General features: G+C 41.8%; 4 protein-coding genes across 4 annotated transcripts; 3 read left to right on the top strand and 1 right to left on the bottom strand.

The window, feature by feature from the left end:
• Positions 1–2,478: 2,478 nt before the first annotated feature.
• On the top strand, positions 2,479–65,921 carry rad54l2 (RAD54 like 2). The gene is made up of 22 exons (XM_034166474.1): positions 2,479–2,652; positions 9,925–10,155; positions 12,910–13,192; positions 13,314–13,450; positions 18,237–18,377; positions 18,605–18,834; positions 19,338–19,520; positions 19,623–19,756; positions 19,867–20,063; positions 20,631–20,973; positions 21,090–21,267; positions 22,960–23,190; positions 31,200–31,318; positions 32,489–32,607; positions 33,776–33,875; positions 33,970–34,175; positions 40,249–40,424; positions 46,332–46,528; positions 50,128–50,306; positions 57,057–57,146; positions 57,226–57,318; positions 62,006–65,921. Exons 2-22 carry the CDS (start codon positions 9,975–9,977, stop codon positions 62,992–62,994), a joined length of 4,506 nt encoding a protein of 1,501 aa, XP_034022365.1. The 5' UTR covers positions 2,479–2,652; positions 9,925–9,974; the 3' UTR covers positions 62,995–65,921.
• Positions 65,922–68,364: 2,443 nt separating this feature from the next.
• LOC117506839 (cytochrome b561 domain-containing protein 2) lies at positions 68,365–71,870 on the bottom strand. The gene is made up of 3 exons (XM_034166473.1): positions 71,480–71,870; positions 71,331–71,368; positions 68,365–69,333 (listed from the first exon to the last, which is right to left on the bottom strand). Exons 1-3 carry the CDS (start codon positions 71,622–71,624, stop codon positions 68,830–68,832), a joined length of 687 nt encoding a protein of 228 aa, XP_034022364.1. The 5' UTR covers positions 71,625–71,870; the 3' UTR covers positions 68,365–68,829.
• Positions 71,871–72,239: 369 nt separating this feature from the next.
• Positions 72,240–89,722, top strand: rassf1 (Ras association domain family member 1). Its single transcript, XM_034166472.1, has 7 exons — positions 72,240–72,331; positions 77,061–77,521; positions 85,669–85,793; positions 88,528–88,632; positions 88,730–89,018; positions 89,100–89,215; positions 89,318–89,722. The coding sequence occupies exons 2-7, from the start codon at positions 77,230–77,232 to the stop codon at positions 89,465–89,467; spliced, it is 1,077 nt and encodes a 358-aa protein (XP_034022363.1). The 5' UTR covers positions 72,240–72,331; positions 77,061–77,229; the 3' UTR covers positions 89,468–89,722.
• Positions 89,723–91,582: 1,860 nt separating this feature from the next.
• On the top strand, positions 91,583–102,636 carry tusc2b (tumor suppressor 2, mitochondrial calcium regulator b). Its single transcript, XM_034166471.1, has 4 exons — positions 91,583–91,712; positions 95,669–95,907; positions 98,950–99,070; positions 102,181–102,636. The coding sequence occupies exons 2-4, from the start codon at positions 95,759–95,761 to the stop codon at positions 102,244–102,246; spliced, it is 336 nt and encodes a 111-aa protein (XP_034022362.1). The 5' UTR covers positions 91,583–91,712; positions 95,669–95,758; the 3' UTR covers positions 102,247–102,636.
• The last annotated feature ends 18,213 nt before the right edge of the window (positions 102,637–120,849 follow it).

Below are 120,849 nucleotides of genomic sequence, written 5' to 3'. Positions count from 1 at the left end.
ATACTTATTTCATACAATAAAGTGCAAATTAATTATTTAAAAATCATACAATGTGATTTTCAGATTTTTTTATTTTATTTTATTTTATTTTTTAGATTCTGTCTCTCACAGTTGAAGTGTACCTACGATAAAAAAAAAAAATTACAGCGCTCTCCATTCTTTGTAGGTGGGAAAACTTACAAAATCGACAGTGGATCAAATGCTTATTTTTCTCACTGTACACACACACACACACACACACACACATATATATATATATATACACAACCCCTGGCAAAAATTATGGAATCACCGGCCTCGGAGGATGTTCATTCAGTTGTTTAATTTTGTAGAAGAAAAGCAGATCACAGACATGACACAAAACTAAAGTCATTTCAAATGGCAACTTTCTGGCTTTAAGAAACACTATAAGAAATCAAGAAAAAAATATTATGACAGTCAGTAACAGTTACTTTTTTAGACCAAGCAGAGGAAAAAAATATGGAATCACTCAATTCTGAGGAAAAAATTATGGAATCACCCTGTAACACCTGCATCAAATCAGATCTGCTCGTTGACATTGACCCTATGCCATGACATTGACCCTACGTGTCTTCTTGCAAGGAATGTTTTCGCAGTTTTTGCTCTATGGCAAGATGCATTATCATCTTGAAAAATGATTTCATCATCCCCAAACATCCTTTCAATTGTCCAAAATATCAACGTAAACTTGTGCATTTATTGATGATGTAATGACAGCCATCTCCCCAGTGCCTTTACCTGACATGCAGCCCCATATCATCAATGACTGTGGAAATTTACATGTTCTCTTCAGGCAGTCATCTTTATAAATCTCATTGGAACGGCACCAAACAAAAGTTCCAGCATCATCACCTTGCCCAATGCAGATTCGAGATTCATCACTGAATATGACTTTCATCCAGTCATCCACAGTCCACGATTGCTTTTCCTTAGCCCATTATAACCTTGTTTTTTTCTGTTTAGGTGTTAATGATGGCTTTCGTTTAGCTTTTCTGTATGTAAATCCCATTTCCATTAGGTGGTTTCTTACAGTTCGGTCACAGACGTTGACTCCAGTTTCCTCCTATTCGTTCCTCATTTGTTTTGTTGTGCATTTTTTGATTTTTGAGACATATTGCTTTAAGTTTTCTGTCTTGACGCTTTGATGTCTTCCTTGGTCTACCAGTATGTTTGCCTTTAACAACCTTCTCATGTTGTTTGTATTTGGTCATGTTGTTTGTATTTGGTCCAGAGTTTCGACACAGCTGACTGTGAACATCTTTTGCAGCTTTGACAATCCTCTCCTTTGTTTCAATTGACATATCTCGTGTTGGAACCATGATTCATGTCAGTCCACTTGGTACAACAGCTCTCCAAGGTGTGATCACTCCTTTTTAGATGCAGACTAACGAGCAGATCTGATATGATGCAGGTGTTAGTTTTGGGGATGAAAATTTACAGGGTGATTCCATAATTTTTTCCTCAGAATTGAGTGATTCCATATTTTTTTTCCTCTGCTTGGTCTAAAAAAGTAACCATTACTGACTGCCACAATCTTTTTTCTTGATTTCTTAGTTTCTTAAAGCCAGAAAGTCTCCATTTGAAATGACTTTAGTTTTGTGTCATGTCTGTGATCTGCTTTTTTTTCTACAAAATTAAACAACTGAATGAACATCCTCCGAGGCCAGTGATTCCATAATTTTTGCCAGGGGTTGTATATATATATATATATATATATATATCACATTTAAACTTCAAATACTGCAAATAATACATTGCCTTAAAATGGCATCAGTAAAAGGTTTAAACATATAAATCACATTTAAAATTCAAATATCACAAATAATACTATCAGTTATAACAGTTCTAGTGGTTGATATTGAAATCAGTACAAGTATCTCACATTTATGTTAATTGCAGAACTTGGGTAAGTAAATCGTCAATTTTCCCCACTGGAACATATACTAGAAAAGAAAAATATGTTTTTTTAATCCCATACGAGAATAAATAATATTTCATATGTGTGGCCATAAAATAATGACTTTAAAACAGCAACAAAAACAAGAAAACAAAAACAAAGCAATACGTAATCATTAAAAAAAATGTTGATTATTTAGTGTGTTTTATGGGTAAATCGTCGAACTGATTTTGCCTACAGCTATTTAAACTGTAATTTATTATTATTTATTTCTGTTTGCCAAATGTTGCTTGTTGTCCTGTGTTATTTTATTCTTTATGGACCACAATAGAAATATGTTGCGTTATCCTCGGCAGTAATAATATTTATAACGTATTATAACGCTGTTGTCAGTTCAGAACTTCTCCTCACAAACTTTCATCAAACTTTCTCTTCAAAGCAACAAAATAAAACCCTAAATTGCGGTTCAAATAAAGTTTCTATTGCAAACAAACACCGTTTTGAAAAACATCTGATTTATGTATTTATTGAAAATTCCGGAACCTTTGTTGGAGTCTCCTCCGTTTTTTGTTTTTTTCTTGGGGCGGACGTTCTTTACGGTCACACTGGAAAATTGGAAATTAGCAGTGACTGTAAGATCATTTACACAATAAGCGTTTGTATTCGTTGATTATTACTATTAGGGTGCACTAACGGAGAGGTTTCTTGAAGGGAACAGTGGACGTACATAGAAGGTAAAACCCGACGACAGCTTGTTTGTGCTTTAACTGACGCGTCTTTGCTAGCCGAGCTTGTTAGCCGCGCGTGCAAGTTAGCTCGGTTAACCTGAATTAATGATGTGCATTTACACGTTATGAGTGTTTATGTGCGACAGCCGGCAGGTTGGGGTGTTCAGAAGAGAAAGAAGCTTGTCTGGCGGCGCGCGTTTAGCTCTGACACATTGTTTGGCTTCTCTGCAGGACAATGGACTTTTGTAAATGCGTTCATTGTTGTATAATTAGCTTCCCCGCCGGCCTGTTTGCTCAGCCTGAGCTACAGTGTTTATGTGGATTCAGTTTGATTTTTTGATAACAGGGCTGACGATTCGTGCACATGTTGTTAATGTTAATAAATCGATGTAGCTTGGTGCTACTTGCTTGGTCCCTCCATCATCCGCTGCTCCAAAAGCCATTTGGTGAAAGTCCCTCCCCTGGGTCACGTCACGCAAAACGTCACATCAGTATCCGGACGCATAGATTTACACAATTTCCTTTTCTCTCGTCTTTGACGTCACTGCATTACTTTGTAATTTACCCCATGCTGTAGTTTTACGTCTCTGTGTTTACTTTTATTAAAATCTGTAGTAGCCCGCCCCCCCCCACACACACACACACACACACTAGTCTTTAGTGATGCACTGCTTGATTATTTTGTGTAACGTCATTCACACTTGATATTGTAGCAAAATCTAATAAGTTAATCCCTTCGGCTGCTCCCTTGTTTTTCTTTTGGGGCTGGCACAGCAGACCCCGAGTGAATTGTTCAATTCGCAAAAAATGTTGAATTGGCACAAGTTTTACGCTGGATGCCCTTCCTGATGTGACTCATTACATGGGGAAATGTGGCAGGGGTGGGGTTTGAACCTCACTGAAACCAAGCTCACTAACCACTTGCAAAATCGAATTTGTGATGACATGCTATCAGTGTTTGTTTAAGGTTTAAAATAGTCAAAGAGTTAGTTCCAGTCCCAAACATTTGAGACTATTATTTGGCAGGAAATGTCAAAATTTGAATTATTACAGCTTCCAAAAAGTGAAACGTTGCTTCTTTTCTGATTTATTTGAAATGAACTGGTTTTGACTGGTTTCAAACAACTTTTGCACTAAAAATAAAGTTTTTTTTTGGGGTTTTTTTTTTTTTTTCAGTAACATTTAAAATGTTGAAATGTTTTGACTTCGGTTTTACACACTACACAGTCTTTGGTAATATGACTTAGACTGGATTCAATCTGGTTAAATTTTCATTTAATTCACCAATGACTAATCATCACAAAAGGCTCTGGTTACTGGGGCAGTCATTCATCACTTACTTATGAATAGGCTTCATGTCTTCTTATAATTGAGTCAATATGATTTTTAAATTCATGAATTGTTGTTGCTGATACTGATTTATTTATTGAGGATTTATTTCATTCATTTAAAAGAAAAAACAGAAAAGCAAAATTAACAAAACATTACAAACCGTTGAATGAAAAGGAGCAGTTTGGAAGAACAAGTCTCATATATTCTGCCCCTTTTTTACAATACAATCTTGCAAAGCATCATCAATCGACATCATTGCATTTCTATGACTTTGTCGCATGCCACCGACTTCTTTCCTAATTTTAACCATTATTTAAAAGACTACATCCCTAACAGATTACATTTTAAACTTCAAACATTCTAAACATTATTGACAGATTACATTTTTGGCTTTGTCACAGCCCACTGACTTAGTTCATAGTTTCATACTTACGAAATACATAAAGTTTAATACGTTTTTTAAATAATTTAAGCAACCTTGAGTCTTTGATTTTTTTGTTGAGGTTGTTCCATAATTTTACACCATTCACTGCAATACTCCGTTCCTTTATCTTGGTTCTGAATCTTCGTTTTTTAAAGACTTCTATGCCCTTCAAATTATAACTGCTTACTCTTTTTTTAAACATATTTTGAATGTTTATTGGTAAGGTATTGTTATTCGCTTGGTACATTATTTGTAGTAATTTCAAATCAACTAAATCATGAAATTTAAGTACCCTATACTTAATAAACAATGGATTACATGGATCTCTAAATCGACTGTTGCCAATCACTTTTAAAGCTCTTTTCTGCAAAATAAATAAAGGTTGTGTATAAGTCGTACATGTTGATCCCCAGATTTCTACACAATAAGTCAAATATGGAACAATCAATGAATTGTACAACGTTAATAATCCGTAACTATTTAATGAATATTTAACTTTATGCAAAACAGCAATGGCTTTTGCTATCTTTCCTTTTATGTAATTTATGTGTGACTTCCATGTAAAATCTTCTAACTCCTAAAAATTTTGTTTCTTTTACCCTTTGAATGTCCATTCCATCTATTTTTAATGACACATCATTTTTTTGCTCTGTCATTAAACAATATGAAATTTGTTTTATTAACATTAAGTGACAATCTGTTTATATCAAACCAATATTTCACCTTTTCCAACTCTGTATTTATCACTTGTGCTACTTCCTGTATATCTGATCCAGAGTAAAATAATGTTGTGTCGTCAGCAAATAAAATGCTAGCAAGTACATTAGATATATTCACAAAATCATTGATATACAAAATAAACAGTTTGGGTCCAAGTACCGACCCTTGTGGTACTCCACACATAATACCACACAATTCTGATTTAGTATTATTTATTTGAACAAACTGTTTTCTATTTTCTAAGTAGCTTTTTACCCACTGATGTGCAATCCCTTTTATTCCATATTGTTGTAACTTGTGAAGCAATCTTGAATGATCGATAACATCAAAAGCTTTTTTCAAGTCAATAAAAACACTTACCATATAATCCTTATTATCTATTGCTGTTGATATTTTCTCTGTTAATTCCATAATTGCCATAGCTGTCGAATGTTTTGTTCTGAATCCATACTGAGCATTATTTAAAATATGATGTTTCTCAATGAATTTATCCAACCTTGTCACAAAAACCTTTTCCATAATTTTAGAAAACTGCGGAAGCAATGACACTGGCCTGTAATTTGAAACGTTATGTTTGTCTCCATTTTTATATAACGGGACTACCTTGGCAATTTTCATTTCGTCTGGGAAAATTCCTGTTGACAGAGACAGATTACAAATGTAAGTGAATGGTTCAATAACAGTTTCTATTATACTTTTTACAGTCATGTCTAAATCTTCATAGTCAGTTGATCTTTTGCTTACACAGTTTTTTACAATATTCCTTATTTCATCTTTTTCCACATTGTCAAGGAAAATACTATTGACCGTATTTACAATTGTATTTAATTTATCTTCTACTATTGGTTTATTTCCCACCAGATTTGATCCCACCTTTGAGAAATAATCATTAAACTCATTTACAACTTCTTTTATATCATTTATCTCTTTATTTTCCTTGACAAGGTAATTCGGAAAAGTTGATTTCACTCCATCACTTTCCATCACACTTTTTATAATTCCCCATATTGCCCTCATATTGTCTTTACTCTTATTCAATTGTTCACTATAATAATCTTTTTTTGTTTCCTAATTATTGTCAATAGTTTATTTTTATATTTTTTGTATCTGTGTTCTGTTTCCTTTGTTTGCATTTTTAAAAAGCACTTATATAAATAGTTTTTCTTTACACAAGCGTTTTTTATTCCCTTGGTCAGCCATGGTTTATTTACTCTTTTCTTACTAGTTTTTATTAATTTACAATTTTTATTATATGATTTCATCAATATTTTAATGAATGAACTATATGCTACATTAACGTCACCGACTGATGCCTCTGGTAAACTGCTTATTTATAAACCATTTCCTAGTGTTGAGCCTTAATTGTTTATGCATTGTTTCTGAGTGTCCACCTAAGTTCCTACTACACTGCCACAGTATAAAAGATTTGTCAGTTCCATTCATTATTCAGGACACCAAGACAATGTGGTTTTAACTGTCTTCAAACAGTTCCTTCTCAATAATATATTTGTTTCAAGAGTCATGTTATGCAAAATGAGTTTTTAGCAATTGTTTTAACATTTACGTAATATGATTAGAACCTAATGTTGAATATCCTTAGTTTCACAATTCTGTCCATGTAAATCTTCCCTTGCTTCATTCTAAACAAAATCTAATGCTGAAACTGCAAATTTTAGCCTTAGATTCCAACCTGTTCCATCAGACACACCTACTGAACAGGTTGATCCAACAATCCAACACAGTTTGTGGCTGTTTTTTATTTATTTATTTATTTGAGCTAGTAAGCAAAAAAATACAGGTAATTTCTGTTCAGGTTACCATAAGATACATCAGCTTAGTGCCTATGGGGTATTTTTGGCTGCAAACTGATTTCTTTGTTTTTGAAACACCAAGGGACCTCTTTTAGCTTGAAAAAAAATATGTGCAATATAGCACTTTTAAGCTACTTTGGTTGCATGTTAGCATATACTAGCAGTTTATGATATGGTTTTAAAGATCTCTAAGCAAATTGAAACTTTTCCAAGTGTATTTAAGGTGGTTAATTGCACCCCCCACCCAACAAACCAAAAACTTGTTGACTTTTGAGTATTTGACCAAAGCCAACTGAAAATGTTCAAATTTTGAAAAGTTGTTTGGTCACGCATGTTTTGTAGTACTTTCTAAGTACATACAGACTAAATGATTAAAATTGACTGGACATATTAGGTTTTTGTTCTGTTAATTCTGTATTTGAGTGCAGTGTATTTTCCATGATTGTAATGGATGAACTCATGGAATCTAAACCTAATTTATTATTCATTAAAAATAGTGAACAGATTAATCAGAAATGAAAATAATCATTAGGTCTCTGTTCTTAAATTCAACAATTTAAAGTATGTATCATTGTAAAGAAAGTGACAAATGAGCTGACTACTCTAAATAAAGAACAAGAGCAATCAGAGATTTAGCAGGGGTGGTGGCCAAGTGGTTAATGCGCTTGGTTTCAGTTCAGAAGGTTCCGGGTTCAAATCCCACCCCTGCCACATTTCTCCATGTAATGTGGAGTTGCGTCAGGAAGGGCATCCGGCGTAAAACCTGTGCCAATTCAACATGCAGATCCACCTTGGATTTGCTGTGGCGACCCCGAGTGCAAAAACAAGGGAGCAGCCGAAGGGACTTACTTTTTTAGAAATCAGAGATTCCTGATGTCCGCCAATCTGGATCCGGATCACCTCCAAAATTTAATGGAGTCTTCCATGTTCTAATGTCTATCTGTGGTGTAAATTTGGTGAGAATCGGTGAAGTAGTTTTGAAGAAATCTTTCAAAGCCTATATAAGTGAAATCTTGATCCAGAATCTTGATCCAGATTACCTCCAGAATTTAGTGGAGTCTTTCATGCCCTAATATCTATTTGTGGTGCAAATTTGGTGAGAATCCGTGAGGTAGGCTAGTTTTGACGTAATCCTTCAAAGACTACATAAAGTGAAACTTAATCCGGAATCTGGATCCGCATCCAGATCACCTCCAAAATTTAATGGAGTCTTTCATGGCCTAATATGTATCCGTGGTGAATATGTGGTGAGAATCCGTGAAGTAGTTTTGATGTAATTCTTTAAAGTGTATATAAAGAGAAACTTGATCCAGAATCTGGATCCGGATCCCCTCCAAAATGTAATGGCGTATCTCTCGTAAAAATTTCGTCAAAATCCGTGCAGGAGTTTTCATGTAATCCTGGTAAGAGTAATCCTTCAAAGCGTATATAAAGTGAAACTTGATCCAAAATCCGGATCTGGATCTGGATCAACTCCAAAATTGAATGGATTCTTCCTTGGCCTAATATCTGTCTGTCGTGAAAATTTTGTCAAGATCCGTGCAGTAATTTTGATGTAATCCTGCTCGCAGACAGACAGTCAAATAAACGCAGCTGATTTTTTTTACGTCCTTGGCGGATGTAATTATGAAAATATTGATGTAAATAAGTACCTTTGGCTGCTCCCTTGCTTTCACTCTGGGTCACCACAGCAGATTAAAGGTGGATCTGCATGTTGATTTGGCACAAGTTTTACACCGGATCCCTTTCCTGAACTCACCCCTACATTACATGGAGAAATGTGGCAGAAGTGGGTTTTGAATCGGGAACCTTTCACATGAAAACCAAGCTCATTAACCACTTGGCAGTCATGTATTGGGTTTTATATTTGGTGCCACGTGCCCTGAGAAATTAAGTCATAAACATGGGGAATTTCACCTGATTTCACCTGCTGCTGCTAAGTGCTCAGAAACATGAAGCTGTGATGAATGTGGACTTTGATGACATCATAGGGTAACGCCTCTATTGAAATGAATGGGGAAAAAACTGAATTTTCGACAGTGTTTTTTGTGGACTTTGACAATGAATATGCCAAAATGGTTAAATGTGTGTTTCAGAAGGATGTAGTCACGTGACGTGATGTTCATTAGGTGGACAGATTTCCAAAGATAATATTTTGAGGAGGAAAGTGGGAGGTTTTTTATTTATTTATTTGAGTGCCTCTGGGAGAGACTGCAGTAGTGAGGCACAGCACAGCGTGAGAATGGTTTTCAAAACATGGCTCTAACCACAGACTCAGTTCTTTCCATTCATGGATGCAGGTGGAGTGACTGTCAGGCATGTGATAGTTAGTCCCTGATGTTATATCATGATTATGGATCAAAATGACTGTCAGTCTGTTGTGCATTTTTCAGATGCACTCTGGCTTGTTTTACTTTTATCAGCTTCATCGGGACTCGCTCAACTTAAAACGATGGAAGAAATGATTTATAATCTGGTGTATAATTTTTTGAAACATAGTGTTGACTGGAGTGCAGTATGCCCTTTAAAAACACCAAAGCCTTGATGAACCAAAGATATTCCGCCTACTGTTTTTTCCTCATCTTTTTAAAATCTCTGTTTAAAAAAAATCACAAGTTTTTTGTGTTAAGCGATAATTGATTCATTCATCAGTCAAAGGTATATCTGATGAACTGGCACTAACTGACATCTGTGGTTGTTAGTCAGTTGTCTCTCCACACACACACACTTGAATGAACAATTGAATTGAACAATTTGACTATCAACATCAAGACCAGGGTTCCCAGTCCTCCCATCCCTGTCCTCACATTGTATACCCTCCTCTGCTTCATGCTTTTTTTTTTTTTTAGCATATTTCACTTTAAATTAAGTGATAATATTGTTATTTGCAAATGATGTCTGCTTGCTACATTTTGCTCATGTTGTTAAAGAAATGTTAACTGCTGAGGTTTACTTTTTTAAAGAGAAGTTGTGTTTTTGTTGTCATTTTAGGGCTCCTGATGAAAATGTGTAGGTAATACTGTAACTGCCCTGTAACTGCCATGTCTGAAGAGGCACTTTCAGAAAGTGACCTGGAGCCTAGCCTTAACAGTGAAGAGGAGGATTTTGAAAATGAAGAAGAAGAAGAAGAAGAAGAGGAGGAGGAGGAAGAAGACGAGGACAGTGAGGACATGGAAGAAGATGAGGATGAAAATGATGGAGACAATGAAGGTGACAGTGTTGGTGAGTGATTAAAAAATCTTTTTTTCTGAGGCCGTTAGTACTCAAACCATTCAAGTGCACTTATTAAGAATTAGTGTACTTTATTTATGTACAATGCACCTGGAAAGTATTCATAGCGCTTACACTTTTTCCACATTTTGTTATGTTACAACTTTATTCCATAGTGGAGTAGATTCATTTTTTTCCCTCAAAATTCTACTCACAACACCCCATAATGACAACATGAAAAAAGTTTTTTTATTATTATTTTTTTTTTTTTTGCAAATTTATTAAAAATAAATAAAAAAAATAACCACATATACATAAGTATTCACACTCTTTGCTCAATACTTTGTTGATGCACCTTTGACAGCCTCAAGTCTTCTTGAATATGATGTCACAAGCTTGGTGCACCTATCTTTTGGCAGTTTTGTCCATTCCTCTTTGCAGTACCTCTCAAGCTCCATCAGGTTGGATGGGGAGCGTGGTGCACAGCCATTTCCAGATCTCTCCAGAGATGTTCAGTCAGCTTCAGGTCTGTGCTCTGGCTGGGCCACTCAAGGACATTCACAGAGTTGTCCTGAAGCCACTCCTTTGATATTTTGGCTGTGTGTTTAGGGTCATTGTCTTGCTGAAAGATAAACCGTTGCCCCAGTCTGAGGTCAAGGGCACTCTGGAGCAGGTTTTCTTCCACGATGTCTCTGTACATTGCTGCATTCATCTTTCCCTCCCATCCTGACTTGTCTCCCAATTCCTGTTGCTGAAAAAACACACCCTTAGCATGATGCTGACACGACCATGCTTCAGTGTAGGGATTGTGCCTGTTTTCTGCCAAACATGACATCTGGCATTCATGCCAAAGAGTTCAATGTTTGTCTCATCAGAACAGAGAATTTTGTTTCTCATGATCTGAGAGTCCTTCAGGTTCCTTTTGGCAAACTCCTGGTGGGCTGCCATGTGCCTTTTACTAATGAGTGGCTTCCGTTTGGCCACTCTACCATACAGGCCTGATTGGTGGATTGCTGCAGAGATGGTTGTCCTTCTGGAAGGTTCTCCTCCTTCCACAGAGGAATGCTGGAGCTCTGACAGAGTGACCATCAATTTCTTGATCACCTCCCTGACTAAGGCCCTTCTCCCCGGATCACTCAATTTAGACAGGCAGCCAGCTCCGGGAAGAGTCCTGGTGGATCCGAACTTCTTCCATTTACAGATGATGGACGTCACTGTGCTCATTGGGACCTTCAAAGCAGCAGAAATGTTTCTGTACCCTTCCCCAGATTTGTGTCTCAATACAGTCCTGTCTCAGAGGTCTACAGACAATTCCTTTGACTTCATGCTTCGTTTGTGCTCTGACATGCACTGTCAGCTGTGGGATCTTATATGTAGACAGGTGTGTACCTTTACAAATCATGTCCAGTCAACTGAATTTACCCCAGGTGGGCTCAAATTAAGCTGTAGAAACATCTCAAGGAGGATCAGTGGAAGCAGGATGCATCTGAGCTCAATTTTAAGCTTCATGGCAAAAGTTGTGAATACTTATGTACGCGTGATTTCTTAGTTTTTCATATTTTCGTATTTAATACATTTGCAAAAATCTCATTAAAAACTTTTTGTCCAATTGTCATTATGGGTATTGTGTGTAGAATTTCGTGGAAAAAAATGAATTTCATCCATTTTGGAATAAGGCTGTAGCATAACAAAATGTGGAAAACGTGAAGTGCTGGGAATACTTTCTGGATGCACTGTAGCTCTAAATTGCAAAATGTCTCAGTGGACTTTACATTGTCCACAACGTACAACAAGTCAAAGTCAACATCTCTTGGGGCCTTCCAGTGGACAAGTCAACATAGAAAATGCTGAAAATGTAGTGAATAATGTTATAAATTACTCAGAGATGTAAAAGGTTTGTACTCGTATTTTGTGTGTACAGCTGAGCCCATCATGACTCTGAATAATCATTTATAGCCCCCAAGCAACTAAGCTATTTTAGCTACTAAAATGACAGAGGGGTCATTTATGACCCTGTTATATTGTTATACTTCTTAAATGACTATTTGTGTTCATCATGCCTATACTGCTTCCTTTATGTATGACAGATATTCTGAAATGTTATAATTGATTATTGGTTTTTATATGATGAAATCAAAGCCTGTACTGTTACACACACACACAAAAAATCTAATCTTTCCAGGGTCATAAATGACCCTACAAAACTTTGGACCAGTTCCTGTTAAAAAAAAAAAAAAAAAAAGAAAGAAAAAAGAGAGAAAAAAGCAGTAGGATATGTAGATTGAGAAATTCATGGTAAGACACATTTTTCTGATTTAAAAATATCTCAATTGCACATATAAATATTTGGCTGAGGTCATATAAATATTTGGCTGAGGTCATAAATGAGTAGACATGCCAGGGAATTGCAGCATGCAATGACCTTATCTTGTGTTTCCCTCATTCTGTACTTAAGTTCACAAAATGTGCAACTTAATTATGCCACAAACCAGACTTGAAGTTGCAGACATTGTCACAGAATTGATGTATTTTAAATGAAAAGTTTGTTAGAAAGGTCAAGTCTAAAAAGTGTGATTGACATCACATTGTGATGTACAGTTTTACATGTACAAAAGAGTTTCTTGAATTGCCTATAAATCCAACAAGATATTGCAGCTAGAAGGGTTGAACAGGTTAGATGTTGCAGTCAGTCGCAACATATCGTAAGTGCCAGGGGTAGTTGTACAACTTTGCACTGTTTTTTTGTTTCTTTGTTGTCTTCTTAAGAACGACCTGCGAGTGCCCAGAGCAGGACAAGCAGGACTCAGGATGGCGGAGACACCACATCAGCTACCTCATCAGAACCTGCTTCCCGCCCCTCCTCTAGACCTGCATCATGCTCTCACCCTCCAACCAGTCCGGAGAACTCCAGCAAGAGCAAGCTGCTTTCTGGCAAAACAAAGAAACACAAGGCTTCTAAAATAACAAAATCCTTCAAGTCTTCAAAGGGTTCCAAACCTATGAAGCCTTGCAAGCTACTGAAGCCTGTACACTTGAGGAAAAATATCAGGTACATTTGTGTGTTTCATACTGAGTCAAAATAATAGAGCACATTTTGTAATATTATATGTTATAGCATAGTACATAACACGTCAACATTTTTAAGTGGACCTCTCTCTTAATATGTACAGAAAGGTGCTAAACGAGGATCAGCTGGAGGCAGGGACTAAGGCTGCTCAACAAGAAGAGATGGAAAGACGGAAACGTCTGGAGCAGCAGAGGAAGGACTTCCTTACATCAGTCCCAACTGTCCCAGACTCTCATCTTGGTAATTTTTCTGTTAAGTGTCACTTCTGGTCACTGTAGCTCCCTATTATACATGGTTCTCTTTCAGCATAACCGTGTTGGTGATTCCCACACTTATACCGTATTTTCTGCACCATAAGGCGCACCGGATTATAAAGTGCGCCCTCAGTTAGCGGGTACTTAACCCTTACAAAAGGCGCACCGGATTATAAGGCGCGGCCTCAATTAGCAGGTACTTAACCCTTACAAAAGGCGCACGCTAAAACATATAGTCTACAAAAAAAAAAAAAAAGTCACGGAAGCAAAACGGTGAGTTTATTTGAACTTTTTAACAACTTTGAACTACCGGTATTTAACAATATGGTACTCACATTATTTTTTATTATGGTTCTGTCACAAATCCATCGAAGTCTTCATCTTCTTTGTCTGAATTGCACAGCTGGTCTTCTAGCTGTGGCCACCTCGCTTTATTTCTGCGGAAACTCCGTTTGGTCTTTTTAACTTGGCGCAGTTAATTTTTTTGTTTCCTCTCGCAGCTGCTCTATTCCCATGAACAACCGTGTAACTGATAGCCTGCAGTTTGAATTGTGCCTCGTAAGCATGCCTCTTCGCTGGCGCCATTTTCGGGGGTCCTTAGACAAACAAATGTTGTTTTGCAGGATACCTGTAGTATACGGTAACTACCGGAGGAGCGGCGGAGGTAAGTGTAAATACCACGGACTCACGGACTCTTCTCTGATTGGTTTATCGCTGGCAGCGTACGTATTCTACGCTACCAGCATACGTACTTTACGTATTACGTCCTTGTGTCAGCGGGAAATGGTCCAATATTCCGACAGTCTAAGACAACGTCGGTCGTTTTTACAGATTTTGGAATTCAGTGCGCACATAAGGCGCACCGGATTATAGGGCGCACAGCCGATTTTTGTGAAAATTTAAGGCTTTTAGGTGTGCCTTATGGTGCGGAAAATACGGTACTTGTGTTCCTGCAGCACCTGGATCCTTCTAAAAAAATTTTTACAAAAACAAAACACTCTCAATGGTTGGAATCACTGTCATCTTGAAAATGATTTCCAGGCAATTATTTGTACATTTTTAAGAACAGGTGGTCATCCCGTGATGTCAAATCACGTGTGGGATCAAAACCACCAGTATATGAGACAACTGAATTGTGAGAACCTGTATTGACCTAATGGGGGGGTGGGGGAACACCTTTTGTCAACTTTCCCAGATATTTTGACTTGATAGCCACCCCCTGCTGGAATGGCATGTTAGTCCAGAATGTAATTAGCAAAGCTAGCTAATATCCATAGTTTCTCCAAAAATAGTAGTCCTATCAACGTTACGTTTACGTTTAACCTTGACCCAGAATACATAAGCATACCAAACGGCAAATGTCAGCTGTTCCCAGTCACACGCAGAGCTTTTTGTTTTTTCTGCATTCTGCTGCAAGCAGGTGCTTTTAATTTTTACACACGTACAAATAGAGACGGTGGTGGAAGACATAAACAGCAAGACACTTTTCACTCATGGTAATGACAACATGACAAATAACTAAACTGACTAAACACGTGGAACTACCAAAATGCAATAAATCAATAACAAAAACAACACTGTTAAACTAACATGAACCACAATAACAACATTTAAAACCCCAAAACCTTGAACTCCCATGGTGCATTGCAACACGTCATTGTTTACTGTTGAGGTAAAATTGCTCACTTCACCAAAAATATTACTGCTATCAACTTTCCGTTTTCATACATTCATCCTTGACCCAAAGTACATAAGCATACCAAACAGAAAATGTCAGCTCTCCCCAGTTTCTGCATGATTGAAGCCATACACACGCACACACACTATTGGCTATTATAGATTGAACTGAATCAGATTGATTGCCAGAATCGATAACAGTATCCATCAGTAAAAACTCAGTAATTCCCATCCCTAGGAAGATACTAGCCCATCTACTCAGTCACCTTCGCATTCCAAAAACAAGCGTTACTTTCCCAGCTGATGAAATTATTTCTGCCTTCTTGAGTGGATGTGAATTCATGTTTCTATTGCATGGATTGTTTGGGTTTTATTTCTGTCTCAAAGTATTGGTCTCATATTATCACTCATCCTGAGCTCAAAAATGCTGAATGCAATTATCCAGATCTCCTTCAAGTTCTCTGTTGGTGTGCACGCAATATTTTCTAGACGGGTGCAGTTTGAATCCATCAAGACCATCGGCCTTCTTCAAAACTTTCTTTCTTTTGAATGCCACCTTCTACCTTTTCACTGTTACAAATAGTGCAGCGGATAAGAGAATATTTAGAGGGAATCCTGCAAATGGTGATTAAAGCATCAAATTTGGCAGAAATACTCCTTAGACAATCCTCTTTTGAAAAAACCGATTGGCCACTTGAATTTTCAATCTGTGGTCAGGTAGGGGTCAATTCAAGAATTACACAGAGGTCAAAATTAAAAGATGCTCCAATCATATTGAAAATATTCCACATTATTTGCCTGATCATAAAGATTCCAAAAAGGTATAGTTTGGACTATCTGTGACAGAATTCTATGGAGTTACGGGATAAAATCAGCAAGAATGGTGACAAAGGTCAGTTTCATTTTGTACAGGGGTCAAAAGTTAAAGTTGCTCCAATTTTGGTAAAAGGTGATGCAGTTTACTAGTTGAGTTAACACTAGGGATGGGTATTGATAAGATTTTATTGATATCGATGCCATTATTGATTCTGCTTATCGATCTGATTCCTTATCGATTCCCTTATCGACACCTCGTGAATTTTGTACTAAAAGTAGGCTTTACAGGTTTTCTGTGTATTTCATTCAGTCTTAAAGTAAATAAATATGAAATTGGTCACTGTATCCTTGATGTCTGGACATAAATAAAAATAAACAAAACGGTGTTTCACTTTGAAGTTATTAATTCAGACTGGATTCTATCATACTAACTTGACTCGTCAGAGAGCCGCACCACATTTGGAGCTGTGTGAACAGAACGGAGGACGATTCTCGTTTCTTTCTCGCAACAAGACAGGAGTCCCAGTTAGTAACATTAATCCGCACAAAAATGAATCACGATTGACATATTCAGGGATGAAAGTGGTGAAGAAAAAAAAAAAAAAAAAAAGCTGAAACCCAAAATTACCCCCCAACACCACCCGCGCGAAAATGTTTCAATTCTAGAAGCTCTGAAATGCAATCTGGGACTATTCCAGATGATAAACTGGAGTGAGTGCAGCATCCATTTAGGTGAGAAAAAACCCAACTTTCCTTATTCAGATTCATTCCAGTAGTATTCTGCTCTTACTAGGATGCAGCAGTTTTCTAGCTTGGCAGATAGTTCTGGAGGAAATCACTGAAGAAATTAACACATTGAAAATATGGTTTGACCGAAAGAAACTGTCATTAAAGTTAAATAAAACAGGGATGAAATGGAGGTGTAAGAGACACTAGGTGTTCACAGGAAACACTTATTTATTTATGTGTGTATTTATTTATTTATATGTATGTTCATTGTTAGTTGCTTTTATATTTTCTGTTGTGTTTCTATTCAGGTTCTTTTTGTCTCTTTCTCTAAAACTGTATATAATAATCATTAGATTATTAATATATAAACAAAATAAATTTAAGAAATATTACAATATGAAAACAAATGCACCCAAACGTGATGACAGCTGCAACTGCTTAATGTTAACTTTTAACAGTGAAAATGCCATAGACATGCTAATGCGTTAGCATCGCTCCCGTTTTTAAGTTATAAAATACATCTATCAACTGTTTCAGAAGACCATAACAGGTCGGTTTAACATATAAAAGGTAAATAATACTCACAGACGTATGCTCTTTAGGGTTTTAGCGGGGGAAAATTAAGCGAAAGAAAGAATAAACGAAGCAATAGATTGAAGCATTGCTTCATTCTGCGAACCACTGCTTCGATTGGTTCAAGGTTCAAGGAGCAAACCCGCGCTGCAGAAAAGTTGATTACGGACCCACTGCAGGGTCTGTACTCAATGTAGAGAAATTATCATTTTCCTGACAAACACCCCCCCAAAACAACGGCCACTCTGAAGGACCGATAACAGAATCGTTAAGCACAAAGCTTATTGATGTCGGTGGATCGAATCATTTCTTAACGATACCCGAAAGGAACCGGTTCTCAATACCCATCCCTAGTTAACACAGTTTTAAAAAGGAATAGTTTGGACCATGTATGATCCTTACTTATCACGTTACGGGGTAACATATGTCACATGTCATAGAATCCAATAGACGTAGACCTTGTTTGACCTTTACTTTGGAGATCAAGCATTCAGCACTGTCAACACTATTCCATTTATTAATCCTATTAGCTCAGCCAATAATTTGCATCACTTTTTACCAAAATTGGAGCAACTCTAACTTTTGACCCCTGTACAAAATGACACTGGCCTTTATCACCATTCTTGCTGTTTTTATCCCGTAACTCCATAGAATTCAGTCACAGATAGTCCAAACTATACCTTTTTGGAATCTTTATGATCAGGCAAATAATGTGGAATATTTTTCAATATGATTGGAGCATCTTTTAATTTTGACTTCTGTGTAATTCTTCAATTGACCCCTACCTGACCACCGATTGAAAAGTCAAGTGGCCAATCGTTTTTTTTTTTCAAAAGAGGAGTGTCTAAGGAGTATTTCTGCTGAATTTGATGCTTTTATCACCATTTGCATGATTGTTTCACTTATCTGCTACACTAAAAGGAGCATCATCTGCTAATGTCCTCCCCTATACTTGTCCTTTCCAATGTTTCTCACAGTGGATCCAGCATCAATTTTCGGAGAGGTGTCTCACTTGGTACCCACTCTCCTGGGCAAGCAGGATGTCATCTGTCTGGACAGCAGTGGCGAGGAAGAAGAAAAGGAAGAACCCAAGCTTCCTCCACTACCTATTAGAGATGGTAAGATAGCTGGTAGTACTATCAAAAGCCATTAAATACATAGATAGACCCTATAGGGTCATTGTAATGCACAGGTACAGTACACTGAAACTGTTAAAGATGATTATAAAGATGTACATGACAAAACATTAAACTGTCAGCAGCTTGAAGTCATATCATTTTTAATAGATTGAAGGCAGTGCTTTGAGGAAGCTCTGATGGTGTTTATTTCCCTCATGATGCCATAGATGTAATTGAGCTCAGCTCTGGGGACGAGGATGCCCTGCAGCTAAGCAGCGAGTCAGCTGATGAGGTTGATGCTCCCGCTGGCACAGAGGAGAGCAGTGGGGCACACATCAACGATGCTCTGAACCAGCCTGATGCCCAGGGAAGGGTGCTGGTTAATATCAATCACCCTGCGGAGGAGAAAGACATTTTCCTCGCACCACAGCTGGCCACGGCTGTTAAACCTCACCAGGTGTGCTTTACCTTGAGACCAGTTCTCACTCACATTTAAATACGTGACCAGCAGCAGCAGCAACACAGGCTAATGAAATATTTATTCACAATTTATTGTTTTTTTTTTAAGTTGTGTTGTTATTAAACCAGGCATTGATTTATTTGTGATTATGCATCATTCTACTTGGAATTTGATGTCAAACTCAGTGACCTCCTGGAGTCGGCCATTAGATGTGTATCTGTATGCTGTGAACGTGTTGAACTTGGGGATCTTCATGTCTCTGGGTCCTCAACCTTTGAAATCAAGAGATGCCTGGGAAGAGCTAGGGGAAAACTCAAGTATAGTAACTGGAAATAGTATGAACTTGACAAGTCGTAGCATATATTGAGTTTAAACATATTGCCTGTTTATGTTTGACATGCAATTGGACATGTTTCAGACTTGTTGGAAAAATACTTCAGAATTGACCCCAGGCAGTGTAATCATCTTATTTTCTCTCACACTTTCATCTCTTCTCAAAGGTTGGGGGAATCCGGTTTCTTTATGATAACCTTATTGAGTCTCTGGAGCGGTATAACACCAGCAGTGGCTTTGGTTGCATCCTTGCTCACAGTATGGGGTTGGGAAAGACTCTGCAAGTCATTTCCTTCATTGACATCCTTTTGAAGAATACTGCAGCCCACACGGTGCTCGCCATTGTCCCTGTGAGTAATCCAAGTATAAGCTGTCATATGCAAAGTACTGAATGTATTCACTGGAGCCTATATGTCCATATTTGAACTCCGTGTTTCATTCTTACATGGCAGGTGAATACACTCCAGAACTGGCTTACAGAGTTTAACTTCTGGCTCCCACCCCAAGACCTCCTTCCCCCTGATGCTAACCCTGAAGTCATCACAGGGCGCGCATTCAAAGTTTACATTCTCAACGATGAGCACAAGTACGCATGCACACCTACTGCTAAAGATGACTTACACCTAAAGATGACAGCAGTAGGTCATCTTTAATAAACGTTAGTGGTGTTACTCATACTGAGTGTGTGTTCTGTAGAACAACAGTGGCCAGGGCCAAAGTTGTGGAAGAATGGTCCAGAGATGGAGGTGTGTTGCTCATGGGTTACGAGATGTACCGCCTGCTGTCCTTAAAGAAGACCTTTGTTATGGGCAAGAAGAGGAAGACAAAGAAGCCTGCGGCACCAGTCATCATTGACCTGGATGAGGAAGATAGACAACAGGAACTAATGCAAGGTCAGTAAAAGTCACTAGTGGAGGGAAAGCTCAAGCCTAAGTAACCGTGTATATTTGTACTGTTAAACTTAGCTTCACTTTATTTATACAGCACCAAATCACAGCATATAAGTCACCCCAAGGTGCAACACATCATTAAGGTCTAGCCTTATCTACTGTTGCCAAGCACATTAGCAACAGTGGAAACGAAAATGTCCCTCGGGTGTTTTTTGATTATAGGCAGAAACCTCAAGCAGACCAGACTCAGTAGGTTGACCATCTGCTTTGTATTGGCCATACAAACAAAATAAAAGCACAACATAGAGGCATAAATGTTGTAGCTAAGAAACCATGTGATATAAAGTCGAGTGATCACAATGACGGGTGGCTTAAAAGCCAACCAAAATGTGAAGAGCAGAGTCCCAGTAAAATGGAGTACGAGTCCATGTGTTTGTACTGATGCCAGATTAGTTATTAAAGAGGGCATTCCTCAGTTTTTGTTCACATGGTAGTCCCCTAATCCATAGTCATGCTCTTGATCTCAGCAGCGTTCATTTCATTCATTCTTTTTTTTCCCCCTCTGTGCAGGCATTGAAAAAGCAATTATGCGACCTGGCCCGGATGTGGTTATCTGTGATGAGGGCCATCGGATTAAAAACTACCATGCCAGCACGTCACAGGCCCTAAAGAACATCCGCTCACGTCGCAGAGTGGTTCTGACAGGTTACCCATTGCAGAATAACCTTATTGAGTACTGGTGCATGGTGGACTTTGTTAGACCCGACTTTTTAGGCACACGTCAAGAGTTCAGCAACATGTTTGAGCGACCCATTCTGAATGGACAGTGTGTGGACAGCACACCTCAAGATGTTCGCCTCATGCGGTATCGCAGCCATGTGCTGCACAGTCTGCTTGAGGGTTTTGTCCAGAGGTGAGTACAGTGTGAACGGCCAGATTTAGAATTTCTCCACTGTGACAACAAAACCATATTAGCCACTTTGTGGTTTATTCTTTCTTGTGTATGATTGGTGCTTTTCTGAGTTGTAGGCGGGGTCACGATGTGCTGCGAGACCACCTTCCCTCCAAGGAGGAGCATGTGATCTTAGTGCGGCTCTCTCCCATCCAGAGAGCACTGTATACAGAGTTCATGAAACGGTTCAGAGAAGCAGGGAACAGTGGGTGGCTTGGTCTAAACCCCCTCAGGGCCTTCTGTGTATGCTGCAAGGTGAGGCTGTTTTCTTTGGTGTTCTGATACAGGGTCCAGACACTCAGACTGGCTAACCCAGTCCATTTACCGTGTTTTCTGGAGTATAAATATGTTGCACCAAAATATAAGTCGCATCTGTCAGAATAACGCCTCATGAAGAGGAAAAAACATATGTATGTAAGTCTACATCATTTGGTCTGTAACTAGCAGACTGCTTCATATAACAAGAAGCAAAAAAGATTTTAAGTGGTTCATTATTTATTTGTAATGTTAGTGAGCAAAAGCTAACGGGCTAATTAATGTCATTATAGGAGATGCAGATAATCCAAGCTTAAACTTTTTGTTACCACTAAACAGATTAAAAACTTAAAGAAAGTGCTAAACATGGACATGAATGTAAATATTATTTGTACTTGATTATACATTTTTTAAACATAGTTAGCCTGACCTTAGCATAGCCATCCTCCTCATTGTCTTTCAAACTGTCCCACAAAGTGCAAAAAAGTTGAGCATTGTGGTACTATGAAAGTGTTTACCTCTCTTTCTTCAAGAGCATGGTCTTTCAGTTTGACACGGCTGGTATGATTTAAATCAGCTGATCATTAAAAAAAAATAAAATAAAATTTAGCAATCAGTACTTAAAAGATGACCAAAATATGAAATCAGTACCATTAACTAATGGTTCTTGTACGTTATATGTGCACCTTTATGTTTTAACATGTCAATAGGGCAACGTAGTCTCGTTTGAACCCTGCGTAATATCGCGGGATTTGACCACTTATGAGGACAGCCACTCCCGTTGCGCAATATATACACAACATAACTTCACATGGAAAAATGGTGTACTGTTTTGTTTTCGGCTGCAAACACTGAAGCGGTCGCGAAAGTGGAGTTTTTTCAGTTCACCGTGGAGAAGAGAAGACGAGGCAAATGGGAGACGTCGTGTCGGTAAGTGTTAGCCTACACAGCTAACCAGAGTAGCTGTGTTCTCTCACATGTACAACTACCTCGACACATTTGAGCTCCAGGTCCTAAACAAACTACAACACATGTCCACTTTCCACTGCCTCATCACCTTTTCTTTGCATTTTCACTTTGCGTGGAATTTGCCCAAAAACTCAGAAAGTGCCGTGTTTCTGTCTCTGGCAGTAGAGAATTTACATCATATGCATATTTTAACCCCTTTAGCGCCCGCCCTCATACAAGATTGCGCTGCCCAATACAAATTACAACTAATATCATTTGTATAGTATCATTTAGAAGAGTGAAATAGAGAAAATTTAAAGGGTTCATTTAAATCGATACGTCGATTTAAATCGAAATAATAAAAACTCGTGACTTTTTTGGAAAATATGCTTTTTTTTTTTACCAGCCCTAAAACCTATTATGAGCTCCTCATTCGTGTCGTCTTCTTATTTTGTAACTTGGCTTCGGACTGTGGCTCAGCCCTCATTCAGAACAGTATACAAGAGCAGCTTGTCACCTGTGTTAATGGTGTCATCTTGTGGCCATAGATGACAATGCTATATTACTTGACATACAAGTCGCTTTGAAATATAAGTCACAGGACCAGCCAAACAAGTAAAAAATGTGCAACTTATAGTCCAGCAAAACCTTGTATCTTTTCAGCATAGTCCTTATTGAAAAATTGGATGATATTTTGCTTATTCAGCATCTGCCTATGTAACCGCTGTTTTGTGATACTTCCAGATCTGGAATCATCCAGACGTCCTTTATGAAGCTCTGCAGAAGGAGAATCAGGCCAATGAACAGGACCTGGATCTTGATGATATTACTTCAGCGCCTAATAGCCGCTGCCCTGCACCGGGTGCTGGCCTCAAAGCCAAAGCAGCTGACTCAGGCAACAGCAAAGTCAACAACAACTTGCCGCCTCTCAATCACTCTCAGGATAGAACCAACCAAGTCATCACATACGAATGGGTAGGTCATGGCAATTTAAACATCATCCTATACATGCAGTACATCCTCATAATTAGGGTTGCGTATCGAGAACCGGTTCTTTTTGGGTATCGTTAAGAATTGATTCGATCCACCGACATCAAAAGCCCTTTTGCTTAACGATTCCCTTATCGGTCCTTCAGAGCAGCCATTGTTTTTGAGGGTGTTTGTCGGGAAAATGATCATTTCTCTACATTGATTGCAGACCCTGCAGCAGCTCTGTAATCAACCGCTTTTGCAGCGTGACTCCACTTTGAAACATGAACCAGTGAAGCAGTGCTTCGATCTGCTGGCTCATTGGTTCTTTGATTCGCTGTTCTTCAGAAGCGACAAGTCCGCTTCTTAATCCCTCTCAAAGCCATTAAAATATGTCAATCATGAGTCACTTTTGTGTGGATTAAAGTCACTAACTGGGATTCTTGTCTTGTTGCAGTCAAGAAACGAGAATCGTCCTCCATTCCGTTGGCACAGCTCCAAACGCTGTGCAGCTCTCTGCCGAGACAGAGTCCGGTCGGAATTAATAACTTCCAAATGAATTGCTGCTTTAAATAAAATGACACCTCTTTCCAAACATTGTAATACAGACTGTAGTGGACCAAACATGAACATGGACAACAAGGGTGTAAAAAAGTTTCCAATTTTAATAAAGCCAACAAAAGTTAACAAACCATTGTAAAAATCAAAATAACCAAGATTTGGGCCCAACTGAACAATACAGAAACTCAAGAAAAACTGCCCTCATGATAATTAACAGAAGCTGCTTAAAAAGGGGTGGAGTAACCAAACCTTAACTCAAGAGGGGAGATCTCAAACAAAAAGAAACAAAACTACCAATTTAACAACAAAGGTAAAAACCCCAAATAAAGCAAAAATAACTTTAACTTAACACCAACTCAAAAGTGATTACAAAAGTGAGGTAAAGCAAATTAAATATCTAAATTAACCAGAATTAAACTGAAGTTCCCCCTCAGTCCATTTCGACTTGGTAGGCCTCCAAAGTTATAAACTGGCTGCCAACCCCGTCAGCCATCCTTTTCCCCAAGCAGCTCCTCAAACAGAGAAAACAAGTGTAAGTACAATTCAGACAAATATTAACTAAAGTGTGCACCCAATAGAAAATATGTGTCCAAAATATATATGTTATGTAATAATGAAATTAATTTAAAAAAAGGACTAACACTGTATGGTGGTGGCAGGGGGGTCCACCACACAGACAATAAACTACAATTGACTAAAACGTTTTTTTACTCCCAAAATGAGACACCCTGCATTCTTTATGAATTACATCCTGACGTGCAGCACAGCCGGCTTCAAGAGCTCAGCTCAGATGTATGGAAAGACATTCATGCCAATAATATCTGAAAGGAAATGCTTTTGACAAAACTACAGATTGTTTATTTCTATTTATGTCCAGAGATCAAGGATCCACCATGTAGAGTTTATTATGTCCAGAGTTTAAGGATCCAGTGACCAATTTCATATTTATTTACTTTAAGACTTAATAAAATGTTGTTGACATGGAAAACCTGTAAAGCCTATTTTTAGTACACAGAAAATTCACAAGAGGTATCGATAAGGGAATCGATAAGGAATCGGATCGATAAGAGGAATCGATAGATTAAAATCTTATCAATACCCATCCCTACTCATAATGTAAAACACATTCTTACATGTGTTTTTTTTTGTAGTGCTGTGCCTATTTGTATCATTGTTCGATTTTTTTTTTTTTTTTTTTTAAGAACTATTTTAGTTCTGACAGTGTATTCCACAGGTACCTACTTGAGAGAACTCAGCTGATGAGGGGCATATATGAAACTAAACATTGTGTATTACATAGTATGGTCAATATTGGTAAAAGTGTTTCTCATTTCCAGATTCCATATCTTATTGTTACATAATAAATACACCCAAGAGTATCTATTACTTTTAATGTTTTATTTTATATCTCAAAATCTAAATAGATAAATATTCACATACTGTATGTGACATTGTCAGCCCTGTGACATTCTGGCTACCTGTCCAGGGTGTACCCCACCTCTTGCCCAGTGTCTGCTGGGATAGGATCCAGCACCCCTGTGGCCCTTACCTTGAACAAACAGATTCAGAAAATTATTAAATTAATGTATCATCACTTTCTCTGCAACCCAGTCCCGGAAAAGCAGTTGAAGAGTGAATGAGTGTATCACCACTTTCATTTCGGGGTGTGACGATACGGTGCCTCCAAAAAGTATTCACAGCGTTTCACTTTTTCCACATTTTATGTTACAGCCTTATTCCAAAATGGATGAAATTCATTTTTTACCCCATAATGTCTGTTTCTCCTTTGCACACATTTTTTATTGCACACTTTATTTACACATTTTGTATTGTGAATTATTTAGTGTTTAGTTTATATTTATACATGCTTGTACAGAGAGAGTACAGTTCATACTAGAGTCAAATTCCTTGTCTTCTTTGAACGTACTTGGTGAATAGAAAAGGCTATTCTGATTCTTCTAATGCCAATGTCAAAGATTTTTACATTTTTGCAAATTTATTAAAAACAAAAAACTGAAAAGACCAGAGAGTGTGTGCCAACTACAGCGGCATCACACTACTCAGCCTCCCTGGTAAAGTCTACTTCAGGGTGCTGGAAAGGAGGGTTCGGCCGATAGTCGAGCCTCTGATTGAAGAGGAACAATGTGGGTTCCGTCCTGGACGTGGAACAACCGACCAGCTCTTTACTCTCACAAGAATCCTTGGGCGTGTGGGGCTGGGAGTATGCCCATCCAGTCTACATGTGTTTTGTGGACTTGGAGAAGGTGTATTATCGTGTACCCCAGGAGATACTGTGGGAGGTGCTGCAGGAGAATGGAGTGAGGGGGTCCCTTCTCAGGACCATCCAATCTCTGTACTCACAAAGTGAGAGCTGTGTTCGGGTGCTTGGCAGTAAGTCGGACTTGTTTCGGGTGGGGGTTGGCCTCTGCCAGGGCTGCGCCTTGTCACCAATCCTGTTTGTGATGTTCATAGACAGGATATCGAGGCATAGTCGGGGGGAGGAGGGTTTCCAATTTGGTGGGCTCAGGGTCTCATCACTGCTTTTTGCAGATGATGTGGTTCTGTTGGCTTCATCGGCATTGTGACCTCCAACACTTACTGGATCGGTTCACAGCAGAGTGTGAAGCGGCTGGGATGAGGATCAGCACCTCTAAATCTGAGGCCATGGTTCTCAGCAGGAAACCAGTGGATTGCCTACGCCGGGTAGGGAATACAGTCTTGCCCCAAGTGAAGGAGTTCAAGTACCTCGGGGTCTTGTTCACGAGTGAGGGAACAATGGAGCGTGAGATTGGCCAGAGAATCGGCGCAGTAGGGGCAGTATTGCATTTGCTCTACCGTACTATTGTGACGAAAAGGGAGCTGAGCCAAAAAGCTCTTGATCTACTGGTCAGTCTTTGTTCCTATGTAGGAACGAAGACTTGGAGCTGAAGGGACCTCACTGCTGAAATATATAATCACCTTCTAACTCTGTAGGGGATATGACATGGAACTGTTGTGCCAGGCCGTTACAGCATTAATAAACATGAATCTCACCTCCAATAACGGCCCAGGAGTGTTTCACAGCGCAGTGTGGACGTGGAGCCGGATCGCATCCTGTGGTTAAAATCCTCTCACCCAGCTGCTGTGTGCTGGAATGAACCACGCAAAAATAAATCCCATGTGATAATCCAACCATCACGGTGTCCAAAGTCATGTTGTGCTCCTGAAGTGAGCAAAAAAGAAAAAAGCGGCCTGTTGTGGGGGTGGGGCACGGGTGTTGGCACTGGGGGGTTGGCGACTGCTGGGGGGATGGGGGCCGTGGTCTCCGCGGGATGGGCCCCGCTCTCACTCGGGCGGTCTCCTGGTCATGGGCTTTGGTGCTTGGGGTGGGATCTGGGGTGGGGGGGGTTTGGGGGGCCCTGCTAGCTGCGCTGGGGGGCTTGGCTGTCGGGGGGGCCTTGTGCTCGTATGGCTCGGTGGTCCCTACCCTGTGCTTTGGATTCGGTTGCGGTGGCTCCTTTGCCCCCCGTCCTTGCCGCCACTCGCTCCCGCCCTCGGGGGCTGTGGCCCTGGTGGTGTGGTTCTGGGGCTCCCCCTATTGGTGGGCCTATGCCAGCGCCCTGTTCGCTTCCCTTGGGTATGGGGCTGCTCCCTATGCCTCCGTGGGGAGGGGTGGTGTCGGGTGCGTTTTGGCGCCATCGGGCTGCTCCCCTGTTGGTTTGCTGTGCTGCCTGGTGGCTCTGGGGGCTGCCTTTCCTGCCTCCTGTGCCCTTCCGCTGCCCCTTTTCTCCTGGTTCCCCCGGGGCACTGTGTCCTGGACCCACGTCCGTCGGTGCTCGCGGCCGTGGCTTCTGACGTGCCGGAGTGGTCCATGTCATATGGTAAGGTTCTGTACTCTTGTCTTTGCCCAACACACCAGCCACAGTAGTGAACAGATATTTAGCTGTGATCTGGGTCTCTGTGTGTGGATGGTTGCATGTTTGTGGCCGTCACCACAATTTGGTGTTTGGGTGCTCTTAAGGGGATTAACACTACGGTGATCTAGATTAGGGTATGGATGCTCACTAATTAGACAGCAGACTGTTGCTGTTACTGTTTGTTCATGTGTGGTTGTTTGTCCTGGTATGTTGTATGGTTGGGGCCCCGTCTCCTCAGTGTCTCACGTCACAGTTATTGTCTTCACCACTTGTCTCTCGTTCTTGTCTGTCTTTGTGTTGTTTTGGTGGTTGGCCCTTCCTGATAGAAGTTGTCGGTTGGCTTTGAGTAGGATGTTGTAGGCTGATCGGGAAGGGAGGATGGGGGTCACACACACCACATTCACTCACGCACTACATACCTTCTGTCTTGCAAGAATAAATTGCATATATGGGTATTAATGTATATAAATGGTTCTGCCAGTGTGGCATTTACCATTACGATATATGCACATAGGGAAAAGAAAAAAGAAATTTAAGTTCGCTGGAAAGGCGCTGTGTCTGACGCAGGGGACAGCATGGCACACTGCCAGCAAACTTTCAGCAAAGCTGTCCAGTAGCACACACGCTTAGTGGCTCATGCAGCGTTATGCATATAGACACACAGACACATGGCTGAGTGATCATTTCAACCCCATGTGTGGCACACTTGGACACTGCGCGCGCGTGAGCAACATAGCGCTCCCTCCCACTCCGTCCCGTGTTTGCCATCCAGACGTTTGGACATTGGGCAGTCTTCAGCACCTTTTATGGCCATCTGACAGCAGTCTGTGTCATCTACCTGTTGTCTATATGCGCTTTCAGTGCCATCATGCAGGTGTGGACGAGGTCATCTGGATGTGTTCTGACACTACTGACCACGCCTCTTTTCCTCCTGACTGCGTCAGATTATGGCAGTATTTGTCATGTCATGCTGGTTCCTGCACATTCTTGCTATGTGACAGGAGCTTAAGATCGACGGTGAAAAGTTCGGTCATCTGTGGGGAGCTCGGAGTAGATCTGCTGCTCCTTTGTGTTGAAAGGAGCCACTTGAGGTGGTTCGGCATCTGGTAAGGATGCCCCCTGGGCACCTCCCTAGAGAGGTGTTGCAGGCACGTCCATCTGGGAGGGGACCCCGAGGAAGACCCAGGACTGGAGAGCTTATATCTCCACACCGGTCTGGGAACGCCTCGGGATTCCCCAGTCAGAGGTGGTCAATGTGGCCCGGGAAAGGGAAGTTTGGGGTCCCCTGCTGGAGCTTTTGCCCACGTGACCCAATCCCAGATAAGCGGGTGAAGATGAGTGAATGAGTGACAAAAAACTAAGAAATCATATGTACGCAAGTATTCAAAGCCTTTGCCATGAAGCTCAAAATTAAGCTCAGGTGCGTCATGTTTTCACTGATCATCCTTGAGATGTGTCCACAGCTTAATTACAGTCCACTTGGGGTAAATTCAGTTGATTGGACACAAATTGGAAAGGTACGCATCCGTCTTCAAACTGTGCAATCAAAGTATTCACAGTGCTTCTTTTTCCACATTTTTTAGTTTACAGCCTTATTCCAAAATGGATCAAATAAATTTTTTCCCCTCAAAATTCCATTCACAACACCCCAAAATGACAACATGAAAATAGTTGTTTTTGTTTGTTCGTTTGTTTGTTTGTTTGTTTTTTTTGCAAATTTGTTAAAAATAAAAACTCAGAAACGCGTACTAAGTATTCACACCCTTTGTGCAATACTTTGTTGATGCACTGTTTTTTTTTTTTTTTGCAAATTTGTTAAAAATAAAAACTCAGAAACGCGTACTAAGTATTCACACCCTTTGTGCAATACTTTGTTGATGCACCTTTGGCAGTAATTATAGCCTCAAGTCTTCTTGAATATATCACAAGCTTGGTGCACCTATCTTTTGGCAGTTTTGTTCATTCCTCTTTGCAGGACCTCTCAAGCTCCATCAGGTTGGATGGGGAACGTCGGTGCACAGCCATTTTCAGATCTCTCCAGAAATGTTCAGTCAGATTCAGGTCTGGGCTCTGGCTGGGCCACTCAAGGACATTCACAGAGTTGCCCTCAAGCCACTCCTTTGATATCTTGGCTGTGTGCTTAGGGTCTTTGTCCTGCTGAAAGATGAACTGTTGCCCCAGTCTGTCAAGAGCACTCCGGAGCAGGTTTTCATCCAGGATGTCTCTGTACATTGCTGCATTCATCTTTCTCTCAATCCTGAGTAGTCTTACAGTCCCTGCTGTTGAAAAACATCCCCACAGCATGATGCTGCCACCACCATGCTTCACTGTAGGGATGGTGCCTGGTTTCCTCCAAACATGATGCCTGGCTTTCACGCCAGGTCTTATCAGACCAGAGAATTTTGTTTGTCATGATCTGAGAGTCCTTCAGGTGAGTTTTGGCAAACTCCAGGTGGGCGTCCATGCCCCTTTTACTAAGGAGTGGCTTCTATCTGGCCATTCTACCATACAGGCCTGATTGGTGAATTGCTGCAGAGGTGGTTGTGCTTTTGGAAGGTTATCCTCTCTCCACAGACGAATGCCGGAGCTCTGACAGAGTGACCATCGGGTTCTTTGTTACCTCCCTGACACATGCCCTTCTCTCCCGATTGCTCAGTTTAGATGGGTGGCCAACTCTAGGAAGAGTCCTGGTGGATCTGCTTCCATTTGTGGATGATGGAGGCCACTGTGCTCATTGGAACCTTTACAGCAGGAGAAATGTTTCTGTACCCTTCCCCAGATTTGTGCCTCGAGACAGTCCTGTCTCAGAGGTCTACAGACAATTCCTTTGACTTCACGTTTGGTTTGTGTTCTGACATACACTGTCAACTGTGGGACCTTATACAGTGAATGCTTTCTGGATGCACTGTAACTGACTATTGTTATAATTATCAACCACATAAACACAAAATAATTACGTTTTTCACTTTGGTGTCTCTTATTTTAACGCGCAACATGTGCGCTCAGCACCGCGCACAAACTAATCACAATCTATTCTGATTAATAAAATCGTGCAAATGTATCTTGCATGCACAAAGTAAGTGTTTTGGAGTGCTGAACTGTCTCTACAAAATGTTTTTGTTTTGGGTTTTTTTGCCTCATTCTGGACATCTACGTGGAGCAAAGACGGACTCAACATGCACAATTCTCCTCTGTGTTTGGAGAGGAGGAAGGCACAGGGAAAGGAATCATAAGCGAATCACTCTGATTCATTTATGATGCAGCGTTGTCATTGTGTCATGTCGTCGTGTGTGTGTTATGGTCAGCTTTTTTTGCCCCTGTGCTGAGAACTCTGCCGTCTACCTCTGGTCCTGCTTGAGCTACTCAGTGCTCACATGCAGCACATATGAAAATACAGTGTAGAGAGAATTTTCATCATGTTTTAATATTGTGACATGTCCTGGCACAGGATCTCATCACACCTTCCTTTCAGTTGATCTTCAGAGTTAAGTGTCTTTGAGTTGTTGCCTTGTAATTCAACTGCTTTTTTTTTTTTTTTATTCCATTTATTTCTTTCAGGCAAAGGACATAATGTTAAATTACCCTACCGGGGTTCTTGACAACTCTGCCAAGATGGTTCTGCTCTTTTATTTGATTGATGAGAGCGTGAAGAAAGGAGATAAGATTTTGGTCTTTAGGTAAGGCTTTTATAGTAATATTTCCCATGAAACAAAAATAAAACATTAACCACTTTAAGTTGTATATAATCAAAGCCTTGTTGAATGGAACATTCCATCTTTCACCGCATGAAATATTCATTCGATGGAATGAATGAAAAAAATTCATTCTTTGTTTTATATAACGGCAAAAACAGATCCTTGTTTGATATTTTGTTAATTGATAAACAACAGAAAAGGGACTTACATTTTGGTGTTCGTCACTGGTGCTTTGATGTCAACAGTCCAACATGAACTTTAAATAGGACTCTAAAATTGTTCCCATTCAGATGCTTCAAAATTCTGACGATGTAGTCTGTGACTACATCATGTACATCCTGGCTTTGTGTACAGACTGCCGTCTGTTTTCCTCACTCCAGTGAAAAATTGCATCAGAAATTTGCCCAAGTTTTCATCCGAACCTCTTCATCCTAGCAGCTCTTCATGCCTCTAGATGGCTTAAGGCATTGTGGATTTGTTTTTTTTTTGTGTGTTAGAAGAATTAGCACTGTCAATTAGCTCGTTCAAATTGTCTTCCGTCAGCAGTACAAACGGTGACATGTTTAGCGAAATGCCATCCCCATGAGTGTGTGCGTGTGCTGTGGTCACAGTGTGCAATGGTACAAAATGGATTGAACCAATTTTGCACAGTAAATGGAAGCAGATTTGCACGGTAAATGCAACACAACACAAATGGGATGAATAATCCATGTCAAAAATGAGTTTGAGTCCACTGAAATAGTGCCCAGCAGGATGTGGGGGGGGGGACTACATGTTTGGACCCTATCTGTGAATCAGACTGAACATTTTTGTTTGGGCCACGTTTCTCGTACTGTACAACCTCCACAAATTGGTGGGTCACATACACTGAAAAAAAGATAATAGTTGAACCAACTTACAGAGCATTACAGTTGTCAAAACCTGAATTAATTTAGTTGTTTGAACTTAAGTTTTAAGTTAGATTTGATCTAACTTGCTAACTTAAGTTCAAACAATGTAATTCATTCCAGTTTTACCAATTGTAAAGCTTTTTAAGTTGGTTCTGTGTTGAGTGTACCAAACTGGTCTACTGATACTGAAATTTGACTCCCCATCATAGACAATACAGGTCACTAATGCTTCCTGCTCTACCTGTATTGTTTGCACCTGCAGCCAAAGCTTGTCTACCCTGACAGTCATTGAGGACTTCTTATCAAAGAAACCCATGCCAGTGACTCTTGCCTCCTCTGACGCACAGAGCCAAAGCTGGGTTCGCAACCTCAACTACTACAGTGAGTCAACCAATCTACAAACTGAAACTCAAATGTTTGAAGTTTTGATGAATCATTTCTAGTCTCTAGCTTATTGCAAATATTGAACGAAAAATATTCCCATAATGCAATGCAGGTAGAATATTACACACTTAAATGTGTTCAGATGCTTTGTTGTTAAGGCGCACCTGGAGGTTACATTGTAGAATATGCTGCTCATGCACCAACAGGTTGTTGGAGAGATGTGCACGTGTGTGAGAGCATGAATGTGATACATTGTTGGAAAACCAATTGGAACTAGGAGCAAGCGGTACACTGGTGTCATAGTCATCACAGATGTGATGATGTGCCACAAGATGACTTGCACAAGACCGTGATAATACAGAATCCATGTTGCAGCAGTTTTTATTTACAGTTGTGTTCAAAATAATAGCAGTGTGTTTTAAAAAAAAGTGAGTTAAGCTCAAAATCCTTACAGTACCATTTATTTCCTTCCATGCAAATGCATTGAGAATACTGCATATTCTATTCCAAATCAAAACATGAAAAAAAAAATTTCGAATTTGTTTTTACGTTACAGAAAGTGAAGAAAAAGGAATGTTAGGCTGTTCAAAAAATAGCAGTGTACATTTTTCTTTCTGTGAAAAAACGGGTGTCAAACAGGTGGCCCTTATTTTAGGAGGAAGGCAGCAAATGTTGCACATGATGGTTGTAGTGTATTTTTCCCTGAAAATCTGAGTAAAATGGTTCGTTCCAGATATTTTTCAGAAGAACGGCGTACTTTGATTAAAATGTTGATTGGAGAGGGGAAAACATATAAAGAAATGCAGAAAATGATAGGCTGCTCTGCTAAAATGATCTGAAATGCTGTAACATGGCAACCAAAATCAGAAAGACCAAGGAGAAAACTGGAGACTGCCATTCAAATGGGTCAAAGAATAGTCAGAATGGCAATGACTCAGCCAATGATCAGCTCCAGGGTGAACAAAGAAGGTCTAAAATTACCTGTGAGTACTGTAACAATTAGAAGACGCCTATGTGAAGCCAAGCTTTGGGGAAGACACACCAGTAAAGTCTCATTGTTGCAATATAATATTGCCCCACCCCTTCTTTGAATGCCTTTTCAAATGGGAAGGTGCTGTACAAACGTCATCTATTCACCTTGTAAGAAATGTCCATCTCTTTTCAGGACTGGACGGTAGTACATCTGCTTCAGAAAGAGAACGACTTATCAATCAGTTTAATGACCCAGAGAACAACACTGCAATGGTTTTCCTGCTTTCTACAAGGTACATGTCTCAGCTCTCAATTCTTAAATCCCCCCACCCCCAAACACACACACAGATAACATCCTGATCATTAATTTGCTGAATCTTACTCAAGAGCGGGCTGCTTGGGAGTAAATCTGATTGGAGCCAACCGTGTCGTCGTGTTCGATGCTTCGTGGAACCCCTGTCACGACGCTCAAGCAGTGTGCAGGGTATACCGCTATGGTCAGAGAAAACCCTGCTTCATTTACCGCCTGGTCTGTGACTTCACCTTGGAGAAGAAAATATATGACAGACAAGTCTCTAAGCAGGGGATGTCTGGTAAGAGACTCGTGTGTGTGTGTGTGTGTGTGTGTGTGTGTGTGTGTGTGTGTGTGTGTGTGTGTGTGTGTGTGTGTGTGTGTGTGTGTGTGTGTGTGTGTGTGTGTGTGTGTGTGTGTGTGTGTGTGTGTGTGTGTGTGGAGAGACATAAAAAGACCAAGTAAAATCCTAACATATCTCATAGCACTGCAACTAACAGTTATTTCAAATCAAATCAATTTTATTTATATAACGCCAAATCACAACAAACAGTTGCCCCAAGGCGCTTTATATTGTAAGGCAAAGCCATACAATAATTACGGAAAAACCCCAACGGTCAAAACGACCCCCTGTGCGCAAGCACTTGGCGACAGTGGGAAGGAAAAACTAACCCTCAAAATGTTCTTCTTTTAGTTTGGTGACTTACAAGACAATTGCTTTTATTGGTTTGAGTCACTGAATGCACAAGCTGGCTTAACAGGGATGAAGTCGCTCACTCATTTACATTTGTTAAGGCCTGTTATTAGCACACAGAGTAGAATTACCACACTGTGATTTCACGCGAACACTATTAAGTCGTGGTACTAGTGTGGGGTAAATTCTGTTGAAATTAACAGTGAAACATTAACACTTTACACTGCAGTACCTTAACTGTAAGTCCCGTCGACCGCTTCCTTGTTTTGTACTCGGGGTCACCACAGCAAATCCAAGGTGAATCTGCATGTTGAATTGGCACAAATTTTACGCCGGATGCCCTTCCTGACGCAACTCCACATTACATGGAGAAATGTGGTAGGGGTGGAACCGGGAACCTTACGCACTGACACCAAGTGCATTAACCACTTGGCCACTGGAAGCTTAATGCAGAGGACTTTTCTGTGTACATTTTACATTACATTTAGGCAACAGAGAGACTCTGGAAGCTGATTTTCAACAATGTGTTGTTGATGTAGTGATCAAATCAAATCAATTTTATTTATATAGCGCCAAATCACAACAAACAGTTGCCCCAAGGCGCTTTATATTGCAAGGCAAAGCCATACAATAATTACGGAAAAACCCCAACGTTCAAAACGACCCCCTGTGAGCAAGCACTCGGCGACAGTGGGAAGGAAAAACTCCCTTTTAACAGGAAGAAACCTCCAGCAGAACCAGGCTCAGGGAGGGGCAGTCTTCTGCTGGGACTGGTTGGGGCTGAGGGAGAGAACCAGGAAAAAGACATGCTGTGGAGGGGAGCAGAGATCAATCACTAATGATTAAATGCAGAGTGGTGCATACAGAGCAAAAAGAGAAAGAAACACTCAGTGCATCATGGGAACCCCCCAGCAGTCTAAGTCTATAGCAGCATAACTAAGGGATGGTTCAGGGTCACTTGATCCAGCCCTAACTATAAGCTTTAGCAAAAAGGAAAGTTTTAAGCCTAATCTTAAAAGTAGAGAGGGTGTCTGTCTCCCTGATCCGAATTGGGAGCTGGTTCCAGAGGAGAGGAGCCTGAAAGCTGAAGGCTCTGCCTCCCATTCTACTCTTACAAACCCTAGGAACTACAAGTAAGCCTGCAGTCTGAGAGCGAAGCGCTCTATTGGGGTGATATGGTACTATGAGGTCCCTAAGATAAGATGGGACCTGATTATTCAAAACCTTATAAGTAAGAAGAAGAATTTTAAATTCTATTCTAGAATTAACAGGAAGCCAATGAAGAGAGGCCAATATGGGTGAGATATGCTCTCTCCTTCTAGTCCCTGTCAGTACTCTAGCTGCAGCATTTTGAATTAACTGAAGGCTTTTCAGGGAACTTTTAGGACAACCTAATAATAATGAATTACAGTAGTCCAGCCTAGAGGAAATAAATGCATGAATTAGTTTTTCAGCATCACTCCGAGACAAGACCTTTCTAATTTTAGAGATATTGCGCAAATGCAAAAAAGCAGTCCTACATATTTGTTTAATATGCGCATTGAATGACATATCCTGATCAAAAATGACTCCAAGATTTCTCACAGTATTACTAGAGGTCCGGGTAATGCCATCCAGAGTAAGGATCTGGTTAGACACCATGTTTCTAAGATTTGTGGGGCCAAGTACAATAACTTCAGTTTTATCTGAGTTTAATAGCAGGAAATTAGAGGTCATCCATGTCTTTATGTCTGTAAGACAATCCTGCAGTTTAGCTAATTGGTGTGTGTCCTCTGGCTTCATGGATAGATAAAGCTGGGTATCATCTGCGTAACAATGAAAATTTAAGCAATGCTGTCTAATAATACTGCCTAAGGGAAGCATGTATAAAGTGAATAAAATTGGTCCTAGCACAGAACCTTGTGGAACTCCATAATTAACCTTAGTCTGTGAAGAAGATTCCCCATTTACATGAACAAATTGTAATCTATTAGATAAATATGATTCAAACCACCGCAGCGCAGTGCTTTTAATACCTATGGCATGCTCTAATCTCTGTAATAAAATTTTATGGTCAACAGTATCAAAAGCAGCACTGAGGTCTAACAGAACAAGCACAGAGATGAGTCCACTGTCTGAGGCCATAAGAAGATCATTTGTAACCTTCACTAATGCTGTTTCTGTACTATGATGAATTCTAAACCCTGACTGAAACTCTTCAAATAGACCATTCCTCTGCAGATGATCAGTTAGCTGTTTTACAACTACCCTTTCAAGAATTTTTGAGAGAAAAGGAAGGTTGGAGATTGGCCTATAATTAGCTAAGATAGCTGGGTCAAGTGATGGCTTTTTAAGTAATGGTTTAATTACTGCCACCTTAAAAGCCTGTGGTACATAGCCAACTAATAAAGATAGATTGATCATATTTAAGATCGAAGCATTAATTAATGGTAGGGCTTCCTTGAGCAGCCTGGTAGGAATGGGGTCTAATAGACATGTTGATGGTTTGGAGGAAGTAACTAATGAAAATAACTCAGACAGAACAATCGGAGAGAAAGAGTCTAACCAAATACCGGCATCACTGAAAGCAGCCAAAGAGAACGATATGTCTTTGGGATGGTTATGAGTAATTTTTTCTCTAATAGTTAAAATTTTATTAGCAAAGAAAGTCATGAAGTCATTACTAGTTAAAGTTAAAGGAATACTCGGCTCAATAGAGCTCTGACTCTTTGTCAGCCTGGCTACAGTGCTGAAAAGAAACCTGGGGTTGTTCTTATTTTCTTCAATTAGTGATGAGTAGTGAGATGTCCTAGCTTTATGGAGGGCTTTTTTTTATAGAGCAACAGACTCTTTTTCCAGGCTAAGTTAAGATCTTCTAAATTAGTGAGACGCCATTTCCTCTCCAACTTACGGGTTATCTGCTTTAAGCTGCGAGTTTGTGAGTTATACCACGGAGTCAGACATTTCTGATTTAAGGCTCTCTTTTTCAGAGGAGCTACAGCATCCAAAGTTGTCCTCATTGAGGATCTAAAACTATTGACGAGATAATATAAGTTTAGGTAGCTACTCTGCCCTGTGTTGGTATATGGCATTGGAGAACATAAAGAAGGAATCATATCCTTAAACCTAGTTACAGCGCTTTCTGAAAGACTTCTACTGTAATGAAACGTATTCCGCACTGCTGGGTAGTCCATCAGAATAAATGTAAATGTTATTAAGAAATGATCAGACAGAAGGGGGTTTTCAGGGAATACTGTTAAATCTTCAATTTCCATACCATATGTCAGAACAAGATCTAAGGTATGATTAAAGTGGTGGGTGGAGTCATTTACATTTTGAGCAAAGCCAATCGAGTCTAATAATAGATTAAATGCAGTGTTGAGGCTGTCATTCTCAGCATCTGTGTGGATGTTAAAATCGCCCACTATAATTATCTGAGCTAAGCACTAAGTCAGACAAAAGGTCTGAAAATTCACAGAGAAACTCACAGTAACGACCAGGTGGACGATAGATAACAACAAATAAAACTGGTTTTTGGGACTTCCAATTTGGATGGACAAGACTAAGAGTCAAGCTTTCAAATGAATTAAAGCTCTGTCTGGGTTTTTGATTAATTAATAAGCTGGAGTGGAAGATTGCTGCTAATCCTCCACCTCGGCCCGTGCTACGAGCGTTCTGGCAGTTAGTGTGTTTGCTGGTTATTGGTGGTCTGGGAGCAGGCACCGTCTCTACAGGGATGGGGTAATGAGGGGATGGCAGGGGGAGAGAAGCTGCAGAGAGGTGTGTAAGACTACAACTCTGCTTCCTGGTCCCAACCCTGGATAGTCACGGTTTGGAGGATTTAAGAAAATTGGCCAGATTTCTAGAAATGAGAGCTGCTCCATCCAAAGTGGGATGGATGCCGTCTCTCCTAACAAGACCAGGTTTTCCCCAGAAGCTTTGCCAATTATCTATGAAGCCCACCTCATTTTTTGGACACCACTCAGACAGCCAGCAATTCAAGGAGAACATGTGGCTAAACATGTCACTCCCGGTCCGATTGGGGAGGGGCCCAGAGAAAACTACAGAGTCCGACATTGTTTTTGTAAAGTTACACACCGATTCAATATTAATTTTAGTGACCTCCGATTGGTGTAACCAGGTGTCATTACTGCCGACGTGAATTACAATCTTACCAAATTTACGCTTAGCCTTAGCCAGCAGTTTCAAATTTCCTTCAATGTCGCCTGCTCTGGCCCCCAGAAGACATTTGACTATGGTTGCTGGTGTCGCTAACTTCACATTTCTCAAAACAGAGTCTCCAATAACCAGAGTTTGTTCCTCGGCGGGTGTGTGGCCGAGTGGGGAAAAACAGTTAGAGATGTGAACGGGTTGGCGGTGTACACGGGGCTTCTGTTTAGAACTACGCTTCCTCCTCACAGTCACCCAGTCGGCCTGCTTTCCTGGCTGCTCGGGATCTGCTGGAGGGGAACTAACGGCGGCTAAGCTACCTTGGTCCGCACCGACTACAGGGGCCTGGCTAGCTGTAGGATTTTCCAAGGTGCGGAGCCGAGTCTCCAATTCGCCCAGCCTGGCCTCCAAAGCTACGAATAAGCTACACTTATTACAAGTACCATTACTGCTAAAGGAGGCCGAGGAATAACTAAACATTTCACACCCAGAGCAGAAAAGTGCGGGAGAGACAGGAGAAGCCGCCATGCTAAACCGGCTAAGAGCTAGTAGCTGCGCTAAGCTAGCAGATTCCTAAAAACACACAGAGTGAATAATGTGTAAATAATTTAGAGGTGATTCAGCAGAGGGAGTGCTTTAGTTAAGGCACGTGAAGATTACACTGTGAAACAAATCATTATCTAGTTAACTAGATCAATCTAACTTCGCAGATTAAACAGCTAACAGATACAGCAAAACACCGCTGTGCTCCGGAACAGGAAGTGATACAATACCGCAGTGAGAGCCAACCACCAGTTATTTTCAACTAATGTGTTGATTTTTTTTTATTAACCCATTAATTGTTTGGTGAATAAAAATGGTGAAAAATGTTGAGTGTTCTGAAAAGCCCAAGATGATGTGCTCAAATGTCTTGTTTTGTTCACAACCCCAAAGATATTTTGTTTACTGTTGGTAAGGAGTAAAGAAATCAGAAAATATTCACATTAAAGAACTGAAATCAAATTAGGATTTTGAATTTGTGCATTTAAAAAAAAAAGACAAATGATTAATCAATTACCAAAATAGTTGGTGAATAATCATCAATTAGGCATTGTAGCTCTACTTAGGGACCTTCTGTTTTGGGTGCAAGCATACTAATGGTTTGAGCCACCATGGTTTGCTATAGCTGCTGCACTGAAGATGTGCTATGGTTTAGAGAAGTGGGACAAGGGAGTTGCAAAGTGTCTGTTGGGTGGACATGCTCCAGTACTGTGCTTCCTTCTATTTTTGTGTGTATCTCATAGTAAATCATTTCAAGTATTGAAATAAAATTTGAAATTAAAACAAAGACATGCTGTGTCAGTAAGGTCTGCCTGGGTGGTGCGCAGGCAGAATCTGAGGTGGCACTTACAGGTTTTCATAGACCTGATGTGACCTGTTGTGGCAGCTAGGAAGACCCATGCACTAAAAAACACTGACACATACATCTGATGCCTGTGACTAATGTCTACATGGAAGCAGTGGTTAAGAACATTTGTTGATTTCCTTTAAGATCGTGTGGTTGATGACCTGAACCCGGTACTGAACTTCACTCGTAAAGAGGTGGAGTCACTGCTGCACTTTGTGGAGGAGGAGCTTGAGCCTGTAAGACTCTCAGCGTCAGCTCGGGAAGAATTGGAATCAGTCCTGTACGAAGCTTGTCAGCTCTACCCTCATCTCATCACCAAGGTACACAGTAACATAACTAGGGATGGGTATCGAGAACCAGTTCCTTTCGGGTATCGTTAAATGATTTGATCCACCAACATCAATAGTCTTTTTGTTTAATGATTCCCTTATCGTTCCTTCAGAGTGGCCGTTGTCTTTGGGGGTGTTTGTCAGGAAAATGATAATTTCTCTACATTGATTACAGACCCTGCAATGGGTCTGTAATCAACCGTTTCTGCAGCGTGGCTTTGCTTTGAACCTTGAACCAATCGAAGCAGTGATTCGCAGATCAAAGCAGTGCTTTGTTCTGCTACTTTGTTGATTTATTGTTTCATTTCGCATTATCTTAATTTTTCCCTGATAAAACCTTAATGCCGCGTTCACACCGGGCGCGACAAGACGTTACCATCGCCCAGTGTGTCGCTCTGCTTTCGCTGTGAAAATTCGCCCCAGTGCGTCATCAAATAGGAGGAGCTTCCATTCCACTTGCCGGCTCCGGTTGTCAGTCAGGTTAACATGACGGTGATGCAGCTCTCTGTTCCCCCAAACTCTGTCATAATTGTTTATAAACCAGTCACCATTTGTTTTATTATACATCTGTGTACTTAATAAATAAAATAATCTTCACGGACGATTCGCTCGCGCACGCACATGAAAGTAAAAACTCTGTTGCCGCTGCTGTGGCGCTGCTGCTCGCTCTTCACCCAAACTCTGTCATAATTGTGAAATAAAGGACAAAAGGGACATAAGTCCTGCTCACAGGCTGGCTACCAGAGGCAGGACATGTTCACATCCAACTAAGTCAAACTCCAGACATCTCCACGTCACTACATATCCAGTCCCTGATTGGTCATTGCGGCGTGACAAGACAAAAAGTTCCGATTTTTCAACTTGGGGAGGAGGGTGACGCGATATCGCGCCACAAACGCGCCAATCGCTCAAAATCGCTTCACTCGCGTAGCTCCATTTGCGTCCATCGCGTCGTGTTGCGTGGCTTGGCACCACAACGCCTCCTTCCATATGGATTACATGGCAACCTGTCGCTGCTGTTGCTCGCGTCGTGCCCGGTGTGAACACGGCTTTAAGAGTATATGTCTGTGAGTAATATTTACTTTTTTAATGTATTTTATAACTTAAAAATGGGACCGATGCTAACGCGTTAGCATGTCTATAGCATTTTCAGTGTTAAAGTTAGCATTAAGCTGTTCGTGTCTCAGCACAAATTGTGCATGTGTTTTCTGTATAATAATTAATGGCTCAGCGTTTGTTGTTGTAAAAGAGTCAAATTGTATTTTTTTTTATTCATATATTAATAATAATAGTAACAACAACTGTAATAGTAATATAACTCATAACTAATAATTCTACAATACAGTTTTAGAGAAAGAGACAATAAGAACCTGATGAAACAAAACACGACAGAAAAGATTAAACCAACTAACAATGAAAATTTATTTTTATTCATATATTAATAATAATAGTAACAACAACAGTAATAGTAAGTACAGCTCATACAGGGAATTAAATTCCCTGCTTATCACCCACCATCCTCAGCTGGAACCCATACCTCCTTTCGGGGGCCTATTCCAGTAGGAGACGACATGTATGGGCGGCCCCAGCAGTACCCAAAGGGTGCCACCTGGTGAGTGACGGCAACAACTCAGCTCAAGAACTAGGTACTGGGGCTCCCAGCCCTTATTCCAGATCCATGCAGACGAAGACTCAGCTGCCTCCTGGAGCTTGGTCACAGTGGCCCTCCTCAGCCTGGGGGGCAAACCAGTGTCGGTCAAAAACCTGATGGTAGAGCGCCCCACAAAGCCTCGGCACCCAAATTCTACTGGGTAGACAGAACACTTCCAACCTCGATCTTCACACTGTCCCTTAAGCTCACTGTACCTGGCCAGTTTTCTCTCATAGGCCCATTCCATGTTGGTCTCCCATGGTACTGTTAGTTCAACCAACATGACAGCCTTTGCATCATCCGACCACAGTACTATATCCGGCCACAGAGTGGTGACTGCTATGTGGTGTGGAAAGACTAAAGCCTTCCCAATGTCCGCCTGGATGCTCCACTGTCTCAGTGCGCAGTGTCCTGTTTAAGCCTTTTCCTGACCGTAGCACCAGCCTTCACAAATGGAATCTCCTGGCAGGGCTTTTGAAAGCTGGTTGCTTCACACTGTGTATTCAGGGCGTCCACAAGAACCTTGAGGACTTGATTGTGTCGCCATGTGTACATCTGTAATGATGAGCCACAACCAGCAAGGACATGTTCCAATGTACCCCTCTTTCCACATCTGACGCATGCATTGGACTCAACCAACTTCCACTTCTGCAGGTTGACAGGGGTTGGCAGAAGGTCGTACACTGAGCGCAGCAGAAAGCTGATGCGGAGTAGCTCCATGGACCACAGGTTGGACCAACTGATTCTATGGTCCGAAGCATCCTCCCATGTGGTCCAGGACCCCTGCCGCGCCTGGCCAACTGCCCTCACCGCCCGACTCTCCTCCTCCATCCTCCTTATCTCTTCTATCACCATGCCTCTTCTATCCCTCCCATTCTGCTTTGACCACCAGTTGTCCTCTCTCCAACAAATACCCACCTTGTCCCTTTGTACAGCACCAACAATCTCCTTCAGTCTGAGGTTATTCTCTGCCTGGTCCACTGTCTCTGCCACAGCCCATTTCCTACCACACTCCATGTCTGGTTGAGCATCCCTGATGAAGGGATCCTTGGAGTCCCTCAGCATGAGGTACACCCGGGCCTTTGCTGTCTTAAATTCTTCAACCAGAGAGGTTGTGGGTAGCTGGAGATTTGCTGATGAGCTTATACAAAGCCACATTGGTCAATGATCTTGGTGCTCCAAGCCACCTCTTGATGTGGCTACTCACTGATCTCTCCATAGCTTCCACCTTGGTCATTGTGACAGCATACATCTGGAGCGGCCAGAGAATCCTTGGCAGCAAGCCAAACTGGAAGCTCTTCTCCTGCCTTGCACGCTGGATAATATTCCAGATCATGTAAGCATGTTCCAGGCAGCCTGGAGATCCTGGCACACCAGCCTTCTGCACTGATGTATTGATGTAACCATTCTCCACTGCAAACTTCCTCATCCTTCTGGTCAGAGCACTGAACAAAATCTTCCCTTCCACATTTAGGAGTGAAATGGGGCAGAACTGTGACAGACCCATTGACGCAGCCTCTTTTGGAATATAAATTCCATCTGCTAGGCACCAATCAATGTGGACTGCCTGCCGGTCCCACATCAGCCGTAATAGCTTACACAGGAACTTCAGTACTTTAGGGCACTTCTTGTACAATCTGTATGAGAGTCCATTCACCCCTGGAGCACTCTTTGCTCTTGCTCTTCTCACACTCTCCTGCACCTCAGACCATCTCAAGCCTTCCATGTCAAAAGCTACCCCTGGTTCTGTTGGTCTGGGTAGCCCATCCATGTCCAGCAATGGCGCATCCCTGTTGGGGTCTGAGTAAATTAAGTTATTGAGTTAATAAACCGCTCCCTCTTTCTCCTCTTCTCCTTTCTCTTCTTTATTGCATACTCAGCCCTACTAATAGCCTGAAACGCTTCCTGATATCTTCCATGAGTACCAGGAAGCCTTCCTTCTAATGCTGAGCAGCATCCTTCTACTGCCTCTTCAGGGCTCTCAACTGAATTCTGAGGTGCCCTTTCTCAACTTGTCTGTGATTGGCTTGTTTAGGTCTATTCTCCTTTTTCTTCTCTTCTTCACCAAACCTGTCATAACAAAAGTTGTAAACAATTGACTGGAATGCAACCAACTTCCTTTCAACAGTTCCTCTCAGACTACACTCAAGAACTGTTGTCAGCTCATCATCAAGATCCTTCCAGCAGGAACTATCACTCATTTTTGGCCAATTGATCCGCTCCTTGGATTCAACCTCGCCGGGTGTTGACTGCCGCTGAGCTGGGGGTACTTGGGCACTGTGGTGTTGCTCCTGGCCCATGCTCCCCTCAAACGCCTTACAATTATTCTGACTAGACAATCTGCGCTGCTGTGCTGCTTTCAGACACCCCATCTTAGTCCGATGGATCTTCATCCCTTTTATTGTCTTGAACTCTCTTCCACAACAGCAAGCTGTTGGCCGTGGGCTAAATCCAGTTTTGTCAACGGTATCATCCTTGGGCTCCTCATTCTCCCCCCCTCTCGGGTCGCCCTGGGGGTATTCTCCAGTAGTATTACTCATAGCTTAGCAAGGTGTGATTGTACTACCCGAGCACTCTCACGTGCCAGTGAGAGTGCTCGGGTAGTAATAATAACTCATAACTAATAGTTCTACAATACAATTTTAGAGAAAGAGACAAAAAGAACCTGATGAAACAAAACACGACAGAAAAGATTAAACCAACTAACAGTGAAAATAAATAAATACATATAGAAATAAATAACTGTTTCCTGTGAACACCTAATGACTCTTACACCTCCACTTCATCCCTGTTTTATTTGCGTTTAAAGACCATTTGTTTCGGTCAAACCGTAGTTTCAATTTGTTAATTTCTTGAGACGTAACAGTGTGATTTCCTCCAGAACTATCTGCCAAGCTAGAAAACTGCTGCATCCTCGTAAGGGCAAAATACTATTGGAATGAATTTGAATAAGGAAAGTTGTGTTTTTCTCACCAAAATGGATGCTGCACTCACTGCAGTTTATTGTCTGGAATAGTCCCAGATTGCATTTCAGAGCTTCTAGAATTCAAAAATGTTCGTGCGGGTGGTGTTGGGGTAATTTTGGGTTTCAGCATTTTTTTTTTTTCCCACCACTTTCATCCCTGAACATGTCAATCGTGAGTCACTTTTGTGCAGATTAAAGTCACTAACTTGGACTCCTGTCTTGTTGCGAGAAAGAAGTTCTGTTCTCAGAGCTCCAAACGCTGCGGGGCTCTCTGCCAAGTCAAGTTAGAATGATAAGAGTCCAGTTGGAATTAATAAATTCAAAGCGAAACGCCATTTAAATCAAGTGACGCCTCTTTCCAAACATTGTAATACAAACAAAGACAAAGAGACAAAGGAACACCTCCGTTTCGGAGTGCCAGGGGACAAGTTGGGACATGCCCAGCTCTCCACAATTTCTCTTATACTCACTGGGCTGGTAAGCATTGAAAGCCGAGATAGGCATGTCCCAACTTGTCCCCTGGCACTCCGAAACGGAGGTGTTCCTTTGTCTCGCTCGATCAGCGAATCGGTCCTGACGCGCGAAGCCTCCGTGCGGCTTTCCATGACAGAATCTCTTGTTAAAAGTGAAATCTGCCGGAAAATGGCTGATGTCCAGCTCTTGTGATAACCAGAGAAATTGCTCACGATGGTCCCAGCTCCACACAGCCATCCGTTTAGAAATGATGTGGTGTTTTCTGCCTCTCGATGGCGGCTCAGAGTGCGGCGCGCCGTGTGCCATTGTGGGCCGTCCTTAAAGCTGTAGTAACACTCCTTATTCTCTGTGAAGCCCGTAAAATTTTCACCGAAAGCCAGATAAATTTTTCGAATGGTTTCCAGCTGCTTGTCTCTAACAGTTTCTGAAAAAATTCTGATGGAAAAAAAGCCCAAATCATTCTGCCATTTCCTCGCAATGAAACAATGACGAGAGGGGTGGACCAGTGCTCACTCAAAGCCTGCCCACAGGCGAATGACGCAACCGACAGGCGTGGAAAAACTCACGCATGCGCACGAAGGTTCAAGCTTGGCTGACGTAAAAACATATGAATCAAATCCATATAGTTTTTGAAAAAAATAAAAAGGTATGATACTTTTCTCACAGACCTCGTGTGTGTATATATATATATATATATATATATATATATATATATATATATATAATATATATATATAATATATATACACACACACACACAATATGATGTTATATATTTTATATTTCCCCTCTCCCTTGGTGTCAATAGCAACCTTTCCATCATGAGTCTCTGCTGGTGGACCGGAAGGAGTCAAAACTGACCAAAGCAGAGAAGAGAGCTGCAAAGAAGAGCTACGAGGATGAAAAACGAGCCTCTGTGCCATACGCTCGGCCATCGTATGCTCACTATTACCCGACCAGCGATCAGATATTCACAAACATACCAGCATTTAGCCAGCGAAGCTGGTGAGTATCATAATTAGGGCTGTCTCCTATTGCGAATTTTCTGTCCTGATTTCCATCCCAATTTCAAACGTGAGGAAATTGGCCTTTTTTTTTTTTTTTTTTTTATCATAGCCAAAATTCATATTCTCCACTTCTCCACTAAGATTCTCCACTTTCACCTACTTTTACAAAAGATTACCCCAGTTAAATTGGATTATTCACTTTTTTTGTATCACAGTTCATCCCGATGTCACAATTTCTTTTAAACGTTTAATACTTTCCCGATTGCCTACACTGTTTTACAACACTATATTTCAATCAATCAATCAAACTTTATTTGTAGAGCACTTTTCATACAATTAAATGCAACACAGAGTGCTTCACAAAGTAAAAACAGTACCGTTGAACTATCGACCCATGTAAAAACATCAACCCACAAAAATCCACGTCGTACACACCACCGCTCACCACACACACATGCACATTAAAAGAATAAGAGAATAAAAGGCAATAACAATTTAAACAAGTTAATAAAAATAAACATTAAATTAAAAGCTAAACTAAAAAGATAAGACTTGAGCCTATTTTTAAAAACCTGAACATTCTCTGCAGCCCTGAGCCCCTCCAGCAGACTATTCCAAAGACGAGGGCCGTAAAACTGAAAAGACGCCTCGCCATGAGTGTGTGTTCTAACTTTGGGAATGACTAACAGTCTGCTGCCAGAGGAGCACAGAGAGCGTGAGGGTTCATATGGTAAAAGCAATTCTGAAAGATAAGAAGGGCCAAGACCATTAAGACATTTAAAAACCATTAAAAGAACCTTAAAATCAATCCTAAAAGACACGGGGAGCCAATGCAGCGATTTTAAAACCGGTGTAATATGCTCCCGCTTTGTAGTCCTTGTCAGAACACGAGCTGCAGAATTTTGCAAGACTTGGAGGCCAGATATATTCTTCTTAGGAATCCCAGAAAGCAGGGCATTACAATAGTCAGTACGACTAGTGACAAAAGCATGCATCAGCGTCTTCGTGTTGGCTCGAGAGAGAATGGGGCAGACTCTGGCAATGTTCTTAAGATGGTAAAAACCTATTTTAGTAATATGTTTAATGTGTGGAATAAAAGTCAGCTCAGAGTCTAAAATTACACCCAAGTTTCTCACTTGTGGAGATGAATTAAAAGAAACTGACTGAAGTTTTGGTAAAAGTTTCATTCTCAGGGCCTCGGGACCAATAACTAAAACTTCGGTTTTGTCCTGGTTGAGATAGAGAAAGTTTTCTGCCATCCAGGATTCGATATCTAAGATAAAGTTAAAAAGTGTGTCCACTGGTCTTGTGTCATGAGGAGACACAGAGACATACAGCTGTGTATCATCTGCGTAGCTATGAAAGCTAACTCCATATCTCCTGATGACACCACCAAGCGGGAGCATATACAGGTTAAAAAGGACTGGTCCCAAAATCGAACCCTGGTGCACACCACATGTGACTTCATGAACATGAGAAGAGCAGGTATCGAGACTTACCATAAAAGTCCTGTCTGTAAGATACAAAGTAAACCATTTGTGCACAGTACCAGAGAGGCCAATGTTCTTCAAACGAGCTAAAAGGACAGTGTGGTCCACTGTATCAAAAGCTGCGCTCAGATCCAGTAGAACCAACACTGTCAACTTCTTAGAATCAAAATTTAATCTAAAATCATTTAATACCTTTAAAAGGGCTGTCTCAGTGCTGTGGTTCACCCTAAATCCTGACTGAAATTGCTCTAGGACATTGTGGGAATTAATAAAATCACTAAGCTGAATAAAGACTAGTTTTTCTAAAATTTTACTTAAAAATGGTAAATTGGACACCGGTCTAAAAAATGGTTAAAATCACCGGAGTCTAAATTGCTCTTCTTCAGCAGGGGCCTCACCATCGCTCCTTTAAATGCAGCAGGAAAGACCCCCGTTTGAAGAGAGCATTTCATGAGGCTTAAAAGCTCATCTCTAATAGGTCCATAAAATAATTTAAAAAAACTTTGTCGGGATCGGATCTAAATCACATGTGGTGGGCTTCACTGAGGAGAAAACCTTATCAAGCGTCTCACCATCGACCAGGACAAAACTGTCCAGGCTTTCCTCAGGTGAAGGCAGACACTCAGATGCATTTAAAACCATATTACTCTGTGAGGACAGGATGTTACATCTGATAGTGTCCACCTTCTTCCTGAAGTGGTCTGCAAAGTTCTCACACATGGAGTCTGTGACATTAGAAAAGGACTTGTTAAAATTCGGATTAAGAAGAGTTTCAATAGTTGAAAATAAAATCTGAGGATTATTTTTATGACTGTTAATTAAGCTTGAAAAGTATTGGTTGCGTGATTTCCTAACTTCAGTGTTATAAATTTTTAGTTGTTCTGCACATATTTGATAGTTTATTTTAATTTTGTTTTTTCTCCATCTCCTTTCCGCCACCCTGCAATTTACCACTGATTACACCTGATTTCAGGTGTGATTGGGTATCCTATCCACCACCACCCCCGACTAGCTCAGCTCCTCAGTTAAAAGATGCTAACAAATAGTCACATGTCAGACAGCTGTCACAGTTCAGAAACCCACACAAATCTGTTCAAAAGATCCTGTAACAATATACAAATATGCAGTTCAACAGACCTAGAGATAATCAGACAGTGTACACATTAGGCTAGGGAAGGAAGCAGTAACAAACTCCAACAAAGCTTGTTTATCAAGTTCGGTGTGAACATTTGGAACAGACATAAAACAGCGTAAAGGGTGTAATGATGAGTCAAAGCTGTGATAAACCACAGAGCGCTGTGTTACACAGTGTCCACTCAGTGCAAATGTTGCACAGATGCATCCGTACATAGCAGAATGCCATAATCAAGAAGCTGGAGGAACATTACCTTCAACAGTTTTTTCAAGAATCGTAGTTAAAACAAGACCTTTTTGTAAAATAAAAACCCAGCTTAAGTCTCAGCTTCTTTATAAGGTTTTCAATATGAGAAGTAAAAGCGTTCCTCAGTAAAAAAAAAAAAAAAGCCCAAATACTTATATTGTAACAGTTTCAACCTGAGTGCTTTGCAGAGTTTGGATGAGAGGGAGCTTGTGTTTTCTGTACATTGTTGTAAATGAGAACCGAACACATGGTTGCAGTCACCACTGGAAAAAAAGAAGCCGTATCCAGCATCTTTTTTCAGAGGGAACCTCTTTTTGTTTGTGTGTCAGCTCTGAATGTTTTAAGTTGAAAATCTGTCACTTTGTCAGAGAGGCGCTGTGACATCACTGCAACGCAGTGGTGCAGTTTTTCAGATAAACGGGAGGAGAGGATTATTTTTGCTGGTTTTTTGCTCAAAAGCTAGTCCTTGTTGGCTCTTTTTTGGTGTCACAGAAACAAGTCAAAAGGAGCCCCCCTCTGCTCCAACTGAAAACTCTGAAACCGCTATTAAGAAAGCATTTGTGCGCGTTCACTCAGCACTTTTCCACCAGAAAAAAAAATGAAAAAGAGTATACGGACACAGGACCTAATGCAATAATTACCGTGGTCTTCTCATGTTTAAGCCATGCAGGTTAAGTGGACGTGTTAGATCATTGTCATTCAGTCTTCTAATTCACTCATTTCCAGGCGTCCCATGGTACGACTAGATGACAAGCCTGTGGCAAGTGTCAGGCCCATCCAGTCAACTCCAATTCCCATGATGCCTCGCCAGGTTGGGATAGGCATGCCTGGCGCTCCCGGTAGCATCCCTGTCAACTTCCTGCAGAAGGCTGGAGTTTATGTGCAGAGAATTGTGACGACAACAGGTAATCATCAGGGTCAACCTGTTACCTGTCAGGGGTGGGCATGAAGGTCCATGATGGTACAGGTTTTCTTTGCTCCCAGTCACATCAGCAGCTGATTTCCCAGAGGATCAGGGCCAGGATCAAGATAAGGACTTTAAGTTGAGGAGAGGCGCTCAATGTCTTGAACATCCCATTTTCCTCAGGCTTTCAAAGAGAAAAGCATGTTCAACAGGTGCTGGCTTCATCCTTAAATAGGGGACACCTGATTCACACCTGTTTGTTCCACAAAATTGACGAACTCCCTGACTGAATGCCACACTACTATTATTGTGAACACCCCCTTTTATACTTTTTTTTTTTTTTTTTACTAATAGCCCAATTTCATAGCCTTAAAAGTGTGCATATCGTGAATGCTTGGTCTTGTTGGATTTGTGAGAATCTACTGAATCTACTGGTACCTTGTTTCCCATGTAACAATAAGAAATATACTCAAAACCTGGATTAATCTTTTTAGTCACATAGCACTATTATTATTCTGAACACTACTGTAAAAACCCACCTGCTGAGGTGATTTGCCGCAGTGAAAACCTGCACCTTCTTGGCCCTTCCTGGCACACTTACCCACCTCTGTGTTGCATGGACAGTCTTAACATGAAATACATTTAAATCAGGACTGGGAGGGGTTTCCGGTCCCGCCTCCAGGAAGATGACAGCTTAATTCACAAGCTCCCTGATGGAGTTGTAAAAATAACCCCATAAACTTTGGGTCATCTTAAAATACATAATTTTTTTTAAAAAACAATGGAGAAAGGGGTTACTACTCGAAGTAGGGGGACCACAGCTGTGATGGAAGACTACCCTGAATTGAACCGAAGTAGCCGAGCAGGATCACCGAGCCTCCCCGCACATGGTGAGGATACTCCAGAAGCTAGTTTAAAAAGTATCCTCCATGAGCTTCGAGAGTTCAGAAACGATAGCAGGGAGCAACTCTCGGATATAAAACACGAGCTTAGGAGGGCTAATGATGGACTGGACGAGGCGGAGGAGAGAATTAATGAAACTGAGAACGTGCTTCAAGTAACGTCGATGTAATTAAGAAGCGAATGCAGCGCCAAGCTAATCTCAAGGAAAAACTGATTGACCAGGATGGGAGAGCGAGGAGAGCCAACATGAGGATCTACGGCATACCTGAAGGAAAAGAGGGGACTGATATGGTTGGTTTGCTAGACAGTCTTTTGAGAAACACACTCAATTTTGCCCAAGAGAAAGATCTCGGGATCGAACGGGCTCACCAAGCCCTGGCACCGAAGCCGAAGGACCCGAATACCAAACCTCGATCCATCGCGCTCCAGTTCGGAAGTTACCGGACCAAGGAAGAGGTCCTCCAGTGCATATGGCAGAAAAAAGAAGTGCTTTGTGATAGTGTTCACTTTTATGTGGACCATAACTTCCCTCCTGAGGTGCTGAAGAAGCGCAGTGAATACGCTGAAGCCAAGACAGTTCTGAAAGCAAATAAAATAAAGTTCCAGACTCCTTATCCTGTGTGGATGCAAATTTTTTTTATGAAGACGGCACCCGGATGTTTCAAAATGCTTCAGAAGCGACGAGCGGCACGATCTCATGAGGGTTTGCAGTTAATTTGGTGAAGTCCGCCGCTGACCCGGTTCGGGAGGAAATCCAGCAGCTGTCCGCCTGGCAGACTGCGGGGCGACAGCCTGACCGGAGTGATGAAGCGGAGCTCGGGGAAGCGGCTGATGTCACTCGCAAAAAAGGCCACCACCGCTCTCAATACAAGGAGAAACTCCAAACTTTCAGAAGGCGCTCTCCTACGGCAGACAGTTAGCTTCATCATTTTATTAAAATAAAGATGATCACGGATATGTAAGTGTTAAAATATTCTGATCCTCACCCTGATAGACAGTTAAGAGATTGTTTTTCCACCAGTATGTGTGAGTTCTACAGTGTGTTACTTTATTTAAATATGTCGGGACTCGCGAATTGACAAGTTACCTTCAGTTCGTATTACATATTTTTTATTGAGACTGACTAAAATGTGGCCGCTCTATAGGGCCCCACCACTGATGCAGCAGGGGACATACCCTAATGGGGGCTATGGCTTCACAAGGCTCCATTTAAACGAGCCTCTCCTTCGGAAACCGCAAGTTTTTTTAAGTTTTGTTCAAAATTGTTCTTTGTGTGCTACTGTTCTTTTTTTATTTTTTGTTGGGAGAGATAATTGTGTATGTATAATTTTACTTTCAGAGATAAATAGAGAGAGATCTAACACATGCCAAATATAATATAGATAAACATGAATAAGGGAGAAGTTAAAGTTATTTCTTTTAATGTGAAAGGGATTCTAAACCCAACTAAAATAAGTCAGATATTGTCCAAAAAGAAAAAGGAAAATGGGCAGGTGGTACTCTTACAGGAGACACATCTCAGCCCAATGGAACATGAAAAACTAAAAAGAATGGGTTTTTCAAGAGTATATTATTCATCTTATAAGAATGGGCGTAGGAGAGGGGTAGCAATATTAATATCACAAAAAATACCTTTTTAATTAGTTTCGAAAGTAACAGACAAAGAGGGAAGATTTATAATGGTAACAGGCAAAGTCAACGGTATATTAATAACTATATGCAAAATATTCAACAGAATAATATCAAATCTTTATTTATCAGCCTAGATGCCGAGAAAACTTTTGACTTGGTGAGCTGGCCTTTCCTATGTAATGTATTAAAAAGATTTGGCATGCATGAAAAATTTGTTAAAATAATTAATACAATTTATAGTAAACCCTCAGCCCATATTAAAATAAATGGTTATCTCACGGATCCTATAACTTTAGAGCGCGGAACGCGACAAGGGTGCCCTTTGTCACCGCTGCTCTTCACCCTTTATATAGAACCTCTTGCACAACAAATAAGACATCCAGGGAATTTGTATAAATGAAGACGTCCACAAGGTGGCACTATATGCTGATGATGTTTTGGTCTATTTAAGACAGCCCTCTTGCTCACTTATCGAATTAATCCTCTGGGGTCCGAGGGCATTTTTTGGACAGTTCACTCGCCTGGCATAAATGTATTATTATTGCTGTTAGCTCTCCCTGCATCCCACAATCAAGTTTTATGTCTCTTTTTTTTTCAGGACAACCTGTGCTTTCAGAATATACACTCAACAAAAATATAAACGCAACACTTTTGGTTTTGCTCCCATTTTGTATGAGATGAACTCAAAGATCTAAAACTTTTTCCACATACACAATATCACCATTTCCCTCAAATATTGTTCACAAACCAGTCTAAATCTGTGATAGTGAGCACTTCTCCTTTGCTGAGATAATCCATCGCACCTCACAGGTGTGCCATATCAAGATGCTGATCAGACACCATGATTAGTGCACAGGTGTGCCTTAGAATTAATTTGGTAAAAATTAATGTTCTGCCTTGATTTCTCTTTTTATTTCAGGCCCTTCCAATATAAATCCCCCAGAAACTTTTCTCTGATTTAAATAAAATAATATCTCGATTTATCTGGCAGGGGAGAAAGCCCAGGGTCAAATGTCAAACCTTACAACTCCAAAAGGAAGAAGGTGGGATGGCCCTTCCACATTTCAAAAACTATTTCTATGCAACCCAGATTAAACCTTTGATAAATATTTGTACCCCATCATATAAAACTAGGTGGAAAGATATTGAACTCTCTCTCCCATATGAAACACCCCCCAGTACATGTACTGATAGCTCAAAAAAATCTTGGAGGACTTCTAGTTACTGTGAAAAATCCTTTAATAGAAGCTCAATTTAAAATCTGGAAGATAATAAAAGACAAATATAAGATGGATGATAAAATACAAATAATTCAATGGTGTGCCTTTGACCCTGGTTTTAAACCTAACAAGCTGGATCATAGATTCAAATCATGGATCACAAAAGGAATAACAGCTTTCTTTTCCTTAACAAAAAAAGGCCAATTTAAAGACTTTGAATATTTGAAAAGAAAATATGGTCTTGAGAAGATTTTTTTTTTTTTTATATATATATATATAGATATCTTCAGATTTGTAACTATTTTGATCGTAATATAAGAAACAATACAAATCTAGAGGATCCAATACTGAGATTATTTACAGATGCTTATCAAAACACTTCAAACACGGGAGTTATTTCCAAAATCTATAAAGGTCTTATGACTAAGAAACAACATACAACAGAGTACATTAAAGTGAAATGGGAGAAAGAGGGAAATCTCTCACTATCAAATGAAGAATGGTCAGGTTTGTGGAATTTTGTATGGAGATGTACAAACTCCCAATTGTAGAGGGAATTTGGTTGGAAGTGTTGTGTTCGTTTTTTTATCACACCTAGGCAGAAAGCACACTTTGCATGAGGGGATAGTGAATGTTGGAGACAGTGTGGGTGTCAGGAGGCAGACCACTGGCATATTTTCCGGGAGTGCCCAGTAATAAAACCATTTTGGATGGAGATCTATAAAACACTAAAAAAACATTCTGAACATTGACTTGCCTCTACTTTTTACTACACTATTTCTGGGAATTTTTGTTTTTCTGTCAAGAAGTGATAAATATATGTTCGGCATACTGATCTCAGCCTGTAAAAAAACTCTCACTAGAAAGTGGCTGCTTCCTGAACCCCCCACTATACAAGAGTGGATTGATATTGTGAATGATCTTTGTTGTGGAAAGGATGACTTTTTGTTTACGTTTACAGAAGGATGCTTTTATTGAACACTGGAGAAAGTGGGTTAAATATGTGAAACTTCTACTAGCGGACTTGGTTGAGGTGACAATCCAAGAACCGTATGATGCCGTCTTGTCTTAGTGTTTTTTTAACTCAAGTTATTTCTTTATTTGCTTTAAATTTCTGTATCTCTCTCTTCACATCTCTTTGATAGGCCGGTAGGCACTTTTTTCGTTGTTTTACAATCCCTATCTCTCCCATGTTGTATTTTATGTTTACCATTTAAAATTGAGGACTAGAGAGGAAACTGAACAGATTTGTATCTAAAAAGCAATGTAAATATTCTCTGTCTAAAAACCAAAATAATCTCAAAAAAAAAAAAAAAAAACACACCAGGACTGGGAAATTTAACGTTCATGTTTGTCTGTCTTTCTTGATTCAGTAGTAAGATAAATTAAGTAAGATTATAGAAGTAGTTCTACCAATATATAAGTCAGGGTTCAATTCCAAGTGTGAGCTTTAGGTTACCTGTTTGTGTCCACGGAGAAGACACTTTGCATTGACCCAGTCCAACCAGCTGTTGAAGGGTACCAGCCTTAATTATGGAAGTAACCTGTGGTGGACTGGCATCCCATCCAAGGAGAGCCGTGTGCTCCAGCATGGGCGCAATTTGGTGGGGGATAGGGGGGACATGTCCTCCTTCACCTTTTCAACCAGGGGGAACAGAATATGGTATGCCCCCCCCCACCTTCTGACATATATGTGTGTACTTGAAACATGCTATACCAGTCTTATGTGCAAATCATGTCAGTCTTATGTGCAAAACCATGTCAGAATAGTATCTTTGTTTCTGCAAGTTTGTATTTTTAGCAGCATTGACTTGTTTACAACACCTGTTTCTTGTTTGTCACATTCTGAATTTTCTGGGACTGCATTTGCCCAGATTTGAAACCAAAAATAGTTGCCTCTAGGGACTATTGTCTACACATAAGTATCAATGGACCATATGCTAATTTACTAAATTCTGAAAGTTAGAAAAGGAAATCAGAAAAGCTATCTGGGACCTCAGAAAGCCCATCTGCAATTATTGTTTGATCTCCAAAATCAGTCTCTGCAAGCGAAATTATGTTCCATATGAGTGTTGTCATTAGCGCCACTTTGAAAATTAAATTCATAAGTAATTTATCCTAAACTTATGATCTGTTGTTTTTTCAAACTTATGCAAAAACAAATCTTGAGAAAAGAAAAATACAGTATGTGATAGTTAATAATTATTAAGAGCCTGTTCTTTCATATTTAAATAAATAAATCTTATACAGTTCCCGACCAGAGCATTTACCTTGTTGGTTTGAGGTGCTGTCATACTCGCACATGACATGATTTAATCCCCCAAGTCCATATTGTTTTTACTCTGTGGGGAGGTCTCGTAAATGCAGGTTCACCATTTACAACACAGAATCAGCGTGTGCCATAGAGATGGTTGTGCTTTTTGTACATAAACAGAAGATTTACTCATTCAAGATGTAGAGGTAAATTATTCATCTTGTTCTCTCTCCCTCCTTCTCTCTGTCCTTCTTGCTACATTCATGGTACTATCTAAAATTAACAATGTTTGATTTATTATTCCCCTTGCATCTAACACAGATCTGATGTCCTCTTTTACACATTAAATCATGTTCATGTGTATTATTTTTATAGTGTACAGTGACAATTGTCACTGTACACTATAAATTGCAGATTATAATTTTGTAACTTAAACTAAAATATTTAAACTACTTTTCTCTGTACAAATATTGTCTGTACAAATATTTCAAAATACAAAGGTTAAACAACAGTTTTAAGTGCATTTAATCATTAACAGTGAAGTCTATGCAATAGATTTTTCATGAACAGTGTTACTTTTAATGTGTAGCATATGTAAATCAAATATTCCACAGTATCAATATTTAAAATCATTTAACCTTCCAAAAAATATTAAAATATGTCTTGTAAAACAGAATAGGCACCAGGATAAATTGGTTATTTGATGCATTAATATCAGCTGTTTTTCTGTTCTTTCCTACAGATATTGTAATCCCAGGAGCCAATAGTTCATCAGATGTTCAAACCCGAATTACTGCAGGAGAGAGTATCCATCTTATCAGAGGATCAAAAGGCAATTAACAGCAAAATAACAGTGCATACAGAGCATTTCAGCAAATTGCTTCCTTCAGTTGATGTTTTCTCCACCACAGGTACTTACATTCGGACAAATGACGGAAGAATTTTTGCCGTTCGCGCTGGAAAGATCAGTCGCCCAGCCGTCGGGGCCTCTGTCCCGCAAAGAGGTACAATAGGTTGTATTCATTGTTTCTCTGTTCTCCTTTGCAGCAATTTCCAACAATTTATTAACTCTAATCTGACTCAAAGGTTCTTGAAAAGTTTGAAGAGGTGAATCATCAAATCAAGCATTATATCCTGGGTATGGTACCAGTTCCTGCTAATTCAGAAGTGGATTTAAGACATTCACAAATGTTGATGCACACACAATGACAGGAACAGCAGAGACTCGCGTTGTCATTAAGCAGTGTGCTGTTGAACCAAGTGACAGTTTGCTGTTTGTGTGTGGAGGCAGGTTAATGTGCTTGAAGTGCCTGTTGTGTCTTGGAGGAATGTGCTCCACCGACTCCCCTTTGGTTTGCACCTGCAGTTATAAAACTAAAGAGTTGCATTATGCTTATAAATGCTTGTGGTTTTACTTACACTTGTGGACATAAAGCTGCTCTCACATCTGGTAGAGTTTGGTGCCATTGTGTGCCATAATGGGCTGAGTTATAAGTCAGCTCACCTCAGTTGATTTCCCCAAGTCGAATGTGGATTCTGTCCACATTTTACACAGAATCCTCGCAAGCATACACACCACCACAAACCGCTGTAGGGCTGAAGCGATTAGTCTAGTAACTTGAATAATTCGATTACAAAAAATGTACCTGGCAAATTCTGTGCCTCGAAGCGCTGTTTAACATTGTAGTACATATGCCTTTGTGTGGCACTGTAATGTCCCCAGAAAAAAACAGAAGACTAGCACATTCACATAAGCTGTGTAAGAGCTAATCAATGTAGCACCAAAAGCTACAACTTTCCAACACAACACACAAGAGTAAAATAAAGCCTTTAAAGAGAAAGACGGTCCACGCTGATCATCTGAAATAGACTTACTGCGCATTTAAAGCGAAGCAGTGTGTTTGTCTGTTTTTAAAAACAGATGGTTTGGTCCGCAGGCTGCTCTCTGCTTCTCACACCAGGTGAGTCACAGTTCCGTCCCCAGCCGCAGGGACCCAGTTCACCAACCTTTAAAAAAAAAAAAAAAAAAAAAAAAAAGTTAAATTTTACAAGGTAGCCAGAAGTCTGACAGAGCCCCCCCAAATTTTTGTTCACAGTGCAGGGGTGGTGGCCAAGTGGTTAATGCGCTTGGTTTCAGTGCAGAAGGCTCCGGGTTCAATCCCACCCCTGCCACATTTCTCCATGCAATGTGGAGTTGCGTCAGGAAGGGCATCCAGCGTAAAAGCTGTGCCAGTTCAACATGCAGATCCACCTTGGACTTGCTGTGGCGACCCCGAGTGCAAACAAGGGAGCAGCCGAAGGGACTTACAGTCAGTATAAGTTCCAACAACCTTCCCTGATTTGTGCCGAGCCACACAGAAGAATGAGATGGCTCCTAAAGAGGAACCTAGCTTGTTGAGATTAAAAATTTTACTCTGGAAGCCTTGCCTTAATTTTTTTTTGCCCCCCCAAGCACTTATACAAAAGGCACTGTTTCTTCAAGTACGCCCTTAAAATACGACCAGATGTTGCCCAGCTACTCTTATTATGCCAAATAGTCTTTAGGACTTTACAAATAATTCTGTTCTGTGCTGTGTAAAGAGACAGTCATTTTGGTGTACTGGTATTTAACGCAGTAACCACTGAACATCTGACATTGTGAAGAAAAACTGAAATTGCTATCTTGTAATGATTATTTTAAAATAAATTTATAAGGAAATAAAGTAGACATTCTAACTGACATCTTATATTGTTTGACAAAACAGAATACATGTACATTTGTGGAAAATTGAGCTCGGACGTTTTTAGACAAGGTGTATGTGAACTTAAGTCAGTAGTGTTCATAATAATAGTAGTGCTATGTGACTAAAAAGATTAATCCAGGTTTTGAGTATATTTCTTATTGTTACATGGGAAACAAGGTACCAGTAGATTCAGTAGATTCTCACAAATCCAACAAGACCAAGCATTCATGATATGCACACTCTTAAGGCTATGAAATTGGGCTATTAGTAAAAAAAAAAAAAAAAAAAAGTAGAAAAGGGGGTGTTCACAATAATAGTAGTGTGGCATTCAGTCAGTGAGTTCGTCAAATTTTGTGGAACAAACAGGTGTGAATCAGGTGTCCCCTATTTAAGGATGAAGCCAGCACCTGTTGAACATGCTTTTCTCTTTGAAAGCCTGAGGAAAATGGGACATTCAAGACACTGTTCAGAGGAACAGCGTAGTTTGATTAAAAAGTTGATTGGAGAGGGGAAAACCTATACGCAGGTGCAAAAAATTATAGGCTGTTCATCTACAATGATCTCCAATGCTTTAAAATGGACAAAAAAAACAGACGCGTGGAAGAAAATGGAAAACAACCATCAAAATGGATAGAAGAATATCCAGAATGGCAAAGGCTCACCCATTGATCTGTTCCAGGATGATTAAAGACAGTCTGGAGTTACCTGTAAGTGCTGTGACAGTTAGAAGACGCCTGTGTGAAGCTAATTTATTTGCAAGAATCCCCCGCAAAGTCCCTCTGTTAAATAAAAGACGTGCAGAAGAGGTTTCAATTTGCCAAAGAACACATCAACTGGCCTAAAGAGAAATGGAGGAATATTTTGTGGACTGATGAGAGTAAAACTGTTCTTTTTGGGTCCAAGGGCCACAGACAGTTTGTGAGACGACCCCCAAACTCAGAATTCAAGCCACAGTTCACAGTGAAGACAGTGAAGCATGGTGGTGCAAGCATCATGATATGGGCATGTTTCTCCTACTATGGTGTTGGGTCTATATATCGCATACCAGGTATCATGGATCAGTTTGGATATGTCAAAATACTTGAAGAGGTCATGTTGCCTTATGCTGAAGAGGACATGCCCTTGAAATGGGTGTTTCAACAAGACAATGACCCCAAGCACACTAGTAAACGAGCAAAATCTTGTTTCCAAACCAACAAAATGAATGCCTCGCAGATGTGAAGAAATCATGAAAAACTGTGGTTATACAACTAAATACTAGTTTAGTGGTTCACAGGATTCCTAAAAAAGCAGTTTGAACATAATACACTCAACAAAAATATAAACGCAACACTTTTGGTTTTGCTCCCATTTTGTATGAGATGGACTCAAAGATCTAAAACTTTTTCCACATACACAATATCACCATTTCCCTCAAATATTGTTCACAATCCAGTCTAAATCTGTGATAGTGAGCACTTCTCCTTTGCTGAGATAATCCATCCCACCTCACAGGTGTGCCATATCAAGATGCTGATTAGACACCATGATTAGTGCACAGGTGTGCCTTAGACTGCCCACAATAAAAGGCCACTCTGAAAGGTGCAGTTTTATCACACAGCACAATGCCACAGATGTCGCAAGATTTGAGGGAGCATGCAATTGGCATGCTGACAGCAGGAATGTCAACCAGAGCTGTTGCTCGTGTATTGAATGTTCATGTCTCTACCATAAGCCGTCTCCAAAGGCGTTTCAGAGAATTTGGCAGTACATCCAACCAGCCTCACAACCACAGACCATGTGTAACCACACCAGCCCAGGACCTCCACATCCAGCATGTTCACCTCCAAGATCGTCTGAGACCAGCCACTCGGACAGCTGCTGGAACAATCGGTTTGCATAACCAAAGAATTTCTGCACAAACTGTCAGAAACGATCTCAGGGAAGCTCATCTGCATGCTCGTCGTCCTCATCGGGGTCTCGACCTGACTCCAGTTCGTCGTCGTAACCGACTTGAGTGGGCAAATGCTCACATTCGCTGGCGTTTGGCACGTTGGAGAGGTGTTCTCTTCACGGATGATGCGAAGGAGATGTGTTGCACTGCATGAGGCAAATGGTGGTCACACCAGATACTGACTGGTATCCCCCCCAATAAAACAAAACTGCACCTTTCAGAGTGGCCTTTTATTGTGGGCAGTCTAAGGCACACCTGTGCACTAATCATGGCGTCTAATCAGCATCTTGATATGGCACACCTGTGAGGTGGGATGGATTATCTCAGCAAAGGAGAAGTGCTCACTATCACAGATTTAGACTGGTTTGTGAACAATATTTGAGGGAAATGGTGATATTGTGTATGTGGAAAAAGTTTTAGATCTTTGAGTTCATCTCATACAAAATGGGAGCAAAACTAAAAGTGTTGCGTTTATATTTTTGTTGAGTATAGTTTTGAGTCTGTAGCGTCAACAGCAGATGCTACTATTATTGTGAACACCCCCTTTTCTACTTTTTTTTTTTTTTTTTTTTTTTTACTAATAGCCCAGTTTCATAGCCTTAAGAGTGTGCATATCATGAATGCTTGGTCTTGTTGGATTTGTGAGAATCTACTGAATCTACTGGTACCTTGTTTCCCATGTAACAATAAGAAATATACTCAAAACCTGGATTAATCTTTTTAGTCACATAGCACTACTATTATTATGAACACTACTGTATGTGTAAGACAGATGTGCATAAGAGGCACAAAAATAATACATTTTCATCAGCTGTGATCATTTATACCAAGACTTTCTAATATTTCTTCATTTTAACCCAGAATAGTAGAATTTTGAACGATACGTGTCACACTTATTCCTTTAAAGTACACGTTTGTTAGCACGTCTTATTTTGAGTTGACCTTTTAGTCATAAAGATTTGAGAGGAAAAAGATAATGTACATTTAAGTGTTTCATTTTGTGTCTAAGGTGTTTTCGTTTTTATCGTTTTGCAGACATGCAGAGTTCCTTGTTCCATCCAGTTAGTAACGGCTGCTCCTCCCCTGTGGAGCAACAACAGCGAATCCCCGGCGGGGAGCAGCGGTCCGTATCTCCGTTAAACTCAGAGATTCTGACAGAGCTCAGCCACTACGCTGGTGACGCCGCTGCTGGGGTGGCGAACGAATTGCCATCATCGACAAACAGATCAGCTGTCCCAATCAGGGACGGAGGCATCTCACAAAACAGTCAGCCGGATGAACTGAGCAGACACCTCAGCGACGACTTTCTGAACGCTTTAGAGATGCGTGGTGGTAAACGCAAGCGCACTGAAAGCCAAATTAACACACAGTTTGGCGGTAAACGCAGTTCTGCTGCAGCACATTTCTCTGGACTGTCCATGGGCTCCAGCGCACTCAGTTTTCCTCCCGTGGGTCTGAACTCTTCGCCCCTACTGGCCAACCTTGGCCACATGAGTCACCCGCTCCTGATGGGTGGAGGTGGCAGTTCTTCATTCCTCCAGACACCAGGACAAACACTGGCTGACCTACAGAGCATGTACCCTTCTTCAGGGTCAGTCACAGGAAACGGACACCTCCCTGCCCCCTCCTCATCTTCTCTGCCCGCCAGTTACTCCACTGTTACCACCACCATTCCTATGTCCTCTACATCTTCAGCAGTAACTTCGTCCCTAGGCTCAGGTTCTCTGCCCCCATTTCTGATGAACCCCGGCATGGCTAGCCTGCTTTCACCAAGCTTTCCTCTCAACTACAGTCAGTCTTTGCTCTCTGAGTCAAGGATGTTCCCTAGCCCTCTTCTGTCCGGACCAGGGGGCTTCCCAGTATCCAACCCCAGCTCTGCTCCATCCGGCTTTCTCTCCCATTTTAACAGTCCCAATTCCAGTTTGCTGGGAGCGGCTCTGACCCAACCCGACAGACATCAGAATACAGAGAATGGCGGTAGTAGTTCTGATGATGATGATGTAATAGAAGTGACAGGACAGTAAAGACTGATCAGAGGAGGGGTTTCACACAGACATTTATTAAAAATGCTGAACCTAAAGTACATTAGGGATGGGAATAACTGTGTTTACACAACTAGCTGAACTTAGTGAATTTCTTCACTGTAATAAAGAGACCAAATAAGAAAATGAGGAAAATCCCTATTTAGTCCTGACATTATATCAAATTTTGATTTTTTTTTTTCCACGAAAAAGTGTCAAAAGCATTTAATGATGAGCTTTCTGCTGTTGAGCTATGTGTCTTTTATGTCCAAACAATGAATGTGGTTGGGATTCAAAATGACTAAGTTCTTTTTTTTTAAGTGCTTAATCTCAACCACACATGAAATTAGCAAAGGTTGTGGTAAGCTGCACTGAAAATTGCATTTCTAAAACTAGCCATTTCAGTTCAACTTTTATTATTTAGTTATAAAGGGGTCATTATCCAAAATTATTTGTCTATTTTTTACAGTTTCGATTTTATGTTAAGTATCCACAACATCCCACAGTTATTTGTATGTATATGGATGTAGAAACTGCTTCACTATAAACAAAATTTAGCCCTGAAAAAGATCAGTTTGGACTTCTGCGATGTGTGTACAAAAAGTGATGTCACCTATAACTTAAGATGTTGCTACATGTTGGAATTAAGCAGGTTGTTTGGAATCTGAAAATGTTTTTACCTCAGTGTTTATAATTGCAAGCTTTAATTGGATTTTTAAGGTACCTGATAACCTAGGTATTTGATTTAAAAACCCTGTATAATCAGTGAAATAAGTTGAAATTCCCATTCCTAATGTGATTATAGTAAAGTTCACACACAAATGTTCACACGCCCCTTACAAAGAGAGAGTTGAATTGTAACTTAATGGCTTTAAAAGTCATTAAGAAATCCTTATGCTGAATATCCTAAACTGCAGCTCAGCCAACAGGGCAATGGGAACAGACATTTATGTACGGGGACCAGCTGAATCTTTTGGGGGGGCAGGGGGGTTTAGGTAAGACCTCATCATGCAGTGTTTCCTCCAGTTTCAAAATAAATGATTTGATGAAATTGCTCCAATTTGGATTTTCTCACAATATATTATGATCATGGTGTTCATTTTGGTGGAAGCTGAAAATATGAACATCTCTGTTACACATGGCACAAATACCTGCTGCACAATTACTATTTTGTCTGGTTTAGCAGGTCTTAAGGACTTCCGGTAAACAGGCCTGATGTACAATTCTTTAAGTAAATTAAAAATGCACACTGGTTATGGAAGGTGGTGTCTTGTCAAAATTTACCTGACAATATATTTAGAGAAAATCTTAAAATTTTGACATTTCCTAGTGTATTTTAGTCATTAGCTGTTTGATAGACATTGTAGCAGCCCCTGTTGTAAGGATATGTGTATTACTATAACTGTTGATACTTTGTATATAGCAGCCATTGTTGTTTATATTGCAAGTTGATACTGTGCATTGTGCAGATTTTGGTTTTCTGGAGAGGACTTATTATTACAGTGATTATCAATATGACAACTAGGCCCTTGGTTTGATGTTGAAAACACAAAATTACATTCAACTTTCAATTTTTTTTTTAAAAGCTGAACTGAATGTAGTTTCATGCTAGCCTTTGCTAATGCACAGGCTGAGGCATGGATGTGGACTGTGTTCTGTCATTTTTAGCCTTAATTAACACAGAGGGGTCTTGATCTTAGCATTAATCCCAGTACATCAGTTTTAAAGTCATGTACACAGTGGGCATCAAGCTTACTTGTTATGGTTAAAAATGTACATAAACACCAGGGAAATAGAGTCCAAGCACAGAGTTGCTAGCTCATTTGCAAAAATTTATCTGTTTCTTGTTGTGCCATACATTTGTTCATTTTCTCCCTGGCATGTCCATACCGTTACTGAGGAAACATCCACCCGATAAATTGTTTTTAAAGGTTATTTTCAGATTCTTAACAAGAACAGATGCTACCTAAACCATACAGTCAGTCACAATTACGCAGTCCGAGTGTATAATACCTTAGCCCGTGTACCGTAGCCACCAGCCATCACCAGTGACAGGTCCAAGCCTGGTTGTGTGGTGGCCTTACAAAACTGACAGTGCCGTTACATGGTAGTTTATCACACAGGTGCATCTTTAATGCTGTATAGTGTTAACAGAGTAGGTCTGCAGTGCTTTAGGAGTGTTTATCTTCACCATTCTCTGTAACCTCGTCTTTGTGTGTTGTTGATGATACCTCAAGATATTTAGATCAAGGAAAGTCCTCTCCCTCCTTTGATATTTGTGCTAGATGCAGTAGCGGTAGTAGCTTTTAAGACACAATGGATACTGTCGATTATATGTAGCATCAGTCCTTATAGAATCTCATTTTTACATATGACTTCTTGTGCAGGGATCTCTTGGCTCCTTCCCTGTTTTGTTTGTTTAAGCATTTTTCATTTTAAAATCACAGATGGCCCCATTTTTCTTGAACATGACATAACTGGTGGCATGGCTTGATAAAGAGTTAGAGCTAGCACTCTGAAAACTTTACCTATTTGCTTGAGAAACATACTGACCCCATGAATTTGTTCAGTCTTCTCAATCATTTGGAAACCCTGCATTTATTCTTGTAAACATAAGATTTTTAATTCACCCTGCTGTGCTTTTTTTGTTTCATGGGTGTCTGTTTTTAAAACGTTTTTATGACTTCTTACTGGTGTTCACTCAACTGGCTGTTTTCCCCTTAATTCAGTGTAAGTGTCTGAAATGTATTTATTTATAATGGAAAAATACATTTTTTAACAATTTTTTTTGTTCTCACTTTCACCCATTGATGGCTGGTGCAGAAAAAGATTTTCATACATGCAGCCTAGATTGAAACAGAATACAGCTGTGTTATCAATGTTATTTTACCAATAAAACACTCTGCTACTGCAGTGTGAAATGTCTGCAAGTGCTTTGATTTTTGTAACATATCTTTATTGTGATTTAATATAGTTTTACAAATAGTCAGCTCAATCAATAATTAAAGGCAGTATCAGCAGTCAAAAGGCAGGACAGCAGCAACCTGAGAAACATTAGGGTTGGGACTAGTCCTAACAACTTGCTCGTACCTGATTAGTCACCTAACTATTGTGTAGTCAACTCGTCCATTAATTCTGGTTGACAATAGATTGAATAGGAAATCATTAACAAAAATCTATCTTCAATAACTGTTTAAGTATTACATTGTAATTGTTTAAATGTTAAATTTATAGACAATGTTTACATTCCCATTGTGGTTGATTTTGAGTGGTCCCCGACTTCAATGATTACTTTTATTTCTGACAATAAGGACGTCTCCAAGACTTTTAATTTGTTTGTTTCCAGCAAATAATTTAGTGCATAGGAAAAAGTATCAATTCAGTTTGGCTGAAGTACGAGGGATGGGAATCAGAAATTGGTTTTTGTTGAGAACAGATTCCAAATATTTTAATGCTTCAGAATCTTATGCCTCAGACATTATACGGTGCATCCAGAAAGTATTCACAGCACTTCACTTTTTCCACATTTTGTGTTACAGCCTTATTGCAAAATGGAGTAAATTCATTTTTACTCTCAAAATTCTACTCACAACACCCCATAATGACAACATGGAACATGATTTTTTTTTTTTTTAATTTGCAAATTTATGAACAAAGAAATCATGTGTACATAAGTATTTACACCCTTTGCTCAATGTTTTGTTGATGCACCTTTGACAGCAATTACAGCCTGAAGTCTTCTTGAATATGATGCCACAAGCTTGGCACACCTATCTTTGGGCAATTTTGTCCATTCCTCTTTGCAGCACCTCTCAAGCTCCATCAGGTTGGATGGGGAATGTCAGTGCACAGCCATTTTTAGATCTCTCCAGAGGTGTTCAGTTGGATTCAGGACTGAGCTCTGGCTTGGTCACTCAAGAACATTCACAGAGTTGTCCTGAAACCACTCCTTTGATATCTCGGCTGTGTGCTTAGGGTCATTGCCCTGCTGAAAGATGAACTGTCGCCTCAGTCTGAGGTCAAGCGCGGCGCTCTGGAGCAGGTTTTCATCCAGGATGTCTCTGTGTATTGCTGCATTTATCTACCTCAATCCTGACTAGTCTCCCAGTTCCTGCAGCTGAAAAACATCTCCACAGCATGATGCTGCCACCACGCTTCAATGTAGGGATGGTGACTGGCTTTGTCCAAACATGACGCATGACATTTACTCCAAAGAGTTCAATGTTTGTCTCATAAGACTAGAGAATTTTGTTTCTCGTGGTCAGAGTCCTTCAGGTGCCTTTTGCCAAACTCCAGGCAGGATGCCATGTGCCTTTTACTAAGGAGTGGCTTCCATCTGGCCACTCTACCATACAGGCCTAATTGGTAGATTGCTGCAGAGATGGGTGTCCTTCTGGAAGGTTCTGTCTCCACACAGGAATGCTGGAGCTCTGACAGAGTGACCATTGGGTTCTTGGTCACCTCCCTGACTAAGGCCCTTCTTCCCCGATCGCTCAGTTTAGACGGGTGGTCAGCACTAGGAAGAGTCCTGGATCCAAGCTTCTTCTATTTACAGATGATGGAGGTCACTGTGCTCATTGGGACCTTCAAAGCACCAGAAATGTTTCTGTGCCCTTCCCCATATTTGTGCCTCAAGACAATCCTGTCTCTGAGGTCTACAGACAATTCCTTTGACTTCATGTTTGGTTTGTGCTCTGACATGCACTGTCAACTGTGGGACCTTATATGTAAACAGGTGTGTGTCTTTCCAAATCATGTCCAATCAACTGAATTTACCCCAGGTGGACTCCAATTAAGCTGTAGAAACATCTCAAGAATGATCAGTGGAAACAGGATGCACCTGAGCTCAATTTTGGGCTTCATGACAAAGGCTGTGAATACTTGTGTACATATGATTTCTTTGTTTTGTTTTTTTTCTGCTGTTTGTTTTAATAAATTTGCAAAAATCAAAAAAAAAAAAAAAAAAAAACTTTTCACATTGTCATTATGGAGTACTGTTTGTAGAAGTGTGAGGAAAAAAATAGTGACTACATTTTGTAGTAAGGCTGTAACATAACAAAATGTGGAACAAGTGAAGCACTGTGAACACTTTCTGGATGCACTGTAAATTCCTCTTATCAATTCCACATCTGGCATCAGGACATCAAACTGCAACAAGATTAACACATCTGCGTTGATGGTGAAAACCTGTATAGGCCTACATTTTTTTCCACACAGAAAAGTAATCAGGAATCAACAAAGAATCTGATCGATAAGCAGTATCGATGTTGATAAAATCTTATTTTCCATCCTTATGAAGGACAGGTATGAGGAATCAAAAGTCACTTTCCTAAAATGTGCCTGTAGCTGAAGAATACGGAATCAGTCACGGAGATGTCCACCTAGTTCACTGTGTTAATGCCCGTTTCCAACTTGTAGGTCTATACGTTTTTTTTTTTTTTTTAATTATTAGTTTGGAGTTTTCTGCTTATATTTGATCTTATTAACGTGCCAAAATTAGTTATTAACTAGTCAAGTACAATTGAGGAAACATTAATTCTTTGTGTGCAGCATAAAAAAAAGAACAGAAAAAAGGTTAACTTTCATCCTTAACAGTTATATGGTCGGTGGGGCCAAAGTTGATATGCTTAAAAGGATCGAAGCAAAGCTCTGTCACTCAGTGGTTGGGAATCAAATGCATTACATTCTGGTATAAACATGCATGTCTACAATATATATGTCAGATTTACAGGTATTACATATGACTGCAACAACAACAAAAAACAAAACAAAAAACACTACAAGTCTGTTCTGAAAACGTCTGACGTATTTGGAGTATTTCTACAACTGTGGCCTTTGTCACGATTGTAAGCGTTTTTTCACCATGTAAGCTCTGCTCACTTGGTTCATTATGTCCAGAGCCGCAGCTATTGGGCAGAACGCTATCAGGAACCAAATGGACTCCCTAAAAGCCGCACTGAACCATTCAGAGGAGAGGCCGAGGAGCAAGGTGATGCTGCCGAGCAGGTAGGTGACAAGTCCGGATGCTGCATGGTAGCGTTTGAGTTTGGCCAGAGACCAGCCTTTGACTAGAGAGTGGTAGATTAAGGGTATAGCTGCCACGGCCTGCACTACCGCCACACACACCGTGATCAGGCCCAGCAGGCCGTGCCACGAGGTGAAGTGGGGTTTACCACTCAGCTCTTTGTTTTTGATGATGGCTGCGAGTCCGCAGAGGGCACAGGATACACTCAGGTACTGCAGGATCCAGTGAATGCGAACTTTGGTCTTGTGCGAAAACCATCTGCCGAGGGAGCCGTGGGGGGAAAAGAGGAGGATGGCCTCCGTCATGAAGAAGGAAAACTGGTAAAAAGAAAAATATGTTCAGACCAGAGCATTTCATTAATCTTTTTATTCTTACTTTTACTAAGGGATTATGTTTTTGTCTAATTTATTTGTCGCTAAAGTAACTACATTTTGATGTCAATTTTGGTTGTTCTAAGAGGAGCACTTCATACAGTTTTGATGTTAATACAAATCCTGGGGTATGTTATTCCTTAACATGCAAAGTGGGGTGCGTTTGTAGTGGGTGATGTACATGAAGTCCAAGGCCAATTCAGCGACTTGGAAATGTTTATGTACCATCCCCAAACTTGTCTTCAGAAAGGTGGTGTAAGTGAGCTTGTAATTAAAATAAAAATCCTCAGAGTTAGTTTGGCGGCAGGGGTGGTGGCCAAGTGGTTAGTGTGCTTGGGTTCAGTGCAGTCCCAGGTCCACAAGCGACAATTTTTTGGCCGTTTTACCTGCTGTGCACCACTACAATGGATTTGAAATGAAACAATATGCACTTGTGGTGTAAACTTTCAGCTTTAAATCAAGGGCTTTAACAAAAGTATCCCATTGATTGCTGAGGAATTTCAGCCATTTTTATATATAGTCTCTCCATTTTCAGAGCCCATGAGTAATTGGGCAAGCTAACTCTAAAATGTAAGTCCCTTCAGCTACTCCCTTGTTTGCACTCAGGGTCCCCACAGCAATGCTGATTTGGCACAGTTTGTATGCCAGATGCCCTTCCTGACGCAATTCCACATTTCATTGAGAAATGTGGCAAGTGTGGAATTTGAAGTGAGAACCTTCTGCACCAAACCGAAGCACTGGGTTTTGTTGGTGACGATTTACTGACCTTGACTTCATGGACAATGCTGTGATATTTGCAGAAGTGAGACCTGGATGGCAAACAGTGACCTAAGATGATGAGTGGATGTCTTTGGTATTATGTCACTTTAGAGAATCCTTGTGTCCTACTGGAATGGCTATGAGTCAAACTAAGTTATTATGGGAGACTGATATAAACAGTATAACTTGTATTGTTAAACACCAGCTACAACATTCTGACCCTGGAGTGCATTTCTCTAGGTTGGCCCTACATGCAGGTGCGTCAGTGTTGAGGATCCTAGTGGCTGGAGAAGGCTAAGGGGATGCCCACTTTCACCTAGCTGTGAAAATATGGCTACTTTTGAGAGGTGTGGATGGCCTGGTTATCTCCCTGGGTGGCTGCCATCCAGGACCCAAGTCAGTTTTGCAGTGTGCATCTGTGTTAAAGATCCCAGCACATGCCTGCCAACATTTGAATGTACCAATGTGAGACACCCACGTGTGGCCGTGAGCGCCAATGTGGCAAAGCATAACTAGGGGGGTCTGGTGGCGTGCCTGGACCCACACAATTGCAGGACTAATGGGCATCCCACACACACTAACATGGGACATAGGGGTAGATAGTAAATACCACCCAACGCGGGACGGTTGGCAGCTCTGCCAGCAGCCGGAGGAGGCCAAGGGAACATCCACGTTCCACCTGACTGTAGTGTATATATGGCAGGGGTGGCCAAGTTCGGTCCTCGAGAGCCACATTCCTGACACTCAGTTGTCTCCCTGCTCCAACACACCTGAATCCAATGAAAGACTCGTTAGCAGACTTTAAATGAGCCTTTCATTGGATTCAGGTGTGTTGGAGCAGGGAGACAACTAAGAGTGCCAAGAATGTGGCTCTCGAGGACCAAACTTGGCCCTGATATATGGTTACTTGTGAAACGTGTCGACGGTCTGGTTGTGTGCCTGGGTGGTTGCCATCCAGGAACCAAGTTGGTTGTGTGCCACGGATGTGGAAATGCACAGCACCAGCGCACGCTACCAGCCCTGACCTTTGAAAATGGATGTACTATGTAGACAAATTACCGAAAGTCCTAAATGGTTTACACGCTAATTTTGTTACCAAGCGACCCCATGACAGGTTACAACCTACAATGGGACAAATACACTTGAACTCTCTTGTAGTTTAGTATTTATGAAGTTTCACTTACAGCCAGTGTCATGCAGAAAGGATGCCAAGAAAACCAACCTAAAACAAAACACATACATAAAATGCCAGTTCCAGTTTACGAACTGTACATGTTCGTAAACTCGTACATGTCAGAGCATTGGAAGTTAAAGCAGGAGGAGAAACACTTACTTTTACCCGGTCTACAGAGAACCGCGATGACTACGGTGAAGGTGACACAGATAATATGAGTCAGTACCACCGAAGCTGTTCTAATGTAACCGTAGACTCGAGGCTCGGCTTCGTGCTCTTTGTTGTGAGCCATATTTGGCAACATTAACGCGAACAGGAAAAGACCCACAGTCTGTCATCTACAAACAACAGCTACTTTCTTTGAATGAAACGTCTCCCACTGCTGAAGCCAGGAAACGGAAGTTAAACCGAAGCGAGCTATTATTAAGATAATAAATTACCTTATAAACAACAGCTCTACAGTTTTCAGATAACGCTAACCCCTTCGAGTGTATTCTTTCGTCCACATATCTTCACACTTGCTTTCTGTCAAAAAAAAGAAAGATAAAGGCTTCTTTTAGATTTTCAAAATAAAAGCACTGTTCTATGAACTGCCCCTCAAATATATTAAATGTATATTAAAACATACAGCACATCTTTGTGTTTTTCAGTCTTGCACGATAATGGGAATTTAATCGTCACCAAGGGAAAACCCTACATTTGAAATTTGAACCTCCGTGTGAGATTGTCACTTCAGAGTCAGTGTTGCGCTCGCTCTTTTCGCTCTGTTAATATCTGAAAACTGTGATTCTAGATGAAGCAAGCAATAGACGATGTAAAGAGTTAAAAAATATATTAACGCTTGTGCTTTTATTTTGAAAAATGCTCAACCGCCCTTTTCCTGCTAATTACAGCTAACTTTACGCATTTAGCCTACTTCCGTGTGACGTGGAATTTTGACAATATTTATGACAAGGATGATCATTAATTTACAATGGAAGAGCTCTGCAGGCTTTCATTCCAATCAGGCAGGTACATTCAGTGATGAATTCCTCTCTTTGATGGGCATATTAAGGTCATATTTCCCTCTGTCAGCCTGGTGGAGGTTATGGGTGAGACCATATTAGTCTGTGGACAGTTCAAAAGATATCACTAATTGTGGAATTTAGAATGTTTTATTTCTTCTTTGTATTTTAATGAATGGTGAATAGACACCATTTATGTCAGAATGGGGTATTGAACCCATGACCCTCTATATTCCCACTAGACCATTAGACCACCACTGCCAAGAACTTCCTTGGATCTTGGTCGCAATCACCAGTCCATCCCCACCTCCTGTAAGTAGCTATAGGTTGGGTCATACGTGGGCGCCCCCTTGGTTCCTCAGCACTGAGTGCGCCACAGCCACCGTAGTGTGGATGCTACAAGTACCGTGCCTCGTCATTATTTACAATATCACAAGGATCTGTAGTACTCTGGTCAAATGTCAAAGCCATCCTCTGTGTCAGAGGTATGAGCTGTCCGAGTCAACATTGCAGTTGCTACATGATTCAGATTCACAGCATCCAATCCAGATGACTCAAAGTGCGCTCAGCCAGCCGCTTACCGCTTATCGTGCTCCAGTTCCTCTTGGATGGTGCAAGACTTCTATACTAGAGGTGGGCGGATTGATCCTAATATCGATACCAACGCTGGTATTGATATTGACCAATCCTCGTGTAAAAAGATCGATACTCAAGCTTTTTTCTCTCCCGCACGCGCTGACTGTTGTGCATGCAGATTCATCAAAGTCTACTCTCTGTCTGTAAGAACAGCGCTGCTCTGTGTCACACAACACGGAGCAGTGCACCCTTGTATTGTGGTTTGTCAGCCCTCTACCTCAGGAGATTTTAAGTTGTGTTGAGTGATATTTTTTTAAACAAAAATGTTGATTGTGATAATAAAATATTTTGTTGTCACGTAATATGTTTGGTCAAATTCTATCCTAGGTCTTTTGGATCCTTTGCATCTATGAAGCATAAATATGGAAAAGTATTGGTATCAATATCCATATTGGAGATACTGGGCCTGTATTTACTTGGTATTGGATCAATACCAAAATTCCCAGTATCGCCCACCTCTATTCTATACTTATTTGCCATACAGTGCATGGGAAACCATCACCACAACCCCCCCCCCCCCCCCCCCCCCCCAAAATAAATCATCTATGATGCTCATAAACATCTGGATTTGTTCATATAATATTCTGTTGTGACCTTAAGGTGATGCAAGGCAACTTTAATTGCTAATCAATAAATAGCATGTTTCATTGTGAATAAACTGAGTGTGCTTACATTAAAATACAGTTAATAACGGGTCAGATGTACATACCGGATCAACATAAACAAGATCACAGAAAATTTAAAAAGGTAAAAAAAAAAAAAGTGGATGCCATTTATACAATATTAGAATTATAGTTTTTAAACAGTGTAGTAAAATATTTGTCTTTGATTAGGAAAGAGTTAGTTAAATGACAATGGTGATGTTGATCTGCTTCAAAGTTTTCTTGGTAATCTGTTCCTTTAAGACGCTCGTCTACTTCATGTTACAGTATCCAGGGATACGCACGGCGAACGAGAGCCACGGAGAATACTGTGGTGCTGTTTCAAACTTCACATGGCTTCATGAATTTGCATATTTCAAAGTTCCACAAGTTCCACATTAAACATCCCGTTACCATCGTCACCTTTGCGTCTTTTGATTCTTTCATTTGCCCAGGAACAGTCAAGAAGCCGCTAAGCATAGACACTGCTAACAGCTAGCAGTGCTAACTGCTTTGAAATCCCGTGTCCACATTCCTAACGCGATGTTGCGTTTTCTCCAAGCCTTCAGGGTCACACTCTTGCAAAATTGTATAAACTTTCACTGCATTCTCATAGACATGTAAACATTTTATAAATAAAATAAAACAAACAAATATAACGTGGACTTCAAGCATGGTGTTTGAAAAGGGTGTAAAATGTGTGAAAAAATAGAAAGTGTTTACAAAGGCTGTAAAATGTGTAAATGCATACACATTTCCTTAAAGACGCACATATATATTTAAAATGTGTTTTAACATGTGTAAAAGAATAAAAAGAAACACACGAACATGTTGAAATTGTGTGTATGTGTTTCGTGGGGGGTGCGCAGCTATTCATTTGTTCTCTGAGGGGGAGACTCACTCTCCCACACTTTGAAAACCCCTGGTCCAGTGGTTAAGCGTTGGCCTTGAAACCAGATCCTCAGTTCAAACCCCAGCCAGACAGAAAAATCACTATAAGGGCCCTTGAGGAAGGTCCTTAATCCCCAAATTGCTCACAGTGTGTAGTGACTGCCTGCATGGCACCACCCTGACATTGGTGGGTGAATGTGAGGCATCATTGTAAAGCACTTTGAGCTTCTCATTCAGATGGAAAAACGCTATATAAATGCAGTCCATATAATATAATGCTTTATCATGCCTACAAATTTGGACCTGAGGCTGTTTTCTCACACAACCAAATCCTAATTCATATTAAACAGTTATTCATTCTCAACTGAATCTGAGAAAAGGACTTAAACGACATTTACACTTACTAACCCATAATAACATATTTTAGTTTCTTCTATTTATTTATTTTGTTTTATTTTATTTTTTTGTTTGCAATCATACATATTTTGATATTGAATTTAAACACATTTTGAAGCAGGATTCCAACAGATATCCTGGCTGCCAGAAATAATAATAATAATAATAATAATAATACGTTTAAAACAGTCTCTTTTGTTTTTTTATTGAATTTTTTTATTATTATTATTTTAATTTTTTTCCTGTGTAATTCGGGATTTCTCCACCTCACCGGATTAGGCGATAATCCCGTAGACAGTGTGCATGCGCGAACGGGATCGTGCGTGTGGCGACGGCTGGTTCGGTGTGATTAAAAATAATTGAATAAATACAAACACGTCCACTTTCCAAAACCTCCGCTCAGATAACGTGTCGGAGGAACGTCTGACGAGGTAAGGACAGTTTTTTGTCTCTGTCTGTGTGAGGATTTTGTCCCGTTTCGAGTGCAGGATTCTAAATGGGTTTTCAAAAAAAAAAAAAAAAAAAAAAAACCATCAGATATTTATGTGGTACGAGCTCGCGGACAGACGTGAGTGCGCGTTCCGTGAATAATGTGAAGCGGTGACATTAGTTTGAGTCGTGCTCCAAAGCGCTCTTGTTGTTCTGTATTAATTGTCCCGTGCAGTGACCCACTTGGCAAACAGCCCCGGGTTGTTCAAATTCAAGTCACAATATGTTTTTCCAAAAGGAAAGTGATGAACAAAACTTCACTCATTCATTCACTTAGTATTCTGCCCTTAAAACTTCACAGCCAGATCACTTCCATTACTTTTTGCATTTCACAAGATACCTGTCATGTAGGAACATTTTGTGTTGAAAAGTAAGAATTTGTTTGCCTTTTTCACTGTCGGTTCATTGTCTCTTGATTTAACATTAGACTAACATATTGTGCGCGCGTGTGTGCGCGTTATTTTGCAAAAAATAAAAAAATCTTAGATATTACAAATTCAGGCAAATATGATGCAAAAATATTAAAACCCATATAATTAAAAATAAGTAAATTAATAAATATTTTTGAAATGTTTTGGGGTGATCTGTCATACAATTTTAGAGGAACACACTGATTAATTCTGGGGGTAGTGCCCAAGTGGATAGTACACTTGGTTTCAGTGCAGAAGATTCCTGGTTCAAATCCCACTCCTGCCACATTCCCCTCTGCAATGTGGAGTTGCATCAGGAAGGGCATCCGGCATAAAACTTGTTCCAATCAGATCCACCTTGAACCTGCTGTGGTGATCCTGAGTGAAAAGAAGGGAGCAGCCACATGGACTTTTCTTTATCATGTTGATTAATTCATGAATTATTATCCCATTCATTGTGTCTGTTCAATCGTGTGTTGAGCTGTAAACCTACAAAATAATCACATTTTAAGAGCTCTGACACTTTATATATGTTTTATTATAGTTAATAATAGTATTGATTTAAGTATTGATAATAGTAGCCAGTCTGCTCTGTGTAAGCCTGATCCTGTCAGATCACAGAAGCTAAGCAGAAGACCCGGCACTGTGAGAAGGGCATCCTGTGGCAACCCTATAGGACAAACAGGAGCAGCTGAAAGGACAATAATAATATTGATAATAGACAAAAATCCCTCAAACATTAAAAAAAAAAATTTATGCTTTCATCTTTTATTGATGTGATGTACTAATGAATAAATCAAGAAATACATTTCACTTGAGATTTTAGCACAGTATTAAAGTGAGTACTGCTGTTGGAATTATGATCATGATTTCACCTTTGAAAAGAGCTATAACCCTGCTGTCAGACTGCAGCAGAAAAAAGCATAAAACCATTATTAGATCTGTGTGTGTGTGTGTGTGTGTGTGTGTGTGTGTGTGTGTGTGTGTGTGTGTGTGTGTGTGTGTGTGTGTGTGTGTGTGTGTGTGTGTGTGTGTGTGTGTGTACACACACACCTATCTATCTATCTATCTATCTATCTATCTATCTATCTATCTATCTATCTATCTATCTATCTATCTATCTATCTATCTATCTATCTATCTATCTATCTATCTATCTATCTATCTATCTATCTATCTATCTATCTATCTGTCTATCTATCTATCTATAATTCACAGAAGTCTGAATAAACACTAACAGTAAATTTTCTGCTTGTGTGACTTTTCTCTACAGCTCCTCCTCTCAGGAGACGATGAACGCCTGGAAGTGGACTGAATCGACAAACTGGTGCTCTTCAGATACAATCCTCATAAGGATGTAGAGGTGTGCACGTCACTGCTGCGTCTTCTCAGGGCTGGATCCACATCCGTGCTGGCACACCGACAACACGTTACATGTCAGGATGTCTAAATGTGAACTGATTGAGTTGAAGGACCTCAGTGTAAATGATCCCATTGATCTGGCAGTGCCAGCGGCCCACAGTGCTTCACCAACTGTAAACCCGGGACCGCCTGGCCATTCCCGCACCGTCCGTCTGGCTGGACACAATGTGAGCATCAAGGCACCTTTGTGTCACACAGGAGAGGCTGGTGCAGGACACAACTTTCAGCCGTACAGTCACACCCATCTGACCTGGTGTGACCTGTGTGGAGAGTTCATCTGGGGTCTTTATAAGCAGAGTTTACACTGTTCCAGTGAGTATGGGAGCCCATGTGTTTGCTTCCGCCAGGGTGGTTATGATTTTGCTGCCATTTGTTTGTAAACAAGATATCTCAAAAAGATTGCAACAGATTTGAATAGAATGTTATTGATTGGTGGACCTTGGGGAGGGGAAGAGGTGATTCAATTTTGATATTGACCTGGATCAAGATGCAGATCTTTTGTTTTTTTTTTTTTTTAGGGAGTAGATGGCAGGGGTGGTGTCCAAGCGGTTCATGTGCTTTGTTTCAGTGTGGAAGGTTTCTGGTTCAAACCCCACCCCTGCCACATTTCTCCATGTAATGTGGAGTTGTGTCAGGAAGGGCATCCAGCGTGAAACTCGTGCCAATTCAAAATGTAGATCCACCTTGGATCTGCTGTGGAAAAAACAAGGGAGTAGCCGAAGGAACTTACTTAGTTTTTAAAGTAGTGGGTGCAGCAACAGGAGCGACACTGCCGTGGCTACATGTGGGTTCACTTAAAGCTACAACTTTTACATTTTATTTCAGTGAGCCTATATTGATGTGGTTATAACAAAATATAATGGATCAGGTGTTTAAGGTTTGATTCCTCAGAGAAACACCACTTTTTATATGTTTATCATTACAACAAGTGTCATTAATTTGCTTAAAATGTGGCATTTCAAATGGAAGAGCAGTTTGATTTTAGGGGTTGTGCTTCAAACATTTGCATAAAATTATTAATTTGTCTTCAACATGTAAGTTGTGATGCTTCCCTGAATTGAACCCAGGATATCTGATCTATGGATATATGCCTGATTCCCAACTCGGGCCCGGTTTCATAAAGCCGTCTAATCTTGTTTAGTCGGCTAAACTCACTTACTCAACTAATTTTTTTGACGTTCGTCATTGCACAAAGCCCTTAGTCGGCTAAAGTTTCACATTAGCTGGCTAAAGTTTTTAGCTTGGTACAGAGGAGGCTAATCTTATTTTAGCCAACAAAAATTCAGTTTCTTATTTCAGAAATGGTAGTTATCATGCACCAGCAATTGATGGAGCAAGAAGGAAGGAGAACCTTGTGGCGGGAAGTGGAATTGGAATCCATTGGAGATGTTTATGGACACCGAGGCTGGGAGCGATTCTCCTCTGGTGCGGCGGACTCTGCCATGTATCAGATGGACCAGCCTGGAAGTAAACATGCGCATTGGAGGCATTGCTTGGCAACGGCACTGGCAAGGCCACTTATGCCCGTGAAAATTGTCGACTAACGTAAAATGGCTAATCTACAAGTTTAGCCGTCTATGTGAAACAGAAATTAGACAGCTCATGTTGAGCAACTAACCTTAGTTGACTAAGTAAGTTTAGCAGACTAAAAGATTAGACTGCTTTATGAAACCGGGCCTTGGAGGTCTGACCAAGTGCCCCTGAGGGTAGTGCAATATTTTGGTGCGTCTCTTAAAAACAGATTGGAAAATCACTCAGAACCCTCGGGCAAGGTCCTTAATCCTCAAGTTGCTCATGTCGCTGACTTCATTAGAATTCCGTAACAAAGAAAGTATTTTTGCCATATTTGTTGGGAAAGTGTAGGTACACGGACCCACAACAGGGGGCGCAAATGAACGGACAATGGATGAGGTCAAATAACAACACTTTACTGTTGTGAATGGGCACAACAAATACAATCAGATAGACAATAGACAAACGCCAAATCACAAAAGGTGTTGTGTGGGCAGGCTCGAAGATAGGAGACGTCTGTCCAAAGCAGAACCGGAACCACACGATTTCCTCCGCCACCAGACCCCGGGAATACTGGAGCCGCCAAGTCCCGAACTCCCAGGTGGCCACTGCCTTCGCGTGTCGGACCTGGTACTGCTGGCGAGGAACAAAAGAACAATTAAATGTGGGTGCGTCTGCACCCAGGAATCCGCACGGCAGGAAAACTACCTCCACCACTCATTGGAAAAGGAGTCAGCTAAACAACTCACAAAAGTCACAAAAGATCACTGTTAACCAGTCAGCTGAGCACGTTACCTTCCAGGTAGAACGATATCTCGGCAAAGAGGTGGAGGCGTCGTCCTGCTGATATTCCCCTGCTGATCAGATGATGGGTAACAGCTGTTGCAGGTGATGCGTGACAGCTGTCACCCTGGCTGCTCCTGTGAGGCGACTGCGCCCTCTCGTGCCTGAAGCCCGCACTTCAGGCAGGGCGCCCTCTGGTGGTGGGCCAGCAGTACCTCCTCTTCTGGCAGCCCACACAACAGGACCCCCCCCTCAACGGGCGCCTCCTGGCGCCCGACCAGGCTTGTCCGGGTGGCGGCGGTAGAAATCGGCCAGGAGGGCCGGGTCCAGGATGAAGCTCCTCTTCACCCAGGAGTGTTCTTCGGGGCCGTACCCCTCCCAGTCCACCAAATACTGGAAGCCCCGGCCCATCCTACGGACATCCAAAAGCCGGCGTACAGTCCAAGCCGGCTCGCCATCAATGATCCGGGCAGGAGGCAGTGCCGGACCCGGAGTACAGAGGGGTGAGGTGTGATGTGGTTTTATTCGGGACACATGAAACACAGGATTGATCCGCAGTGAGGCCGGAAGCTGAAGCCTCACTGCGGCTGGACTGATGACCTTAAGGATCTTAAATGGGCCGATGTAACGGTCCTGTAGCTTGGGGGAGTCCACCTTGAGTGGAATGTCCTTTGTGGATAACCACACCTCCTGCCCTGGCCGATACGCAGGGGCCGGGGCCCGCCGACGGTCTGCATGGGCTTTTGCCCTCGTCCGGGCCTTTAGCAAAGCAGAACGGGCGGCACGCCACACTCGACGGCACTTCCGTAGGTGGGCCTGGACCGAGGGCACACCGACCTCTCCCTCAACCACCGGAAACAACGGGGGCTGATACCCCAGACATACCTCAAAAGGGGAGAGGCCGGTGGCTGAAGACACCTGGCTGTTATGAGCATACTCGATCCAGGCCAAATGGGTACTCCAGGCCGCCGGGTGCACGGCAGTCACGCAGCGCAAAGCCTGTTCCACCTCCTGGTTTACCCGTTCTGCTTGCCCGTTGGTCTGAGGGTGGTACCCGGACGAGAGACTCACCGTGGCCCCCAGTTCCCGGCAGAAGCTCCTCCAGACTTGCGAGGAGAACTGGGGACCGCGATCGGAGACGATGTCTGTTGGAATCCCATGCAGCCGGACGACGTGGTGGACCAGGAGGTCCGCTGTCTCCTGGGCTGTTGGGAGCTTTGGGAGGGCCACGAAGTGGGCCGCCTTGGAGAACCGGTCCACTATCGTGAGGATGGTGGTGTTGCCCTGGGACGGCGGGAGGCCTGTGACAAAATCCAGGCCGATGTGGGACCAGGGGCGATGAGGCACAGGCAGCGGCTGGAGTAGGCCTGGTGCCCTGCGATGGTCAGCCTTGCCCCTGGCGCAGGTGGTGCAGGCCTGGATATAATCCCGGACGTCGGCCTCTAGGGACGCCCACCAGAAGCGCTGCCGGACAACTGCCACGGTTCTTCGCACCCCTGGATGACAGGAGAGCTTGGAGCCGTGACAGAAGTCCAGGACTGCAGCCCTAGCTTCTGGTGGGACGTATAGTTTGTTCTTCGGCCCAGTTCCGGGGTCCGGGCTTTGTGCCAGGACCTCCCGGACGGTTCTCTCTACGTCCCAGGTGAGGGTGGCCACGATAGTGGACTCCGGGATGATGGGTTCCGGTGGATCCGACAACTCCGCTTTGACTTCATCTTCATGTACCCGGGACAAGGCATCCGATCTCTGGTTCTTGGTCCCTGGACGGTAGGTGATCCGGAAGTCAAAACGGCCGAAGAACAGTGACCAGCGGGCTTGCCTGGGGTTCAGCCGCTTGGCGGTCCTGATATACTCCAGGTTCCGGTGGTCAGTGAAAACCGTGAATGGCACGGACGTTCCCTCCAACAGATGTCTCCACTCTTCAAGAGCCTCTTTCGCCGCAAGGAGTTCTCGATTGCCGACGTCATAGTTCCGTTCGGCCGGGGTCAACCTGCGGGAAAAATAGGCACACGGGTGAAGGACCTTATCGGTCTTCCCGCTCTGGGAAAGCACAGCTCCTATCCCTGAGTCCGAGGCGTCCACTTCAACCACTAACTGGCGACTAGGATCGGGCTGCACCAGAACGGGTGCAGACGGGAAGCGCCGTTTCAACTCCTTGAACGCGGCATCGCAACGATCCGACCAGGTGAAGGGGACTTTTGGTGAGGTCAGGGCTGTCAGGGGGCTAACTACCTGACTGTAGCCCTTAATGAACCTCCTGTAGAAATTTGCAAAGCCGAGGAACTGTTGCAGCTTCCTACGGCTAGTGGGTTGGGGCCAGTCTCTCACCGCCGCAACCTTGGCCGGATTAGGAGCGACGGAGTTGGGGGAGATGGTAAACCCCAGGAAGGACAAAGATGTGCGGTGAAACTCACACTTCTCGCCCTTCACAAACAACCGCTGCAGGACCTGACGTACATGCCGGACATGAGTCTCAGGATCCGGAGAAAAGATGAGTATATCGTCTAGATATATGAAGACGAATCGGTGCAGGAAATCCCGCAAGACATCATTAACTAATGCTTGGAACGTCGCGGGGGCGTTTGTGAGGCCGAACGGCATGACCAGGTACTCAAAGTGACCTAAGGGGGTGTTAAATGCCGTCTTCCACTCGTCTCCCTTCCGGATCCGAACCAGGTGATACGCATTTCTAAGATCTAGCTTAGTGAATATTTGGGCTCCATGCAGGGGCGTGAACACTGAATCCAACAGGGGCAACGGGTATCGATTACGAACCGTGATTTCGTTCAGTCCCCTATAATCAATGCATGGACGAAGTCCGCCGTCTTTTTTACCCACAAAAAAGAAACCTGCACCCATCGGGGAGGTGGAATTCTGGATCAACCCGGCGGCTAAAGAGTCCCGGATGTAGGTCTCCATTGATTCGCGCTCAGGTCGTGAGAGGTTGTACAGCCTGCTGGACGGGAACTCAACGCCTGGAACCAAATCAATGGCACAATCGTACGGACGGTGGGGGGGAAGGGTGAGCGCCAGATCCTTACTGAACACATCTACAAAGTCGTGGTACTCCACCGGCACCGTCCCTAGATTGGGTGGGACTCTGACCTCCTCCTTAGCCTGGGAACCGGGAGGAACCGAGGAACCTAAACATACCCGATGGCAGGTCTCGCTCCACTGAACCACTACCCCGGACGGCCAATCGATCCGGGGATTGTGTTTTAACATCCAGGGGAACCCTAGTATCACGCGGGAGGTAGCAGGAGCCACAAAAAACTCGATCTCCTCCCGGTGATTTCCTGACACCACCAGAGTTACTGGTGGTGTCTTATGTGTGATTAGAGGGAGTAGGGAGCCATCTAGTGCCCGCACCTGCACAGGCGAGGTAAGCACCACTAGAGGGAGCCCTACCTCCCTGGCCCATCTGCTGTCTAACAGATTCCCTTCAGAGCCCGTGTCCACCAGTGCTGGGGCCTTCAGGGTTAAATCCTCATAAAGGATTGTCACTGGGAGTCGTGTGGCAATATGGGTATGTCTCACGTGAATGTTTTGGCCCACCCCTAACCCAGTGTCTAGGGGCGGGCGTTGGTGTTTTAACCGCTCGGGGCAGTCCCTCACTTGATGCTCTATTGAGCCACAAACAAAGCACGCTCCGCGGACCAGCCTCCTCTGTCTATCTGGTGCCCTAAATGTGGCCCTGCTCGTGTCCATAGCTTCGTCAGCAGGGGGAAGCTGTCACCACACGGAGCGTAGAGGCTGTGGAGCGTGGGGAGGGCGGAACTCGGTCGGAACCGGAAGGGAGAGGGACGGCGCGTGCCCGGCCACGCCCTTCGTCTCGTTCCCGACGGCGTTCTTCTAACCGATTGTCTAATCGTATAACGAGATCAATAAGCCCATCTAAATCCCGTGGTTCGTCCTTGGCCACCAGGTGCTCCTTCAGAACTAACGACAGTCCGTTTACGAAGGCGGCGCGGAGGGCAGTGCTATTCCAGCCGGACCTCGCAGCCGCGATGCGGAAGTCGACTGCATAAGCAGCTGCGCTCCGGCGCCCCTGTCTCATTGACAGCAGCACGGTTGAAGCGGTCTCTCCTCTATTTGGGTGATCGAACACAGTTCTGAACTCCCACACAAACCCATCATATATCAGAAGGAGCTGCGAATTTTGCTCCCAGAGCGCTGTAGCCCAAGCGCGTGCCTTGCCGCGAAGCAGATTAATCACATAAGCTATCTTACTAGCGTCAGTCGCATACATAACGGGACGTTGTGCGAAGACGAGCGAACACTGCATAAGAAAGTCCGCGCATGTCTCCACACTACCCCCGTACGGCTCTGGAGGGCTTATGTATGCTTCAGGGGAAGGTGGGAGGGGTCGTTGAACGACCTGTGGAACGTCACTGTTGCGCACAGGATCGACAGGAGGGGGAGCCGCAGCAGCGCCCTGAGAACGCGCTTCCACCTGCGCGGCGAGAGCCTCCACCCTGCGGTTAAGGAGGACGTTCTGCTCGGTCATCTGATCCAGCCGAGCCGTAAAAACGGTGAGGATTCGCTGCAACTCACCGATCATTCCTCCTGCAGACGCCTGTGCGCCCTGCTCTTCCATTAGCCGTTCAACAGCCGGTTGACGCCCCTCGGGGTCCATGACGTTGGCCGAGATATCCTGTTGGGAAAGTGTAGGTACACGGACCCACAACAGGGGGCGCAAATGAACGGACAATGGATGAGGTCAAATAACAACACTTTACTGTTGTGAATGGGCACAACAAATACAATCAGATTACAACAATAGACAAAAGCCAAATCACAAAAGGTGTCGTGTGGGCAGGCTCGAAGATAGGAGACGTCTGTCCAAAGCAGAACCGGAACCACACGATTTCCTCCGCCACCAGACCCCGGGAATACTGGAGCCGCCAAGTCCCGAACTCCCAGGTGGCCACTGCCTTCGCGTGTCGGACCTGGTACTGCTGGCGAGGAACAAGAGAACAATTAAATGTGGGTGCGTCTGCACCCAGGAATCCGCACGGCAGGAAAACTACCTCCACCACTCGTTGGAAAAGGAGTCTGCTAAACAACTCACAAAAGTCACAAAAGATCACTGTTAACCAGTCAGCTGAGCACGTTACCTTCCAGGTAGAACGATATCTCGGCAAAGAGGTGGAGGCGTCGTCCTGCTGATATTCCCCTGCTGATCAGATGATGGGTAACAGCTGTTGCAGGTGATGCGTGACAGCTGTCACCCTGGCTGCTCCTGTGAGGCGACTGCGCCCTCTCGTGCCTGAAGCCCGCACTTCAGGCAGGGCGCCCTCTGGTGGTGGGCCAGCAGTACCTCCTCTTCTGGCGGCCCACACAACAATATTGCTTAATTTTTTTTTTCTTTCAGGTGTGTAGAGCAGGTAGCTCAGTCGAAAAGTAGCTGGCCTGCCAAACAGATGTCTGCCAACAGACGTCTGTTAACGTCTGTTGAATCCCGCTCATCCTACCCGTGTGTGTCATTGGACAAGTCATCAAATCTACATGGTCTTCATCCCCCCATCTGGAAATGGGTACCAGCATTGGCTGGTATCCCATCCAAGGGGAGTTGTAGACTCTCCATTTTGGTGTGTCTCTTAAAAACATAACATTTTCAGTGTAGGAACTGGTCTCAGAAAAAAGTGAGACAACTGGCTGCTGAATCTGCATTGAGTGACTGGATGATGTGCAGTGAATGTGTATTAAACTGTCTCTGTCAAAGCTTTGATGGGACAGAGTTGTCACTTTCTGCTCTGTAGAACGAAAAATGTGACTCATTTATTTTTATCAGGGTTTGTCTCAGTCTGTGGGGACGTTAACGAACGCTCGTGTTTGTATATTATCTGGGAAGAGTGAGGGAATGGGAATATCTTTCTATCATTTGATTCCTTGATTCTGTTCAGAAAAAAAAACACAAAAACTGTTGTTGCGATTAGAAAGAAAGAGGTGATTGGAAGGTCACAAACTGTAATCAACCTGCTGTTATATTTGTTTGCAAGCAGAAATGTTGTTATCTCGCTAACATAACAAGACATTAATTTGGGTTTTTGACTGGCGGTTTGACAAATTAGTGGATAAAATGAACATTTTTCAGTGCCAAAGTAAAAGTGAAAATGCAAAAGGTGCCCTGTAGTGATGAACAGCTTCTGTCCTTCTGTCAGACTGCAGGTACACATGTCACCACCGCTGCCGACCGTTCATCCAGCTGGACTGCAACACAGACGGGCGTCTGTTGACAGACCAGGCAGATGTGTCTTTTGATTCCATAGAAACAGACACAAATGTGGTGAGATACAAAGTTATATTTGAAAACAGCAACATTTTACTGGACCTGTTTTGTTGGTGAAAACATCGCCAATCTCAATACAAATACATGTAATTTGGTCACTTTTCAAAGGGATCCAACTCGTCAATAAAGTCAGTTTAATGTACAATGGTTCATTTCAGGGCATCTTAGTGTATAAATGTTACCGTTTGAGGCAATGAGAGCTGTCAGCTGGCTGTTAGAAGCAAGTTAGAGACAAAAGCAAACTGGCTGATTTCAACAGACAATCAACACAGCCCGAGTGAGTTTTCACTGGCTTCCATCACAGAGAAATTGGGGAGAACTGACATTTGCTGTTTGGTATGTTTATGTATTTCGAGTCAAGGATGAACCCTGCCAAAACGGAATGTTGATAGGACTAATATTTTTGGAGAAACTAGATATTAGCTAACAACACTGAACAATGAACACTGATATCTAGTGTCAAATTTTCAGTCCACAGTGAAACAGGAAATGTCAAATGTCAAACACTTCCTTGATTGACACTTCCTGGATTGACAGATGAGATCTCATGGAATCTCACAGGAATACAGTGGCAAGTTCACACTGAAACAGGAAGTGCCAAATTTTGAGTCCACAGTGAAACAGGAAATGTCAAATGTTGAACACTTCCTGGCATGGGTGGAGCTAGAGTGGAGGCCAGGGTTGCACTGGACTCCCCTGAAATCTGATTGGACACAGATGATTGACATGTCACAGCACCGCACGTCTGGTTGAAAAGAGCTGCATTTTGAAATCAGTGAGTCATATTGACTGCTAGGCCCCTCCAGTACAGTAGCTGGTGCTGTGTACCACGAAAAGTTCTAATCCACCTTAGTAGAAGAAGAAAAATGTTTGACTCAGATTTGAAATTGAACACGTCGTCTGAACCACGGACTCTAAATGATGCCAAAGTTATATTGGTGAGTAAACAACCATATTTTATGCCAGAAATGAGGGGTTGTTAAATGCGGTATTTCTCCTTTAATTCGGGTTGCCTTATACGTACATGTTTTTCCAGTGATTTTTAAATGAGCAGGCAGCTGTTGATTCACGAGATATAACATGAAGATGCTCAGGCTGAAAGAAATACAGGTAATTTACTCCTCCTCTGTTCTGTATAAAACCTGTGTAACCTCCTAATTTTGCTCTCAATAGAACTTATTTTTAAATAACCTCTTAATTTTGCTGTCTGAGTGATACACCGGTGACACAACTTTAGATAAATAAATCTAAAGTTATCTTCCTTAAACTCAAACTGAAAGTAAATCTCTAGAACTTGACTTAAATTAATTAAAAATATAAAATCTAATTTCCTGATGAAGTGGTGTACAGGAGGATTTTCTTAAAAAGAAGACCTGAAAGTTCAGCTACAATTTGACAGAAATTTGAGATGAAAGCCTAGATTTGATGTTTTGGTGAAAGAAACGTGTATTTCTTAATAATTAAAGCAAATAAAGTCCAAGACATATTCAGTGACTTGGAAATGTTCATGTTTCCATCCCCTGATTTGAAAACTGGCAATAAAACTGTTTATTATTTACAGGTATTATCAAGTTTTAGAGATTTTCTTTCAGTTTGAGTTTGAGAAAGATAATTTTAGAAATTTGATTCTTTATATTTTTAGTATTTCTTGTATTTAAAATGGTATAAACAAATTAAAATGTGTAAAATTCCAAGTGTTCCAATATTTTTGGAGGGCACAGTATCCTAACCTTATGATGAGTGCAAAATGAGTGTAGTATTATTACTGTTTTGTTTAAGAATGTTTAATTTTCACTGTTGCTGCACTTTGTGTCAAATCATAGTCATATCGTATATCATACTGATATGACAGTATTGAGATACGATAATTTGACCATATTGTACAGCCCTACTGTCAACTTGCTGAAAACTTTGAATATTAATTTACATTTACATTTAAAAAATACTTAAAGTGGCAGGGGGTTAAGAGGGCTATAACTGGAGGGGTCTGTGGGATGGAGCCCTCCCCAGAAGCTGAAAGACAAAAAAGAAAAATGCTTTAAAAGGCGGGGGGTCTGGTCTGCTAATGCTCCCCTGAAGCATTTACTCAAAAAAAAAAAAAAAGTCTGAATGACCTAAATGACATGGTGAGATTCTGAAGAGCTTCCCGCATTCATGTCCGCGACATATACATATTAATGATAATAATGATAATAATAATAATAATAATAATAGTATGTATATGATAGCAAGAACCTAAACAATTTCTAAATGCATTAAGACAGTAAATTACCATGAAAAATATGTAATTAACAGGAAATAAAAGGGCTGAGTTCTTGTAAAAACTGTTGAGGTCTAAGGTTCTTAAAACATTCTGGACTCACACGTCATTCCAACTCATTATAGAAACTTTGCATAATTTATTACCAGCCTTGAAAAATGTCAGATACCTATTTTATAAACACTACCCAATCTAGAGCCCGTGGATCCCCACGCCCCGGGAAGATCTGTTAAATCTATTAAAGTATTACCTACGATCATTTAGGATGCACATACCTGAACAAGGTTTAATTTGGGCACACTACTTTGCAAAAGATTTTTCAGTTCAAAGGTTAAGTTAGTAAATTGTGATTATCAGTGATGTGTAAAAATGATTTTCACAAGGTCAGCCAGAGGTCAATCATTTGTGTGGGGGTCTTGGTCGCTCACTTCATGGTATACTGGCTCTTATTTTGCTATATTGTAATTCCAGGATGAGGATCAGGGTGAAGACAAACACAAGCTGACCATCAGTGAGATTCAGCAGAAGGTCCAAGAGTATAACGCTCTGACCAACAGCAATCTCTGGATGGTGCTCGTAAGTCAGTTTTAATGTGAATGAACATTAACACCAAAGCTTCCTAGATTTAATATTCATATGTAGCATGAAATTCTGTATGAAATCTATCTTGCAGAACAAAGATGGTTCTTACACTGGTTTCATCAAGGTCCACTTTCAGTTACTTCGCCCGATCTCGCTCCCGCCGCCTCAGAGGCCGTGTTCAGCTCAGTATAATGATCTGCAGTGTGATCACACGACACGGCGGACGTCTTTTTACCTCCCCAAAGATACCGCCAAGCACCTGCATATAAGCTCCCAAACACCAGCATACCAAGTCATTGAAGCATTGCTCAACAAGTTCACATTGGTGGACAACCCGGCAAAGTTTGCACTGTTTGAACGCACTGAACGCCAAAATCAAGGTATAATCTTTTGTATTGTGGAATTTTGCCAAACAAAATTGAAGTAAGCATTGAATGATAAAGTAGTTACTTTATATACAGTGTACCTACGTAAACTCGCTGATGACGAGTGTCCCCTCTGCCTGCGTTTGTGTGCCGGTCCCAGTGAAAAGATCCTGAGCCTGCTTCTGAAAGAGAATGAAACAGGAGATGTGAATGTAAGCTTTGATTGACTGACAATATATGCGAATTATTTAATTAATACCTTATATACGCAGTATATAAAACTGTGCATGATTTCAAATGGATCTCTTCCACAGTGGGATGCATTTAGCTTTCCTGAGTTGTGCAACTTTCTTCGAATCCTGCAGCGTGAGGAAGAAGAATATGTGCAGCAGATTGTCAAGCGCTACGCTGTGGCAAGAAACTTGATGGAGCAGGCCTTGATGAGGATTACGACCCCTGGGTGAACACATTTGTTGCCAGAGATGTGTAAATGTTCCACATATTTAAACCTGAAGGTTCTTGGATGAGATCAAAACATATACAGCACTATAAAATGGGAAATAATAGCTGAGACAATGATATTATTTTTGGTAAAATAATGAAGTAGAGATGCTGCTGATGCTGCTAGGATTCATGTGAACTGCATAAATCCATTGATTCTTCTGTTTGTTTCCCTGAAGAGCATCACTGATGTAAAATAAAAGTAAAGTGAAGAAAATATTTCAGGGATTATCTTGGATTGAACTGGATAGACTCCAAACATACAATGTTTGACTATATTGATGTAATTATATAAAACTGAAAACAGTTCAAAACGCTGCTGCCAGACTTTTGACAGGAAGCAGAAAGTTTGACCACATTACACCCGTTTTGGAGTCTCTTCTCTGGCTTCCTGTCCCTGTGAGATCAGATTTTAAGGTTCTGCTATTAACCTATAAAATGATTCACGGACTAGTACCTCCCTATTTAGCTGTCTGTGTCAAGCCCTACGTACAGGCCCGGGCTCTGCATTCTCAGGACGTAGGGCTACTTGAATAAAAAGTCTGCGAGCCAGAGTTTTCTCTCTTGTGCCCCTGTTTTGTGGAATGATCTCCCTATGTAGATAAAATAGTCAGGTTCTGTAGAGACTTTCAAGTTCAGACTTGAAATGCATTTATTCTCCCTCTCGTATGGCTAGCATACTGGCATACTATGGTACTATGCTTCCTAACCTTTTAAATTCATTTTATTAGTAAACAGAACGGGTTTCAGCCTCAACTTTATCTAAAGTTTGGGTCTGTTAGTGAAGCTTAGGGCTAGTGGTCAGAGATTACCTTAGTATTTCTTCTGCTTTCTTGTTGCTAAATGCTGATGAATTATACCTTAAGTGTAGTTATTCTGGCTGACTGATTCTGTTTTCTTTTCCTCTCTGTCCGAGATGCGGCTAGATCCACGTGTTGGATTGGATGATTCCTGTGGTGGATGTGGGATAGACTCTGCTGTAGGAACAGATCCAATGAGTGGCTCGATGTCCCCCCTCTGACAGTGGACTGGACGCCTGCATGGACTCTTGTCAATTGTTGCTGTGTTGTGTTCTGTATTGTAAACCTTTTTGGTAGAATGGCCTAAGCAGAGGGTCACCCCTTTGACTCTGGTCTGCTTGAGTTTTTTTTTTTAATATCATCAGAGAGAGTTTTTCCTTACCACTGTCACCTGTGTGCTTGCTCTAGGCGTTGGTCAAGTTTGACTTTACTTGTGTGAAGCGCCTTGAGTCAGCTTTGTTGTGATTTGGCGCGATACGAAATTAAATAAATTGAACAGTTGATTGTTGCCTCCAGTAACAGGCAGATGGGTGTTTGGAGTTATGCAATCAACGTTTCTTGATTATGTTTGTTTACAGAAGACATCATACCTCAAATATATCAACAAAATTATGTAGACAGATCTCTTAAAAAGGTCTTTGAGTCAGAGAAAACTTAATTAAATTTTGATAGTGGTCTTGGTTTGCCCCCAAATGTTTTTGCTAATTCTTTAACAGAGCTGGATGGGTTTTTATTTTATTTCTTCTTTAATGTTGTTATCTTATTATATTACAACACGTTGTTACAGAAAAATATCTCTTCTTCAATGTCTTTAACATTGTGAAACAGATTTACAAGCGGTGTTATTTTTGCTGGTGTCACAATAGGCGGTATTAAGACAGTAGGAAATCTGGGTGCCCTCTGTTGGGTGGTGAATGTAATAATCCTTCTAGTTTATAATGTGTTATGTACTATTTTTTTAATATTGCCAGTTTAATAAAACTGTGAAAGTCAAGTTACACGTGAAACCATGTATTTGTATTCATTCCAGTTGTCTAATAAAAAGCACAATAATAAGTTGTTGTTAATTTTAGATTTTTCTTGTAGGATTTCCAGAGATTGAATGGTGAAGTTATATTAAACTATTTATTGGTTAGGTTTCCTTTCAGTTCTTTATTTTGTAAAATTTGCGCCTCAACTCAAAATGACAGCTTTGGTTTCCGATGTCGTTTCACATTTGTGCCGCTAGATGGCGATAAGCACACACAATTTTCTGTAGCAGCCTTGAATGGAAAATGAAGAAGAATCGGTGACTTTAGCGAAATCGGCTAGTTGTTTGTGTGATGCTTTGCCTTGATATTTAGCAAATTCCCAAAAACAGAATCTTTTTGAAAAAAAAAAATTCATGTTGCTGAGGTCAAATTCTCTTGTAAGTATGTATTCTGCCAAATCGATTTCTTAAGTACTTGCTGATAAAACAATTTAATGATAGGCTTCAGGGGCAGCAGTCAGCGTTATTTTGGCTAAGTGGGGCTTTCTTGATCAGGCTGATGCTAATAATTGTGTAGTAGCTCTAGTTATAGACGGCAGTCAGTGCCAAATAAGTCGCGTTTTAATTCGCAAATGAAAAGGGAAAAGACACGATTACAGTGCAGTTTTGAAGGCTGTGTTGACATTACTGGTTGAAGTCACTTGATTCTGATTTATTTTGGGTGAATGTGACACAGCAGTGGTGGGGAAAACCAAACAACGTAATAATAATTGAAAAAAAAGTAAATTTCATTGTAGAAATGTCTTGTTACAAGTGCACATCTTGTATTGAAAATATTACTAAAAGTATTGCTGTTAAAATATACTGAAAAGACAAAAAGTAAAAGATGTATAAAGTAGCAGAAAATAGACATGCATAAAGTTCAAGTACCTCAGATTTGTACTCAGTGCAGTACTTGAGCAAATGGGCTTAGTTACTTTACACCACTGCAAATCAGGTTTTCATTTGTGCTTAACTGTCACCTCTTTCATATCTGATATCTGCACCTCATCTATTGCAATGTGGTCACTTAGTATGTATGTGGGCTGTCTTGACCAGTTAAAGTAAATATTAAAATGATATTAAAAGTCTATTGGTATTGATACTCTACTGTATGCAAACCATGAATTGTTTGTAATACAGAGCAAATGTTATTATTTTTTGTTTGTTTTTATGACCCAGTGTTAAGGTTCATGCACAGCCCTAATTTACTCCAACCTTAACCCTAAACTGAACCTTTAAGCTTGAAATTTATCAGTTGTGCTTTGAGACTATGATGTGGCTCTTTATCTTGCAGCAGTCATGCAGTTTTATTATTGGATGCCGTATGATCAGAGTGTGTATTAATGGATGCGCCTGGAAAAAGGACTAAGTACCGTACAAATAGCCACTGTGTTTTTAAAAGTGATCTAGCAGTAATTTCAGGTTCATGTTATTTCAGCCAGTAATGTGAATGATGAAAGTCTTGCTGTAGTAGTAATAAATGCTTTTAATTACAGGCGTGCAGTGTGGGAAGATGACTTATTTATTTAAATAACAGTTTTGTGGTTATACAATTGGACAGCCTGACTTTGCATTTATGGTTGCAATGCAGTTACTTGTTACTACCTGGGGGAATGATCCCAATTGCTTCTTGGGTCAGCCACAATCAATCAAAGGCTCGTGAATTTTGCAGAGAGTACAATTTTCACTTTTATCCTATGTTGCTCAACTTATGTCCAATGTAAAATATAGTCATTTAGGGATATTGGTTCAAAATTTAATGAAGTATCATCGTTAGATAAAAATTTTATAAAGTTATGAATGTTGTAACCATGTTTGCATTTTCTGGTGTTAAACCCGAGCAGAAACAACTGATCATACAGAATTTTAAAATAAGTATACATTATTCTAATTTAAGAGAGCCTCTTACATAGCTAGCAGCGTATTGTTTAGACAAATGACATGATTTGAGAGAATATTTGTTATGATCAGTTTCAGTTACATTCCATTACAGACTACAGGCCATCTATGGCGACCATTTGCTGTCGTTTTTTTCCTTATTTTATTAACTTGAGGCGTTGGTATGGACTTTATTTTAAGCAGAAAAATACTCATAATACAAGAATATACTGAATATATTTAATACTGAAATTAGCCCAGGTTATGTCCTCATTATGAGACCGTTACGGACGCTATATAAATTACCAGACACAATGCAATGGATGTTGGATGGAAGCGCAATATAAATGCTATATAAATGCAGTCCATTTATGTTTGATGGCTCTTTTAGAGTGCACAAGTCTTGAGACAGTTCAGATTACCATGCTGAATCTTAAATTTCAATGCAAATCAAAGTATTTATATCATCAAGTCATGTAATCAGTTATTTGCAAAGTCATAACACTGAAAAAACAATTTTAACTTTAGCTTTCCTTATGTTTGAAAGAAAAATGATATTGTTAGTGTTCTAAGCAAGAAAAGAAACACTGGTACTAATGAAAAACTCATCACAACACAACTGTGACAATATATTTTACAGAAATGCCATTTAAGTAGTGTATCAGAAGAGTCACATTTAATCTTTGCTTTTTTTAAAGCATGATTCTAATGAACCATGGATAGTTTTTAAAAAATGGTGACTCAGACATTTTGTTCAGCAACAGTTTAGCAAATATGGTGCATCCTGGAAGTATTCACAGCGCTTCACTTTTTCTACATTTTATGTTACAGCCTTATTCCAAAATGGATGTAATTTTTTTTTCCTCAAAATTCTACACACAATACCCCATAATGGCAAAGTGAAAAAAGTTTATAGATTTTTGCTAATCTGTTGAAAAAAATTATGGCATTTACATGTACGTACAGCCTTTGCCATGAAGCTAAAAAATGAGCTCAGGTGCATCATATTTCCACTGATCATACTTGAGATGTTTCTATAGCTTAATTGGAGTCCACCTGGGGTAAATTCAGTTGATTGGACATGACTGCAAAGGCACCCACCTATCTACATATAACGTGCCACAGTTGACAGTGCATGTCAGAGCACAAACTAAGCATGAAGTCAAAAGAATTGTATGTAGACCTCTGAGACAAGATTTTCTTTAGGCATAAATCTGGGGAAGGGTGCAGAAACATTGCTGCTGCTTTGAAGGTCCCAATGAGCACAGTGGCCTCCATCATCCATAAATGGAAGAAGTTAAGATCCACCAGGACTCTTCCAAGAGCTGACCGTCCGTCTAAGCTGAGCGACTGGGGGAGAAGAGCCTTACGTAGTCAGGGAGGTGATCAAGAACCGAATGGTCACTCTGTCAGAGCTCCAGCATTCATCTGTGGAGGGAGGAGAACCTTCCAGAAGGACAACCATCTCTGCAACAATCTACCAATTAGGCTGTATGGTAGAGTGGCCAGATGGAAGCCACTACTTAGTACAAGGCACATGGCAGCCTGCCTGGAGTTTGCCAAAACCATGAGAAACAAAATTCTCTGGTCTGGTGAGACAAAGATTGAACTCTCTGGCGTGAATGCCAGGCATCATGTTTGGAGGAAACCAGGCACCACAACCCTACAGGGAAGTATGGTGGTGGCAGCATCATGCTGTGGGGAAGTTTTTCAGCAGCAGGAATTTGGAGACTAATCAGGATTGAGGGAAAGATGAATGCAGCAATGAACAGAGACATCCTGGATGAAAACCTGCTCCAGAGCGCTCTTGACCTCAGACTGGGGCGATGGTTCATCTTTCATCAGGACAATGACCCTCAGCACACAGCCAAAATATCAAAGGAGTGGCTTCAGGACAACTCTGTGAATGTCCTTGAGTGGCCCAGCCAGAACCCAGGCCTGAATCCGATTGAACATCTCTGGAGAGATCTGAAAATGGCTGTGCACCGATGCTCCCCATCCAACCTGATGGAGCTTGAGAGAATGGATAAAACTGCCCAAAGATATGTGCACCAAGCTTGTGGCATCATATTCAAGAAGACTTAAGGCTGTAATTGCTGCCAAAGGTGTATCAACAAAGTCTTGAGCAAAGGGTGGGAATCCTTATGTACAAGTGATTTCTTAGTTTTTTTAAATTTGTAATAAATTTGCAAAAAAAAACCCACTTTTTTCATGTTGTCATTATGTGGTGTTGTGAGTAGAATTTTGAGGGGGAAAAAGAAATTTACTCCATTTTGGAATAAGGCTGTAACATAAAATGTGGAAAAATGTGAAGCCCTGTGAATACTTTCCAGATCCACTGTAAATTTGTGTTAATCCGCTTTTCTTGCTTTGTCTAAAATTATAGCATTAACTGCATTTATATAAAAAAATTGTAATAGCTGGTTATATAAAACAACTTTACAGTTCTCCCCTTCCTCTCTCATGTTTCATAGGTATCAAAGTCACATATCATCTGATACAGTAGCACAGTAAACACTGCTGGCAGTCCTGTGATCAAAGAAAATAATGTTCTGCAGTTGAAAATGGGAGGTAGCGGCTCCAAATCCAAAGGATTCTGGCCTTTTTCTGGCTCAGGTAGTGGTGATGACACAGCCAAAGATAGCAATGAACACTCACTGGCGAGAATTCGAAGTTTCCCAAATGCAACACCTTTTGTGTTTATAAGACGAAGGTAAATATCATTTTGGCTGCATGTTGATGTATTTGCAACTAATCTCAAACTGAGCTTACACCTGCCATATACACAATGAGTTTACTTTCAAAATGATGGAATACATGTCTGCAAACTGTCCTTGAAACACATTCACACACTGTAAGTTTCCACAGGAATGTTGGTGCTGGAAACCCTGAGAAGCAGCTTTAATTCTTGTTTCATCATTTGTGGAGATAGAATTATTTTTGTGAGCAAGTCCAGTGGTTGTGGGAGCATCGGTAATGACAAGAATGTGCTCCATTGGTATCCAGCACACATCCTTCTGTCTGGGTCATTTCAGACGGGAAACCTGACTGTGGATGCATGAAAGAAGTCTGCAATCATCATGTGTTATTTTTAAGGGAAGGATTGCTGGTTTGGAAATTCTATTTGCCCCACAGGGTCTCATAAAATCCAAATTTTCATCCAAATTAACACTTTCTTTCCAGACTCTTAACAGCTCAGGAAAAAATTCAGTTTGGGAGTCAGACCCACTTTGAGCTGCATTTTCTCCATATTGTAAATCATTACTGCGTTAAAATATCATTAGGCGATTCTTTCAAAGCCACATGCCTTTTATTTCAGCAGAGGTTAGGTATGTCAGCCATGGATTTTTGCTGAAATAAAAATGTTCTTTGAACATCTACAGATGAGGACAAAATTATTAGCCTCCCTATGATATCTAATATTTTATTCCCAAGTGCTTTCTTAACAGAGCAAGGAATTTTCAACACATTGATAAACAACTTAGTTTTATTTTGGGTGTTTACATTATTTTACTTTGCACACAGAAACAAAATAATTTCATAAAAAACAAAAACTATCACAGTCAAAATTATTAGCCGATTATTAGCCGTCCTGATGCTAATAGTCAATTGTGTCCTTTTTGCTGGATAGCAGCCTGCAGTTGTTTGTTGTAGATTTCAGCGGATCTCAGACATGTCTCCTGAGGAATCCCAGTCAGTTCTTCTCTGATGAATCTCTCAACCTCCTCCAGATTTGATGGTCTTCTGGCATGGACCTTGGTCTTCAGTTCAACCCACAGATTTTCAGTGGGGTTGAAGTTGGGGCTTTGTACACGTCAGTCAGTAATATTTGGCCTTCTGGACTTAGTTCTTCACCAGGAGCGACGTAGGTCATTGCTGTGTTGGAAGAAAAAGCACTGATCCACACCCAGTTTTTCTGCTGACTACTTGAGGTTTTCTTTCAAAACCTTCACATATCCTTCTTTCTTTCTGATTCCTTCCATCTTGACAAGATTCCCAGTTCCAGATGCACTGAAACATTGCCACAGTACAATAGTCTCACTGCGATGTTTCACTGTGGGGACGGTGTGCTTTCGGTTATACGCCTCAGCCTTCTTTCTCTCAACAGGTACAACTTCTCTCTGGCCATAGAGCTCTAGTTTTCTCTCATCTAACTAAAGGATATATTTCCTATTGCACTATCTTTATCCAGGTAGTCCATATTATAGTTCAGTCTGTTCTTTGAATTTTTTTTATATTTCTCAGTCCGGTTCTTGACACTTGAAAATGCTGTGTTTACTTTGTATATCCTTTTCCTGAAATTTGTTTTCTCAAGTCTAAACTGATTTTTTTTTAACACTTTCTCAAACCCTTACTGAAGTTTTATACTGTGTGTACTTTGGAAGAGGACTCAGTTTTAACTTGATTTTACAAGTGTTGAGCTTTACCGTGTTAAAACACATTACTGCATAACAGTGGTTTGTGCTATGGTTCAACAAAAAGGCCAGTTCTTGAGGATGCTAATAATTTTGATCCTGGTAGTTTTTGGTTTTTGTGAAATAGTTTTGTTTCTGTGTGCAAAGTAAAATAATGTAAGCATCCAAAATAAAACTAGGATGTTTCGAAATGCTGTGATGAAAATTCCTTGCTCTGGGAAAATCTTTGAAGAAAATGTTGAATTTCATAGGCGGGGCAAATAATTTGGCCCTCATCTGTATAAATTGTATACTATCGAATCAAATAAACTTTTATTGGGTTTAAAATGTACAGGTGAAAAAACAACAATCAAGGCATTATCTTATACTTATGTGGCCATTCAATTTTGGCAAGGAAATCAGCACATGCGCCCTAAAATGGCACGCCCCTTTTTAACCAAATGTTTCTTTTGGGACAGATCAAGTAAAGCAATTCATAAAAAAAAAAACATGAAATTTTATATTTATTAGTAGCTGGAATTCAGGGACAACCTCGGACATAAGTATTATGAGTATTATGAGCTCAGCATCCGGTGTCGCCGACCGAATGGTCCCCCTAAAAAAATCAGTCTGCCTTTTGCATCTGCGCATGCATCGTTAGCAGCAGTTCATGGATTAAAAAGTTTTTGCTTCAAACTGCACTCCAGTCATCATCTATCTGAGTGACAGATATCTGAAGCTTTTGTACAACAATCATTTCCACATAATTTCAGCATTATTTCATCATAAAAGGTGGAGAAAGTGATCAGAACACCGCGGCTAAATGAGCTGGAAGCTGATGCGTTCACTGCACACTGGTCATTTCAAAGCATCACAGAATTTCACAGAGTTTCTGCTTAAAACTGACTTTAAAATGATTTAAGAGGTTTTACTTTATCATCTGATGGTTTAGAATCCCATTAATCCATTAGATTGCCGTGGGTGAAGAGACTCCGTCTCAGACGAGCTGCTGTGGTCCAAAGTGACGCATGTGCAGATGCAAAAGGTGGACCGATTTTTAGGGGCGGACCATTCGGTTTGCAACACCGGTTTATTTTATTTATTTATTTTGTGTGTGCATATAAGGTTGCTTATAAATATGTTAAGAATCACAAGTCAAGGTTTTTTTGGCTTGTTTCTAAAATGTAGTCTCTTATTTTGAGATTGTTTTCAACATCTAAATAACAATGACCAAAGCAATCTAAGCTGTCAAATATCGCCATCTTTTATCATGCACCATATTGACACCTTTATTAGTGGAGATAAGGGTTTTTTTTTGCCATCAGTCTCTCGATAATAACTGATTTGCCTTGTTGCTGCAGCTCTATGTACTTTGATGAAGATGGTGACTTGGCCCATGAGTTCTATGAGGAGACAATCGTGACGAAAAATGGGCGCAAAAAAGCCAAACTGAAGAGGATTCAGAAAAATCTTACACCTCAGGTGAGAACAAGCATCTTAAATTTCAGATTAACTCAGGAAAGTAGAGTCCTGTATTCCAAAACTCATATTTAAGATTGTTATAGCAAATAAACTTAAAGGGCCCTATCTACCATCCGATGCAATGCAGCACACAGCAGAACACCTGCTGTTATGTCCACCAAGGATGCAATAAAATAATCAGCATTTATTTATTATTTGTCTGTCTGTTAGCAGGATTATCTCAAAACTACTGCATGGATTTTGGCAAAATTTGCACCACATAGATATTAGGGCATGGAAGACTCTACTGAATTTTGGAGGTAATCCGGATACGTATTCTGGATCAAGATTTCACTTTATGTAGCCTTTGAAGGATTACGTCAAAACTACTTGACGGATTCTCACCAAATTTGCACCACAGATAGATATTAGCGCATGGAAGACTCCACTGAATTTTGGAGGCGACCCGGATCCGGATTGGTGGGGAGGTGATGGTCTAGTGCAGGGGTGGCCAAGTTCGGTCCTCGAGAGCCACATTCCTGACACTCTTAGTTGTCTCCCTGCTCCAACACACTTGAATCCAATGAAAGGCTCATTAAAAGTCTGCTAACAAGTCTTTCATTGGATTCAGGTGTGTTGGAGAAGGGAGACAACTAAGAGTGTCAGGAATGTGGCCCTTGAGGACCGAACGTGGCCACCCCTGGTCTAGTGGTTAAGCATTGGTCTTGAGACCAGAGGATCCTCGGTTCAAATCCCAGCCTGACCGGAAATCATGCAGCACCCTCACATCAGGGTGAATGTGAGGCATTATTGTAAAGCACTTTGAGCATCTGATGCAGATGGAAAAGTGCAATATGTAAATGCAGTCCATTTACAGTTTACGTCAGAAATCTCTGATTGCTCTTGTTGGTAGCGGTTTTGATATTTCACACTAAGCATCCATGTCTTATACAGAGTAATTGTGCTAATCTGTGCACCCATGGGTGTGTTAGTCTAAAAATGAAATGTGGTCAGGTGCTTCTCTGTTGTGTGGCACCAGAAAGTGACTGCACCACAGACAATCTACACCTTTCTAAACCAGCTAAAAATACCCCTTTTGCCGGCTGAGATGGGGCACACATATTTTGTACTCCGATTTGTGTCTTGACCAGAAAATCTCTTACTTCTGCATTCGTCATCTGTACAGCAGTATACCTAATGCTGGCACACACGTCTTAAAGGGGCGTGACATATGACACAGGTTTATTTGATGTTATGCCGTCAACATGACCATGACTAATGAGGTGACTCCAATTCCTTTGCATAAAGCACCCTATGTGCTAAATTTATAAAATAAATACATACAACCCTAATTCCATTGAAGTTGGGACATTGTGTAAAATGTAAATAAAAACAGAATACAATGATTTGCAAATCCTCTTCATCCTATATTCAGTTAAATACACCACAAAGACAAGATATTTAATAAAAGAGAAAAATAACTGGTGCAACACAGAAATAAGTGCCAGAAAATTTAATAAGGTGCTGAAAGCAAAAATATACAACAGGACTAATGTTTCGATGTGAGAGTCACATCTTCCTCAGGGTCCTGCAAAGACAGAGATGGTACAGCTTAAATACTAATAAGAAGCGGGTGTCCTAATGCTTCCAAAGGGGCATGACCATCTGTCAGACACAACACTCACTCAATTAGTAATCAAACATACTGTCCCAAAACACACAAAACTAAAACCAGACTAAAAAACAATTATTAGAGAAAACAAGTAAATTTTAGATCTTCATTCAGACCAAAAGGTTCCAAGGTGCCTAAAGTGTAAATCCAAAATGCTTCTCTACATAAGAGTTTTTTAATAATATCACCACCGCTGGGTGGAGCTATGATTCTCTCCATCCCCCAAAATTTTAAAGATGCTGGTGAGCCATGACCGGCCTGTTTATAGTGCCTTGCCATGGCATAAGTTAAATTCTGAGTACGGATTGCTGTTTTATGTTCAGCTATCCGTAATTTAAGTTGACGTTTTGTTTGGCCAATACAGTGGTCCCTCGCTACCCACAACTACCCATAACTGTGTTCTTCACTCGGAAAAAGACACCTGCACCGAGGTGTCAGTGGAAAAAGACGTGACAGCGGAGCGGCGCCACAACAAAGAGGCACGATCAGAGGAACTGTGAAATACTGGTCAGTCACTATTAATATTTTCTTATGTGTCCAACCTTGTAGGTTGATCATTAAAATTAAATTTGTTAGTTCTAAAAGCCATCATAATTATTTATAGGAAAATGTTCTATTTTTATTTCTCAAACAAATGTTTGGGCCTGAAAACAGGTTGGTCTTATTTTTCTACTAAGGTTTGAACTTTGAGACTGTTTACACACTAGAGAAAAGTGAGAAAATGTTAATGCCTGTTTGAGAAAAAGTGTATAAAGTGTGTAGTGAGGGGTTGTACAGCCTTAAAACGTCTATAATAATTGTAAAAAATAATGCTGTCTACTTTGCAGATTTCACCTATTGCGGGCTATTTTTAGAACGGAACTCCCGCGATAAACGAGGGACCACTGTATATGCCAATCCACAAGGGCATTTTAAAATGTATACTACATGAGTAGTATTACAATTGATAAATGAAGAAATAGAATATTGCTTACCAGTACGAGGATGAGAGAAACATGAAGCATTAATGGAATTTGAACAATGTGCACAATTACCACATCTGAAGAAACCTTTTGGTGGGCTGGAGGGCCAGGCAGTTGACACTGGAATAATCATATCTGAATGAACAAGTCTATCACGAATATTTCGGGCACGCCTAAATATAAATTTAGGCAGTTCAGCACAGATGTCTTTAAGTGTGGGATCACTCTTCAGATATGATTATTCCTGTCTCAACTGCCTGGCCCTCCAGCCCACCAAAAGGTTTCTTCAGATGTGGTAATTGTGCACATTGTTCAAATAGTTGGACATACCCCAAAACTGCTCACACGTCGCATTATAGACCATGTGCTAAAGATCTTTAAGATAGGGCCCAAAATATGACTAAGAGCCTATTATTCCTGATGATGCTTTTATGAATGGGTCCTCTGTTTCTTTTCATCACTGTGAATAATTTTAATTCTTTTTTGCATCTTTTCAGGGAATTGTAAAGCTTGACCACCCATGCATCCATGTAGATTTTCCAGTTGTCCTCTGTGAAGTCTGACAGTATCTGAGGAGTGTTTTCAGATGTCCTACAGTTTCTCCTATAGCTGGAATGCTGAACTCTCCTTCGAAAGTAACACAATCACTTGACATATTTGATGTCCTTATATGGACATGCTGATGCACTGTGTGTTACAAGCCTCTGCATTTGATCTGGTTTTGGATTGTGTAGAACTAGACACAGAAAAGGTGCAACAATGAGAGCTAGAAAGCTGCCAAGTTAGCAAGACCTACTTTGCTCACAGTCCATCTTTGTGTGCATGGAATCGTGTGTCAGTACAGCAGATGAAATGCAACAGAGTTTTCAATTAACTGCTGCAAAATCTCTTTTGATGTGATTTATTGAGTGTGAGGAGTTTAAAGAAAATGCAACACTGTCTTACTCCTGCCCCTGCAGGAAACTTAAGTGCACAGTTTATGTTTTCATAGCCAATATGACATGTTTTAAATATGCATAAAAATGTAGTCAGACAGATAAGAATTTGAACAGTGACACTTTGAATTTTTGCCTCTGTGCACCACCACAGTGGAGCTGAAATGGCACATTCAAGATGGGATTGAAGTATAGAATTTCAACTTTAATTTAAAGGAGGTCTAAGTAATTGTAAATCTGTCTGTCGATTGATCTGTCTCTCAGTCTATCTGTTGATCTGCATTTATTCTTTTATTAGTTAAGTTTATTTCCTTGATTGCTGGGAAAGTCCTATATAAATAGTAATTTCAAGTACTATTTTTAGTAATAATGAGTTAATGATTTTTCAGTATATAAGTCTCACCTGAGTATAAGTTGCAGAAGCTCCTGAACTAATAAAAACACGGGTGTGTGCGATAGAAATGGATAGAAATGTACAATTTTGATCCAATCTACTCCAAATTTGGTATGCTAATAGCTTTGGTCAGTGTGCTCCTTTCGAGCATTTTTATAATGTTTTATTGCACATACAGCAGAATATCCACATTTGTTATTCTATACTGTTTAATCTGCAGCAGCTTGCTGTGGCTATAAATAGTTCAATGTCTAACCCATAAATGGTTAAAGAGGTAGAGCTTGGGAAAAACCACACGACATGGGTGGGATGAACACACTCCCACCTCGAAATTATTGAACAATGCTAACAGGCTAATGTTGGTTAGGGTTTTATTGTTTTTTAAACATATTTTTGTGGACTGGGCTGTGGTTTTCTTGAGGGGTGGTTTTGGTGGGTTATTCAGTATTATGACTGGATTGTTGCACCAGTAACAGGTGACTATTGGGTTAAAGCCTTTTATGATTGTATAACTTCTAACTCCATGGCCACGTAATTGCATCAATGTGGGTATGGCCCTCTCAAAGTTTTCCGTCACATTGGTGGGTGTCCCAGTGCAATTTATCACCAGAGCAATAGGGGATGCGACATGAAAAATGCAGGGACTTTCTTGCCACCTGCACCTACACTGCCCTTTCCCTTTGGTCATTTGAGCATCTTTGTATTTTTTGGACACTGTCTTCTAAAGGTGGTCATATGTGGGGACTTCCTCTGCCAAACGTTCCTGTATTTGATCCATTATCGGAATGTAATCACCGGGCGTACTGCAATACAAACACTTTTAAATATGACAGGAGACGTGACCAATCAAAGCTTGTGTGGTCTCCATTGTCTCGACGTGACCAATCAAAGCTTGTGTGGTCTCCATTGTCTCGATGTGTAGTTTAATTTTTGGGAGGTGCACGTCAGGCTATGGAGAGGGCTCGGAGAGGGTTCACAGCAACAGAGGGCTCTGCGTGGTTACGGAGCTGTGGATAATGAGTAGCATAAATTGGGCTTTAATGTGGATTGGAGCTAATGTTGGCTAAGCTACAATACCTGCTAACACATTCACATCGCTAACCTAAATTAAATAACATGAAGATTTTACTCAACAGAAATACTGGAGCACACACTTCGTAGATGATCCATTAGGACTATTACCTGCACAACAAGCCATATTATTACAGGTATTTATAATAGAATGCTCAGAAAGGAGGCACTTGCTTGTGTTATGTGATGCTAGCAATTTCTAAAAACATAATGTCACTTTCAAGATACATAAACAATTAAATTCATCCTAAATCACTGCTTTAACACCTTGGTCAGGTCATCAGTCTGTCTGAAAATCAATTTAAAACTTCTAAATAAATAAAAAACAAAGCTTCTGCTTTGTGATTATTGGCGGATTACAAACCAGCTTTAGAGGTGCGTTCCACTGTATTGGAGTATGCAGAATCATGGTGTTAGTTGTTCTGAGTCAATACCATTCAGAATGTGAAACAATAAAATGAAAATTTAAAAAAAATCTAAACATATAAATACATACATACATACATACATCTTCAAGTGCTTATCCGGGATCCGGTTGCGGGAATCCCTTACCAAAAAGTAGTACATGCAAGTATGTTTCAAGTATACTTCCAGTTTACTTTTTATATACTTATCAGTACTATTTTTTGGTAAGGGATATAAAAACATTATTACGAAACAGCACACATTTGATAGTTTTAGCACAATCACACAGCAGTGTGTGACAACGATTTGCTGAGCCTTCATCTATGCTGTGACTGGAATACTTGGTTTCTTTATTCAAAACTTAAATGACTGAATCAACTCTGCTTTTTGCAGATGATATGGTTCTGTTTGCTTCATTATACAGTGACATTCGAGGTGTGCTGAGCAGGCTTGAAGCTGATAGTGAAGTAACTGGCGGAAGCTCATCACCTCCAAATCTGAGACCACGGTCCCCTGTCAGAAAAGGGTGGATTGTCCTCTGTGGGTCATGGGAGAGTTATTGCCCTAAGTGGGGCAGTTTAAGTATCTTGGGTTCTTTCTTGTTCAAGAGTGGAGGTTGGAGCATGAGACAGATTGGCGCTGTATCTAATATTTTGCGGGTGCTGTACTGGACCATCATGGTAAAGAAAGAAAGAGAGCTGAGCGAGAAGGTGAGATCCTCAATTAACCAGTCGATCTGAACTGTCCTCACTTATGGTCATGAGCTTTGGGTAATGACTAAAAGAACAACGTCGTGGATACAAGTGTCGAAATGAGATTCCTCCATCTGGTATCTGGGCTTACACTGTAGGACAGTGAGATGCTCGAATATCCTTGGAGGGACTCTGAATAGAGCCGTTGCTTTGTCACATTGACAGAAGCCAGCAATGGTGGTTTGGACATGTGGTGAGGATGCCCCCTGGTCTTCTCCTTCTGGAGGTCTTCTAGGCCTATCTAAATAAGAGGAGGCCCCAGGGAACACCCAGAACACACAGGAGGGATTATATTTCCTAGGTGGCTTGGGAATACCTCAGGAATCTCCAGGAAGAGTTAAAAGATGTGGCTGAGGAGAAGGAAGTGTGGGATGAGTTGGATCTCTTGTACGGTCTGGCAAGTTGTAGCTGAACTTTCAAGTCTTCTTTTTAAGAAAATCCTTTTCTATAACACTTCATTGTTGAAATCCTGCATTTTCTCCAGGCACATTATTCCCACCACTTATGTTGTGAAATACTGGAACCGCCAAGTCCCGAATTCCCAGGTGGCCACTGCCTCCGCTCGTCGGATCCGGTACTGCTGGCAGGAGAGAGCAAGAACACACAGGAGTGGATGAACGCACCCAGTACAGAGAGGGGAGAAGCCGCCTCCACCTCTTGGCAAAGTTCAGCAGGAAGGTGAGTACTTATCCAAAGAAGGAGGGTCTCAGTAGTCACCAGTCCTGAAAGGTTTAACAAGTTTGTCAATCACAGAATATGCTGCAGAGAATGTTACCTTGGTCTTAGGCGATATCTCGGCCCTGAGGTGGAGACGCCGTCCTCCTGATATACCTCGGTGCTGAGTAGAAACAGCTGTGTTTAGTGATGGGTGACAGCTGTCACCCAGATTACTCCCATGATGCGGTAGCGCCCTCTGGTGCCTGGAGCCCGCACTCCAAGCAGGGCGCCCTCTGGTGGTGGTGGGCCAGCAGTACCTCCTCTTCAGCGGCCCACACAACAGGACCCCCCCCTCAACGGGCGCCTCCTGGCGCACGACCGGGCTTGTCCGGATGGCGTCGGTAGAAGTCGGCCAGGAGGGCCGGGTCCAGGATGAAGCCCTTCTTCACCCAGGAGCGCTCCTCGGGGCCGTACCCCTCCCAGTCCACCAGATACTGAAAACCCCGGCCCATCCGACGGACGTCAAGGAGCCGGCGGACAGTCCAAGCCGGTGCTCCGTCGATGATCCGGGCAGGAGGCGGTGCCGGACCCGGGGTGCAGAGGGGTGAGGTGTGAAGAGGCTTGATCCGGGAAACATGGAAAACTGGATGGATCCGCAGTGAGGCCGGAAGCTGGAGCCTCACTGCGGCGGGGTTGATGACCTTGAGGATTTTATACGGTCCGATGTATCGTTCTTGCAGTTTAGGTGAGTCAACCTGTAGGGGAATGTCCTTGGTGGACAACCAGACCTCCTGCCCAGGACGATACTTGGGGGCCGGGGCTCGTCGCCGGTCTGCATGTTTCTTCGCCCTCGTCCGGGCCTGCAACAAGGCAGAGCGGGCGGCCCGCCACACCCGACGGCACTTCCGTAGGTGGGCCTGGACCGAGGGCACACCGACCTCTCCCTCAACCACTGGAAACAAGGGGGGCTGATACCCCAAGCACACCTCAAACGGGGAGAGGCCGGTGGCTGATGACACTTGACTGTTGTGGGCGTACTCGATCCAGGCCAGGTGGGTACTCCAGGCCGTCGGGTGCGCGGCTGTCACACAGCGAAGTGTCTGCTCCAGTTCTTGATTCGCCCGCTCTGCCTGCCCGTTGGTCTGGGGATGGTACCCAGACGAGAGGCTGACCGTGGCCCCCAGTTCCCGGCAGAAGCTCCTCCAGACATGCGAGGTGAACTGGGGACCGCGATCGGAGACGATGTCTGATGGTATGCCATGCAGACGGACGACGTGGTGGACCAGGAGGTCCGCTGTCTCCTGGGCCGTAGGGAGCTTCGGGAGGGCCACGAAGTGGGCCGCCTTGGAGAAACGGTCCACTATCGTGAAGATGACAGTGTTTCCCTGGGACGGCGGGAGACCCGTGACGAAATCCAGGCCGATGTGGGACCAGGGGCGATGAGGCACAGGCAATGGCTGTAGTTGCCCTGAGGTCTTTCTATGATCGGCCTTGCCCCTGGCGCAGGTGGTACAGGCCTGGACGTAGTCCCGGACGTCGGTCTCCAGGGATGCCCACCAGAAGCGTTGCCGGACGACTGCCACGGTCCTTCGCACCCCTGGGTGACAGGAGAGCTTAGAACCGTGACAGAAGTCCAGGACTGCGGCCCTAGCTTCTGGTGGGACGTACAGTCTGTTTTTTGGTCCGTTTCCGGGGTCCGGGACACGGGTCAGGGCCTCCCGGACGGTCTTCTCCACGTCCCAGGTGAGGGCGGCCACGATAGCGGACTCCGGGATGATGGGATCCGGGGGATCCGACGGTTCCGTTTTGACCTAATCTTCGTGCACCCGGGACAACGCATCCGATCTCTGATTCTTGGTCCCGGGGCGGTAGGTAATCCGGAAGTCAAAACGGCCAAAGAACAGTGACCAGCGGGCTTGCCTGGGGTTCAGACGCTTGGCGGTTCTGATGTACTCCAGGTTCCGATGGTCAGTGAAAACCGTGAATGGCACGGCTGTTCCCTCCAACAGATGTCTCCACTCTTCGAGGGCCTCTTTCACAGCAAGGAGTTCCCGATTGCCGACGTCATAATTCCGTTCAGCGGGGGTCAACCTGCGAGAAAAATAGGCACACGGGTGAAGGACCTTATCGGTCTTCCCACTCTGGGAGAGCACCGCTCCTATCCCTGAGTCCGAGGCGTCCACTTCAACCACTAACTGGCGGCTAGGATCGGGCTGCACCAGAACTGGTGCAGATGAGAAGCGCCGTTTCAACTCCTTGAACGCGGCCTCGCACCGGTCCGACCAGGTGAAGGGAACTTTGGGAGAGGTCAGGGCTGTCAGGGGGCTAACTACCTGACTGTAGCCCTTAATGAACCTCCTATAGAAATTAGCAAAACCGAGGAACTGTTGCAGCTTCCTACGGCTTGTTGGTTGGGGCCAATCTCTCACCGCCGCAACCTTGGCCGGGTCCGGGGCGACGGAGTTGGAGGAGATGATAAACCCCAGGAAGGACAAAGAAGTGCGGTGGAACTCACACTTCTCGCCCTTCACAAACAGACGGTTCTCCAACAACCGCTGCAGAACCTGACGGACATGCCGGACATGAGTCTCAGGATCCGGGGAAAAGATGAGTATATCGTCTAGATATACGAAGACGAACCGGTGCAGGAAGTCCCGCAAGACATCGTTTACCAACGCTTGAAAAGTCGCGGGAGCATTAGTGAGACCGAACGGCATGACCAGGTACTCAAAATGACCTAAGGGGGTGTTAAATGCCGTCTTCCATTCGTCTCCCTTCCGAATCCGAACCAAATGATACGCATTTCTAAGATCCAGCTTGGTGAAGATTTTGGCTCCATGCAAGGGAGTGAACACTGAATCCAACAAGGGCAACGGGTATCGGTTGCGAACCGTGATCTCGTTCAACCCCCTGTAATCAATGCATGGACGAAGCCCGCCATCTTTTTTACCCACAAAAAAGAAACCTGCGCCCATCGGTGAGGTGGAATTCCGGATCAATCCGGCAGCTAATGAGTCCCGGATGTAGGTCTCCATTGATTCGCGTTCCGGCCGTGAGAGGTTGTACAGCCTACTGGACGGGAACTCACTGCCTGGAACCAAATCAATGGCACAATCATACGGGCGGTGGGGAGGAAGCGTGAGAGCCAGATCCTTGCTGAACACGTCAGCGAGGTCATGGTACTCCGCCGGCACCGCCTTCAGATTGGGCGGGACTCGGACCTCCTCCTTAGCTTGGGAGCCGGGAGGAACCGAGGAACCTAGACACTCCCGATGGCAGGTTTCGCTCCACTGAACCACTACCCCGGACGGCCAATCGATCCGGGGATTGTGCTTTAGCATCCAGGGAAAACCCAAAACCACACGGGAGGTGGCCTGAGTCACAAAGAACTCGATCACCTCCCGGTGGTTACCTGACACCACCAGAGTTACTGGGGGTGTCTTATGCGTGATTGGTGGGAGTAGGGAGCCATCTAGCGCCCGAACCTGCACAGGCGAGGTAAGAGCCACCAGAGGGAGCCCTATCTCCCTGGCCCATCTACTGTCAAGCAGATTCCCCTCAGAGCCCGTGTCCACCAGTGCTGGGGCCTTCAGGGTTGAATCCTCAAACAGGATCGTGACTGGGAGTCGTGTAGCAATGTGGGTGTGTCCCACGTGAATGTTTTGACCCACCCCTGGCCCAGTCTCTAGGGGCGGGCGTTTGGCGTTTGACCGCTCGGGGCAGTCTCTCACATGGTGCTCTATTGAACCACAAACAAGACACGCTCCGTGGGTCCATCTCCTCTGTGCATCTGGTGCCCTAAATGTTGCCCTACTCGTGTCCCTAGCTTCGTCAGTAGGGGGAGCTGTGACCCCACGGAGCGCAGGAACAGAGGAGCGTGGGGAGGGCGGAGCTCGATCGGACCCGGAAGGGAGAGGGACGACGCGTGCCTGGCCACGCCCTTCGCCTCGTTCCCGGCGGCGTTCTTCTAACCGGTTGTCGAGTCGTATGACTAGATCGATGAGCCCATCTAAATCCCGCGGTTCGTCCTTAGCCACCAGGTGCTCTTTTAGGACCAGTGACAGTCCGTTTACAAAGGCAGCGCGGAGGGCAGTGCTATTCCAGCCGGATCTCGCCGCCGCGATGCGGAAGGCGACTGCATAGGCAGCTGCGCTCCGACGCCCCTGTCTTATTGACAGTAGTGCGGTTGAAGCGGACTCTCCTCTGTTGGGATGGTCGAACACTGTTCTGAGCTCCCGTACAAACCCATCGTATGTATGAAGGAGCCGCGAGTGCTGCTCCCAGAGCGCTGTAGCCCAAGCGCGTGCCTCCCCGCGAAGCAGATTTATTACATAAGCTACTTTGCTAGCATCAGTCGCGTACATCACGGGACGCTGTGCGAAGACGAGCGAACACTGCATAAGAAAGTCCGCGCACGTCTCCACACAGCCTCCATACGGCTCTGGAGGGCTTATGTATGCTTCTGGGGACGGAGGAAGGGACCGTTGAACGACCAGTGGAACGTCACTTTCGCGCGCAGGGTCCTCGGGAGGGAGAGCCGCAGCGGCGCCCGAAGGGCGCGCCTCCACTTGTGCGGCGAGAGCCTCCACCCTGCGGTTTAGGAGAACGTACTGCTCGGTCATTAAATCGATCCGAGAGGTGAAGGCGGTGAGGATCCGCTGCAACTCACCGATTACCCCTCCTGAAGCCTCCGCCGCGCCTTGGTCTTCCATTGGCCGTTCAACAGCCGGTTGACGCCCCTCGGGATCCATGACGCTGGCCGAGATATCCTGTTGTGAAAGTGTAGGAACACGGACCCACAACAGGGGGCGCAATGAATGGACAATGGAGGAAGTAAAAAACAAGATTTACTACTGAAACAAGCACGAGTAGTATAACAAACACAATGTTTAGGGTCGAATCCGCTGGTGTCGTGTGGGCAGGCTCGAAGATAGGAGACGTCCGTCTCAGTCGAACCGGAACCACCCAGATCTCCACTGCCACCGAACCCTGGAAATACTGGAACCGCCAAGTCCCGAATTCCCAGGTGGCCACTGCCTCCGCTCGTCGGATCCGGTACTGCTGGCAGGAGAGAGCAAGAACACACAGGAGTGGATGAACGCACCCAGTACAGAGAGGGGAGAAGCCGCCTCCACCTCTTGGCAAAGTTCAGCAGGAAGGTGAGTACTTATCCAAAGAAGGAGGGTCTCAGTAGTCACCAGTCCTGAAAGGTTTAACAAGTTTGTCAATCACAGAATATGCTGCAGAGAATGTTACCTTGGTCTTAGGCGATATCTCGGCCCTGAGGTGGAGACGCCGTCCTCCTGATATACCTCGGTGCTGAGTAGAAACAGCTGTGTTTGGTGATGGGTGACAGCTGTCACCCAGATTACTCCCATGATGCGGTAGCGCCCTCTGGTGCCTGGAGCCCGCACTCCAGGCAGGGCGCCCTCTGGTGGTGGTGGGCCAGCAGTACCTCCTCTTCAGCGGCCCACACAACAACTTAACTGGGGCACTGTTTGATGAAGTCACCATGTGAGAACGGTTTCCCGTGTAGGGCAATGAGCTGAGCTACTTCATAACTGGCTATTGTTACATTTTGTTAAGCTTTGTTTGCACAGAAAAAACTGTTGCTGCATCTGCAAGCTGTCATTTGCTTCACCTTCTCTTCTCCCTCGGCGTCAGAGGTGAAGGCCTGATGCCTCATCTTGTAATGCCTTTGTACATTGTGCTCTTTCATCACAGCAACACTCTCATTGCAAATCAAACACACTTCCCCTTGGTTTCTATGAAAAAATATTCATTTTTACACCGACTTTGAAATTTTCTGCACTCACTTTCAATCTTGTGCTTCTTCAGTTGTGCCATTTCTGGTGATCCTGAGCAATTTTTTTTCTTGCTTTGTGGAGATACTGCCTTGTTCAAAACAGTGGCGCCACCAAGTGATTAAACTAAGAAGTACAACACAGTTAAGCACAAATATTATGTGTGGACCGTAGTTGTTGTTAAACTGTTGGAGTACTTTTTCACGTAGTTGTTCACAAAGTGGTGATCCTCAACCCATCTTTGCTTGTGAACGGCTGAGACTTTTGGGGATGCTCCTTTTATACCCAATCATGACACTCACCTGTTTCCAAACAGGTGTTCTTTGAACATTCATCAACTTTCCCAGTCTTTTGTTGCCCCATCCCAACTTGTTTGAAATGTGTTGCAGGCATCCATTTCAAAATGAGCAATTATTTGCACAAAAACAACAGTTTATCGGTTTGAACATTAAATATCTTGTCTTTGTGATGTATTCAATTGAATATAGGTTGAAGAGGATTTGCAAATCATTGTATTCTGTTTTTATTTACATTTACACAATGTCCCAACTTCATTCGAATTGAGGTTGTACCTTATTCTCCTTGGTTTGCTGGGTGAGGTTTATTTTGGGCTTGTCATTTTTTTTTCAATCATCATCCTTCTCGCGAAAGGGTAGTTCAGTAAAGATCGCACCGAATGAGGTGAAAGCTGCTCCTCAACTGTCGTCGTCGCCAGCATCTCTATGCCTGACTGATTGACCTGATACGTCAAGTTTATCACTGACTGGAGCAATCTAACGTTCCTGCATTTTTTGAGGCAGGAGCGAAAATTCTATCTCCCCCAAGCCATTAAATTTGGTGATGATGATTGACCAAATATTTCTTATTTTCTTTAGCACCCATACACAATTGGTCACTTTGCTGCTCTGCAAGGGCTCTTTAAGTGAGCGCCGAAGAAGAGAAATGATACGTTTTGTCGGTGGAAATGCACTGTTCAATGAGAGTCAGTTGGTGAAAATATTGTTTTAATAATTCAGATTACATGCAGGCACATATTATTAAGTAAAACTGACATTGATAATACTTTTTTTTAAAATATGTATTTTATGTATATTTATATTTTTATAATTTTTCCCTTCCACATCTGCGCCCCCTATAGACCAGCCGCCACTGGAACTGACACAAGTTTTACGTCTGATGCGCTTCCTGACACAATTCCACATGACATAGAGAAATGTGGCAGGGTTGGGGTTTGAACTGGGAACCTTTTGCACCGAAACTAAGCGCACTAACTACTACTCCAGCACCCCTGCTCTACAGGCCAATTAAAATGGATGGCAGGCTGCAGTTGTTGTTTGGACACCCTTGCTATAACACTTTCTCCACCATGTTTGACAGCTGATGTGGTATACTTTGTGCTATTGGCACGAAAACAGTCAGCAGACAATCACTTTTGAGCTGGCGGTGAAATTTGTCTAAGTGCCCCCATGACTATGGAGTTGCTGAGTACACATGGGGTGTGCCAGAGTGTCGGCTTATGTGTTATGGGGGAACGCCCCCCCCCAACACATGCGTGCATGTGGTTCACGCGTCCCCTGCAGCCGAGGCGGCCTCTCATCTGATCACAGAGTGACACCTTGGTCTGTGCACTGAATGGACAGGTGGTGTGGTTGGTTGCCAACAGCAGCGGCTGTTGACAACTCTGGTCCTGGATGTCACAGCTGCAGAACATGTACCATGTTTTGACAGACACGCGCTTGTGTGTGTTTGCTGTCCTCACATGGAAATACATAAAAACATATATTGGTTTTGCGACAGGCTGGAGAGCACGCACATTGACAGGCTGTCAGTCATGTGGACATGCAGCAGGCGATCTGAATGCCACATCTGTTTGATAGGACACGTGTGTCCTGTAAGCGGCGCGCTGCAGAACTATATGACAAGCAAACAGCGTGACAAATACGCCACTTTCAGTCACATATCAGCAGAAATACGCCGTAACAAAGGCCATTTGGTCAGTTATCGTGGCGCTTTTTTCTCTATCTTTTTAAAAAAAATAAATTTATGTCCTTGTTGACTTCAGGCATTTTTCTGCACCTATTGTAGGACAGCGATGGTAACGCAGTGGTAAAGTTTCTGGCTGGCAGTCAGAGCTTTTGTACATTGCAGGTTCGAATCCTGTGGGTGAGATGTATTTTTCGTTTTTTTTTTTCCTTTTTCCACAGCAGCTGCGCGATGTGGTTACACATGCTCCATCTGCTCGCACTGTGTTCCCGCTGTGACGGTTATGTGCATGCTCGTGCAGGACATCGTCGCGTGCACAAAACTGTTGCAGCGGGTTCGTTTACACCTGCCCTGCGGCTCAATGTTTTCGTGGTTCGCTCATACGAGCTGTTCCGCTGTGATTCGCCCTGATTTGTACTTATTCATACTATGTGTGAAGGGGCCCTGATTGTGGACTTTGACAGTGATGCACATACCTCCTCCAGACCGCTGTTGTGAATGGGCTTTTCTCAGTGTTGCTAAAAAATTCTTACAAAAAGTTGCTCATGTGTCCCTGAAATGTTGCTAACAGTCGTTACATTATGTGATGACATAATCACGTCTAATTTGCATATGGTGGGAAGCTGAGCAGCATTTGCCCTGTCCCTTAGAGGAGTCACATGACTCTTCTAACAACAGTCTGACAGGTTTGTGTTGAAGAAAAGTCATCAGATTTGTTGGTAGTTGCTAGATAGGATTTTTAGTTGCTAGGAGTGGTCAGAGAGTCACTAAATGGACAACATATGTTTTTGTTCACCAAGGAAAGAATTCTGTCATCATCTACTTCAGTGTTTTTTATTTTTGTGTGTGTGTGTGTGTGTGTGTGTGTGTGTTGCTGTCTTCCAGGCCAGGCCTTTTGGTGTTGGACAGGCCACTCCAAACGTTTCTGCTCTCTGTCTGATGGATTTATTTCATCATTCACACCTCAGTGGACATTGAGAGTTCCACTGAACTGTTGTTGTTGATGATGATCTTTTGGTTGCTCCCAGTTTCTCATGTTCACTACAGTAGATCCAATACAGATCTACATTGGGATTTGGGATTTCTTTTTTTTTTTTTTTTTGGCCAGGTACCCTTCCTGATGCAACTTTAGTTGGGCATACACAAACACACAAAGCCCCAGGTCTTCCAAAGTGCTCTCCCAGCTAGGTACTAATCAGGACGTTAATCATTGGCTCTGATAGGATCAGGTGCACACAGAACAGCATGGCTCCAGTTCCAGTGAACACTTACCAAATAGAAATTGACCATTTTTAATCTGTTTAATTGTAATTAAGTAATAACAGACCAGGCCATACCTGGCTTTGAAACTTTTTGACAGTCAATTTTCCAATTACCTATGTCCTCTGAAAATGGAGGGTCTATGTGTAAAATTGACTGTAGTGGTTTTTGCTCTATTATTGGTAAATGCTTAAAGCTAAAAGTTACACTACAAGCACACTTTGACTCTTTCTTTTCTACTCTGAAGTGATGGTGTACTTCGGCAAAATTGCAAAAATTATCACTGTTCAAATACTTATGTACCCGACTGTGGATATACTTACAGCCTGGGGAGTTGACAATCAGTGACACCCAAACTAAAGTGGATTAATATTGTGATGGTGAGTTTAGACTGGCTTTTGATTTCAGTGCAGTAGCAGTGGGTCTGTTAAGAGATGCTGTCATTTTGTTTCTTTGCTTTCATACACTATATTTAATTTTTAATTTATTATATTTTTTATTACAAATCGGAATGCTGAACTCTGTCCTTGTCTTTATTGTTTTTGCTTAAAACTGTCATGCAGTGTATCTACACCTAAAGCCTGTAAAGGGTGTGTGTATGTATGTATGTATGTATATGTATGTGTATATATATATATATATATATATATATATATATATATATATATATATATATAGTAGTGTTCAGAATAATAGTAGTGCTATGTAACTAAAAAGATTAATCCAGGTTTTGAGTATATTTCTTATTGTTACATGGGAAACAAGGTACCAGTAGATTCTCACAAATCCAACAAGACCAAGCATTCATGATTTGCACACTCTTAAGGCTATGAAATTGGGCTATTAGTAAAAAAAAAAGTAGAAAAGGGGGTGTTCACAATAATAGTAGCATCTGCTGTTGATGCTACAAACTCAAAACTGTTATGTTCAAACTGCTTTTTTTAGCAATCCTGTGAATCACTAAACTAGTATGTAGTTGTATAACCACAGTTTTTCAAGATTTCTTCACATCTGCGAGGCATTAATGTTGTTGGTTTGGAACCAAGATTTTGCTCATTTACTAGTGTGCTTGGGGTCATTGTCTTGTTGAAACACCCATTTCAAGGGCATGACCTCTTCAGCATAAGGCAACATGACCTCTTCAAGTATTTTGACATATCCAAACTGATCCATGATACCTGGTATGCAATATGTAGGCCCAACACCATAGTAGGAGAAACATGTCCATATTATGATGCTTGCACCACCATGCTTCACTGTCTTCACTGTGAACTGTGGCTTGAATTCAGAGTTTGGGGGTCGTCTCACAAACTGTCTGGGGCCCTTGGACCCAAAAAGAACAATTTTACTCTCATCAGTCCACAAAATATTCCTCCATTTCTCTTTAGGCCAGTTGATGTGTTCTTTGGCAAATTGTAACCTCTTCTGCACATGTCTTTTATTTAACAGAGGGACTTTGTGGGGGATTCTTGCAAATAAATTAGCTTCACACAGGCGTCTTCTAACTGTCACAGCACTTACAGGTAACTCCAGACTCTTTGATCATCCTGGAGCTAATCAATGGGTGAGCCTTTGCCATTCTGGTTATTCTTCTATCCATTTTGATGGTTGTTTTCCATTTTCTTCCACGCGTCTGTTTTTTTTGTCCATTTTAAAGCATTGGAGATCATTGTAGATGAACAGCCTATCATTTTTTGCACCTGCGTATAGGTTTTCCCCTCTCCAATCAACTTTTTAATCAAACTACGCTGTTCTTCTGAACAATGTCTTGAACGTCCATTTTCCTCAGGCTTTCAAAGAGAAAAGCATGTTCAACAGGTGCTGGCTTCATCCTTAAATAGGGGACACCTGATTCACACCTGTTTGTTCCACAACAACAGCAGCTGCTACTATTATTGTGAACACCCCCTTTTCTACTTTTTTTTTTTTTAATAGCCCAATTTCATAGCCTTAAGAGTGTGCATATCATGAATGCTTGGTCTTGTTGGATTTGTGAGAATCTACTGGTACCTTGTTTCCCATGTAACAATAAGAAATATACTCAAAACCTGGATTAATCTTTTTAGTCACATAGCACTACTATTATTCTGAACACTACTGTGTATGTATATATATATATATATATATATATATATATATATATATATATTACAACCCTAGTCATATTCAGACATTGTTGGCAATCAAACCACTGAGTGTTCTATTCACAGTTGACATGTGCTTTGTTTATGAGAAATTTGTTTTTGAAAAAATTCATTTTTTTAGGAATGAGACAGGGCAGCTGTCTCGGCAGTTACAGTTCAGTTCATACATATACTGGAGTTCTTGGTGAAATTCTGTTGTACCTACATTAATTGTATTGTACCTGCATTAATGATAAATGTCCCCCAGGTGGAGATATTGCTCCATTTCAAGAACCTTGGGGCATGTCAACGACCAACCTGTTGCTTATAGTTGTAGATGGTGCCAAATCACAACATAATTTGCCATAAGGTACTTCACGAAGATAATCTCTAATCTCACCCAACCCCCAATCAAGCACATTGGCAACAGTGGTAAGGAAAACTCCATCAGGCGTTTTTTGATTGTAGGAAGAAACCTCAAGTAGACCAAATTTGGAGGGTTGACCATCTGCTTTGGCCACAGTACCAATAACAAGTAAAACAATGTGCAACATGCAGGAACAGAGATGATGCAGCTAAGCATCCAATTACTCTTGAAGTCCAGTGGACAATTAAACAGCTGTCGAAACAAGTAGTAAAGATCATGGACCTGTGAAGTAGAACACATTTGGTATCCTCAGCAAGTTCATAGTTCTGATCCTTGGAACCTCAGTGAACGTCCCAATCCCTCAGTGTCAGCCTGTTGTCAACAACAGATGCCGGACAAAAAACCAAAATGGCAGCATTTACTGTGAAATTTCTAAATGGTCACAAAAAATGAATCTTGAGTGTTTTTGAAGTAGCTCAGCTGAATTCATCATATAAAACACAATTAGACACCAAAATCATTCAAAAATCAGTTAATCTTAAGCTCCCGTCACACAGCACTAACGAAGGACACCAAAGCCAAAACGAAACAAGAAATCTGGACTGACAGTGACTTTCGGAGACGTCGCTTAACCATCGTCCAGCTTCGTTTCTGTAGCTGGTGCTTCATCAGAATTTTCAAACTGTTGAAAAATGTGAACAAATCCCAATGACAACCTCAATTCGTCTGTATTCCATTTTGCTTTCTGTCTTGACGGTTCCTCATCGTTTGCTTAGTTCCCGTACCATCAGCGTTTCATTTGATTGTCATCCAACGTCCCAAGTCCGTTGTCCGGTACGAATGTTGATGATATCTGAACAGATCAAAAAAATAAAGATCCAACGAGCTGAACATGACTCATCCATGTGTGAGACGAAAAGCAACGTTTTCATACAGAAACAATAGCGGCAAGAATGTTTTATCAACTGCTTTAACTATTTACACACATTGCAGCCGTCTCTGGCTGGAACCTGTGTGCACACACGTTGCAGCCGTCAAGACAAATCTGTTGTCAAGACAACCAGATCTCGCACCTGCAGGTGCTGTGGAGAGCACAGGGTGGCTGCAGAAATGATCACAGGCTGGCACTCGGTCTGATACCCGCTGTGAAGTCATGTCATCATGAATGTTTTGTTTTGATTTTGTTCAAAAGCGTTAAGGTTTTTCTTTTGTTAGTTTCAGTTTCGTTTCAGTCTTTTATGCACTCTGGACTCGCAGGCTTTTTGGTGATGGGAAAAGTGGAGGCTCATTCGTCCACTTTTTCTCGACAATTTGTGACTTTTCCTTCATTCAGCTATCGCTGTGTGCCGTGTGACCGGGCCTTTAACAGTACTAGTGAATTTACCAAAGGTCGTGGATATTGTTACAGTAACTATAAATATGTGTTGGTAGGTTATTATTATGGTGGTCATGTGACACCCTAAGCCTAACCCAAATCTTCCAGAGATACTTGAACTGGAAGAATAACTGAAACAAGAAACATTGGTTGATATGAAGGGAGTGAAAAACAAAAACAGGCAGGGATGCTTACCACTATAGTAAGAAGGAGTTACCATAAAGCACAGAGTCATAGAACATCATTTAGGGTGGCTATCGTAAGCATGCCCCCAAGATGTAGGGCTACGGATGCCGTAAAAGTAACCACTTCCTTTACCAAAAGTGTATTGGCCTTTCTACATTTCCAGTCATAATGACTTAACAGAAGGTTGGAGATGGAGCAGACTATATATTTTTGGATTCTGTAGGATGAGTCATTTTAACTGCTACCAAGCATGTCCACCACTTTCAAGAAAACAAGCCAAATTTGTTCATTATCCTTCAGGCAACCTAAAACCACTTTTAAAAACTTGGTCACTGTGAAAATGACACAACTGATTAGCAAACTCTGTGTATTTGTGTCATTTAGAATAGAATAGAATAGAATAGAATGCTTTTATTGTCATTATACACAAGGTACAACAAAATTAAAAGACAACTCCCGTAGTGCAAGGGTGTAAAAAGTAAATATAAAAAGACAAAAAAGAATATGTATGTATAATGTGTGTGTATTTACAAAGGAGCCAGTAGGTGTATATAAATAGAAGTCTGTACTGTTCACCTTTATAAAAAATAAATGCAATGAATAGTGCAGACTGTAGGCTAATGTGCATTCAATACCAATATTGCACTTGGATAGAACATGTTGGTGAGTCTGGATGTGCGGGCCTTGATGGACCGGTACCTCTTTCCTGAGGGCAGCAGTGAGAACAGGCTGTGCCCAGGGTGTGAACCATCGAAGCTGATGCTTCCGGCCCTGCACAGACATCTGGTGTTACAGATGTCTGACAGAGAGGACAGCTGCACTCTTATGATGTTCTGTGCTGACTTCCTGACTCTCTCCAGAGCCTTCTTGTCAGCCTGAGAGCAGCTCCTGTACCACACTAAGATGTTGGTGAGGACACTCTCTACAGAACACCTATAGAAGGACATCAGCAGTTCCTGGGACAGGTTGACCTTCCTCAGTGACCTTAAAAAGTACAGACGCTACTGTGCCTTTTTCACAAGGACATTGGTGTTGGTGCCCCATGTAAGGTCCTGAGAAATGTATGTTCCCAGGAACTTGAAGTCACTGACCCTCTCTACGGTGTCTCCCTGAATGAGAAGGGGGGGGGGGGTCCTCCCTCTTCCACCTGAAATCTAGCACCAACTCCTTTGTCTTTGAGGAGTTAAGTGCTAGGTTATTTTAATTTCAGTTCATAAGAAAGTTTGTTTGCATGTTAATGTTCACATCCCTGACATCCATCTGTGACATAAGAGCCACCTGCACAGGAAATTGCAAAGGCCAACGTTTGCTGTGGAGGTGAAACAGGGCCAGGTGTCTGCATCGCTCATCAGTGCTCTCCATGGGAAAGGATTTTCTGGGAAGCCGTCTTGTCATTGGAGGATAAAGATGGCTGTGCCAAAATCCACTCTACTTTGTTGCTTCATGAAACAATTTCACTTTGTGCTCCTTCCCCCCACCCCTAAACAAATAGTCCTTTACCCCGAGTATAAGAAGACTTGAAACTGCAATTAATTTCGTTGATTGCTTTCCTAAAGCTTCAATAATGTGTAACACAGGGTGAACTGAGGATAAAGACTGAAGATTACAAATTTATAATGGCCAGACATGGCATGTACAACAAAGTATTTGATGTACTTAGGAGAGACATCAGAGAAATCATAAGATGGTTTGGTACCACAGCAGGAGGCCTTTCGGTATTTTCATGCACAGCATGTCTGAGCTTCACAAAATGTCTCGGATGAGGTGTGAATGGGTCTCTGCTGTGGACAGCTGTGGAAAATATACAATATCAGCAATGCCAATTTGTTTTCAAAAAACTTACTGCAAAAAGAT

The sequence above is a fragment of the Thalassophryne amazonica genome, chromosome 3 (assembly GCF_902500255.1).
Source record: "Thalassophryne amazonica chromosome 3, fThaAma1.1, whole genome shotgun sequence".
In the NCBI taxonomy this organism is placed as follows: domain Eukaryota; kingdom Metazoa; phylum Chordata; class Actinopteri; order Batrachoidiformes; family Batrachoididae; genus Thalassophryne; species Thalassophryne amazonica.
Note: the sequence above shows the minus strand (reverse complement) of the source record. Positions and strands in the feature narration are given on the sequence as shown.

Excerpts from the sequence above, each read along its gene's own strand:
- rad54l2 (XM_034166474.1), top strand. The coding sequence starts at position 9,975 with ATGTCTGAAGAGGCACTTTCAGAAAGTGACCTGGAGCCTAGCCTTAAC. Across the intron at positions 10,156-12,909 it reads CAATGAAGGTGACAGTGTTG|AACGACCTGCGAGTGCCCAG; the intron begins GTGAGTGATTAA and ends TGTCTTCTTAAG. Across the intron at positions 21,268-22,959 it reads CCTTCTGTGTATGCTGCAAG|ATCTGGAATCATCCAGACGT; the intron begins GTGAGGCTGTTT and ends TGATACTTCCAG.
- LOC117506839 (XM_034166473.1), bottom strand. The coding sequence starts at position 71,624 with ATGTTGCCAAATATGGCTCACAACAAAGAGCACGAAGCCGAGCCTCGA. Across the intron at positions 71,369-71,479 it reads TCTCTGTAGACCGGGTAAAA|GTTGGTTTTCTTGGCATCCT; the intron begins GTAAGTGTTTCT and ends GTTTTGTTTTAG. Across the intron at positions 69,334-71,330 it reads CTTTCTGCATGACACTGGCT|TTTTCCTTCTTCATGACGGA; the intron begins GTAAGTGAAACT and ends TCTTTTTACCAG.
- rassf1 (XM_034166472.1), top strand. The coding sequence starts at position 77,230 with ATGTCTAAATGTGAACTGATTGAGTTGAAGGACCTCAGTGTAAATGAT. Across the intron at positions 77,522-85,668 it reads GCAGAGTTTACACTGTTCCA|ACTGCAGGTACACATGTCAC; the intron begins GTGAGTATGGGA and ends TCCTTCTGTCAG. Across the intron at positions 85,794-88,527 it reads TAGAAACAGACACAAATGTG|GATGAGGATCAGGGTGAAGA; the intron begins GTGAGATACAAA and ends TTGTAATTCCAG.
- tusc2b (XM_034166471.1), top strand. The coding sequence starts at position 95,759 with ATGGGAGGTAGCGGCTCCAAATCCAAAGGATTCTGGCCTTTTTCTGGC. Across the intron at positions 95,908-98,949 it reads TTTGTGTTTATAAGACGAAG|CTCTATGTACTTTGATGAAG; the intron begins GTAAATATCATT and ends TTGTTGCTGCAG. Across the intron at positions 99,071-102,180 it reads AGAAAAATCTTACACCTCAG|GGAATTGTAAAGCTTGACCA; the intron begins GTGAGAACAAGC and ends GCATCTTTTCAG.